The 144,179-nt window shown below is 44.7% G+C and overlaps 1 protein-coding gene and 1 pseudogene across 10 annotated transcripts; one reads left to right on the top strand and one right to left on the bottom strand.

Annotated features, from left to right (window-relative positions):
* Positions 1-20,603: 20,603 nt before the first annotated feature.
* LOC116753953 lies at positions 20,604-27,473 on the top strand (annotated as a pseudogene).
* Positions 27,474-62,120: 34,647 nt separating this feature from the next.
* PDGFRA (platelet derived growth factor receptor alpha) lies at positions 62,121-109,718 on the bottom strand. Of its 10 annotated transcripts, none has more exons than XM_032632081.1 (23): positions 108,227-108,442; positions 98,660-98,720; positions 96,880-97,197; positions 92,885-93,145; positions 91,530-91,660; positions 89,419-89,590; positions 89,136-89,325; positions 85,876-85,991; positions 84,816-84,942; positions 83,561-83,754; positions 82,682-82,776; positions 82,330-82,462; positions 80,533-80,637; positions 80,037-80,147; positions 79,633-79,786; positions 78,605-78,771; positions 76,273-76,388; positions 75,789-75,911; positions 74,735-74,846; positions 73,545-73,644; positions 73,326-73,431; positions 71,845-72,086; positions 62,121-65,515 (listed from the first exon to the last, which is right to left on the bottom strand). In XM_032632081.1, the coding sequence occupies exons 2-23, from the start codon at positions 98,706-98,708 to the stop codon at positions 65,368-65,370; spliced, it is 3,270 nt and encodes a 1,089-aa protein (XP_032487972.1). In that variant the 5' UTR covers positions 98,709-98,720; positions 108,227-108,442; the 3' UTR covers positions 62,121-65,367. The 10 variants fall into 10 exon arrangements, with proteins under 10 accessions (XP_032487972.1, XP_032487973.1, XP_032487974.1 ...); XM_032632082.1 differs by lacking the exon at positions 108,227-108,442 and adding an exon at positions 107,047-107,631; XM_032632083.1 differs by lacking the exon at positions 108,227-108,442 and adding an exon at positions 104,539-104,767.
* Positions 109,719-144,179: the final 34,461 nt, after the last annotated feature.

Here is a 144,179-nt window from a genome sequence, read left to right as displayed (position 1 = left end):
GTGAAAATAAGTCAGATCATGCCACCTCACCGCCAAAAACACTTACCCTCTATATACTCCATTTTGCTCAGAAAAGTCCAAGTCTTCCCAGCAGCCTGCAGATCCTTACTGCCCCTGATACATCTCTGACCTAATCTCCTCTTCTCTGCCCATCTCTTACTCTACTCCAGCCACCCGGGCCTCTCTGTTTGTCCTTGAGTCCTCCGGGTATATTCTTGTCTCCAGGCCTCTGCTCATCTCCGCTCTGCCTAGAACACTTTTCCCCACTTCTCTAACTGCCTGTCTCCTTCATCACTCTCAAGTCTTTGCCCAAATGTCATATTCTCATTGAGGCCAACATTGACTCACCCTCTTTGAAATTGCAATCACAGTCCCCTGCCCTGGCACTCCTTATGTCCCTTCCCTGTTTTATTTTTATCCATTGCATGATTACAGTCAAATTTACTGTGTACTTATTTATGTGATTCATTGTCTGTCTGTCCCCTCTATTAGAACATAAGCTCTATGAGAACAAGGATTTTTGTTAGTTTTGTTCCCAATCTAGAACAGTGCCTGGAATGCAGAGAGCCTTCCACAAATATTTGTTGAACAAGTGAATGAAGGAAAGAAAAAAAAGAGAGAAAAAGAAAGAAAGGAAGAAGGAAGGAACGAAAGAAGGAAGGAAAAAGGGAGAATACCTGTTCACTTAAGATAAATTAGAATATATAAATAGGCAAAAAGAAGAAGATTAAAATTGTTATCCTATCATCCTGAATTAACTACCATGAACGTTGTGTTATGTATCCTTTCACATATCCCTCTATCTCTTTGAGCACATGTATATTTTAGCACATGTGATTATATTTTTTTAAATTTTTTTTTACATCTTTATTGGAGTATAATCGCTTTACAATGGTGTGTTCGTTTCTGCTTCATAACAAAGTGAATCAGTTATACATATACATATGTTCCCATATCTCTTCCCTCTTGCGTCTCCCTCCCTCCCACCCTCCCCATCCCACCCCTCCAGGAGGTCACAAAGCACACAGCTGATCTCCCTGTGCTATGCGGCTGCTTCCCACTAGCTATCTACCTTACGTTTGGTAGTGTATATATGTCCATGCCTCTCTCTCGCTTTGTGACAGCTTACCCTTTCCGCTCCCCATATCCTTAAGTCCATTCTCTAGTAGGTCTGTGTCTTTATTCCTGTCTTTCCCCTGGTTATTCATGACATTTTTTTTTCTTAAATTCCATATATATGTGTTAGCATACGGTATTTGTCTTTCTCTTTCTGACTTACTTCACTCTGTATGACAGACTCTAGGTCTATCCACCTCATTACAAATAGCTCAATTTCATTTCTTTTTATGGCTGAGTAATATTCCATTGTATATATGTGCCACATCTTCTTTATCCATTCATCCAATGATGGACACTTATGTTGTTTCCATCTCCTGGCTATTGTAAATAGAGCTGCAATGAACATTTTGGTACATGACTTCTTTGTATTATGGTTTTCTCAGGGTATATGCCCAGTAGTGGGATTGCTGGGTCATATGGTAGTTCTATTTGTAGTTTTTTAAGGAACCTCCATACTGTTCTCCATAGTGGCTATACCAATTCACATTCCCACCAGCAGTGCAAGAGTGTTCCCTTTTCTCCACACCCTCTCCAGCATTTATTGTTTCTAGATATTTTGATGACGGCCATTCTGACTGGTGTGAGATGATATCTCATTGTAGTTTTGATTTGCATTTCTCTAATGATTAATGATGTTGAGCATTCTTTCATGTGTTTGTTGGCAGTCTGTATATCTTCTTTGGAGAAATGTCTATTTAGGTCTTCTGCCCATTTTTGGATTGGGTTCTTTGCTTTTTTGTTATTGAGCTGCATGAGCTGCTTAGAAATTTTGGAGATTAATCCTTTGTCAGTGGCTTCATTTGCAAATATTTTCTCCCATTCTGAGGGTTGTCTTTTGGTCTTATTTATGGTTTCCTTTGCTGTGCAAAAGCTTTGAAGTTTCACTAGGTCCCATTTGTTTATTTTTGCTTTTATTTCCATTTCTCTAGGAAGTGGGTCAAAAAAGGATCTTGCTGTGATTTATGTCATAGAGTGTTCTGCCTATGTTTTCCTCTAAGAGTTTGATAGTTTCTGGCCTTACATTTAGGTCTTTAATCCATTTTGAGCTTATTTTTGTGTATGGTGTTAGGGAGTGTTCTAATCTCATACTTTTACACGTAGCTGTCCAGTTTTCCCAGCACCACTTATTGAAGAGGCTGTCCTTTCTCCACTGTACATTCCTGCCTCCTTTATCAAAGATAAGGTGACCATATGTGCATCGGTTTATCTCTGGGCTTTCTACCCTGTTCCATTGATCTATCTTTCTGTTTTTGTGCCAGTAACATACTGTCTTGATTACTGTAGCTTTGTAGTATATAGTCTGAAGTCAGGGAGCCTGATTCCTCCAGCTCCGTTTTTCGTTCTCCAGATTGCTTTGGCTATTCGGGGTCTTTTGTGTTTCCATACAAATTGTGACATTTTTTGTTCTAGTTCTGTGAAAAATGCCAGTGGTAGTTTGATAGGGGTTGCATTGAATCTGTAGCTTGCTTTGGGTAGTAGAGTCATTTTCACAATGTTGATTCTTCCAATCTAAGAACATGGGATATCTCTCCATCTATTTGTATCATCTTTAATTTCTTTCATCAGTGTCTTATAATTTTCTGTATACAGGTCTTTTGTCTCCTTAGGTAGGTTTATTCCTAGATATTTTATTCTTTTTGTTGCAATGGTAAATGGGAGTGTTTTCTTGATTTCACTTTCAGATTTTTCATCATTAGTGTATAGGAATGCCAGAGATTTCCGTGTATTAATTTTGTATCCTGCTACTTTACCAAATTCATTGATTAGCTCTAGTAGTTTTCTGGTAGCATCTTCAGGATTCTCTATGCATAGTATCGTGTCATCTGCAAACAGTGACAGCTTTACTTCTTCTTTTCCGATTTGGATTCCTTTTATTTCCTTTTCTTCTCTGATTGCTGTGGCTAAAACTTCCAAAACTATGTTGAATAAGAGTGGTCAGAGTCGGTAACCTTGTCTTGTTCCTGATCTTAGTGGAAATGCTTTCAGTTTTTCACCATTGAGGATGATGTTGGCTGTGGGTTTGTCATATATGGCCTTCATTATGTTGAAGAAAGTTCTGTCTATGCCTACATTCTGCAGGGTTTTTATCATAAATGGGTGTTGCATTTTGTCAAAAGCTTTCTGTTCATTTATTGAGATGATCATATGTTTTTCTCCTTCAATTTGTTGATATGGTGTATCACGTTGATTGATTTGCGTATATTGAAGAATCCTTGCATTCCTGGAATAAACCCCACTTGATCATGGTGTATGATCCTTTTAATGTGCTGTTGGATTCTGCTTGCTAGTATCTTGTTGAGGATTTTTGCATCTATGCTCATCAGTGATATTGGCCTGTAGTTTTCTTTCTTTGTTGCATCCTTGTCTGGTTTTGGTATCAAGGTGATGGTGGCCTCGTAGAATGAGTTTGGGAGTGGTCCTCCCTCTGCTATATTTTGGAAGAGTTTGAGAAGGATGGGTGTTAGCCCTTCTCTAAATGTTTGATAGAATTCGCCTGTGAAGCCATCTGGTCCTGGGCTTTTGTTTGTTGGAAGATTTTTAATCACAGTTTCAATTTCAGTGCTTGTGATTGGTCTGTTCATATTTTCTATTTCTTCCTAATTCAGTCTTGGAAGGTTGTGCATTTCTAAGAATTTGTCCATTTCTTCCAGGTTGTCCATTTTATTGGCATAGAGTTGCTTGTAGTAATCTCTCATGATCTTTTGTATTTCTGCAGTGTCAGTTGTTACTTCTCCTTTTTCATTTCTAATTCTACTGATTTGAGTCTTCTCCCTTTTTTTCTTGATGAGTCTGGCTTATCAATTTTGTTTATCTTCTCAAAGAACCAGCTTTTAGTTTTATTGATCTTTGCTATCATTTCCTTCATTTCATTTTCATTTATTTCTGATCTGATTTTTATGATTTCTTTCCTTCTGCTAACTTTGGAGTTTTTTTGTTCTTCTTTCTCTAATTGCTTTAGGTGCAAGGTTAGGTTGTTTATTCGAGATGTTTCCTGTTTCTTAAGGTAGGATTGTATTGCTATAAACTTCCCTCTTAGAACTGCTTTTGCTGCATCCCATAGGTTTTGGGTCGTCGTGTCTCCACTGTCATTTGTTTCTAGGTATTTTTTGATTTCCCCTTTGATTTCTTCAGCGATCACTTCGTTATTAAGTAGTGTATTGTTTAGCCTCTGTGTGTCTGTATTTTTTACAGATCTTTTCCTGTAATTGATATCTAGTCTCATAGCGTTGTGGTTGGAAAAGATACTTGATACAATTTCAATTTTCTTAAATTTACCAAAGCTTGATTTGTGACCCAAGATATGATCTATCCTGGAGAATGTTCCATGAGCACTTGAGAAAAATGTGTATTCTGTTGTTTTTGGATGGAATGTCCTATAAATATCAATTAAGTCCATCTTGTTTAATGTATCATTTAAAGCTTGTGTTTCCTTACTTATTTTCATTTTGGATGATCTGTCCATTGGTGACAGTGGGGTGTTAAAGTCCCCTACTATGAATGTGTTACTGTCGATTTCCCCTTTTATGGCTGTTAGCATTTGCCTTATGTATTGAGGTGCTCCTATGTTGGGTGCATAAATATTTACAATTGTTATATCTTCTTCTTGGATCGATCCCTTGATCTTTATGTAGTGTCCTTCTTTGTCTCTTGTAATAGTCTTTATTTTAAAGTCTATTTTGTCTGATATGAGAATTGCTACTCCAGCTTTCTTTTGGTTTCCATTTGCATGGAATATCTTTTGCCATCCCCTTACTTTCAGTCTGTATGTGTCTCTAGGTCTGAAGTGGGTCTCTTGTAGACAGCATATATATGGGTCTTGTTTTTGTATCCATTCAGCCAATCTGTGTCTTTTGGTGGGAGCATTTAGTCCATTTACATTTAAGATAATTATTGATATGTATGTTCCTATTCCCATTTTCTTAATTGTTTTGGGTTCGTTATTGTAGGTTTTTTCCTTCTCTTGTGTTTGTTGCCTAGAGAAGTTCCTTTAGCAGCTGTTTTAAAGCTGGTTTGGTGATGCTGAACTCTCTCAGCTTTTGCTTATCTGTAAAGGTTTTAATTTCTCCATCAAATCTGAATGAGATCCTTGCTGGGTAGAGTAATCTTGGTTGCAGGTTTTTCTCCTTCATCACTTTAAATATGCCCTGCCAGTCCTTTCTGGCTTGCAGAGTTTCTGCTGAAAGATCAGCTGTTAACCTTATGGGGATTCCCTGTGTGTTATTTGTTGTTTTTTCCCTTGCTGCTTTTTTTTTTTTTTTCCCCTGCGGTACACGGGCCTCTCACTGTTGTGGCCTCTCCCGTTGTGGAGCACAGGCTCCAGACGCACAGGCTCAGCGGTCATGGCTCATGGGCCCAGCCGCTCTGCCGCATGTGGTATCTTCCCAGACCAGGGCACGAACCCACGTCCCCTGCATTGGCAGGAGGACTCTCAACCACTGTGCCACCAGGGAAGCCCTCCCTTGCTGCTTTTAATACGTTTTCTTTGTATTTAATTTTTGACAGTTTGATTAATATGTGTCTTGGTGTATTTCTCCTTGGATTTATCCTGTATGGGACTCTCTGTGCTTCCTGGACTTGATTAACTATTTCCTTTCCCATATTAGGGAAGTTTTCAACCATAATCTCTTCAAATATTTTCTCAGCCCCTTTCTTTTTCTCTTCTTCTTCTGGAACCCCTATAATTCGAATGTTGGTGTGTTTAATGTTGTCCCAGAGGTCTCTGAGACTGTCCTCAGTTCTTTTCATTCTTTTTTCTTTATTCTGCTCTGCAGTAGTTATTTCCACTATTTTATCTTCCAGGTCACTTATCTGTTCTTCTGCCTCAGTTATTCTGCTATTGATCCCATCTACAGTATTTTTAATTTCATTTATTGTGTTGTTCATCATTGCTTGTTTCATCTTTAGTTCTTCTATATCCTTGTTAAATGTTGCTTGCATTTTGTCTATTCTATTTCCAAGATTTTGGGTCCTCTTTACTATCATTATTCTGAATTCTTTTCAGGTAGACTGCCTATTTCCTCTTCATTTGTTATGTCTGATGGGTTTTTATCTTGCTCCTTTATCTGCTGTGTGTTTTTCTGCCTTCTCATTTTGCTTATCTTACTGTGTTTGGGGTCTCCTTTTAGCAGGCTTCAGGTTTGCAGTTCCCATTGTTTTTGGTGTCTGTCCCCAGTGGCTAAGGTTGGTTCAGTGGGTTGTGTAGGCTTCCTGGTGGAGGGGACTAGTGCCTGTGTTCTGGTGGATAAGGCTGGATCTTGTCTTTCTCGTGGGCGAGTCCACATCTGTTGGTGTGTTTTGGGGTGTCTGTGGACTTACTATGATTTTAGGCAGTCTCTCTGCTAATAGGTGGGGTTGTGTTCCTGTCTTGCTAGTTGTTTGGCATAGGGTGTCCAGCACTGTAGCTTGCTCGTCGTTGAGTGAAGCTGGCTGCTCGTGTTGAGACGGAGATCTCTGGGAGATTTTTGCCGTTTGATATTATGTGGAGCTGGGAGGTCTCCTGTGGACCAGTGTCCTGAAGTTGGCTCTCCCACCTCAGAGGCACAGCACTGACTCCTGGCTGCAGCACCAAGAGCCTTTCATGCACATGGATCAGAATAAAAGGGAGATAAAGTAGAAAGAAAGAATTAGTAGAAGTAGAAAGAAAGAAAGGAAGGAGGGAGGGAGGGAGGAAGGAAGGAAGGAGGCAAGGAAGGAAAAAAAGAAAGAAAGAAGTAAAGTAAAATAAAATAAAGTTATTAAAATAAAAAATAATTATTAAGAAAAATATTTTTTTAAAAAAACGGATGGATAGAACCCTAGAACAAATGGAGGAAGCAAAGCTACACAGACAAAATCTCACACAGAAGCATACACATACACACTCACAGAAAGAGGAAAAGGGGAAAAAAATCATAAATATTGCTCTCAAAGTCCACCTCCTTAATTTGGGATGATTCGTTGTCTATTCATGTATTCCACAGATGCAGGGTACATCAAGTTGATTGCGGGGCTTTAATCCGCTGCTTCTGAGGCTGCTGGGAGAGATTTCCCTTTCTCTTCTTTGTTCTCACAGCTCCCGGGGCTCAGCTTTGGATTTGGCCCCGCCTCTGCGTGCAGGTCGCCGGAGGGCGTCTGTTCTCCGCTCAGACAGGACGGGGTTAAAGGAGCCGCTGATTCGGAGGTTCCGGCTCACTCAGGCCGGGGGGGGGGGGGGGGGGAGGGAGGGGCACGGAGTGCGGGGCGGGCCTGCGGCGGCAGAGGCCGGCATGACGTTGCACCAGCCTGAGGCACGCCGTGCGTTCTCCCAGGGAACTTGTCCCTGGATCCCGGGACCCTGGCAGTGGTGGGCTGCACAGGCTCCCCAGAAGGGAGGTGTGGATAGTGCCTTGTGCTCGCACACAGGCCTCCTGGTGGCGGCAGCAGCAGCCTTAGCGTCTCATGCCCGTCTCTGGGGTCCGCGCTTTTAGCCCGCGGGCTCGGGCCCGTCTCTGGAGCTCCTTTAAGCGGCGCTCTTAATCCCCTCTCCTCGCGCACCAGGAAACAAAGAGGCAAGAAAAAGTCTCTTGCCTCTTCGGCAGGTCCAGACCTTTTCCCGGACTCCCTCCCGGCTAGCCGTGGCGCACTAGCCCCCTTCAGGCTGTGTTCACGCCGCCAACCCCAGTCCTCTCCCGGCGCTCCGACCGAAGCCCCAGCTCCCAGCCCCGCCCGCCCCGGCGGGTGAGCAGACAGGCCTCTCGGGCTGGTGAGTGCCGGTCGGCCCTGATCCTCTGTGCGGGAGTCTCTCCGCTTTGCCCTCCGCACCCCTGTGGCTGCGCTCTCCTCCGCGGCACCGAAGCTCCCCCCGGCTCCGCCACCCGCAGTCTCCGCCCGCGAAGGGGTTTCCTAGTGTGTGGGGACCTTTCCTCCTTCACGGCTCCCTCCCACTGGTGCAGGTACCATCCCTATCCTTTTGTCTCTGTTTATTCTTTTTACTTTTGCCTTACCCAGGTACGCGGGGAGTTTCTTGCCTTTTGGGAGGTCTGAGGTCTTCTGCCAGCGTTCAGTAGGTGTTTTGTAGGAGTTGTTCCACATGTAGATGCATTTCTGGTGTATCTGTGGGGAGGAAGGTAATCTCCGCGTCTTACTCTTCCGCCATCTTCCCGGAAGCCGAGTCACGTGATTATAGACTACGGTAATCAGAGCTTGAATCTCAGCTTTGCATGTGACCTTGAGCAAGCATTTTAGTCCATTCAGGTTGCTATAACAGAATACCAGAGATCGGGTGGCTTGGACAACAGAACTTTCTTATACTTCTGGAGGCTGGGAAGTCCAAGATCAAGGCTCTGGTAGATTCAGTGTCTGGTGAGACACCTCCCTTCCTGATTCATAGACCTCTTTTTGTTTTGTCCTCACATGGTGAAAGGGACAGGGAACTCTCTAGGGTTCTGTAAGGGCAACTACTCTCTTTCATAAGGGCTCTGCCCTCGTGATCTAATTACTTCCCAGAAGCCCCACCTCTAAATACCATCACATTAGGGATTAGGTTTCAACATATGAATTTTGGAAGACACAAACATTCAGTCTATAACGGCAAGTAATTTAATTTCCTCAAGCCTCATTTTTCTCATCTTAGAAATAATAAATACACCTCCTACCTCCTTGGAGTATGGTTCGGATTATCTGGGATAATGCAGGAAAAGTACCTAACACAATGCTTGACCCACAGTAAAAACTCAATAAGTGGTGACTTTTATTGTTATCATACTGCACATGCAGTTTTGCATCTTGATTTTTTTCTCACTTAGTACTTCTGAACATATTTGTATGTCAGGCTTATTAGGGTCTCCGCCATCCAACTCCACCCCGCCATACTCCTAGAGCTCCAGTGCCCAAAAGCAGTCCCAGCCTCTGGTTATCTGGCTGTTGGAGTCAAATATCCCCCCACCTCAACCATCTTCCCCATAGTCGGAGCGTCAGAGAAACGAATGGGGCCGAGGAAGGGGATCCCCTTTGATATTGCTCCTTCCTGGATCCCTGGGAGCAAGTGTGAGGCCGGGATGCCCTAGGAATAGACATACAGCGCTGGGGGGCCCACTCTGCCCTTCACCTGCTGTTGGTGGCACAGACATACTTAAGAGACTCTAAAAGTTGTGCCTGCTGCCAGCACGGCTCTTTAGCTGTCCTCGTTAATAATGTAAAATGGAACATTTACATTTCCTTAATATCTATCTCAACCATTTGCACTCCCCTTAAGACGATTACATTTCTGAGTTCCTTCAAAATGAAAACAAAAGTCACAGTGCGCATTTGGGGAACCATTGGGAAATGAGGGAGATCCCTGTAAATGTTGCCACCCTCAGGCAAGTTGTAAGAAGCACCCAATGATAAATTTAAAATGCTTAATAAATCGCCCAACTGTTGGATTTTAAGATAACTGGGAAGAAAAGGAGATTCTCTCTAAGCTTCTGAGGAGTTACTGGTATCTTCCTTAGAGATATTCCCTGGGCAAGTTAACACTTAAACTGAGTGAGCTGAGGTACCTACACAGTAGGTACTCAATCAAGTTTAACTATAAATAATAGGAATAGATTAACCTGCCCATCATTGCAAGTTTTAATGCACAATCGATGGAGTCTGCATTGATGGCCCTCCCCTCAGACGCAGGCAGCCCCAGGCGTAATATGGTTTGAGGTCTCTGGCTTGCATTCTCCTCTTCATTTTCTCTCCGGGAGTGAGAAATGGGAAAAAGGCAAGAAACTGAACCCCTCCTTGTTCCTGGCCTTCCAGAGGACAGTGGGTGTGGCACTCCTGCCCGCAGCGATGGGAGAATGTTTCTCAGGATGTGCTCCCGGGAGGAGCCGACCTGTGTGAAGTTGCCCAGGACTCCACTCAGAGGCCAGCTCTGAACCTTCTTTCAGGGAAGTCATATGGGCCTCTCTAGATGTTGGTGCAACTGATCCCATAGGGCTCACTTCCTTTCTCTCAATTCCCACTTTGCAGTGTGCGTTTCTGTCCACTTGTCTTTCCCTTGTTCACAACATTATTTGTCAATGCTTGAAATGCATATTTAATAGTGTTCTCTTTCCCTCTCGACTAGGTATTGTGAGGAATCAGGTTCCTGCTACTATTATTATTCCACAGTAATAACTAATAATAGCAATACTAATAATAATACTGATAATAACAATAGCTAACATTTTTGAGCTCTCACTAGGTGCCAAGTCTACTTTAAAGATTCATTTAATCCTCACACCAACCCTATGAAATTGGACCTACTTGGTGGGCTTTGAAAAGGCCCAGTAATTAATATCCCTCTTTCCCACTGAAGTTGAGAACTAATTGATAGGTCGACATAGGTATCCATGGAAAATGGAGATCGAGTGTTCTCTATTATAATATAGCTGTTAAGGGAGAACACAGCTTAGAGCTTAGACTTCCCCAGAATTAAATGCACCGCCCAGTGCCAAGCAGCACCGGATCATCACAGAATCTCCTCCAGAGGCCTGGCCCCATGAAACTCAGAGCAGAGCTGAACAGATCCTTCATGTGAACAGCCAGGTATGGAGCGCGCCGGGGAAAGAGGCCAGGGTTACCTGCTTCATGGAAACTCGAAGCCAGAGCAAAAACAGATCTCAACATTATTATCATCCCCAGAGTCATGTAGCTGATGCACTAAGTATCGATACAATGCATACCCCATCCTTCCTGACTCGTGAGGGGAATCCACACCCTGAGCTGAGTGGAGGAGGAATTAGGGTCGCTGAACCCTCACTCTCACCCATCTGGCTGTCAGAAGCCCTGTATGTGTCTCCTGTCTGTACAATCCCACAAACACTACATGCCTACTGTGCGTCTGGAACTGCGTTGCTAGATATTTCAACGATGTTCGAGCAAAGTTATGAATGAATGAACAGATGAATGAATCTCACGGAACTCATCCTTCCTGGCCCTTCCGGTTTTTCTCATTTATTTCAGCACACTCTGTGCCAAATCTTGTTATAATCCAGACAGTCTTGGTCACAGAGGACACTGGGAATTACAGGACCTGCTCCAGATGGAAACAAGAGCAAAGCCTCTGAAATAGTAGAGGGCAAAGTTTTCCAGAGAAGGTCCAGCAGCCCGGCCCCAAGGCCAAGCGGGGGGATGAACTCAAGTCCAGTGTCATGCTGGGACTCAAAGCATCTGAGCCAAGCGTGTGGGGCACGGAGTGGGCCTCTTGGTAAAAAATGTGAGTGCATCCTATCTGGCATAGGTCAAAGGAGGATCAGGGAGCTGGGTCCAGCTCTAGGGAAAAGGGGCTGGAAGAGATGGAAAGGTCAAGGTCCCAGCTGATTGGGGAGCTGGGGCAGCCTCTAGTCCCAGAGGAATTTGGACTGGAACCTGGGAAGTGAGGATGCACTGAAAGCTAGACAAGTGGAGGGCAGTGCGGGCAGGGAGGGCAGGGAGGGCAGGGAGGAAGGCTGCAGCTTGTTGAGTGGGATGAGGGCCCCTCCCGGCCCTCTGTGTGTCCAGCTGTCCTGTGCCAAGAGGCAAGAGAGGAGCTCCCAGCATACCGTAGTCCCGGTCCTTCCCCGATCAAGACGGAGGTGGACACAGAAAACTCGGCTGTTTATGATGGCTGTGGGGTGGACGCAGTCACAGCCATTTTCTAGGGGTAGTGCGATCAATTAATTCATTGTCCAAAACAGGACCCTTTTTAAGGCGGGAGTATCCACAGTAATTAAAACTAATGACTAGGGCTTCCCTGGTGGCGCAGTGGTTGAGTCCGCCTGCCGATGCAGGGGACACGGGTTCGTGCCCCGGTCCGGGAAGATCCCACATGCCGCGGAGCGGCTGGGCCCGTGAGCCATGGCCGCTGAGCCTGCACGTCCGGAGCCTGTGCCCCGCAACGGGAGAGGCCACAACAGTGAGAGGCCCGCGTACCGCAAAAAAAAAAAACAAAAAAAAAAGCTAATGACTAAAAGTCCCGACTCTCTTTGTAATCTTCCAAAAATATTCGACGAGCCTGCCTCAAAGAAGCCGACTGACCCCCAGGAGCAGGTATTTTTAAATGGGAAACAAAGATTTCATGCTGTCTTTCTCTCCTAGTCCAGGAGGCCAGGTGTAGTGGACCCACAGCTGGCCCACCCTCGCCACATCCTAGCTTCAGCTTGCTGTCCACCTCCACCTCTTTGTGGCTCCACCCAAGTGAGGGCTTTCTACACCACGGAGCTTGCTCTGATGCCAGGAACAACTGGACTTCTATTTGTTCTGGACCCTGGGGATAAAAAGGTAAATAAACCAAAGTCTCTGCTCTTGAGAGCAAAAGGAAACAACCAGTAAACATACATACCAAGTCAAAGTGCTAAGTCTCCCGGATGGTATATATATATGAGTGTGTATGTATATGTGTATGTGTGTGTGTGTATGAAATATGGGGAGAGGCAGAGAGAGAATGATTTATCATGAGGAACTGGCTTTCATAATTATGGAGGCTGAGAAGTCCTGCAATCTGCCATCTGCAAGCTGGAGACCCAGGAAAGCTGGTGGTATAATTCAGTCTGAGTCAGAGGCCTGAGAACCAGGGAAACTGATGGCGTAAGTCCCAGTCCAAGGGCAGAAGACCAATCTGGCTTCTGAATGAATTTGCCCCGTGGGAGACAGGAGAGACTAGAGGACAGGACGAGGGAGAAGCTGGGGTACCTATTTACCTCTTCCCCTTGCCTTCCCACCATCTGGCAGCTGCTGTGTTCTCTCTAACTAAAGCCACAGCTCTGGCTAGACAACCCGTTTTCCACGTCAGCTTCCACCTGACATGGCACCACCACTGGCTCCCCTTGCCCCTTTAAGTCTGGGGTGATAATGGCATTATGCTGTCGCCAGTCCCTGGGTGCTCCTAACCTGTCCACGTCGCTCTTCAGTTAGACCCTCGAAGACTGCCTCTGGCTCCTGTGGTACCCTGCCCGACACAGGAGGCAATGGTTTTATCCAAACAAGGCCGATGAGGACTGACACAAAGCAAAGGCCACAGAAGTATGGAAGAACACAGAAATTCAAGAACTCTGACAGGAAGAGTCAGTAGAACTCAGTGCCCAATTAGATATCATGAAGTGGATTACTTATCAACGTCTGTGTAACAAATTATCACCAATGTAGTGGCTTGAAAACAACACACACTTATTATCTTGCATTTTCTATCAGTCAGGAATCCAGGTGTGGCCTAGTTGGGGCCTCTGCTTCAAGGCATCTCATTAGGCTGCAGTCAGCTTGTCGGTCAGGGCTGGGATCTCACCTAAAGGCTCGACTGAAGAAGGATCCACTTCCAAGCTCGTGTGGTTAGCGACAGAATTCAGTTGGGTTGAGGGCCTCAGTTCCTTGCTGGCTATTGGTTAGAGGCTGCCCTCGGCTCCTTGCCATGTGGGCCTCCCCAACGTAACAGCTGGCTTTATTAAAGTCAGTGAGAGAAAGACTTCTAGCAGGACAGAAGCCACAGCCTTATGTACACTAATCACAGCAGGGACACCCCATCACCTTTGCCACATTCTGTCTGTTAGGAGCAAATCACAGCTCCTGCCCACACTCAGAGAGGGGATTACACCAGAGTGGGAACAGCAGGAGGTGGGATCACTGGGGGCCATTATACAATCTGCCTGCCATAGGAGGAAGGGGAGGTGTCTCCTGGGATTTTTACTTATAAATGATGCCATTCGTCAAGAGAGGGACTTGAAGAACAAGAGGATCAGGTCTGAGGTGCAAATTGGGTAGTGAATCTTAGGGTCAATGGGAATCAGAAATGGAGGTCATCTCCAGAGGATAGAATTTAGTTCAGCCCAACTGTGCAAAGAGAAGAAGGTTTGGGTTTGGGAGACAAAGGACAAGGTCAGGCCTTGAGGACTCTGAAGGAAGTTTTTCTTGTCCTGTTCATTTTTCAGAAAAATCAGCGATAAAATAGAACTGTGGCCAAATTCTTTGTAGCAAGGATGTTGGGGAAGAAAGCCCACTTGTATTTTCAAGAGCAGGAATTGCATTTTCTAAAGGATGCGTTTCCACATTTACTGAAAGGGATCAAGAACCAGACCAATTGTCTCAAGTTCTGAATTTATTTCTTGAATAAAAGACTGAGGCTTCTTCTGAGAGAAAAATGATACTTAGATGGCCCTATGAAGTGCCTGTAAGTGAGTGCTTCGGATCCAGAGAGAAGGGAGCTAAAGGGCTGATCTGGGTGTGGGGCAATGCAAGAAACATGGGGGTCAGAAACCTGGAAACCACTGTCCCAGCACTGCTTCTTAGCTCTGGGACACTCGGCCTGTCCCTCAGCCACCCCGAGCCTCAGTCTCGGGGCCTTTTCTACGGGGACATCATCTGTCCTGCTTACCCTCCTGAGCTGTCCTGGGAACCAATGAGAGCACTCCTCCCATGGAAATTCAGAAGGTACCTACTATGTGCAAGGCCCTGCAGTGGCCACAGAGGGAAATAACACTCAGGCCCAATCCTTGGTGAGTTTACAGGCCTGCTGATGTGTGTGAAACGGCTTTATCAACTAGAGAGTGGCCAAGAAATGTGACAAGTTAGACACAGAGCACTTGTCTGTAGTGCTGGTACCATTCCCTAGTACAAATCAGGAGGAAGTGGAACATTCACTGAAGTGCCCACGAGAGTTCTCTTCACTATTATGACAGAGTCCAAAGTTTTCTGACATGACCATACTTATTATCCGTATTTACCCATTCTTTCAACAGACATGTCCTGATTTAATTTTTTAAATCAATCTTACTTAGCCTCATGGGTCTTTACCACCTACCATCTAGGTGTCCTTGAATAATACCCATAATCTCTTTGCATTTCAGTTGCTTCATCTGACAACTGGAAAGAATAGAAATAACAACATAATAATCCACCCCAAATGAGAGGACCAGAAGAGTGAATTGATGTAAAATGCCTCTTTCAACTCCATAATAATAATACAAACGTGAGCTAATTTTCCTATCTGCTCTGTCTACTTCAGCTCAGTCTGTGATCCTGGAGGTAAATCTGTCACAATGCAGCTGCAGTTGACATTGGCGGAGAACTTAACAACCGTTAAGAGTGATCCTCTCCCCCAAATTCTGTGGCCTTCTGCTTCTTCTGGCCCTTGTTAATGGAAATGGAGACTGAAGCATGGATGCTGGAGGAAAAGTGAAGTGACAAGTGACAAGCCCTGGTATCTTAGTCGAGATGCTGTGCCTGTGACCACAGGTACCATCCAAGGAGCCCATGGGCCACACCAGCTTTCTGTTTCTGCACTGACCCTAAAGATCATCAAGGGTCACAAAAGCCTCATGACTTGAGGTAAAACCTTGGTTCTGAGTTTCAAAAAACTTCCAATGGGTTCTAAAGCAACCCGCTGGACTGATCAGAATGGTATGAAACCCTTACAAACACAGTATGGGCATGCAATCGTTTACCTTCAGTTTTGTTGGACGACATTTTTTTAAATGGGAGGGGGGAAATGCATACCCACTATTTACCTAAAACCCACCTCTGTCAGCAGTTGCCTTTTTCCAGTGGTCATGGTCTTGCCCCAACCTAGCCAGCCACATTCTTGCCTGGTTCCCTTCAGACCAGGAGTGTTGAGACTGCTGTTCCCCAAATCCACTCTCCTCTTCTTCCTTTTGATAATAGATCCCCAGTTATCAAGTTTTAGCAGAGCCCACGGCCATGGAGGTAGAAGTAACAGTTCCCAAGCACCCTTGCAGCCAAGCGTGGCCATGTGACCACATTTCCAAAGGAACTGGAGTGCAATTTCCCTAAAAGAAATGAACTCACTGTGGACTTCCTCTCCCGCCTCCTTCTCTCTGACCAGGATGCGGATAGAGTGGTGTTGCTCTAGCTTTGATCGTGTGGACAAAAACACCACGCTAGGGACTTGCAGAGCAACAAGAGAGAAGGAACCTAGGTCTCTGGATGCCCTCCTAGCCCAGAGCCTCTGACCTAGACCTACCACTTGTTTCTAGATTATTATGTAATATAGACACAAGCTCCTATCCTATTGAAGCTACAGCATTTGCAGGTATTTTTGTTGTAGCAGCTGAGCCAATACCCTGACTAACTTACCTATGCATGTGTGAAAAGACTGACCAAGATGTAGTGTGATTCCATCAGCAACAACAACAACAAAATGTTAACTGATCAGCTCTTACAGATGTTAGACCTGTGACCAGGATGTGGAACATCCAGTGGCATAATAAATGATGAACTCAGAGATCATGTGCTGCATTTTCAAGTCCTCACAGCTTGCAGGCAATATTGGACCACTAAGTACATGGAAAGGATCTTTCATGGTGGGGGATGTGGAGGAGGGCTGAGGAAGGAGGAGAGGGCTGAACATTAAATAAGCACGTACTACGTACCAAAGACCGTACTCCATCTGCTAACGGAGGGAGGTAGACGTTACCCCTCATTCCTACGCACCTCCCAGCCCACTGTTGATGAGGAAACAGGCCCAGAAAGGCTTGATTTTCCCAATGCCAGAGCCAGAACTTGAACCCCAGTCTACTAGCAACAAAGCTGCTTCTCAAGAACAAAGAATCAGTAAGAACAAAAGTAGATTGTCACGTCATGACAACCGTGACCCTTAAAATTATGAGCACTTCACACTCCTCTTAAAGCTCTGCTAAGATCAAGGGAAATGCAATTCTGAGCAAGTAAAAGGACCCTGTGTTTTCTTCCTGTAAAATGTTGGAGGACGCTCTCTCCTCATTTCTGTGTGTTTCTGCTCCAGGATAGGGAACGGAGTTAGGGCATGGTGCTCCTGGGATGCCCTAATACCATTCTAGCTGATGGTACGTCTCCTCCTAATTCCTAGGACTCCCCATTCCAGCCTGGGCAGAGCCTGGTTCTCCAGTGGGACAGGGATGACTGGGAGGGACCAAAATCAGGAACCAGACTCACTCACTGAGGCAAGGACCAGGAAGCCAAACCCCCCACAGGTTTGGGGGTTCTAGATAAAGTCCTAACTGCACCCACGCTGGTATTCAAGCAGAGAGAGACAGACAACAAACACCTCCATATGTGTATTGAAAACATTCAGGCAAGTAAGGGGATTGGGGGGACAGGAGGTGTTGCCTTACATCAGGAGGTCAGGGAAGGCCTCTCGGAGGTGCAGGGCATTTGAGACTCATCTGAGTGAAATAGGAATTGATTCACGCAAGGTGGGGAAGGAGTGACCGAGGATGAGGGATCCAAGTCCAAGGGTACCCGAGGTAAAGGTGTGCCATTTGAGAATTATGAGGAAGCCCAGCGTAGCACAGGGGTTGCAAGATGAGTCTCTGCATTCCTTGCTCCTGTCTGTCCTCACGGTGCCCATAGTCCCTGTGGGGACTGAACTGGCTGCACTTCCAGTGCAAACTGGAATTCGGGCTCCATTCCCCAACCTGGGAGAGACCAGGTCCCTGGACTGGCCATCAGGACTGGGTATGAGGCCGTGAAACCAAAACCAGATCTGAGTGCAGGACAGGGACTGGGTCTCAGGAACCAGGCAGCAGCAAGTTGGCAGAACTGGGACATGAGATGGACAAACAGGCAGTGTCTGGATGTCAAATCTCAAGGAAGGGAGAGGAAGACCTCCCGTCCACACCTCCCTCAGCCCCACACAGACTGCCACTTACTCCTTTGTCTTCAGCTCTTCCCTCCCTCTTGTTTACTCCATTCTAGGCACACCTGCCACCTTGCCCGGCATACTCCTGCCTCCAATTCTTTGACCTTGCTATTCCATCCTTCTGGAATCCCTCCTCCAATACCCTCGGGACTCATTCCCTCATTGACTTCAAGCCTTGAATAAATGTCACTTTCTCAGTGAGGCCCACCCTGACCACCGTCTTGCAAATTGCAAACCCAAGGTCTGGGGAGAAGCCCCTCGGCCAAGGAAGAGGAAATGCCAGCCAAGGCACTTCCGGGCCAGCCAAGGACAGAAACCAAACGTCACAGCACTTCAGGTACGAGTCATGCTGCTGTGGGTTCCAGATGTCACTCCATCCTGGCACCTAAGATTCCATTCTCGGTGCCTCAAAAGATTCAGGGGACCAAAATTAAAACTCTGGCACTCATAGATACACCACTAATACTTGGGTCTGGATGCATGAATTTTTGAAAGAAAAAGAGTGTTTTGTAGGGGAATATAGGCAATACGTTTACAAGGTTCAAAATTCAAAATATATAACATGGTATCCAGTGAAAATCTCTCCTGCCATTCAACTACCTGCTCCCTCCACTGAAAGCCACAGATGTGATCAGTGTCTGGTGTATCTTTCCAGAGATATTTTATAGATATCCTACCAAGTATGTTTATATTCCCCATCTTTTACCTAAATGGTAGCCCACTGTACATATGCTCTATGATATTTTTCACTTAAATGTCTTAAAGATATTCTCATTTTAGCTTCCTCACTTCTATTTACGGCTGCTTAGTAATCTCTTTGGGTGTACTCTCATGTTTTATTTAAGCAGTCCCCTTTTGATGAACGTGGGACTATTCCTAATACTTTCTTGTTGAAAACAGTACAGCAGAGAATACCCTTGTGCACAGGTCACTTCACCACAGGTAAATTCCAGCAGGCGGGATTGCAGTACTAAAGGTATGCACATTCTCAGGTCCCGCCTAGAGGAGACCCTCTGTTGGTGCATGTGTGTGGTTTCATCTTAGCCCTCCCAGGCAGAGAAGCTAAGACTGCTAACGTATGACTGCTTCGGCACAAAATCCACCACTGCAGTGCTCAGGGCCTGGCACGTAGTTGGAGCTCAGAAAATGTTTGTTAGGTGAGTGTATGGGAAGATTGAGTGGATGAGTAGATGGGAGGATGGAGACATGGATATACAGACAAACCAATGATGAATTCCAGACAGATCTAGTACAGCCCCCTTCCAGAAGTTCTCTCTCAAAACTCCAGTCTACACTTACTCCTCTCCCTTTTGCTGCCAGGGCCACAGAGTTTAAGATTTAGTTGTTCCCTGCTTCATATATGTTCCTTTTGTGTCCTCAAATGAAGGGTAAGTTCCTAACGGGCTGAGAACACAGAGGATGGCAGTAAAGAGCTTGGTGGGGGGAATCCCAGCTCCACATTTGCCAGCCTAGAACTCTGGGCAAGTTACTAAATTGACCTGATACTAGTTGCCTTGTATGTCAAACGGAGAGATGATCACACTTGTACTTTACCAACCTACCCCGTAGATGGTGTTGACAGAATTGAATATGCTAATGCTAGTAATGAACTTAGAACACGCCTGGCCAATAGCAAGCCTTTAGTAATGAACTCAGAGCATGCCTGGCCAATCACAATCTTCCTTGTGTTGTGCTTCTACCGTATCTCCTCTGTTGCCTAGAATAATGGTGGGCGCACGAGAGGCATTCCACTAATATTTTACCACTGATTCCATACACTTTAATTAACAATCAGTTTTAGTTAGAAGTTACCATTCTTCTGGCACGCATATTGCTTTGATTCCTGCTGAGCATGCCAGACCTTATCTGCCTAGCTCAGGTCGAGGTAAGCTTTGAGCAAGTATACATTAACTCATTCCATGAGTATTTAATTTTACATGCTACAAGCCCGGATTACAGCAATGAACAGGACAGCAAAATCTTTGCCCTCATAAAGGCTTCGTTCTAGCCTACGGGGTAAGTAAAATAGGCAGCCTAACATGACTCTGTTCTGGAAGATGCAGAGGCAAAGTTATGTAAATTGTCTGTCAACGCCTCCCAAACTTACCCGGCTATTTGTTCATCTATTTTAGCCATGAAGCTTTACCTAAATGCTCTGAATTTCCTCTTCCTTGAATATCTCTTTAATGAGATCCCCTCTCCTGCTCACCTCCTTGATCCTGCTTCTCAAATAGAGTTGCTAATGACGTGTGCATGTACCAGACTTGCACAAACGTTGAGCAGCAAAACTGCTCTGTGTCTGTTAATTTCATCCTCTGCTCGGGCCGGGATCCTTGAGTTAGAGCAGATGCTGCTTGCCAGGGGCTTTCGCGCCCATCGATCAGCGTTGTTGATGAAGGAGGAAAGGAAAGTTTCCTCCATGACTGCCGTTTGAATATAATTTATTGTACACTCTGAAAGAAAAGTGGAAAGAAGAAAAGGTACTGATAGGCATTAGCACAAATCAACGGTGATGGATGGCACTCAGATTTCGGTTTCAGAGGAACATGCTTGAAAGTCAAAAAATCGTTGCAGGGGGGCTTCCCTGGTGGCGCAGTGGTTGAGAGTCCGCCTGCCGATGCAGGGGACGCGGGTTCGTGCCCCGGTCCGGGAAGATCCCACATGCCGTGGAGCGGCTGGGCCCATGAGCCATGGCCGCTGGGCCTGCGCATCCGGAGCCTGTGCTCCGCAACGGGAGAGGCCACAAAAAAAAAAAAAAATAACGGAAAAGAATATGAAAGATTATGTATATGTATAACTGAATCACTTTGCTATCCAGCATAAATTAACACAACATTGTAAATCAACTATACTTGAATAAAACAAATTTTTTAAATAATTTAAAAAATAATTGTGGAATGCCTCCCCTGCCATGACCAACACGGAGGCTTTGTACCGAGTCCTCTTCTTAGTGTTCGAATAACCCAGTCCGAGGCTGATGAAGCCACCCTGGGTGCACGTTGCCATTGACCATGATGGTGTGTGCTCTGGTGGTGGTGTCTTACTTCCTCAACGCTGGAGGAACAATTTATGACGTTACCGTCGAACCTCAAGTGTTGGCTCTGTGACTGATGAGCACGGGCAGCAGAGGCCCACAGCTTTCTTGGCCTAGGGAGTAAATGGACGATATAGTATGAAGGACTCACATCCAGCTTTCTGTCTACAGTGGGAGGTTTGGGTTTCATAATCCTCGACTGATCCAAGGCACCAAACACTCCAAAACTAAATAGACTTCTTTTTTTAATACTTTTTTTAAAATATAAATTTATTTACTTATTTATGATTTTTGGCTGCGTTGAGTCTTCGTTGCTGCACGTGGGCTGTCTCTAATTGCGGTGAGCGGGGGCTACTCGTCTTTGCGGTGCATGGGCTTCACATTGCCGTGGCTCCTCTCGTTGCGGAGCACGGGGTCTAGGCGCAGGGGTCAGTAGTTGTGGCTCACGGGCTCTAGAGCACAGGCTCAGTAGTTGTGGCGCACTGGCTCAGTTGCTCTGCAGCATGTGGGATCTTCCCGGCCCAGGGCTCGAACCCGTGTCCCCTGCATTGGCAGGTGGGTTCTTAACCACTGCACCACCAGGGAAGCCCCAGACTCCTTCTTGTATTCACTGGATTCATCTGTGTTCTGTTGAGTTTTCTCATGGCTAGAGTATTCATGAGAATGAAACTGCCGGGCAATCTGATGGGTGAGAGTGCCTTTTGAGAATAAATCAATGGAGACTGGATTTGCTCCTGTTAATGAAGTTTTAAAGGCTATACCAATGCTCTGATTTGAAATATGGAAAAGGATGAATGAAAAGCAACAGAAAAGAAGCATCTAGTGAAAACACAGTAAGCATATTAAAAGCTTGGACTAGAATGTCTTCTTGGTATCAAGGAGACAGGCTTACAACAGAATCTTTTCTGCTGGTCTATATTGATGTGCCGGTGATGTTACCTGGCATTTTCTTCTTCGTTTTTCGTTTCTTAAAGAAAATGTACTCTGTTGGGAGCCAAGAAGTTTTCGCCATTAGAAGATGGCCGACATCCTGCTTCTCTTCCTGCTTAATGAGATAAAAGCCCGCGCCTAAAAACAAAAGCCCGCGCCTAAAACGAAAGCCCGCGCACGCAGCACCAATGATAATTTGCCAAATACTTCCCTTATTCTGGATCCCGCCCCCCTTTCTCTGTACTGTATAAATACAGCTACTGCAGCAATAAAAGTTTGAGGCTTGATCAGGATTTTGTCTTGCCTCCATTCTTTCGCGTCTCCTGCCCCTTCTTCTCTTTTCAACCCCTACAGGTTCCTCCTCGGACTCACAAGGATTTGTCCTGCTGGTCGGGACTCCCGGGGACGCCCGGGGCCGAGCACAATTGGCGCCCAACGTGGGGCCCGAGGAACGGATCCTAACGGAGGTAGCACGCTTACGAACGCCTGGCCAGGCACCCACTGAGCCGCCGCGAGAGTGAACTCGAAAGTGCGGCTCGATTAGGTCCCCGGAGGACTAGCCGCCCTTCGGCAGTTGTGACCGGTAGAGAGTAAGGTAAGTGGAGCTTAAAAATGGGACAGGAATTGAGTTCCCACGAACTCTTTCTTCAGGGGATCGAGGATTCCCTCAAGATGCGAAAGATTAAGGCTAGAAAAAAAGATTTGCGTGATTTTTTTTTATATTTTTGTCTGATGTTTGCCCATGGTTCCCACAAGAAGGGACGATAGATAAAAAATGTTGGAATCGTGTAGGAGATTGTTTAAATGATTATTATAAGACTTTTGGGCCTTCTAAAGTACCTGTGACTGCATTTTCATATTGGAATTTAATTAGAGAGATTCTTATGGGTCATTTTTTTGACCCCGATATCCAAAAGGTTGTTGAGACCGGAGAAACAATTCTTAAAGCAGCCCCTATGATTCCAGTGAGGCTCAGGCTGCTTTTCCCCCTGGTCTGTTGGCTCAAATACAAAATGCTGGCCTTAAGGCCTGGCGCCGCCTTCCGCCTAAGGGTTCGGCCACAACTTCCTTGGCGAAAATTCGCCAGGGACCAGAAGAGCCTTATTGTGAGTTTATTAGCCGCCTCACGGACGCCACCGAACGTCTGGTGGGCGACAGTGAAACTGATAACGCCTTTGTTAAACATTTAGCTTATGAAAATGCTAATCCGGCCTGCCAGGCTGCCCTTCGGGCTCATCGTGGTGGTAGCCTTGCTGATTATATTAAATTGTGTTCCGGAATTGGTCCCTCCCATTTTGTTGGTCTTGCAATAGGAGCCGCCCTAAAAGATTTTATTGAAGACACATCCGCCCTAGACAAACAACAAAAAACTTGCTATAATTGCAAACAACCTGGACACTTTGCCCGGGATTGTCCACTATATAGACAAGGACAGTCATCAAAGGCTAACCCACAACAACCCCAACATCAATCCCGAGCTCCTCCCACCACCGTTTGTCCTCGCTGTAAAAGAGGCAAACATTGGTCTTCGGAATGTTATTCAAAAACGGACATAAATGGCCAACTACTCCCCAAAAAACAGGGAAACTTTTCACGGGGCCAGCCCCTGGCCCCTTCCTTGGAACCGAACCAAGGGGCGATTCGGTTTGTTCCTCAAAAATCTGGACAAGTTCCCCTCACCCAGACGTTGGCTGCCCGAGCGTCTTATTAAAGCTATAAATTCTATGAAATAATGAAAATTATCCAGGGCCCTTTTCCCTGAGATTGTATTTCTTTTCCTTTTCAGAAAAAGATGGAGATCCTCTTGGCATTGAAAAGACGACAAAGACAACAAGGACTATCCGTTGTGACCCTGATCCTGTCATCTTTGCTGATTGTCAGCCAGGCTGAACCCCCTCCACACTTGCCTCAGAATTTAACCTGAAGCAGAACCAAAAGATGATTCTGGCTGCCCCTCCACTGGAGCGGCATGAGACAGAGACATGCCTACCCCCCTCTTTGATGGGAGGGTATGGGTACCGAGTTGAGTGTGACAGCAAAGCATGCACAAGGGAAAACCTTTATACATAAGGTAATCTCTGTTATTCCCTGTGAGTATACCTGAATTATGAAAGAGGTTGGTATCTAAACATTGTTTTTGGCTTCAGTATCTAAGATTATTCTTGGCTCTGCCTCTCCTCCCCAAAAGATACCAAGAGCCAGCAATGGTGGACACACATACATTGTCCACGGGAGGATTCAGGTCACTACTCCCTCACTCGGTTAATGCCCACCTCCTTAAAAGAAATAAAAAGGGAGGAGATGTTGGGAGCCAAGAAGTTTTCGCCATTAGAAGATGGCCGACATCCTGCTTCTCTTCCTGCTTAATGAGATAAAAGCCCGCGCCTAAAAACAAAAGCCCGCGCCTAAAACGAAAGCCCGCGCACGCAGCACCAATGATAATTTGCCAAATACTTCCCTTATTCTGGATCCCGCCCCCCTTTCTCTGTACTGTATAAATACAGCTACTGCAGCAATAAAAGTTTGAGGCTTGATCAGGATTTTGTCTTGCCTCCATTCTTTCGCGTCTCCTGCCCCTTCTTCTCTTTTCAACCCCTACAGGTTCCTCCTCGGACTCACAAGGATTTGTCCTGCTGGTCGGGACTCCCGGGGACGCCCGGGGCCGAGCACAGTACTCCATTTCTACAGCTATCATATTGAATAAAGTAATTATTTTTTACAAACCCCTTAACATTTTTTGGGAGATGACATTTCTGACTTTCAGAAATTAATGTAAAATCAGGAAAGAAGATCCCATCAGGTGAGAGCCCTGGACAGCTGATAGCTTTACCTGTGGTGCTTTGCCTTTAAACAAAGTGTGCAATGGTACATTATTCCAGATACGTATGTAAGACTGTTTCCTGTACAATAAGATGTGTGAAACGAGCAGAAATATTTTTTCTAATTAAAAATAAAAATGATAGTAATCGTATGTGCCGTTTTTACCGTGGAACGTGTACAATGAATGTTTAAAAGATGGAGGAAGACAGATTTAGTTCTTTCTCCCTCTTCCTCAAATAGATTAAATCGACCCCCTTATCAGAGCATATTAATAAGAAATCAGGAACTCAATGCCATACAGAGGACAAGACTGGCTGTTTGCTGAGGGGTTACTGCTGTCTGGGAACTCACTTGACCTGTGAGATACCTGAGCCCATCAGTGACGTAACTCCATAGAAGGAGTCTGTCACACGCACACTGTACTGGGAAATACTGCATCTGAATGAAGGTACATCTATACCCTAAATCATTTAAAATTAGAATGAAAATAAATAACAACAGCAGCCGCAGCACCTCCCCTACAAAAGGATGAATTGCTTAAATTTCAGGTGGTTGAGTTAGTTGTGAATTGGGCACTTCTATTCTCAGGGTCCTTGCCTGATTCTGAGGTTAATTAGATGGTACCTGTAGTTACAGAGACCATTTCTCCTTTAACAATACCACTCCAACTTTCATTTATCTTTTTCAGTTTCCTGCTCACTTGAAAATCTGTTGAGAAGAGATTATAGGCTTGATGGATTCATTAAAAAAGGGAAAAAATAACAGGAGTCCTCCTTCACATTCAGCCCATTGAAGAAAGAAGCATGAAAGCCCTAAGGTAGATTGTCTGAGCTCAAGCATTCAATGGGGATTCAAAGTACTTCTCAGTCAATCTATAGTCTCTACCAATCCTTGGCCTTTCGTGGAAGATGGGTAATGGCAATGGAAGCCAAGCATGTGTCCTCTCTATAGCCTCCCACTCCAATATTAACTTACTGTGACAACAGAAACTCGAGGGGAAACATTATCCAATAGAATTTGCCAAGTGTCAAAATGTGATAGAACTTTGTATCACTTATGTATTACCAAACTAAGTCTGTACAATAAATCACCCTACAACTTAGTGGCTTAAAAGAGCAACCATGTATGAGTTCTCAGCTGAGCAGATCTGCTCACCTGGGCCTGCTCAGCTCATCTTGACCAGGCTCACCCATGCATCTGTGGTCAGCTGGTGGTTGGCTGGGGGCTGAGCCTCTGCTGGGCTGACTTGGCCCTAATCCACATGGTCTCTCATCCTCCGGCAGGCTGGTGCAGGCTATTGTGGATGTGCACACAATCTCTGAGGACAAGCTCTGAGCCCTAAGCTCGGAATTGACACACCATTACTTCTGCTGCATCCCGCTGGCCAAAGTATAACAGGAGCACAGCCCAGATTCCAGGGATGGTGAACAGATTGTATTTCTTAACGGGAGTAGTTGCAAAGTCACATTGCAAAGGGTGAGGATACAAGGAGGGGTAAAACGTTGGGGTCACATTTGCAATCAACCTACCACAAACTGGAAACATGGTGGTGTGTGAAATAAGCGACAGCAATTGCGAAAAACGTTATGTTGTTGAAATGGTTTTGAGACAGCGTAAATCATAGGATTTTCATCAAAATAGGAGCTAAAAATGCTCAAAATTTTAATCAAGGATCATCTGAGAAGACCTCTACCACAACCACATCAGATCTCGCTCCTGACCCCCCATCCAGAGGGTTTTCCTCCCCACAAGGTCTCCTGATCTCAGTATTTTTCTAACACAATCAAGTTTTGACATAACTTGGGCAATTATTCTGTACCTGAGAAACACTCTTTTAGATACAACTCCACAAATTCATATTCAAAATTGTATACATACAATTTACCTTGCAATTTATATTGCAACCATGGATGGCTGTATATGTGAAAGAACAAAGATGGACCGAGAATACGAAATGGTTACATTCAGATGATGAGATGGTTGTGTTTTTCTCATTTTTCAAAATGGTCTTTAAAGCTGGGGTTACACTAACAATAGAAAAGGAGGAGACGTAAATAAGTTGAAAGCAAAGATTAACGAGCGTTTATCTTTAATAGTCTACACATTGTACAACAGCAAAAACTCTGTATTGTCTTTTCATCTTATAATCCTTGAGGCTGACAATGAAATATTCAAATGCCAGGAGACACAAAAGCAGTTCAGAATTATACTTGAGGAAGAGTTATGTGACTCCACTATCATTACTTAATTCATGCAAAGTGCCTTAAATAAGTCGTTTTATCTTCATCTTGTAATTTTTTTATTTAGTAGAGCTCTATGAAGGTATCTAATGATGACAAACCAGCAGGACCCATGTGCTGAAGCATATCTAACAATGCAATTACAGTAATTTGAAAAGAAATAACAAAAGAATAATCATGGTTATATATTCTCTGGGTGGTTTTGAATACAAATGCAAAAATGTGGGTAAATGTCACAATTAATGTATCTGAAGCCAAAAAAAGAAAAACGTGTCTCAGTAGGAAACAGTTTAGCTTAGAGCGTCAAATAATCAAGTTAACCTAATGTAACAGCAAAGGAAACGTGTTTCATATTTTGTTTTCCAGAGTTTAGCATAAAGCTTTTAATCAGAAGCTTAACAAAAGAATGCAGCACTGTCTGAATCAGAAAAGTAGTTTTTGCTCTTAAAACTATTTTGTAGCTTGTGAGAGGTGAATTGATGATTCCGTCCTATTCTTAGATCCCGCCCCTGCCTCATACTTCCCTATCAAGACCAGAAATAACCACAGCAAGAACATTTTATATCCATGCCTTGCTGATGCTTTTTCAAAGTATTTTTGCTTACATTTTCTCATTTAATACTCTTCCAACCCAGTGGATTAAATAGCACAGACATCAACATCCCCCATTTTACTAATGAAGAACCCAAGACACAAGTAACTCCTTCAAGGACATGTAATGGGTAAATGGCAGGACTGGTTAGGATCACCTTTATGAGCAGCAGGAAAGGAGGGCACTGGGAGATGACACCTACTACTAAGAAAAGATATATAATATTACACACTTGTTAGAAATCAAAACTACAAAAGCAAAAAGAAGATCATTTAAAATGCCCGTAATTCCCACTTAATGGAGAGAAACATGTGTAGCACCTTGGAGTAACTCCTTCGGGATACAGCAACGTTTGCTTCCTATTTCACCAAGCAAGTTGAAGCAATAAGAAGAGAACCTCTTCATTCTCCCCCGCCATCTCCCAGCCCCACACGTGTGCCCACATGCTTTGCCTTCCCTGGTACAGAGGATGAACTGTCTGGTCCTAACGCCACTGTCTCCATTCTACACTCTATCCAACTTCCTTTCACCAGCTCAAAGGTTCACTCTGAAATTCACTTCTTATCAATTGTTCCCCCCATGCCATCAGTAAGCAAACATACTGTAATCTCTCCCATCTGAAACAAAGAAACAAATAATGAACAAACCTGTGTCGCCCCAACATCCCTCTTTCACTTCGGCTCCATTTCTCTGCTCCCCTTTAGAGCACGCCGTCTTTAAAGAGTTATTTAACACTTGCGATTGCTCTATCTAGATGGAATTTGAATTTTTTGAGGTGTTATTAATTTATGATCATGGACACAAATAAAGTATAGTTATTGGGCTTCCCTGGTGGCGCAGTGGTTGAGAGTCCACCTGCTGATGCAGGGGACTCGGGTTCGTGCCCTGGTCCGGGAAGATCCCACATGCCGCGGAGCGGCTGGGCCCGTGAGCCATGGCCGCTGAGCCTGCGCGTCCGGAGCCTGTGCTCTGCGGCGGGAGAGGCCACAACGGTGAGAGGCCCGCGTACCGGAAAAAAAAATAAAATAAAATAAAGTATAGTTATTGTTTTAGGTGAAATTAGAGTGAAAAGTAGCATAGATAATATTCTCAGGTCATATGTTGAATTATCAGGATCCACATTTATTAATGACTTTGACTTAAATGTAATTGTCCAATTAACTCTGTTGGCGAGAATTGATGTTTGTATATTATTCAGTTTACTTCATCTAAAATAGACAAAGTGTCTTTCTGGCAAAAAATTAAGTGTTATTTAGACTCTAGCTCCCGCTATCTCTTGAACACATTTTATATAAATTCTCTTCTATAACATTATTTTTAATGAATACCTAAGATTCCATTGTATAGATGGATGATTGTTTATGCAGCATTGTCAAATATTTAGATGGCTTCCATTTTTTTTTTCAGCCTTATAACTACTAGGTTAGGTTTATTTAATGGTCTGAATCTGATTTCCAGTATGTAGCCACCAACCACATGTAGCTACTGGGCACTTAAAATGTGGTTAGTCAGAACTGAGATATATTGTAAGTATAAGATACCAGATTTCTGAGGCTTGGTATGTAAAATATCTTATTAACAATTTAGTATATGTTGAAGTGATAATATTTTAGATATATTAGGTTAAATAACATTGTCAAAATTAATTTCACCTGGTTCTTTTTACTTTTTCGACGTGGCTACTAGCAAATTTAAAATTACATATGTGGCTCACATTTGCATCTCTCATTATATTCCTACTGGACAGTGCTAGCCTAGACTCTTGAGCGTGGACACTGAAATTTCATTAATTATTCATTCCTTTGTGCTAACCAGCCATTCTTTCAGAAATCAATACAATCCAAGGCCCCTAGCCTTTCATCTTACAGTCTTTTTTTTTTTAATTGGAGTATAATTGCTTTACAATGTTGTGTTAGTCTCTGCTGTACAACGAAGCGAATCAGCTATATGTATACATATATCCCCTCCCTCTCGGACCTCCCTCCACCCCCCATCCCACCCATCTAGGTCATCACAGAGCACCAAGCTGAGCTCCCTGTGCTATACAGCAGCTTCCCACTAGCTAAAATAGCTAGCTGTTTTACCCATGGTAGTGTATATATGTCAGTCCTAATCTCCCAATTCATCCCACTCTCATCTTACAGTCTTAATTTGTTTGATGTGATGCTTCTTCCAACTGACTTAGGGAAATAAGAATTTTTATGTTGTTACATACAAAAAGTAGCTTTTGCGTTTTACACGCCTATTCTAATACTGTTTGTGTCCTGTTGGCGTCTCCAGTCTACGGTCTTGTGGTCCTTTCTCCAAGAGGTAGATCCTGCTGTAAAATCATGCAAGAAGAGGTAGGTGCTGTATTGATCATCCCACTTGGAATGTGGGCCCTAGGCAGGCAGATGGGGAGACTTATATTTCTCATTCATGAAAATGCTCTCCTATCAGAGGTTTAAACATGCCCCCTGGCCATGACCAAGGTTAAAGAAACAGGCATCTCTTTATTTTTTTATTTTTATTTTAATTTATTTTTGGCTGCGTTGGGTCTTCGTTGCTGCGAACGGGCTTTCTCTAGTTGCGGTGAGCGGGGGCTACTCTTCGTTGCGGTGCGCGGGCTTCTCATTGCGGTGGCTTCTCTTGTTGCGGAGCACGGGCTCTAAGGCACGCGGGCTTCAGTAGCTGTGGCTCGTGGACTCTAGAGCGCAGGCTCAGTAGTTGTGGAGCATGGGTTTAGTTGCTCTGCTGCATGTGAGATCTTCCCGGACCAGGGCTCGAACCCGCGTCCCCTTCATTGGCAGGCAGATTCTTAACCACTGCACCACCAGGGAAGCCCCAAGTGTCTCTTTAAAGGAGTCAGAGCTGAATACGAATAAGCTGAGATTTACAGGCTGACCTATGTCGTTCATATTATGTATTTACCCACTTTCAGCTTCCATTTCCTTTTCTCCTTATTCGTACTAAAACAAAGTCATAAAAATAAAATTAAATGATGGATATAGATATATTGATACATATTTGATATATATTGATATATATTCAGATACATATATGAAATAAATATATATAGCTATATGGCTGACATACATGAAATGGTTTATATTTACCTATAAATATGTACATATCAATAGATAGAGATATATAAATTGATATCTATCTATTAGGTACAGAGATCAATAAGCAGACATCAGTTTATATATCTCATAGGTACAGTTCTCAGCCCACAGCAGATTCTCCACAAATGCTAGCCCATCACACGCACACATGCACGCACTCCTAATCACTGGCCTTTTTTTCACACTTAAGAAAGTAAGAACCAGCTGATTTAAATTATAATCCTCCGCCAGTGCTCACGCCTGAAGAACCGGTACTTGCAGACCCTGGGAAGCCTTCTCGGCCGGCTGGGAGACAGAAACAGTAGTGTGAGGCTTTCCCAGGCACTTGGCTTGCATCAGGCAGATGCCCACAAACCTTTCATTCATAGAGTGCCCAAGGTCAGGCTGCGGCAGCAGAGCAAACTGGAGATAACTGGGTCTTTCATGTACTTAGACACTGAATAGAATTTCTGGATTTTTTTTCCCCCTCTCTGGGAAGGCTGCTCTTTGCGGCAATAAATAAAATTTTAAATGTGGACATGAATTTAGAAAATATGTGGATAGTACCCAGGTTTCATCAATGGAAACCAACATTGGCCTCACTGACTCTATGGTTTAGAAATGATGCTACTCATAAGTAGTGGCTACCAGAGTACCCTCTGTTGGGGCACGGGGTGGAGAGCCAACTGGGTAAAGGGAATCACTATATGGTGACGGATGGAAACTAAATTTTCGGTGGTGAGCGTGCTGTAGGGCATACAGAAGTAGAAATATAATGCTGTACACGTGAAACTCATATAATGTTATAAGCCAATGTCACCTCAATAAAAAATAAATCTAAACACACACACACACACACACACACACACACAAATACTCGGTCCTGTCAGACCCCCTACTTCAAATATTCTGTGAGGCTGTGTGTCAATCAGGCTGTGTCCTGGTTTGGGTCTTTGAAAATACGGTCACCAGTTAGAGACAGAGGAGAAAGTAGGACATCCTTTTCTTCACAGACTTAAAAGAAAATTATTTATTACAAAAACAACATCCTAGCAAGCAACGTGACCAGAAATTTTACTGAAAGAAAAATTCACCCCTGAACCAAACATACCAAGAAATCAAAATATTTTCTTTTTTGGATGTGCCCTTCGTCATCCCTAATTTGTGAAATATTTGTGATCCAGCTTTAAACAAACAAAACACAACAAAAAACCAGGCAACGCCAAGGCTATGTGAGTTCCCAGACCTGCACTCTCCCACCCTCTTGGCTGGCTCTTCTACCAGATATATAGATGCAAACCATGGGATGCTGTCTCTTCCTCCCCAGCCCACCTGCAGATGGTCCAAATGAACCCCCCCAACTCTCCATCAATCAATGTTTCAAAACATCACCTACTGCGTGTTCAGCGCTCTTCTAGACACAAAGGCGGGTGTAGGAAAGAAATAGAGAGCCTGGTCCTAACTCTCCAGGGGCATTGCCATGGCAACAGGAAGGGGGTGGTAGAGCGGTGGAAAAGGGCACAGTTTCAGTGAGAGGCCAGGGCCCAACTGGGGTGCTTGCCCCATTTCGTGTGTACAGGATGCAGCTGCCTTCTTTGTTCTTTGTGAATGAAGCCACCGATTGTAGTTTCTGGGGCAGTTTCCCAAAAGTGTGTCATGAGAAAGAGGCAAGATGTTAATGTACTGAGCAGAAAAAAACAATTCCACGGCCAGATGAGTTGGGACACGAGAGTTAAAGAAAAACAAACAGGTCTCTTTCTGCGGAAGATCTCAGGGCATTTTCTCTCCTGAGGGGCAGCGTGAATCTCAACGAGGGCACTGAAGCTCGCCGCGTTTCCCAAGCTTGCGTGGACACAGAGGAGAACATCTTCAGGAAGCAGCATCTAAGGAATTCATTTTGGGAACTGCAGCTGTAGAACATTCACTCTCATGCCTGCCGAAGACCGTATACCAGATTCTCCCAGGTATTTCTAGGTCAGAGGAAGCCATTCTCTTGCCTTCCTTCCCATGCCTGCAAAATGGTGGAATTGAAGGGAAATAAGATGTTAGGCCAGAGAACACCCGTGCAGAGAGGCCCAGAAAGGACTGAGAAGGAAAAGGATGCAATAAGAGATGCCACTTATGGAGCACTTTCTCTGTGTCCTGCACTGTCGTCGCAAAGGAGTTACGGGGTCACAGCTACTGTTATAACCAAGACTGACGGTAGCCCCCAAACAGAAGGTTCCATGGCCACCTTCCTGAGGTGCCATAGAAATCCCAGCCTTTCCCCCTTGCCTTCTCTTTCCGAATACCCTGTTCACAATGTCGATGGGGGCCTGGGGAATGAGGTCACAGAAGGCTCTGCGGTTCACCCTTCTAGGATGACTTAGGCTGTTCTCTTCCCTCCAAGCTTCCTCCTGTATCTCCTGAGGTCACTTCGTTCTTCTTCCCTCTAGTCCAATGGTTCCCAACCTTGTTTGCACATTGGAATCAGCTGAAGTTGTTTTAAAAAAGTTCCAGTGGCCAAGCCTCAACCCAGACAAATGAAGTCAGAATCTCTGGGCCGGGGTGGGGGTGGGGGTGGGGGGGACAAGGCGGGGCTGGAGAGACTCAGGCATCAGTAATTTTCACTTTTTTTTTTTTTTTTTGCGGTACGCAGGCCTCTCACTGTTGTGGCCTCTCCCGCTGCGGAGCACAGGCTCCGGACGCTCAGAGGCCACGGCTCACGGGCCCAGCCGCTCCGCGGCACGTGGGATCCTCCCGAACCGGGGCACGAACCCGTGTCCCCTGCATCGGCAGGCGGGCTCCCAACCACTGCTCCACCAGGGAAGCCCAGGCATCAGTAATTTTAACAGCTCCTCGGGTGATTCCAATTTGCAACCAATGTAAAGAACCACTGACGTAGTCCAAGGACAGAATTCTATCTTTTAGCAATCCTGTCTCTCAGGAAGTAGATTCCTTTTCATCTGGAACCCAGCAAATCCTTTATTTGGAGCCCCAAGTGTTCTCTCCAGGGTACCCAAATCCTAGTTTCCTGGTGTCTCTCAATTATGACCAAAGAATTTTCTGGAATTATCATGTTCTCTGCTCTGGGGTTCCAGCTTCACTTTAGTTCCTCTGACATCTCTACAGTTCAATCACTACATTAGCGGGCATAGTTAGGCAGGCAGAGCGCCGTGCCTGCTTCTAAGAGCTTTGCCGCGCAATGATTCTTGCCAATTCCCAAGTTCTATTACTAACCCCAATTTCACCATCTTGGTGCCATCAACCCACATTCCTGCTAGGAGTGACACCCCCAGACACTCATCTCCACCATTTCTCTTCTCAGAGAAGCCTAAGTGCAGAACATTAGCTCCTCTGTAAGAATTTAGTCTGTGATTAGAAGGCTGCAGTAGGCTGCCCCCTGGAATTTTGGGAAATGAATAGAAAATGTCACCTCACCTAAAATGGAAAGTAATGGAATCAATATAAAACAGATAAAGCAGCCTTTCTGATCTCATCTAAATAACCTACTTTAAAAGATAGATTTGTAAGGTCAGTACAAATGAAAGTCAACCCAAGTAAAAAACCAGATGATTAAAGTGTAACTTTAAGTCTGGGATGGATTTAACACAAAAACAAAAAATTCTAAAACAGTATTCTTTAAGTGGAGAAGACAAGACAATTTGGGGTATAGGAAAAAAAATTACTATTTCAATTTAGATTCAATTTAATTTAGAGAAATAAATAAATCTCCATTTTAATATACAAATTGGTAGTAGTACATGTATATACTTTATAAATAAATAAACATATATAGAGTTTGCACTCAAAAAGTTTTAATCATAGGGGTGCACAATAAAAAACGTTTGGATATTACTGTTTTAAATAATTACATTATAAAATCTCAATATACATAGAAAGCTAGTGTTCAGCTTGGAATGAGAAGAAGATGGTGAAAACAACAAAAGTTGGTCAGTATTTATCCAGCACCGCTGAGAAACCATGCCCTGCCCGGAAGAATGCCTATCAGACACTTATCAAAGTTGTCCAGCTATTATGGCTTACATGTCAATTCCTTAGAGCCAGTCCCCTGTACCTGCAGCGGTACTCACAAGGCAACCTTCTGGTAGTAATCTGACTTCTCATGTAGCCTTTCCTACAGGGAGATCATGTATAAACCAGCCAACTCCTGATTCCAGGTCTGTCTGGAGGCATTGTAAATTTATAAAATAACTCCTGACTTATCAGGTGGTTTGCTGGTTTGGGCTAGTAAGTTGGGTAGTTGTAAGTCAAGTCTCCTGAGGCTGATCACCTCTGAGGGAACATGAGACCCTGGACATCTCTGAAGTTCTTTCCTGCGCACCATCTTGATGCACCACTTGACACGTATGGAACTTGATTTGTCTGAATCCCAGACACATCAGGTTTTCCTAGTCCACTTACGTTTTTAGGAAAGGAAAATAGGTCTCATTGTTAGGAGCCTAGTAGTAGAACCACAGACACTGAAGGACACACAAAATGAAGTATAGGTGGAAACAATCCAAATGTCCATCATCTGAAAAATGGATAAATAAGATATGGCATATCAATGCATGGGATTATGCACCACTATATATAAAATAAACAAGAAGGATTTACTGTATAGCATAGGGAATGGTATTCAACATCTTGTAATAAGCTATAATGGAAAAGAATCGGGAAAAAAAATGTATAACTGAATCACTTTGCTGTACACCTGCAACTAACACAGTATTGTAAATCAACTATACTTCAATTAAAAAATACAATGCATTATTTTGTCATCTAAAGGAATAAAGTTCTGACATATGTTACAACACGGATGAACCTTGAAGACGTCATAAGTGAAAGAAGCTAGTCACAAAAGACCACATATTATATGATTTCTTAAGTATGAAATGTCCAGAACGGAAATCTATAGAGGCAGAGAACGGATCAGTGGTTGCCACGGCTGAGAGAAGAAGACTCTGGTGAGGAAGGGGGATGAGAGCTAAGGAATATGGGGCTTCGTGCTGGGGTGATGAAAATGTTCTAAAATTAACTGTGGTGATGTCTGCACGTATCTGTAAACATACTAACAACCATCGAGTTGTACACTTTTTTTTTTAACATCTTTATTGGCGTATAATTGCTTTCACTTTGTTATAAAGCAGAAACTAACACACCATTGAGTTGTACACTTTAAATGGATGAATGTGTATGATATATAAACTGTATCTCAGCTCTTTAAAAAAAAAAAAATGAAGCATAAGATGAAGAGGTGATCAACAGTTCCTATGGGTCTCCTCACTGGGAATTTTTATTTCCCACTGGTCACTGTTTTGCTTCCTGGAATTACTCTCTAAGTACAAAGAAGAAAATCTGAAGGCTCATGAGACTGAGTCCCCATAAAGGTCCGTGGGGCTGACAACCCACACCTCAGTTCATGATAGAAAAGGGAGCTGGGAGCAGAGGAATTGTGATCCCTACCTCATACCTCTCTGTAATCCCCATAACCCCAATATGACAGATATTTCACAATCAGAAGAAACTCAGAAAATTCCAGCAAAGCTGATAATCTGGATTTTTGAAATACCCACCCAATCTGCATAAGAAGATTTAGAATCATAGAATTTCAGACCTGGAAGAGCTCACAGAATTCAAAGATTTAATTTAACCCTTTTATTGTATAGGCAATTTGACAAGCTCCCCTCCCCACAGGATATGGGGTAAAACTTCCTCTGTCTTCTCACCCCCAAACCTGCCCACAGAGAGTCCATCACCCACTTTCCCAGGGTCCTTTGCTTTGTCTTACTCTCTTCTCTCCTCTCCCCGCAAACACTTCCCAGTTCAGAAAGTCTGAAATTGCCTTGCTATGTGGCAGGAAATTGAATTGGTCATAGCCTACATTCTCCTAGCTCTGTAGTTATAGGGGAAAAAAAAAAAATATATATATATATATATATATATATATATATGCTCAGTCCTCCAAGCCCCAGTACTGAATACTTAAAGACTTTTGGAATTCGGGAAAATATGTTATTTTTTCTCTCAAGGGCCTGGCTCTTGCAATTCAATGTGTGACTTTCCCAAATCAGGCATTAAGAGTCTATTTTGGCCACCAGATCCTCAACTTTGGGGGCTTCCCTGGTGGCCAGTGGTTAAGACTCCATGCTCCCAATCAGGGGACCAGGTTTGATCCCTGGTCAGGGAACTAGATCCTGCTTGCTGTAACTAAGAGCCCACATGCCTCAACTAAAGATCCCACGTGCCGCTACTAAGACCCAGCACAGCCAAATAAATATTTTTAAAAAATCCTTAACTTTAACTCCTTATTTCTCTGTGCTTTCCAAATTAAAAATCCTGACCCTCTCTGAGGGAATGTGCCTCTGGTTGAATATCTGGAAATATACCAAATGTACCCAAAAAATGTATCCCCAAAAAAGCATAGTTTCATTTATACAGCTATAAACAGCCCACAGAATGTATATATATGTATAACTGAATCACTTTGCTGTACAGCAGAAATTAACACAACATTGTAAATCAACTCTACTTGAATAAAATAAACTTAGAAAACAAACAAACAAAATAACCCATAGCTAAAGTTTTGGCTTTTAACGTTTGAGTCTATGACTTTCACCAGCCCTTGGTCTTCAGTGCTCCTTCGACGGCAATGGACCAACTTCACCACCACCAATTCTTCAGTCTTCCCATAAACTCCTAGGTGGTACCTCCTCCTCCTTTCTCCCTCCCCTTTCCTTTTCTCCATACGGATGGGCAACGGTCTTCCAAAACCATCTTCCAGTGGGTTGCCAATAGTAGAATAGAATAGTCACATGGCCCCCAGAGTCCGGAGTCACAGCCTAAAATGAGTCTATAAATGCTTTGAAATTGCTTGTTTTTGTCTTCAAGATTCATACATATGCTCCACGCTCCTCCAAAACTTACCGCTATTTCTTTTAGATATTAAAAATACGTTTTAAATGACATATTGAAAACACTTAGCTTATTCTCTTAATCTCCAAATAAAACTGACCCTCCATTATAAAGCACTACTTTGATCCTGTCACTTCTAATAGACCCTGGCACATTGCTGAGTGCCCCCAGTGATGGACATAAATTTTTGAAAATGGGTAGATGATTCGCCAATACTAAATCTGTGTTGCCACCGGGTATTTCAAGCCACGATAGCACTGAGCATATCAGGGAGTTGAGAAAACATTTGTGAAATAAATTAACGTGGAAGAGAAAATAAAGAACCAGCCACTTTGAGCAGGGCTGAAGACCTCTTCGGAAAATGGTAAAGGGTAAAAATTGGTTTGCTCGTTGTTCAGAATCAACACCAGCCTTTCACCATTTACTGCAGGCACATATAATGTTTGCATCTTTGTAGCATATAATGGAACAATACTTGGGGGATGGTAAGCCACCATATTAACCTTTGGGTGTCTCCAGTTCCAAATCATTCTAGAACATTCAGAGCAGGAATCACTTCACGTCTAGAGTTTCGGATCATAGATTTTCTCAGAACAGTAGAGAAGATAGCCCTTCTCACGTGGCAGTAAGGCCACAGACCTGGCTGTTCTAAGGCAGGAAAAGCCTGCCCCTGCCAATTGGAAGAACTGTAGGGAAGAAAAGGGAGGAAAGGGTTGAGGAGGAAGGAAGATAAAAGGATGCTTGCCCTCTCCATCTTCGAACCCTTTCCCTAAGTAGCGGCATTGTATTTGTTTTCTATGCTGGGTAACAAATTACCACAAACTTAGTGGCTTAAAACAATATAAATTTATTATCTTAGTTTCCATGGGTCAGGAGCCCAGCATGTTTTAGCCAGTCCTCAGCTCAGGGTCTCACGGGGCAGAAGTCAAGGTGTCAGCTGGCTGTATTTCTACCTGGAGGATCAACTAGGGAAAAATCTGCTTCCAAGCTCATTCCAGTCGTTAGTAGAATTCCTTTCCTCGCATCTGTAGGACTGGGGTCCCGTTGTCTTGCTAGCTGTCACCCAGGCATGACTCTCAGCAACTAAAGGCTGCCCTTGGCTCCTTGCCATGTGTCTCATGCTTCCAATCTCTCTGACTCCTCTGTCTCCGACCTCCAGATCTGGTTAAAGGGCTCATGTGAGTAGCTCTGGCTCACCTGGGTAGTCTCCCTCTCTTAAGGTCAATAAATCTGCAAAATCTCCTCCGCAGCAGCACCTAGGTTAGTGCTTTATTGAATACTAGGAGGGTGAGTACACCAAAGGCTGGGAATCCTGGGGTCATCTTAGAGTCCTTCCCACCCCGGGACAGAACCCCAAATATGAATGAGGAAGACTGAAAACATCTGGGCTAGCGCACACTTCCCCTGGCACCCCGTGGGAGGAGTTTCAAGCTTCTGGGAAAAGTCCACACCTGATGCTGTCACTTCTAATATGACAAGGGCAGTGATGGGCCTTACGGAAGAGGGGATAATCGAGTGAGCCTGAGGCCGCACTTCTGGCTCCCCAAGTCCTCCCCATGGTAAGCAGGTGACCAGAAGTGCCCAGGCCTATGGTGAAGGGGAGACAAAGAACACGTTCCAGGAGTCAGGCCCTTTTGCACACCAGGCTGCAGGCAGGCATGGCCTGAGCTCCTGGACCAAGTCTCCGGGGCTGGAAGGCTGTGAAGCTGCCTGTCCCAATGCCTCTGGTGGCCTCTGCTCTGTGAGTATCACGCCCATCTGCTGGGCCCAGCACCCAGGAAGCAGGGCCACCACCCCCCGACACACACAAAACAGATGAGCTGCCGTGAAGTTTGGGGTGGACTGCAGGGCAGCACTGAAAGGCTTTGGGCAGGGTCTCAGCTCCGGGGCCAGGGTAGGGGCGTTAATCAACAGACATTTACTTCTCACGGCTCTGGAGGCTGGGAGTCCACGATCAAGGTCCTGGCCCATTTGGTTCCTATCTGCAGGAGCATCGAGGGCTGGGGACCTGGCCTGAGGACAAAGCTTCAGGAGTGGAGTAGATGGAGACTTGGGGATCAAAGGCCCCAAATGAGAGCTGTAGCGGGAACCCAAACAGTCTCTGAAGCTGTCCAGTCCCGTGACCCTCAAAACAGGATCCAGAGAATTCCACAGGGATCCAAAGGCCCGGGCTCCTCTTCACTGCTCTGAATCAGGTGAACCGTCTTCCCCATTCCAGCAGTGTCTTCCTGGAGAAGAGAGGGGATTGGAAGCCTGAGCAAGTGTCCCAAAGACACTGGGTCCTCATTATCCTGGGACAGAGGGGGATTCCCAGGCACGGGACTTTGAGTTTTAAAACTGGGAAAATCCTGGTGAGCCAGGACAGCTGGCACCCTAGTCTGAAGAGATGGTCTAAATGATTAAATCGAGCTAAGATTTCGATTCAGTTGCACCAAATGGAGTCACACGCACTGACGCGCACACACACACACACACACACACACACACACACACGCACTGCCCACCTCAGAAAAATCACATCAGTATAGAGATCTAACCAGCTGCATTTTCTTTACTCACCTAAAGTGTAGCGCTAGTAGATTTCCAACCCTGCTTTACCATTTTTCTAAGTGCTGGCGCCCAGGCTCTCCTGCTTCATCCTCACATCAGCCCTGCAATACAGACAGAAAGAGCCTCTGGAGACCATATGAAAGGTGAGGTTAAGAGACGTGACTGGAAGCACACAACCAGTGAGTGCGCGGCCGGGTCAGCCCTGGAACCAGATCCTCTGACTCCCAGTTTTCAGCACAGGATGACTCTTCGGAATCTACAAATTTGCCACTTATCTTTTTCAGGGATTTGCTTAAATTTCATTAATAAATTAAACCCTGCATATTCATGAATGTAAATTACTATTCACTGAGTGTCCATTCACTGTATGGCCGGGATAAGACCACAGGAAGGCATGGTCACGGCTGAACAGCAGCCTCCTGCAGTGCGGCTCACCTGCCCTCCTTTTGTGGATGACAATAGGAAAGGCAGAACAAAGAACAGGTCCAACCAGAGCGCTATCTCTGTGTGATGCTTCCCCCTTGTGGCCAACTTGCTGCTTGGATAGGAAGTCAAGCATTCTCCAAAGGTCTTGGGGATTCCTTACCCACTCAGGTGAGGAGCATGGGTCTGGGTCTGGGTCTGGGTGGGCTCCCCCAGACCCCTGCCCAAAGATTTCACATGAAATTTGTACCCTGTGCATAAGGGAGGTGGAGCTTTGCCCACGAGAAATCTGGGTGTCCAAAGATTAAAACGCACAAAATGAAGTCTCTGACCTCTAAATTCCAGCCAGGAGCTTTATCGTTGCTTGTGCGCTGACTTTCTAAGACACAGCAGTGCTTGGCTGCCAACAAAGGCTCATCGCATCTCAAGGATGTCAGTAGGTTGTAAGCAACAGCTGATGTCAAAGGATGGCTGGTGTGGAGAATTCGTTGGCGGTTAACCACCCTATAACCTTCATCAGACCTGCCATCAAACCCTCCTTGATGTTCTTATTCTTTCATGATGTATATATTTCTTCAATTTTATATAAACTTGAATAAAAGCATTTTTACAAACTGCTGTTTTTACTTAGAGAGAGAGAGGGCTTTAAGTCCAGTCCCCTAGGACCCCCTGCCATCTCTAAGCCCCTCTTGTTCATTATCCTGGGGCCATCACAGACTACAAACTCATAAGAGCCGCCACAATCTCACTTACCCAAGGTGACCCAATTCAGGAACCTAGGGCATGATGAATAGGGGGGCATGTTTAGCTTGGTATAATGGAGCCTTGTTCTACACAGGTTCCAATAAAAGCAGAACCAGCCTAAGATGGAAGAGAGTGTCTGATGGTAGAAAAATGGGCAGGAAAATGGTGGAGGGAGAGGCAGAGGAATTAGCGGAAAATTCCTGGATTATTTTTCTGAAATCAGAAGCTTTGAGAAGATAGAGTATGGAAACTGATGGGTTAAAAAAGGTTTCAGCTGAACTTGTCTCGCACTGGGTTTATATTTGTTGGTCCAGTGTAAGGCTAGGGATGGGGATGCAGAGAGGGGTTGAAGTTGACATGGCAAAAACATTCCCATTGGGCTTCCCTGGTGGCGCAGTGGCTGAGAGTCCACCTGCCGATGCAGGGGACGCGGGTTCGTGCCCTGGTCCGCGAAGATCCCACATGCCGCGGAGTGGCTGGGCCCGTGAGCCATGGCCGCTGAGCCTGCGCGTCCGGAGCCTGTGCTCCACAACGGGAGAGGCCACAACAGTGAGAGGCCCGCGTACCGCAAAAAAAAAAAAAAAAAAAATTCCCATTTATGTCCTTGATAGAAAACTCACTTTTCCTTGTCCCTCCAAGACAAGGTTGGAGCCCCCTTTTACATATATTCATAATGCCCTATCTTTCTACTTGCAGCTCTGATCAGAAGTCTTATGAAGTAACTATTTGGGTACTTATTATTTTGCTAAGTCTTTCCCCACCACTGAACTGTAAATGAGGACAGGAAGATCGACAAATACTTCTGAGTTAATGAGTAAATGAATGAAGGATTGTGTCATCGAATGAATATGTGCTAAGTGCTGCACCAGGCACAGGAGAACAGGAAGGAAAAAGACAGAGGGGGCCTACCTTCAAGGAACTTACAATTGAGCAGGTAATTAGAAAGTGGATGAAGGCTTCAAAGGACACATACAGTGAGCATCTGGCATGGTTTTGGAGTGCGTGGGTCTGAGACCTCAAATAATTCATGGCGATTCACTAAATGAAGAGGTAGAGGTCCAAGGAGAGAGCATTCCAGGCAGTGAGAACCGCCCGTGCCGATGTCTGAAATGGGAAAGAGCTTAGTTCATCAGCAAGACAAATGAGGCTGGGCCGGAACAAAGGGGAGAGTGATGCAAAGTGATGTGGGCAGAGGCCAGATCACTCAGGGCCTTTTAGTCCTTGTTATTGACTCCTCCCTAAGGGCAACAAGAAGCCATCGATTGGCAGGAAGGTATGGAGTGACATAATTGGGCTGGTGGGGTTTTTTAATAATAACTTATCTGGCTCTTGTTTGTAGCATGTATTGGAGAGAGGGAAGAATGGACAAGGCTAGACCAGTCAAGAGGCTGTGGCCGCTGTCCAGGTGAGAGGTGATGCGGGATGACCTTATAGATGGTCGCGGAGATGGAGTGGAGGGAGGATTCAGGAGTGACTTGCGAAGCAGAACATGGAGAGTGTAGGGAGCCAGGAGAAGGAGTCCAGGTGACATGCAGGTCTGGGGCTTGAGCATCTGGTACATGGACACTGGAGGAGGAGCAGATGTCCAGGCTCATTTGGGGACCTCTTGAATTTGAGGGTCCTGTGTGTCTTCCAGGAGGAGCTATCAAATTGGTAATTGTCTATGTGAATCTGGAGCCCAGGAGAGAGGACAGCACTGGAAATAGAGAATATACTGATGGTAAGTGAAGCTAGGTGGGTTCAAGATAAGACAGGAGGAGGGATTGACTCCACCCAGCAGCCACTGAATAGATAGGCATTCGGTGACTGTATGAAGACAATGCAGCAACTCTCCGTGTGTAACTCCTCTTGCATTTTGTTTTCTAATCTCAGTATTGTCCTGGGCAACAGATTGAATTCTCATATGTGGTAGAGGCTGCTAGTTGCCTACCCCATATCCATTCTCCCTATATAACAAACTCCTATATTGTCAAGAGTCTCAGTGTGCCCAGCTAGAAAACATTTCCCAGCTTCCTTTGCAGATAGGAATGGCTAATGGGATACAAATGGAAGTTGTGGAATAAGACTCCTAAGGGGGTTGACTCAGCAAGGAGGCAAGTACCTTTTGCTCTTTCACCTTCCTTTATTTTCTCCCTGGAACTCGGGCCTGATGGCTGGGGCTCCGGTGGCCATCTTAGACCATGAGGTAATTATAAAGATGAAAGCCACACATAAAGGGTGGAGGAATGGACAGGAAGATAGTTTCTGGGTCTCTGATGCCTGTGGAGCTACTATACTAGCCTAGGTGACTTCCAGGCTGCTTTGATGTGAAATTAGAAATGAACCTAAGCTACTGATATTTCGATTTTGTGATGCATGCAGTCAAATGTAATCTAACTGATAGACGGTTCTTGTGATAATCAGACAAGACAGTGAATTCAAGAAGGAGACTGTAAGAATGCACAGGAAAGAATAAATCAGGCTAGGCTGGTGCATGAAAATGCTCTTTCATATAACATCAGGGAAAATTTCCATGTTTCCTACAACGTGTTGAACTGACAGTGCAACAACCAAAGCAGATCATCCGAAACACCTCCCCTTGGGACTCAGTAACTGAGCATCTTTGAGTCACAAGGGAATGTTAATTCCACATACAGAAAAGAAATACAGAAATAGTGCTCATTGTGATTAAGACCTATTTCAGACATTTCAGACAACTAGGAAAGTCCAGGTGTCTCCAGGCATGGGATGCACACTCCTTCTGTACAAAGTTCCCTCGCAAAATTTCCAGAAAATAATTTTTAAAAATATGTATATAGGGGACTGCCTTGGCTGTCCAGTGGTTAAGACTCCGTGCTTCCACTGCAGGGGGTGTGGGTTCAATCCCTGGCCAGGGACCTAAGATCCCACATGCCATGTGGTGCAGCCAAAAAAAAAAAATGTACCTAAACCTCATGTTATTCTCGGTTCCCTTTGGTCTGCTAATTCTTCTGGAATTCTGTCTCCAGGTTGCCTGGCCAAAGGGGTGAGGGTTGAAATCCAGCCAAAACTTAGCTCCCAAAGTCTACCATGGGGTCAGGTCGGGTCACCCTGGAAGCAGCGGCACTTTTCATAATTTGTTCATTCAGAAGAGGCAACTTTTAGCAATTGATACAAAGATGCTTGCTCTGCTAGCTGGTTCCGTGGTAGATACATGAGCCAACATTATTCCTTTCCTCTGAAAACCAGATTGATTTAGATTGCATTCAAGAAGTTGAGGTCAGGGACTTCCCTGGTGGTCCAGTGGTTAAGAATCCACCTTGCAATTCAGGGGACGCAGGTTCAATCCCTGGTCGGGGAACTAAGATTCCCACATGTCGCGGGGCAACTAAGCCTGCATGCCGCAACTACTGAGCACGCAGACCACAACTAGAGAGAAGCCCACACCGCACAACGAGGAGCCCGCTCACTGCAGCGAAGATCCCACTAACCACAACTAAGACCCAATGTAGCCAAAAATTAAATAAATATTAAAAAAAAAAAAAGAAGTTGAGGACTAGGAAAGCATATTAGGAGTCGCTCCGCACAGCAGGGAAGACGGATAAAGCTCTTTGAGGGATTGGTATAAAGGAAATTATTACAAGCAGACAGATATGGGTAATCCACAGCAGAGCCATATCCACTAAGTAAATGTAACCCCAAATGGAAGAAAACATCTTACTTCCTACCAAGACCAAGGAAATGAGGATGTGGCCAAAAGGGGACATTTTAAAGAAGTTTCTTTCGAGTTTCTGTTGCTCTCTAGCATCCCCTTGTGGTACTTAAAACAATCTGCGGGACAGTGCCTCTATTCCAGGCCTGGTTCTTAACTGCAAGAGATTTGAACTGTAAGACTCTGATACCCTGGATGCATTATACTCCCTACCCTAGGCACAAGAACCTTACAGATCTTTTAAGAAAAAGTTAACAGTAACCAAAATAAAACTAGCAATGAGTCCATTCCTGCATACCAATAAAACTCAATTCTTTAAGAGAACCAATTTGGTTAAGAATTTCAATCGTTCTCTCTCTGTCTCTGTCTTTGTCTCTCTCTCTCCATCTATCATCTATCTATCTATCTATCTATATCTTCATTCTCCAAACATTTAATAAGATCCTATTATGCACCAGCCCTAGGATTGTGGCTCAGGTCAGTAGATGGACACAATATCATAGTTTTGTAGGATAGACAGCTAGGAGAAGAGCAAAGGTCAAATCATGAAAGATCCTTTGTATTCTACTGAGAAATATGAAGGAGATAGGGAGGCATGTAGGATGTAAGCAAGGAAGTAATGTAATCAAATCTGTCATTTACGAGTGATCATTCTGGAAACAGGATGAAGCTAGTTGGGTGTGGGTATAGGATTATGAGACTGAGAAGTCGAGACAGCCTGACCCAAGGCAAGGGCAGTAGGCAGTGAGAAAGAAAAGGACCAATTGAAGAGATATTCAAGAGTAGAATTGAAGGATGTAGCAGATGGGTCAGGTTTCCAACTAAAGCAACTGAGTGGTTGATGAACTAATGTTGCAAACTAGGAGGTTTGGAGTGGGGTAAGGGATGTAGAGGCCGGAAGAGGGAGAATTTGATGAGTTTGGATGGTTTCATGGAAAGAGCTTTATATCTGGAGTCAAGTTTCTGCTCTGATACCGTTTTGTTCTAACTGTATTTTCTTGGACTGTATTTGTCTATTTGGCATTCATTAATCACAGGGCCAAACTAATGACCAAATTTGTTTACATCTCCCCTGCTATCCAGCTTTCTCAGGTGCACAGAAGTCATATTACAAACTCTCCAACCAATCTCAAACCCATACCTCCAACCACCTCCTTTATCTCACTAACACCAAGTCAGTATTTCCCCTGTCATATATCAACCCAGGGCCAGACATCTCGGGACAACCCCTAAGCCCCAAAACTTGCTGGAATTATTCAAACTAGCCAATCCCAAAGTGTCTAATCTGCCTTGCCTTTCTGGCAGAAAATCTAATAAGGTTGTACCTATACTTTTCCCTTTTCCTTCTGCCTCCTGACCGACTCTGGTACTTCCCCATATGCCCCTTCATGGCACGGCGTGTGCTCTCTCCTCTCAGGAAATGTAAGTAATAAAAATCTTCTTTCAATGGCATTAACCTCTCTGTCCCCTTTATAAAATAGACCTGGTCACAAATCACACCTCTTCCTTTGTAATTCTAGACATTACTACATTCTTTGAATATTCCTTTGCTCATCTAAAATAAATAATGTTGAACCTGGAATAACATGGGTTTGAAGTTCAGGGGTCCACTTATATGCAGATTTTTTCCAGTAGTAAATATTACAGCCCTACATGATCCAAGGTTGGTTGAATCTGTGGATGTGGAACTGTGGATATAGAGGAACCTCGGATATAGAGGATCAGTTATAAGTTACATGCAGATTTTCAGCTGGGCTGAGGGTCTGTGCCCCTAACCCTTGCAATGTTCAAGGATCAACCTAGTTTATAAAAACTTTCCACCAGATTCTTAATTATTGTTATCAAAAACACAATGATTTAGCAACAGAAATGGAATAAATGATGTTTGTGGGAAAAGGAAAGACAATCTTTTGGGAGGAAAGAGGGAAATAGGAGGAAAATACTCTTTTCCAGCAGCAAATGGTATTATTTATTCCAAAAAATAACAGTTTCCACAGAGAGCTCTCCATAATTTCAAGACGCTAACAAGGAAAGGTTTGTCCAAGGCCAGAGACCATCAGAATCAAAACGGTGACACTATTTAAGGGAAGTCAGCATGAAGAAATTCTAGATTTCCTGGAGCATCTAATGCCAACTCCAATTGGTTCAGAATGGGAACAGATTACAGCAGGACCACGACGACAAGGGTAAGGCAAGTGAGATGCCTAGGGTGCAAAATTTAAGGAGGCAGTCGAATTCCGGGCTCTGTGAGAGCCCCCTGGTCCCTACCCTTCAGTACAACCACAAGAATAAATAATCTCTATTGTAGTGTCATTAACATAGAGGAGCTCTATCAAGTGGCTAGCCCTCAGCTGTAGCATAATCATAATGCAGACTATTGTGTGCTGTACTCCATGCTGAAGCACGCCTCTATGGATGGACTGGGTTCTTTGCCAAGTAGCCCCCATCGAAACCTAACCAGAGTCCTGAATTTGAAGAGGAATTGAGACTAAACAATGTTTGCTTATTCATTCCAGAAGTGGAACAAATTCTCAGTCTTGGTGAGGTAAAAGTCAGTGTTTCTGAGAAATTCACCTCGAGGTCTACAAATACATAAGTGTATTTCTTATGAAAATAGCCACCACCCAAGACCACCCACGTACTTAATTCCAATAGTGTTCAGGATGAGAAATTCCTCCGCCTCTGGTTCTTGCTTTTGCTTCACTCCAGGCTTGGACAGGTTGCCAGCAAAACTCTGGGTTTTATTTAAAATAAGAATGTAGGACTTCCCTGGTGGCACAGTGGTTAAGAATTCACCTGCCAATGCAGGGGACATGGGTTCAAGCCCTGGTGCAGGAAGATCCCACATGCCGCAGAGCAACTAAGCCTGTGCGCCACAACTACTGAGCCTGAGCTCTAGAGCCCGTGCTCCGCAACAAGAGAAGCCACTGCAGTGAGAAGCCCGCGCACCCCAACGAAGAGTAGCCCCCGCTCGCCGCAACTGGAGAAAGCCGGCGCGCAGCAACAATGACCCAACGCAGCCAAAAAAATTAAAAAATAAAAATAAGAATGTAATTCTTCCCATAAGTCTAAAAAGGATGTTATGGTGGCAAATAGTTTCAATGGAGGGTTTGAGTTTTCTGGATTCAAGAGAAACTCTATTTAAACACTTTTTCAGCACTTTTCAGATGTGTCCCTGCTAAAAAACTTCCCACACATTCACTATCATGTTTGTTGTCCCTTTTTTCATTAGAGAAGAGCACAGCCATTATGTCATAGGCGTTTTCGATCGACATACATAGGTAGGAGCTTTAGGTCAATGTTGAATTTGACCTCCAACTTAAGTGTTGCTTTCTCCATTTGTCTGCTGCCCTAAAGCCTCGTGCAACTCCTCCCTCTGTGGATGGGGATTCATTCAATCCTGCACCAAATACTTACTAAACACTTACTCTGGACCAGGCACTATTCTAGGCACCAGGGATACATCGTGAAAAAAACAGATACAAATCCTGCCATCGTGTAGCTTAGTTTCTAGCATCGGAGATAGAAAATAACCATGAGCTCGTGGATAAACTATACAGTGCGTTAGAAGGTTACAAGTTGGGGGATGGGGGGAGTATAGCAGGGTAAGTGCTGGGAGCAGAGGCAGCATGGGTGGGGTGGTGGATGGAGCTGAGGTCAATATTAAATAGGGCAGTCAGGGTCAGCCCCATGGAAAAGGTGAAGTTGAGCAGACACGTGACGTGAGACAATTATCCAAACATAGCAAGAGGAGGAGCATTCCAGGCAAAGGGAACAACCAGCCCAAAGGTCATAACATGGGTGTATCCTTCCTGTGTTCTAGAAACAGCAATGAAGCCAGTGAGGTTGGAAGGGAGTAAGCAAAGGAGAGAATGGGAGATGCCAGAGGCTGGATCTTGAAGGGCTTTGACAGCTATTTGAAACACTTTATGTTTTACTTTGAGTAAAATAGGGAGTCACTGCAGGATTTTGAGCAAAGGGGTGACCATGATCCGACTTCATTTTAAAAGGATCACTCTGGCTGCTGCTTTGAAAAGTCTGTTGTAGAAGGGGAAAGAGCAAAGTAAGGTAGACGTTTCAGAATGCTACTGCAGTAGTCCAGGCAAAGGGTGACGGTGGCTTGGCCCAGGGTGGTAGCAATAGAGGTAGTGAGAAGTGGTCAGATTCTAAACACATCTTGGAGATGCTTAAGGTAGAACCAAAGTCTTAACAGATTAGATGCAGAGTGTGAGAAAAAGAATTGTCAAGGATGACTCCGAGATTTGGGGTATGAGCAACTGGAAGATTATAGAGTTGCCATTAACAGAGATGAGGGAGCTTGAGGCTAGATCAGATTGAGGGAAGAAGTAGGAGTCAAGCTTTGAAGTTAAGAGGTCAACTCTGATGTCCAAAGGAAGATGTTGAGCAGGTAATTGGACACATGAATCTGTAGTTCAGAAGAGAGGACTCGGCTAGAAACATACAATTAGGAGCTTCCAGCGTATAGATGCTATTTGAAGCCATGAGGACAGATGAGATCAAAAAAATGAAATTCAAAGACTTAGCCTTAGGGCACTCCAACACAAATAGAGGCCAGGAGAAGAGAAGAAACTGATAATAAAAAAAAAAAAAAAAGCCACCAGTAACGCAGGAGGAAAACCAAGAGAGGTTAATGTCTTGGAAACCCAGTGAAGAAAGTATATTAAAGATGGGAATTACAAGCATTCCCATAGAAATTTTTCATTTGTTCCAAAAGGGTTGCATCACTTTAGAATGCATTTGTTGGGCTTCCCTGGTGGTGCAGTGGTCGAGAGTCCGCCTGCGGACGCAGGGGACGCGGGTTCGTTCCCCGGTCTGGGAAGATCCCACATGCCGCGGAGCGGCTGGGCCCGTGAGCCATGGCCGCTGAGCCTGCGCGTCTGGAGCCTGTTCTCTGCAACGGGAGGGGCCACAACAGTGAGAGGCCCGCGTAACGAAAAAAAAAAAAAGAGAAGACCTAAGTAAATGAAGAGATATAGCATGTTTACAGATTGGAAGACTCAATATTGTCAAGAGCATATGTCCTTCAACAAAGGCAACCTTCAAGTATCTACTGTATCATGTCTGATAACATCCTGTTAGTCAAAGACAGTCACACAGTCAAGTCCAACATCAATGAAGGGAGAATATCTGCTCCTATGAGGCTGAGGGGGAGGAATAGAGTTCCAAAGTATAATTCGATTAACCACAATGTTCACTGAATGTTAGTGCTATTAGTATCCTTAGGACTTAACATACACGGAAAATGGTTGTTGAACAATGACTAAATAAGTGTCTTTTTAGAAAAGTATGCCAAAATATCACTTTATATTTCAGTTTGGAAGGATCCTTGTTTCCAAAATCATAACTAGAAAGTCATGACCTTACCATATGGTCATGATATCACCTCACCATCCACATTTTTTAGACTCTACCATCACTATAGTCTCACTCTGGTTGCAAAAGGAGTTATGATAGCAGCTGAATGGCAGCACCAAAATACAATCATTCTCTTTTTTTTTTTGCCACCTTGAACCCCTACGTTGTGTTTTGTTTTGGTTTAATTTTTATTGGCGTGCAATTGATTTACAATGTTGGGTTAGTTAAAATACAATCATTCTTGAAAGTTTGGGAGGATGGGTGTGAAGGGGGCCATGGTGTCTGGAATCCAGCAAGGGGATTGCAGGAAGTGAGGCCACCAGGTCTGGCTACCCTAGCTAGCCCCAGCTCCCATTCTCGAACTTTCCAACAACACGTGTCCTCTGGTTGCAGAAAAGCTTTCTTTTTATCAGGAGGTTCCATCTACACCCTACTCCTCTGGCTCTTTGTTACCCCCAAGTAGGGACTGTGGCCTCCACCTACTGCAGTTCTCGGCTCTGTGCTGCTCTACTGTCCCATACCATTCCCCTCAGGTAATTAGCTCGTTGGAATCAGGTCTGCCAGCTGCCTCATTTAGGCGTAAGCATCCCAGAGATCAAGGAAACAAAGAAAAGGCTGTTCTCTAATATGTATTTGTTGAAGGAATTAAGTAAAAAATGACTTTCTGGATCCGGATTATTCCATCATGTTCTCACACATTTTCTCCATTTAGGAAGGAAACCCCAACCTTTCTACAAAGAAAGGATGTCTAATTATCTCAGGCTAATGAAAGACGCATCCATTCTGGAATTGTCTTCATATATACCAGATATCACACGCTATCCTGTAGGAGTTCAACAAAATAAGAAATGCAACGGGCTTCCCTGGTGGCGCAGTGGTTGAGAGTCCGCCTGCCGATGCCCCGGTCCGGGAAGATCCCACATGCCGCGGAGCAGCTGGGTCCGTGAGCCATGGCCGCTGAGCCTGTGCCTCCGGAGCCTGTGCTCTGCAATGGGAGAAGCCACAGCAGTGAGAGGCCCGCGTACCGCAAAAAAAAAAAAAAAAAAAAAAAAAATAAATAAAAAGAAATGCAACGTAATCCTCAGAACAGAGAAGAAAAAGGTTTTCTTCATTTCAAAGAGTTACTTAATTCCTAATCAAGCCTAAAATTTTAACCAACCAAACAATCGGCAGCTTATGCGCCACACCGAAAATACTGGATCTGATTCTGTTTGGAGCAGTCAGCATGAAATGTAATGAAATTCAAAATCGACAGGATACACATGCTCCAGAGGGAAGTCATTAATACCCATGAATAATGATAAAGCAAAATACCATCTGCCAGGATAATGTGGCAAATCTCTTTAAAATTCCAATTAGCTTATAAACCAGAAACAGTGAGCAAATATGCTTCCCTGGCCACGTGAGACCATGTGTCCTTGACGTCTCCATCGCTTTAAATGTAGACAAGAATGTGGGTGATGGAAACATTACCCATGTATGAATACATTTGGGAGGATACAGCCATTATTCTTTAGAACACGGGTGCTATTTATGTAACTGGGTGGAACAGAATGTTGGAATCTGCTAATTAATGCCACATTTATATTTTCACATATATTTTAATGATGAGGGTGAAAAAATTGTGTCTGTTATAAACACAGTATATTAATTTTGCTGTAACAATGTGTGGTTGGACTTAATCCTTATATGTATTTAGAGTCAGAGATAATAAAGCATTTCTATCGCCCTGTTATCCCAGGGAAAATTGCCTAGTTTATGATGGTTTCAGATAGTCTAAGCTATTTCCCTTAGCTGCATTTTATGAAGCACATAGCTATTAAAATCATAATGTCCATTATTAGAACTGTAGTACAGCCTGAAAAGAGGTTGTTCTTATACAAATGCATAAAACAGTTCTATAGGCTGGCTAGTCCATCACTCGTCTTTTGAAATATTTCAAGAAGCAAAGCAACCTATTTCTGAATACTGACATTTCCCAGTAACTCTTGCTTTTCCATGGTGTGTTGTAGTGCAAACAACACCGGAATTAGTATATTTGGAATTTCTAATCCCAGTGCTCTCATTACTGTTGTATGATTTTTAGAAATCATGTGGTTTCCTCAGCTATAAAAAGTCTTCCCTGCCTCAGTGTTACTGTAAGATTCAAAATAAGTAAACATGAAAAGGATCTTTGAAAAAGTTTTAAAACCTTCCAACAGTAAAAAATCATTTTTATTATCATGACTGCATAAAGTAGGAGAATTGCCTGCATTAAATTAAGAGGTAGAATTATACATTAAAAAAGGAGAACAAAAAGATCTCTCGGCAGGGCTTGGAGCACTGATTTGATGCTAGATTAGGCAGCTATTGTTTAATCAGTAGGATTATTGTTTCTGATGATCTAACTTCTTCCTGGGGCTGGAACAGAGGCTGAGCCAATATCCAACCTGCAGCCAAACTTCATTCAGCTTCAACTCCAAGGAGGCGTGCTTTAATCTGCAACCTACCTGAACACGGGCAATAAGGAGTTACTTTGGAATAGGAGGCTATATTCCAATGAACAACATAATCAACCTGCATTATCCATGAATTGAAAATAAGACGAATTGTATCTTTTTATTACTTCCTAAAGTCTTTTGATTTGGCATGCTTCAGAGCCCAAAGCCCCACATCCTCCCACACGTCACATCAGCGAACACTGTGAGGCAGAGGAAACCCTGTAAAACTGCAAGTAATTAGCAAAGCAGACGATTCACATGCAGACGTTCAAGAATTTACTGTGACAATTATATCTGAAGACATGGGCTCAATATCAGTTTACTTCTGCACACCTTTTGGCCTAGCAATTTATTTCTACGAATTTGTCCTAACAAAACACTTCTGTATGTGCACAAGGATGTATGTGCAAGGACGTTCAGGAAGTCATTTTGCATGTTTTAAAATTTATTTTATTTATTTTTAACATTTTTTAAACATCTTTATTGGACTATAATTGCTCTACAATGGTGTGTTAGTTTCTGCTTTATAACAAAGTGAATCAGTTATACATATACATATATTCCCATATCTCTTCCCTCTTGCATCTCCCTCCCTCCCACCCTCCCTATCCCACCCCTCCAGGCAGTCACAAAGCACCGAGCTGATCTCCCTGTGCCATGCGGCTGCTTCCCACTAGCTATCTATTTTATGTTTGGTAGTTTATATATGTCCACGCCACTCTCTCACTTTGTCACAGCTTACCTTTCCCCATCCCCATATCCTCAAGTCCATTCTCTAGTAGGTCTGTGTCTTTATTCCTGTCTTACTCCTAGGTTCTTCATGACATTTTGTTTTCTCTTAAATTCCATATATATGTGTTAGCATACGGTATTTGTCTTTCTCTTTCTGACTTACTTCACTCTGTATGACAGACTCTAGGTCCATCCACCTCATTACAAATAGCTCAATTTCGTTTCTTTTTATGGCTGAGTAATATTCCATTGTGTATATGTGCCATATCTTCTTTATCCATTCATCCGATGATGGACACTTAGGTTGTTTCCATCTCTGGGCTATTGTAAATAGAGCTGCAATGAACATTTTGGTACATGACTCTTTTTTTTTTTTAACATCTTTATTGGGGTATAATTGCTTTACAATGGTGTGTTAGTTTCTACTTTGTAACAAAGTGAATCAGTTATACATATACACATGTTCCCATATCTCTTCCCTCTTGCGTCTCCCTCCCTCCCACCCTCCCTATCCCACCCCTCCAGGCGGTCACAAAGCACACAGCTGATCTCCCTGTGCTATGCGGCTGCTTCCCACTAGCTATCTACCTTACGTTTGTTAGTGTGTATATGTCCATGACTCTCTCTCGCACTGTCACAGCTCACCCTTCCCCCTCCCCATATCCTCAAGTCCGTTCTCCAGTAGGTCTGTGTCTTTATTCCTGTCTTACCCCTAGGTTCTTCATGACATTTTTTTTCTTCAATTCCATATATACGTGTTAGCATACAGTATTTGTCTTTCTCTTTCTGACTTACTTCACTCTGTATGACAGACTCTAGGTCTATCCACCTCATTACAAATAGCTCAATTTCGTTTCTTTTTATGGCTGAGTAATATTCCATTGTATATATGTGCCACATCTTCTTTATCCATTCATCCGATGATGGGCACTTAGGTTGTTTCCATCTCCGGGCTATTGTAAATAGAGCTGCAATGAACATTTTGGTACATGACTCTTTTTGAATTATGGTTTTCTCAGGGTATATGCCCAGTAGTGGGATTGCTGGGTCATATGGTAGTTCTATGTGTAGTTTTTAAAGGAACCTCCATACTGTTCTCCATAGTGGCTGAACCAATTCACATTCCCAGCAGCAATGCAAGAGTGTTCCCTTTTCGGGGCTTCCCCGGTGGCGCAGTGGTTGACAGTCCGCCTGCTGATGCAGGGGACGCGGGTTCGTGCCCCGTTCCGGGAGGGTCCCACGTGACGCAGAGCGGCTGGGCCCGTGAGCCATGGCCGCTGAGCCTGCGCGTCCAGAGCCTGTGCTCCACAATGGGAGAGGCCACAGCAGTGAGAGGCCTGCATACCGCGAAAAAAAAAAAAAAAGTGTTCCCTTTTCTCCACACCCTCTCCAGCATTTATTGTTTCTAGATTTTTTGATGATGACCATTCTGACTGGTGTGAGATGATATCTCATTGTAGTTTTGATTTGCATTTCTCTAATGATTAATGATGTTAAGCATTCTTTCATGTGTTTGTTGGCAGTCTGCATATCTTCTTTGGAGAAATGTCTATTTAGGTCTTCTGCCCATTTTTGGATTGGGTTGTTTGTTTTTTTGTTATTGAGCTGCATGAGCTGCTTATAAATTTTGGAGATTAATCCTTTGTCAGTGGCTTCATTTGCAAATATTTTCTCCCATTCTGAGGGTTGTCTTTTGGTCTTGATTATGGTTTCCTTTGCTGTGCAAAAGCTTTGAAGTTTCATTAGGTCCCATTTGTTTATTTTTGGTTTTATTTCCATTTCTCTAGGAGGTGGGTCAAAAAAGATCTTGCTGTGATTTATGTCATAGAGTGTTCTGCCTATGTTTTCCTCTAAGAGTTTGATAGTGTCTGGCCTTACATTTAGGTCTTTAATCCATTTTGAGCTTATTTTTGTGTATGGTGTTAGGGAGTGTTCTAACCTCATACTTTTACATGTAGATGTCCAGTTTTCCCAGCACCACTTATTGAAGAGGCTGTCCTTTCTCCACTGTACATTCCTGCCTCCTTTATCAAAGATAAGGTGACCATATGTGCGTGGGTTTATCTCTGGGCTTTCTATCCTGTTCGATTGATCTATCTTTCTGTTTTTGTGCAAGTACCATAGTGTCTTGATTACTGTAGCTTTGTAGTATAGTCTGAAGTCAGGGAGCCTGATTCCTCCAGCTCCGTTTTTCGTTCTCAAGATTGCTTTGGCTATTCGGGGTCTTTTGTGTTTCCATACAAATTGTGACATTTTTTGTTCTAGTTCTGTGAAAAATGCCAGTGGTAGTTTGATAGGGGGTGCATTGAATCTGTAGATTGCTTTGGGTAGTAGAGTCATTTTCACAATGTTGATTCTTCCAATCCAAGAACATGGGATATCTCTCTATCTATTTGTATCATCTTTAATTTCTTTCATCAGTGTCTTATAATTTTCTGCATACAGGTCTTTTGTCTCCTTAGGTAGGTTTATTCCTAGATATTTTATTCTTTTTGTTGCAATGGTAAATGGGAGTGTTTTCTTGATTTCACTTGCAGATTTTTCATCATTAGTGTATAGGAATGCCAGAGATTTCTGTGCATTAAATTTGTATCCTGCTACTTTACCAAATCCATTGATTAGCTCTAGTAGTTTTCTGGTAGCATCTTTAGGATTCTCTATGTACAGGATCATTTCATCTGCAAACAGTGACAGCTTTACTTCTTCTTTTCCGTTTTGGATTCCTTTTATTTCCTTTTCTTCTCTGATTGCTGTGGCTAAAACTTCCAAAACTATGTTGAATAAAAGTGGTGATTGGGCATCCTTGTCTTGTTCCTGATCTTAGTGGAAATGCTTTCAGTTTTTCACCATTGAGGACAATGTTGGTTGTGGGTTTGTCATATATGGTCTTATGTTGAGGAAACTTCCATCTATGCCTACTTTCTGCAGGGTTTTTTTATCATAAATGGGTGTTGAATTTTGTGAAAAGCTTTCTCTGCATCTATTGAGATGATCATGTGGTTTTTCTCCTTCAATTTTTTAATATGGTGTATCACATTGATTGATTTGCATATATTGAAAATCCTTGCATTCCTGGAATAAACCCCACTTGATCATGGTGTATGATCCTTTTAATGTGCTGTTGGATTCTGTTTGCTAGTATCTTGTTGAGGATTTTTGCATCTATGCTCATCAGTGATATTGCCCTGTAGTTTTCTTTCTTTGTGACAAACTTGTCTGGTTTTGGTATCAGGGTGATGGTGGCCTCGTAGAATGAGTTTGGGAGTGGTCCTCCCTCTGCTATATTTTTGAAGAGTTTGAGAAGGATAGGTGTTAGCCAGTCTCTAAATGTTTGATAGAATTCGCCTGTGAAGCCATCTGGTCCTGGGCTTTTGTTTGTTGGAAGATTTTTAATCACAGTTTCAATTTCAGTGCTTGTGATTGGTCTGTTCATATTTTCTATTTCTTCCTGATTCCGTCTTGGAAGGTGGTGCATTTCTAAGAATTTGTCCATTTCTTCCAGGTTGTCCATTTTATTGGCATAGAGTTGCTTGTAGTAATCTCTCAGGATCTTTTGTATTTCTGCAGTGTCAGTTGTTACTTCTTTTTCATTTCTAATTCTATTGATTTGAGTCTTCTCCCTTTTTCTCTTGATGGGTCTGGCTAATGGTTTATAAATTTTGTTTATCTTCTCAAAGAACCAGCTTTTAGTTTTATTGATCTTTGCTATCATTTCCTTTATTTCTTTTTCATTTATTTCTCATCTGATCTTTATGATTTCCTTCCTTCTGCTAACTTTGGGGGTTTTTTGTTCTTCTTTCTCTAATTGCTTTAGGTGCAAGGTTAGGTTGTTTATTCGAGATGTTTCCTGTTTCTTAAGGTAGGACTGTATTGCTATAAACGTCCTTCTTAGAACTGCTTTTGCTGCATCCCATAGGTTTTGGGTCGTCGTGTCTCCACTGTCATTTGTTTCTAGGTATTTTTTGATTTCCTCTTTGATTTCTTCAGTGATCACTTCGTTATTAAATAGTGTATTGTTTAGTCTCCATGTATTTGTATTTTTTACAGATCTTTTCCTGTAATTGATATCTAGTCTCATAGCATTGTGGTTGGAAAAGATACTTGATACAATTTCAATTTTCTTAAATTTACCAAGGCTTGATTTGTGACCCAAGATATGATCTATCCCGGAGAATGTTCCATGAGCACTTGAGAAAAGTGTGTATTCTGTTGTTTTTGGATGGAATGTCCTATAAATATCAATTAAGTCCATCTTGTTTAATGTATCATTTAAAGCTTGTGTATCCTTATTTTCATTTTGGATGATCTGTCCATTGGTGAAAGTGGGGTGTTAAAGTCCCCTACTATGAATGTGTTACTGTCAATTTCCCCTTTTATGGCTGTTAGTATTTGCCTTATGTATTGAGGTGCTCCTATGTTGGGTGCATAAATATTTACAATTGTTATGTCTTCTTCTTGGATCGATCCCTTGATCATCATGTAGTGTTCTTCTTTGTCTCTTGTAATAGTCTTTATTTTAAAGTCTATTTTGTCTGATATGAGAATTGCTACTCCAGCTTTCTTTTGGTTTCCATTTGCATGGAATATCTTTTGCCATCCCCTTACTTTCAGTCTGTATGTGTCTCTAGGTCTGCAGTGGGTCTCTTGTAGACAGCATATATATGGGTCTTGTTTTTGTATCCAATCAGCCAATCTGTGTCTTTTGGTGGGAGCATTTAGTCTATTTACATTTAAGGTAATTATGGATATGTATGTGCCTATTCCCATTTTCTTAATTGTTTTGGGTTCGTTATTGTAGGTCTTTTCCTTCTCTTGTGTTTCTTGCCTAGAGAAGTTCCTTTAGCAGTCGTTGTAAAGCTGGTTTGGTGGTGCTGAACTCTCTCAGCTTTTGCTTGTCTGTAAAGGTTTTAATTTCTCCATCAAATCTGAATGAGATCCTTGCTGGGTAGAGTAATCTTGGTTGCAGGTTTTTCTCCTTCATCACTTTAAATATGTCCTGCCAGTCCCTTCTGGCTTGCAGAGTTTCTGCTGAAAGATCAGCTGTTAACCTTATGGGGATTCCCTGTGTGTTATTTGTTGTTTTTCCCTTGCTGCTTTTAATATGTTTTCTTTGTATTTAGTTTTTGACAGTTTGATTAATATGTGTCTTGGCGTATTTCTCCTTGGATTTATCCTGTATGGGACTCTCTGTGCTTCCTGGACTTGAGTGACTATTTCCTTTCCCATATTAGGGAAGTTTTCAACCATAATCTCTTCAAATATTTTCTCAGTCCCTTTCTTTTTCTCTTCTTCTTCTGGAACCCCTATAAATCGAATGTTGGTGCGTTTAATATTGTCCCAGAGGTCTCTGAGACTGTCCTCAATTCTTTTCATTCTTTTTTCTTTATTCTGTTCTGAAGTAGTTATTTCCACTATTTTATCTTCCAGGTCACTTATCCGTTCTTCCGCCTCAGTTATTCTGCTATTGATCCCATGTAGAGTATTTTTAATTTCATTTATTGTGTTGTTCATCATTGCTTTTTTCATTTTTAGTTCTTCTAGGTCCTTGTTAAATGTTTCTTGCATTTTGTCTATTCTATTTCCAAGATTTTGGATCATCTTTACTATCGTTATTCTGAATTCTTTTTCAAGTAGACTGCCTATTTCCTCTTCATTTGTTAGGTGTGGTGGGTTTTTATCTTGCTCCTTCACCTGCTGTGTGTTTTTCTGTCTTCCCATTTGGCTTATCTTACTGTGTTTGGGGTCTCCTTTTTGCAGGCTGCAGGTTCGTAGTTCCCGTTGTTTTTGGTGTCTGTCCCCAGTGGCTAAAGTTGGTTCAGTGGGTTGTGTAGGCTTCCTGGTGGAGGGGACTAGTGCCTGTGCTCTGGTGGATGAGGCTGGATCTTGTCTCTCTGGTGGGCAGGTCCAGGTCTGGTGGTGTGTTTGGGGGTGTCCGTGGACTTATTATGATTTTAGTCAGCCTCTCTGCTAATGGGTTGGGTTGTGTTCCTGTCTTGCTAGTTGTTTGGCATAGGGTGTCCAGCACTGTAGCGTGTTGGTCGTTGAGTGAAGCTTGCTGCTGGTGTTGAGATGGAGATCTCTGGGAGATTTTCGCCATTTGATATTATGTGGAGTTGGGAGGTCTCTTGTGGACCAGTGTCCTGAAGTTCGCTTTTGCACCTCAGAGGCACAGCACTGACTCCTGGCTGCAGCACCAAGAGCCTTTCATGCACACGGCTCAGAATAAAAGGGAGAAAAATTAGAAAGAAAGAAGAAAGAAAGGAGGGAGGGAGAGAGGGAGGGAGGAAGGAAGGACGGAAGGAAGGAAAGAAATAAATAAAGTAAGGTAAAATAAAATAAAGTTATTAAAATAAAAAAATAATTATTAAGAAAAAAATATTTTAAAAAAACAAAAAAACAAAAAACGGACGGATAGAACCCTGGGACAAATGGTGGAAGCAAAGCTATACAGACAAAATCTCACACAGAAGCATACACATACACACTCACAAAAAGAGAAAAAGGGAAAAATATATATATATTGTTGCTCCCAAAGTCCACCTCCTCAATTTGGGATGATTCGTTGTCTGTTTCATGTATTCCACAGATGCAGGGTACATCAAGTTGATTGTGGAGCTTTAATCCGCTGCTCCTGAGGCTGCTGGGAGAGATTTCCCTTTCTCTTCTTTGTTTGCACAGCTCCAGGGGTTCAGCTTTGGATTTGGCCCTGCCTCTGGGTATAGGTCGCCTGAGGGCGTCTGTTCTTCGCTCAGACACGACAGGGTTAAAGGAACAGCTGCTTCGCGGGCTCTGGCTCACTCAGGCCGGGGGGAGGGAGGGGCACGGAGTGCGGGGCAGGCCTGCGGCAACAGAGGCCGGCGTGACGTTGCACCAGCCTGAGGTGCGCTGTGCGTTCTCCCGGGGAAGTTGTCCCTGGATCCCGGGACCCTGGCAGTGGCGGGCTGCACAGGCTCCCCGTAAGGGGGGTGTGGATGGTAACCTGTGCTCGCACACAGGCCTCCTGGTGGCGGCAGCAGCAGCCTTAGCGTCTCATGCCCGTCTCTGGGGTCCGCGCTTTTAGCCGCGACTCGCGCCTGTCTCTGGAGCTCCTTTAAGCGGCGCTCTTAATCCCCTCTCCTCGCGCACCAGGAAACAAAGAGGGAAGAAACAGTTTCTTGCCTCTTCGGCAGCTCGAGACTTTTTCCCGGACTCCCTCCCGGCTAGCCGTGGCGCACTAACCCCTTCAGGCTGTGTTCATGCCGCCAACCCCTCCCAGCGCTCTGACCGAAGCCGAGCCTCAGCTCCCAGCCCCGCCCGCCGCGGCGGGTGAGCAGACAAGCCTCTCGGGCTGGTGAGTGCCGGTCAGCACCGATCCTCTGTGCGGGAATCTCTCCGCTTTGCCCCCCGCACCCCTGTGGCTGCGCTCTCCTCTGCGGCCCCGAAGCTTCCCACCTCCACCACCCGCCGTCTCCACCCGCGAAGGGGCTTCCTAGTGTGTGGAAACCTTTCTTCCTTCACAGCTTCCTCCCACTGGTGTGGGTCCCATCCCTATTCTTTTGTCTCTGTTTTTTCTTTTGCCCTACCCAGGTACGTGGGGAGTTTCTTGCCTTTTGGGAGGTCTGAGGTCTTCCGCCAGCATTCAGTAGGTGTTCTGTAGGAGTTGTTCCACATGCAGATGTATTTCTGATGTATTTGTGGAGAGGAAGGTGATCTCCATATCTTACTCTTCCGCCATCTTGAAGCTCCTCCCTCTATTTTTTTTTTTTTTTTTTTTGCGGTATGCGGGCCTCTCACTGTTGTGGCCTCTCCCGTTGCGGAGCACAGGCTCCGGACGCGCAGGCTCAGCAGCCACGGCTCACGGGCCCAGCCGCTCTGCGGCATGTGGGATCTTCCCAGACCAGGGCACAAACCCGTGCCCCCTGCGTCGGCAGGCGGACTCTCAACCACTGCGCCACCAGGGAAGCCCCTCCCTCTATTTTATTTATTTTATTTTATTTATTTTTGGCTGCGTTGGGCCTTTGTTGCTGTGCGCGGGCTTTCTCCAGTTGCAGTGAGCAGGGGCTACTCTTCGTTGCGGTGCACGGGCCTCTCATTGCGGCGGCTTCTCTTGTTGCAGAGCACGGGCTCTAGGCACGCAGGCTTCAGGAGTTGTGGCATACAGGCCCAGTAGTTGTGCTCACGGGCTCTAGAGCGCAGGCTCAGTAGTTGTGGTGCACGGGCTTAGTTGCTCTGCGGCATGTGGGATCTTCCCAGACCGGGGCTCAAACCCGTGTCCCCTGCATTGGCAGGAGGATTCTTAAACACTGCGCCACCAGGGAAGTCCGTGAAGTCATTTTAATAGCAAAGGATTGGAAACCATAAATCTACAGGAACGAGATTGCATAAATTATGGTATATTTACACAATAGGATACTATGCAGCTGATAAAAAATTAGGAAGGTTTACCTATGTATGCTTGTGACAGAGATCTCTAAAAGATAGCACTTAAAGAGAAAAAACACTGTGGACTCTGGTGATAATGATGTGTCAATGTAGGTTCCTCAGTCTTAACAAAGGTACCACTCTGTGGGGGATGGTGATAATGGGAGAGGCGGTGCATGTACGGGGGCGTATGAGGGAAATCTCTGTACCTTTGCTCGATTTTGCTATGAACTTAAAACTGCTCTAAAAAAAATTAAGTCTATTAAAAAGAAAGAACAAAGCACATTATAAAGCATTACATAAAGTACAATCCCATTTAGGTAAAATATAAAGCAAAGTAGAGATGTGTATATATGTATATAAGCAGATGAACAAAAAGGGGGCTGAAAGGATAAAAGAACACACAAAAAAGATGCAGTTCTTCCTCTGGGAAATGGGACAGGGACAGGGAAGAAGATACGGTGAAAAAAGACTTTAACCTTTTATTTTACGTACTTGAACAATGTTTGAACCGGGTCCAGAGTAAATGCAGTCTTGTATTCCTTGTGCAGGGGAAAATGCACAAAATGCTACTATAACAAACAATAGACAGGATCAAAGATGAGCTAGGTGCCAGTCATCTTTAAGCCAAATGCTGGTTCTGAGAACAAACGACCTCAAATTATGTTTGAAACTAGAATTTTCTATTGGTTTCATTAAACCCATAATACAGAGTCCTACTAGAATGTCACTAAAGTAAATTAAACAGGGTTGGTTTAGTTTGTGGTTAAACTAAAGACAAAAATGCTAAAACCTTAGCATAATTTAAAATTATATATATATCTCATTTATTGAAATATAAAGATCTTCATTTACACGTTTTAAAACAAAAACATGAACGGGGCAATTTGTAATACAATTGTACCGGTAGACTCTTCCTATCGAGTTAGTTCTCCAACATTCACCACACCACCGTTTTGGGAACATTTACGTATTTTTCTCTTTATTATTTCTAAAATATAAATTTTGGACATTCAAAAGTGCAACAGTTAATGTGCCTGTGGGGAATATCACAGTTAAAAAAATATAAACAAAGGCAGTGATACAGCTTGTCATAAATGTTTTGGCAGTATTCTCCAAGTCTATATAGAAATACATATATACATATTGATGTATAACATCATTTTATCTCACGTCCCTCTTCACAAAAATAGGACCATTTTGTACAGATTGGCAGACCACATTTTAAGGACATCATCAATCGTTTAAAAAGTCACAAATTGTGTTTCTCAGGCCAACTTTGATTGTCTTCATAAAAATAGAAAGCAGGAAGGATTGACAAATTTTCATCTGGGGTCTTTGCAGGAGGCCAGAAAGGAAACAAATCTGTCACACACTGAAAACACTATTTAAGAGAGAGAGGGAAAAAAATGCAGCCACATACAAACTCAGGTGACAGCATTCGTCAGGACTAGATCCTGCTGGTCTGAGAATTCTCATCCAGCCTCATGATGTCATGCAGGACTCAAAGGACATCAAAATGCAAAGCACCAACAGAAGGAGGCTGTACGATAAACAGGGAGCGATAAACAGAGTGCTTGAGCTGTGATCCTAGAAACACAAACGTATTTCAAGTCTAATTGGCTCTACAGAACCTAGTCAGGTTTTCTTTTTAAATTGGCCAATCTGGCTCAGTCTTCACACTTACCATGAAAAAGGTGGGGCTTGCATTGAGATTACACCAGTAGGTAGTCAAGTACCTTGTTATTGCTTCTACATCTTCCAAAGCATCACCTGCCACGAGTACGCACAGTGATTGCAGTAATCACAGCCCATGTTTCATTCATATGGTGTTAGCAATTAAGTGGTATCGCACAGAATGCCAATGAACCCACAACAACCGGTTTGACAATCTGGATGGATGTGACAATCTGTCCTCCCCTCTAACCCCAAAATATCAGTAAAACTTAACAATTTTTTCACCAAAATAGTGACCTGGTCATACAGAGACTTGGTACACTGACTTGCATCATTTTTGTACATGCCTTTTGGCGGGAAACTGGTGGGGAGGGGGTTCAGTTCCCCATGCAGTGAGATCTACTAAACCAAGACTTGGCTTACTCAGTCTCAGCTAAGACTGTGATATTAAATTAATTAATTAATTACCAGATATATGGCGTTAAATGTCACTGACCCAGAGCCAAAGATTCAGATGGAGGCTTCCTACATGGTTGATTTCTATTTCAAATTATTTTTTTTCCCATGGCAACTTCCTGTCATCTGCGCCGGTGTTCCCCAAATCCGGCTGATCAGAACAGCCAGAATGTTTATAAAAATACAGGTCTCTGCTCCCCCAGACCTAATTAATTCAGAATCTCTCGGATGGGGACATAGAATCTCATGATTCTGGTTGCCAGTTACATATGGGGACCGAGGATCCAGGCTATGGCACACACAGCCTTCACTGAACAATGCCTTTATTGTCTCAGAGTTCCAAACTATTTCTCCTGGGGGTAAGGAAGGGGGCTCCTGTTCAGGGCATCCTTCTGACTTTTTCAGGGTTCGCAGAATTAAAAATATCTATGTGTTGAGATCCACCAGAATTATCACCAGGCATGAAAAAAAAATCTCTGCAAATCCAGTCTTTTTGCTGATGACTACTTCTTCCGCTGGGTAATAATATGAGAAGTCACATTAGGCAGAGACTCATGCCTTAATATTGAGAACATTTAGGATTTAGGGGTTTTGTTTATTTATTCCAAATCGCATTACTTCAAAGGGCAGTTAATTGCTTTTAGTACAATGGATTAGGAAACTATTCAGTACATAGTTAAAAACTCTGACTTGCTGGAAGACACTACTCTTACTTTGTTCTCTATGTTCAACTAAATTTAATCCACTAAAGCTATAACCATATTTTATAGAGAAACATGTTATTTAATATAAATGTCAAAAACTGTCAAACTTGTCACCTACTTAGTAAGGATTTTTTTTAAATTGTGCTTTTTCTGTAGGGAAAACGTGTTACATATTACACATTTAGTGTTACTTATAACAGTAGCATGATTATAAACGTAGATTACAATATGAAAATGAGTTGTCGGGCTTATAAATGACCCAAATCTAATAAACAAAGTTGGTTAATTATTATCTTTTATCTCCTCAACACTAAAAAAAAAAAAAATGTAAAATGCTATAGTACCAGTACCTTTTAAGGTTCAAAAGTGGTTTTGCATGTACTTCATAAGAAAGTCCAACAGCAGCTGATACCAGGTTTCAAGCGTGAAGTACATGGGTGGACTGAGTGGTCTCTCCAGAAGTCCAGAGAAGATAGTTAACACAAATCAAATCCTTGGTTAGAGTTATTTACATAATTACAATGCTGGAGTTTTGCTGCAGTAAAAGTTGTGTACGTTGGAATCTCACCAATGCCCCTGAATCGCAAAGTTTGTCTCCTGTGGCCCGTTATTTCCTTGTCCAGCTACCTCCATACTTCACATGCCAATGAGATGCTACTGAAGCATTGCCAGAGGCCACAACAAAAAAGTTCATTTCAGAATATCCCATTCATTCGTATTTAGAAGGCTCCCTGAGGCCCTTGGCTGGGAACTTCTCTTTACACATCATCCAAGTCCTCCCCTCAAACTTTGCATTGCAGTAAAGTGGTTTTCTTAAAAGGATCCAAGTTGGTTCCAGGAGTGGAAGGTCCCCTCCGAATCTGCCAGTTACAGGAAGCTGTCTTCCACCAGGTCCGAGGAGTCTATGCCAATGTCGTCCATCATGTCGATGTCCTCGATGGTCTCATCCTCTCTCTTGATGAAGGTAGAACTGCTGGAACCTGTCTCAATGGCACTCTCTTCAGAGGTCTGCGAGCTGGAGAGGGGAAAGAATAGAAAAGATCACAGTCAGACCAACTAGACCATGGGGGCATTTCCAAGGTGGCCCCCCAAAGGCAAAGGAGCTCTTTCTGCAACATCCTTTGGCATTCAAACCCAGGCTACCCAGCTGGGCAAGATTTTGCCACCAAGCCAGACGCAGCCCCCATCACACTGCAGTGGGCCTTATGGAAAACCCAGATCCACAGGTCATCTCCACACTTCAGCTTCCCTTCTCTTCTGCCAGATCTTCCATCAAAGTTGCTAACAAGCTATGACAATTTCTGTTTTCCCTACTCAACCCCAGTGGAAGAGAAAAGAAGCAATGCCCGATCAAAAGGCCTGGGGAAGAAAAAGCAGAGGGATGAAATTGGGGCAAAGTGCAGCCGGGTCAGTCACTTGCTAGCCCTGAAAGCTCCTGAACGTCCAAACTGTGATCTCAGGATTTCACCCCACGCCCCAGGAATGCCCTCCTTCCCCTCCTCTTACATCCAATCCCCCCTTGAGTCCTAAAGGCCCAGGTGAAGGCTCTTTACTTACTAGAGTAGCGTCTGAGAAGGGAGTTCTAGAGTCAGACAGCCTTAGATCTGGAATGGTCCACCACTTACCAGCTGTGGGACTTCACACAAGTCCCTTAACCTCCTGAACTTGTTCCCTTGCCTATAAAATAAGGTGACAACAGTGCCTGACAATATTCCAGTTTGTTAGGGAGATTAAATACAGCAGTAAGGCAATAACCATACAGCACTGGGCAGAGTACCTAGCACATAATAAGTGCTCGATAAATGTTAGTTATGATTATTGTTGCTGTTATCCCAACTCTGAATTTGAATAGGGCCCGGATAGTAGATGATATCAAGGAATAGTTGTCAATTTTCTCATGTGTGGTCATGCTATTATGGTTATGTAGGAGGGTCTCCTTATTCTTAGGAGATGTGTGCTGGAATTTCAAACGATTTTGTTTCAGGTGACTTAGCGAGAAAAAAAAGTATGAGTGTGTGTTTGTGATACACACAACACCTACCATATGTATGTATATTATATATATAATATATAGGTAAAGCAAATGTGATACAGTGTTAACAACAGCTAAATCTAAGTGGTAGATATATTCTTACAATTTTTCTGGACACTTAAAATTTTTCACAAAAATTTTTAGAAAATATTCTCTAGCGTCTCCAGACTGTCACTATTGCCTGTCTTCCCTTCTCTGAACTCTTACTCTCTTACTGTTATCCTGCCCGGTGTTGCTAAATTTTCATGTATCTCTTTTAGCTCCAAGCAGATTATCACCTGCTGATAGGCAGGACCACAGCTTCACCTCCTCATGGCGAGGCTGTAGCACCATGCTACACACACGGCATAGAAACCATACCATCAGCTGGGTGGCCACGTGACAGAGTCTCACACATGCATACCAAAAAAGAGGCTCTCTCCCCTCCTTTCCATATCAGTTTCCAAGCAGAGAACCAAGCCTGGCCAATAGAAGCCCATGGGAAACAGTCTGCTACCCTCCACCGTGGGGCCCCTGTGGCCCAGAGAGCTCTTAGAACCTATGGGGCTACTGGACTGAGTTCCCCTTCATAACCCTCCAGATTGGGCCCTTCCTTAAGACTGAGCTTTTGCTCAGTTCCTAGTCTGTACTCCACCTTCCCTCCCCACTTATACCCTGGTCCTAAAGCCTCACTGTGAATCCTAGTCCACTTGGCTGGTCTTAATAACCATCTAGTCCTGGCAGCCTCTCTCCCCAAGAGGCCAAACCCAGTTCCTGGGACCTTGGCCAATGGCTGGACTGTGGGCACAGAAGAAGCTAGCTTCCACCAAGACTCAGCACCACATCATCCTTGCTGCTCATCAGGCTTCACGGACGGGGGTTCCTAATGCTGATGACTGGGCTTATTTCTGGTTCCCAAGCCACAGTGCTCATCTTGTAGCCCAGGACCTGACTCCTGATAGGCTCTGACCTAGCATCCCCAAGTCCTCTACAGCAAGGCCCTTTCTTTCTCAGGCCCACTCGCCTCCCAAGGCCAAGCATCCTGAGCCTGAGGAGGGTGTTCCACAAGACCACCATGCTCACTCCTGCCTGCCTAGACCCAGAGCATCCCAGATCTGGAATCCCCCATCTTTTATGGGCTGAATTGTATCCCACCAAATTCATATGTTGAAGCCCCAACCCCCAATGTGAAAAATGTGGAGACAGGGCCTTTAAGGAGGTAGTTAAGGTTAAATGAAGTCATAAGGATGGGGCCCTAGCCCAGTAGGATTGGTGTCCTTATATCCTTATAAGAAGAGACACCAGAGATGCACACACAGAAAAAGCCCATGTGAGGACACAGCAAGAAGGTGGCCATGTGCAAGCCAAGGAGAGAGGCCTTGGGAGAAACCAAACCTGCCAACACCTTGATCTTGAATTTCCAGCTTCCAGAACTGTGAGAAATTCCTATTGTTTAAGCCCCTTAGTCTGTGGTACTGTGTTAAGGCAGCACAAGCTAAGACACTCACCATCTCAGCCCACCTGTCAGGGCCACAGTCTCGCTGACCTAGTGTAATCATTTGGGACATATTTTGTGTGATTCAGAGAAAGCCAAATGTATCACCCTTACAGAAGTCCCAGTTTTCTAATACAACAACTACCTACCAACTAGAATTGCTCTCTCTGTGGAATACATGTCAAATTCTGAAGTCCAGGCTTCTGTACCCCTAGAACAGTTCTTGGCACCTTTCTTATGTTATTTATCCCAAAGTGATTTTCTAACTTTATTTAGAAGCAGAACCCTTTTTTACAGTTGAAATATTCAGGGCCCTCAAACACAAAGTAACCAAATGGATGACAAATCTGGGGTATAGTGAGCGCTCCAAGACCCACTGTTCAACCTTCTTCCCACCCCCAAGAAGTTCTACAAAAACTACCCAAAACTTGGAGAAACACTGTTTACTAAAGGAACATAAACACATTTAAAAATTGTTCTGAGCAGAGGATAAATAGAAAGGTAAGTCAGACAGCCCACTTTTCCCCATCTCTAAATCTCATCACAAAAACAAACAAACAAAACCTATATTTTTAAAATTACCTGGTGCATACACATAAACAAGGGCTGTCTATATCTTATACCTAAATTGGTTGAGAGAGGTCACAGTTATAAGCCTCCAAAATAATAATGTCATGTACTTCTGCCTAAATATTCATATGTATTCAACTGAATGAGAAAGAGACAGCAATATCCTGAATGAAGAGAGAAAGAGAGAAACTCATAAGCAACTTGGACCTTGAACCTGGGGCCACTATCACCACCTACCTTCTCCTGCCTCTGTCCAAGGGTTATGCAAAGAGAGCAAGGAAGTGGGGCATGGCCCCTCCCCCTGGACCATACAAACCAATGGTCCTAGTGCTGGCTGTGCATTAGCATCACATTGGTAGTAAATTAACGGGTCTAGGTATGATCACCAGTGGCTGCTCTTGTCACAGAAAGAGACAACGGTACAGCATGTACCTCCTGTACACAGCATCATCTTTGAAGCACACTTACCAAAAACCTACTGAGTCAGATCAAGCCTCTAGACTAACTACCAATTTCCAACAAATATAGGAGACAGAAGCATATGATAAAACTCACAACAGTAATGCAAGCAGCAAAATTCTGAATGTGGGAACTCTACAGGCAAATGCTCTGATATTTACACAAACAATATGCAAGGGGGCTAAAAGAGGCAGAATGAACTTGTAGAGCTCTATCAACCAAAGTCAATGTGTGACCCTTATTTGGGTCTTGAACAGAACAAACTAAATGTAAAATAATATTTATGAGAGAATCAAGGAAATTTGAACACTGACTGGAAATCTGATGCTTTTAACTATTTATTGTCCATTTGGGGGGTGAAATAATGGTACTGCAGTTATTTTTAATAACTATAGTTATTTTTTAAAATAGAGCCCTTATCCTTTTGAGATGTATGCTGAAATATTATGGATGAAATGATATGATGTCTAGGATCTGCTTCAAAATAATCCAGAGGGAAGTGGTAGAGGAGGAGTAGATATGGCTATGCAAGCAGACAGGTCATGGGTTCATCAACACTGAAGTTGAGTGGTGGGTACCTGACAGTTCACTACACTGTTTGAATTATGCACGTTAGAAATCTTCCATAATACAAAGTTAGAAAGAAAGAAAGAACAAATCAGCCAGAGACTGCTTGTGCCTCACTCCCAGAGATTATCATTTGGTGGCCTGGGTGAGGCTTGTATAGCAGTAGTTATCAAATCTCCCCAGGTGGTTCCAACTTGCAGCCAGGGTTTAAAACCGCTGATGGGGACTTCCCTGGTGGCGCAGTGGTTAAGAATCCGCCTGCCAATGCTGGGAACGTGGGTTTGAGCCCTGGGTGGGGAAGATCCCACGTGCCGCAGAGCAGCTAAGCCCGTGTGCCACAACTGCTGAAACCCGCACGCCTAGAACCCGTGCTCTGCAACAAGAGAAGCCACCGCAATGAGAAGCCCACGCACCACAATGAAGAGTAGCCCCTGCTCTCCACAATTAGAGAAATCCCAGGCGCACCAACAAAGACCCAACGTAGCATGAATGAATGAATGAATAAATGAAACCACCGATGTAGCGTCAAATAGCCCAGTACAGCCCGCCTCTCAACTTTCTCCTCGGTCTGAATTAAGAAACTAAATAAGAACACAGCAAGAAGGATTTCTCTGGTGGTCCAGTGGTTAAGACTCCAAGCTTCCACTGCAGGGGATGTGGGTTAGATCCCTGGTCGGGGAACTAAGATCCCACAAGATCCCACCCACACGCTGTGGGGCCAAAAAAGAAAAGAAAAAATCAGCAAGAGAGGCTTATATTATTTCAGTAATCATAGTTGCTGTGTCAGTTTGATCAAATTACTTGAGGACTTAGGTCAAAGGTTCTCCATCAGGGAAACATGTCCCTTCCTGCCCCAGACCTCCACCAGCTCCAGGGAGCAAATATAGGCAGTACACTCTTTGACATTGGTCTAAGCAATATTTTTGGACCTGTCTCCTCAGCCAAGAGCAACAACAACAAAAATAAACAAATGGGACCTGATCAAACCTTTTGCACAGTAAAGGAAACCAATAACAAAATGAAAAGGGAACCTACTGAATGAGAGAAGCTATTTGCAAACAATACGTCTGATAAGGGATTAATAACCAAAATACATAAAGAACTCATACAACTCAAAATCAAAAAACCCCAAACAATCCAATTAAAAATTGGGCAGAGGACCTGAATAGGCATTTTTCCAAAGGAGGCATACAGATGGTCAACAGGCACATGAAAAGATGCTCAACATCACTAATCATCAGGGAAATGAAAATCAAAACCACAATGAGGTATCATCTCATGCCTGTCAGAATGGCCATCATCAAAAAGACAAGAAATAACAAGTGGTGGTGAGGATGTGGAAAAAAGAAAACCCTAGTACATTGTTAGTGGGAATGTAAATTGGTGCAACCACTATGGAAAACAACATGGAGGTTCCTCAAAAAATTAAAAATAGAATTACCATACGACGCGGCAGTTCCACTTCTCGGTATTTATCCAAAGAAGATGAAAACGCTAATTCAGAAAGATACGTGCACCCCAGTGTTCTTAGCAGCATTATTTACAATAGCCATGATATGGAAGCAACCTAAGTGCCCATCAACCGACGAATGGATAAGGAAGATACGGTATATATACACAACGAAATACTCAGCCATAAAAAAGAATGAAATCTTGCCATTTGTGACAACGTGAATGGACCTGGAGGGTGTTATACTTAGTGAAATGAGTCAGAGACAGATACTGTATGTTTTCATGTATATGTGGAAACTAAAAAAACAAAACAAATTAACAAACAAAACAAAAACAGACTCACAGAGAACAAACTAGTGGTTACCAGAGGGGAGAGGGGCAAAGTAGGTGAATGGGATTAAAAGGTACAAACTACCAGTTATAAAATAAATAAATCACAGGGATGTAATATACAGCACATATAGGGAAATAATCTATAATTTATAATAACTTTATATGGTGTATAATCTATAAAAATATCAAACTACTATGTTGTACACTTGACACTAACATAATATTGTAAGCCAACTATATCTGAGCAAACTAAAAAAAAAAAAAAAAAAAAATTTAAAGAATCATCTGGGAAGCATTTTCAAAACTAAACAGACCCCTGGGGGTTCTGCCACTGGCTCCCCCAGGACAGATTCAGCACCAGGAGGGCCTCACAATGGGGCAATGGCTCCTCGCCTTCAGGTGCACTGGGGGAGGGGAGGGGAGAGAGCTCGGCGGGAAGCTGAGGTCTCGTGTCTACCTGTGTCTGTTCCTTTTGCCCAAGTCTTCCTCTTCAGGAACAGGGTCAATGTCAGGCAGAGGGATGATGTAGCCACTGTCTGCGCTCAGCCTCTGCTCGTCAAGGCCACCCTCCCAGTCCTTCAGCTTGTCCTCCTCGTTTTTGTAGGTGACGCCAATGTACGCATTGTCGGAGTCCACGCGCATACGTGCCACGGCGGGATGGTCACTCTTCAGGAAGTCCAGGTGGATCTTTTCATAACTCTGCAAATGTTCATTTCACATAGTTACTCAAGGGTTACCGATAGAACTGCAAAAAAGGACACAGATGCTCAGAGCTTACTATTTTTTAACTGTTGACAACTGAAGGAGAGTCAGGTGTAAACTGTTCCCCAGAGATGTGTAACACGAAGAAAGGGCCACCCGTGGCAGAGATCTCCTGCTGGTAGGTCTTGAGATACCAAGAACCCCTTCTCAGTCAGTAGCTACAACTGTGTCCCCAAACGCACACACTCCCTTCTCTGGGACTAGCATGGACCCTTCTGGTCCGCATCACACAGCCTCTCCAGGGCTTGGATGGGTCCCAATAAGAGGTGAACAGGGCTTCCACTGGGAGCACCACACCAGAAGTCTTCCTAATCCCCAAACACTGGAGAAATGTAATTCAAAACTTAGGGACCATTGATCTAAAAAAGACCCCATTTTCAACAATAGTTCCAGTCTGTTCCCATCAACACAATTTCACCAACCAGAGTGTCTCTGACTCTCCTATCGTTAATTTCCTTCCTTCCTTCTGCCTCACTTATGGCAGTTGTAAAGGGCAGTGAGATAATCGAGAAACAAAAGTATTTAACTTCCAGTTCAGCTAACACTGCTCTTCCTCGAGAAGAAGGAAGAGAAGCAATAAGTATGGAAAACCTACATGGTGACTGAATCTGAGAAACTGAGTTTGTTACACAAGTGTGTCTGGGTTTCCTTCTCAGCATCTCAGCAAAAATTTGTTGCGTCACTGTATCCTGCTTGGTTCCATGAAATTACATTTGCTCCTTTGAACAATGCTTCCTATTCCACAAAAAAACCAGCTGGAGCCACAGATAACAGCTGAGGTTGTTCCTTCCAGTCGGCTGGTAAAAGCCAATTTCGCATGGATTTAAGTGCATTCAAATTAGCGATTTAATGGCTGTGGATGCTCTGAGACTTCTAACTGCACAGAGGCTTCAGATACTCAAACATATGGAGAATGAAGTGCTTACAGGTGTTGCACACTCAGGATGAAAGGGAGCCGTGCAGGAAGAGGAGGGTTTCTACTCATCATTGCTACCAAGGGCCCAGGGAGCGCTCCCTGAAGCCCCGGCCACTGGATCACACAATCTTTTTCCTCCTTTGAAAATGCTCCTTTAACGTGGTGTTGAACAGTACTGCTTTCCTGTGCAATGACCAGCTGCTGTCTCCTCCCTTTGCCCATTCCTTTCCACTCACCCATCTCAAGAGGCTCAGACAAACCTTTTTATATTGTCCGGGCAGCAGATTCTCCACAATCTCACTCAGGTGGTAAAAGGAGGGTCTCTTCTCTGGCTCACTGTTCCAGCACTTCACCATGATCTCATAGCTGGAGAAGCACAGGACTCACAGTGGGCACAGGGAGGAACGTCAGGGCACCCCCTACCCCCATAGACCCACCAGGCACGAACACAGGCCCACGGGATAGCAAGGGGGGCTCACACTTCACTGGTGGCGTGGTCAGGCTTGGCCATCCGGTACCCACTCTTGATCTTATTGTAGAAAGTAGAATCCACCATCATGCCAGGGTAGGGTGTACCACCTGAGGACCCAAGAAGAAAATGACCAGGACTGACGAGTGTGTGGTACACTGTTGGAACACTTGGCACCTTTAGAAAATGTTTGGGGATCCCCGCCTTGAAGTAGCGGTTCTTCCAAAGAAATTAAGTGTTACCATCTGCTTGATTTCACAGCCTTGCCCAGTGGAAAGTCATTTCCATCAGAAATGTTCACATAATTAAGGCAGCAGTCTTGAAATGTCTAGATAATTCTCTGTTTGTCACAGAATACGAGACTCAGTTAAGCCACACACTTGGGTGACCCACAGTGACATCTATGGAGGGATGAACTAGGGTCGAAAAAGGAGAACAGGCAGGGAAAGCCCTTTACTGTCACATCAGGACAATAGTGGATTCATGAAACATTTCCCATTTTTGTGGCCAAGGCCAGGTCAAGTTTAGTTTCCTTCCAAAACTACTCCAGGACTCCTCTGTTCTCCGAGCTTCCATTACAATTTTAAATCAGGACCACACAGCTTATCATTAAATGTGTAAGTTTCATCTCCCCAGGAGAACTATCTGGAAGTCAGGGGCGTGAATCACCCCGTCGCAGGGCCCTCACCTGGTAGCTCGGGGCACCTGTGTTCTTCAGTAACCGGTACCTGACTTACTGAATGACTAGAAGGTTTCTCTCCTCCAGAATGATGACCAGGAAGGGAGTCACCATTCCCCTTCCCTCACTGCACTGCTTTCACTGAGTGTCCATCGCCATGAGGTGAGGGAGGGCGAATCCCCACCGGTGAACCCACTTAACCCAAAGTCCAAGGTAAAGAAGCAGCGGGTGAGTGAATGTCATCAGGAGGATTTCCAGTAGGAGACAGTCCCTCTGATGTAGCTCAGAGGAGAAGGGGGGCAAAGGCCAGGGGTGAGGGCACAGTTCCCCAAGACCCCTTCTCGGTCTGCTCGGAAACACACTAGCCGTCGTAAGTGCACAACATGTGAATCGGCTGCAGTGCACCTGACCCACACTAGGTATCTTAACATTGTTTACATCCTGGAGCTTGGAAAACACAGCATCTCCCTTCCAGTGTTGTTCCAGAACAACCCAAACAAGCAGAGATGTCAGGCCCATACCGAGGGAAAAGATCTCCCAGAGCAGAATGCCGTAAGACCAGACGTCACTCAGTGTGGTGTAGAGGTTGTCGAAGATGCTCTCAGGAGCCATCCACTTCACCGGGAGAAAGGTCTGCAGGGAAGCGGGGAGGACGTTAAACCCAGCATATGCAGCTGTGATCTACAGCAGCAGGAATAGAAAGGGGCCCTCTCTGGGCTAATAGCTTGCACTGGCAACCTTGCCCCACAGGAGTATCTCTTTAGTTCACTTCTGTACTCTCGGCACTCAGAAGAGTGCCTGCCACCTAGTGGGTGCTCAATACGTATCTAATGAATGATGGATGGTCACTGCTGCCTCTTACACCCTTCCAAGGAATAACATGCCAAGATATTTAATCCTGAATTTCTACCCCAAAAGCGTGAGCCCTGAATGGACCTGTCCCCTATTTTCAGGTCTTCCTAGGAACAAAATTAAGACCAGACCTAGTGACCCGAGAGCCAATTACATCTTTGAACTATAAGAAATAGTGGGGAGAAGGTTCAAGTGTAGGACAGAACGACTGTCTTTAAGGAAACTGTGCCTCTAAGATGTATTAACTCAAATGGTTTTAACATTTTAGGGGTCGTAGACACCATTTGAAAATTTGATAAAAGAGGTGCTCTCCTTGGAAATAAATGCACAACTTATGTATTAATGACTAACACTTACGGGCTGCTTTGTACGTGCCAGGCACTGTCCCAATAATTTCACATGAATCCAGTGATCTAATACTCCGCAGCGACTCAGGAGACAGGTACTAATGTCACTTCCCTGATACAGACGGGGAAACCGAGGTACAGAATGGCCAAGTAACTTGCCCCAAGTTCCCACACTAGTAGGTGCTGGAGATGGTGCTCACACCCAGGGAGTCTGTCTGTAGAGCCTGTGCTTTTCATACTGACCCCTGGAGCCCGTTCATGAATGTCATGGACTCCGTGTTAAAAATCTGGGGCACTGAATGGCTGGAAGCAACACCTGCTTTCAGAGATGCAAGTGAGGGAGGGCGAGCACGCCAAACAAGGTGAGAGCACGTACGCTGCCTTTTGACACGTAGTTCGAATCATGCATGATGTCTCTGGCCAGGCCAAAGTCACAGATCTTCACGATTTTCCCTTGCGCCAGGAGGACATTGCGAGCGGCCAGGTCCCGGTGGACACACTGCGCAGAAAGGGAAGAAATGACGGGGAGTGTCAGTCCACCTGCGCTAGACAGCATCACCCCTGCAAGACTGGCCACTTCACGGGGGCGCTTGGAGCTGCCTGGCACACAGCCTCAGGGAGGCTGTCCTGGCATAAAGAGCTCCCCTCTCTCAGGCTCTCATCCCAGTCCCTCCCGAGAGGGACAACGCTCTGGAGAAAAGTAGACACCTGATCCTGTTGGATGCCCCGCTCTGCTTTGGGGATGAGGAAGAGAGAAGCAGCCATCGCTACAGGCTTCTCCACGATCTCCCTTCCACGCTCACCTTGCTCAGATCTGTGGCCTGGGTCTAAAGAAGTCTCTGTCCCCCGAATACACTTACATTTTTTGAAGCCAAAAACTCCATTCCTCGGGCAACTTGATAGGTAAAGCTCAACAAATCCAACAAAGTAAGGCCTTCTGAGTTATCATCCGAAAGGAGGTTTTTGACTTCTGAGTCTGCAGGAAAGGAATTAAGTGTGTTGGTGCTGGCGGACAGCATGAAACATCACGCACCTTGATACTCCCGAAGGGCTGGGCCACTCGGCAGACTGCGGAGGCTTGTCCAAAGAACACACTTAAGATCATTTTGTTATAGTTTCTAAACCTCACAGGGGGGTGTGTAAAATATGCAAAAGTGCTCTCTTTAAAAAGAAGTACATCTGTAGAAACATATACCTGGTTTAAGTATATATATATAAGTATATATGATTCCATAAGGACCAGTATCGTGGGTTCTCACACATACTTTGTTGTTTGCCTCCCAAATTTCTTTTTTCAATCTTAGTTAGCAAATCACCTCAGCCACTTTAAACACACACACACACACACACACACACACACGCAAATCTTCCGTGAGGAATGTACACGAGGGCTCTTTGAAAAAGCAGCTTCTAGGAATTCTTTTTTTTTCTTTCTAAAGCCACCTTCATAGTACTTGGCTTACTTTGTGAATAAAATTAGCCACCAGTCCAACTAGAGGTAGCGATCTTAAAGGTCAGTGCCAAAGACTTTGCGCGTAGTTCCCTTTCTTTGTAACTTGTCCACTTTCCCCAGTTGGTCCCCTCTGGAAGGGTCCCAGGGTTTTCGAGGAAGGAGGCAATCTAGGCCAGCAGTTCTCAGCACTTTTTGAAAAGGTTCAGGCATGTGAAGAGTAGCTGCAGCCCTTCACGTTTTTCCAGCCAGAAAGCAATGGTCTGCCTGCCAACTGGGCCTGGGTTGAGCATGAATCAGGTTCCCCTGACATCTAGAGCCACGTCCAGCCTGGGAAGCAACGTAAACTATTTTTAACAATCCAGGAGGGGAGAGGAAGGACTGGTTCCGACAAGTCTCACTGGCTAATCTTTTAAAAGGGCTTGGAAGTTTACCCAGTTGGCAATGAGATGTGAATGGACCTTGGAGCTGCAGGAGTGGAAAATATTATTCTGTACTGCGCTTTGCAGAACAAGCACATTCTTTTTTTAATGACTGTACCTTTCACTTAAGAACCCTGAAAGCATCCAGAGTACATTAATGATTTTCAAGACAATTTCCATGACAGCTCAACACCTTTTTGCAGGGACCAACGGGAGGTCTCAGTAATACAAGATTATGGAACAAGGCATCATCAGATCTATCTAGCAGCCTCCTCCCCACGCCAAGCCTGTGATGAGAGTAGAAGCCTGGAAGGACCACCCCCCAGCAGATGTGGGGTGGTCCATCTGCTATGGGCATCAGCTAGGCTCCCTGGAGTTTACAGATCAGTTCAACCCTGCCACATGTTCATCTGCTTTGAAAACAAACGGATCTTCCTTCAAACGACATTCAGTAGAAAAACCCAACACCCTTGTCAGAAAATATAACCTCAAATTGTCCACTTTCCAGTTTCTAACACAAACTGGATATTAGCAAAGCTAAAAACAAGGGCTATTGGACTCACAGATATTAGAGATTTATATAATTAAATTTAAAAAATATATTAGGAACCAATATAAGATTGCCAGCTTTTAATTGGTCCAAGTAAGGGTACTGAGAGAAAACATCAACTACCACCATACTTTCATTTGAAGAAGAAAAAAAAAACAGTCATGCTAACACCAAAAAAATGCATATCACTATGTCAGAATAAACAATTCTTTAAAATGACTACATTTTATAATGTACATTACAGGGATATAATGTACAACATGATCGATATAATTAACACTGCTGGATATTATATATGAAAGTTAAGAGAGTAAATACTAAGAATTCTCATCACAAGGAAAACTTTTTCTTTTATTTTGCATCTGTGTGAGGTGATGGATGTTCACTACACTCACTGTGGTGATCATTTCACGACGTTTGTAAGTCAAATCATTATGCTGTACACCTTAAACTTACCACAGTCCTGTATCTCAATTATATCTCAATAAAACTGGACAGAAAGATAAAATTAATAAAATAAAATAATTACATTTAAAGTCTGAAAAATTTATTACATTAGGTCTATCTTTATTCTTTTTCTTTTTTCAATTCACAGGCCACAGACCTTCAAAAACATGTCATAGACTCAGGTGTGCAGATCTGCAGTTAGGAAGCATGGGGCCTGGCAGTCCTACTTACCAGGCCTGCTCAGCATCTTCTGAGTATTTTAGGTATCATATTAAACCACTGGAAGATCACAACACCCAAAGCATAAGCAAAGACACCTTTACCTAACATGGATTTCTTCTTATATGAGGCTGGGCGATCATACAGCGCTCTCTGGATGTCTGAGTACTTAGAAACCTCTTTCCTTTCCAGCATGGGGACATACTGTGTCGTGTCAGCTTGCTTCATGTCCATGTAGTCACCGTTGTTTTCAAAAGATAAAATAACGTAACTGTAAAAACAGAAAAAGAAACCTTAACTGGGCTGTCCTCTGCAGTGATCGCCCGACATTCAGTAGATGACAACTAGGTACCCACCACGTGCGAGGCAGCGGTGGCCGTGGGGGCGGCACAGGGAACAAAAGCACAACCACCCATGCCCTTCACGAGGGTGGTCTAGTCGGGGGGATGAGCATCAATCAATGATCACACAAACACATGGACCATCTCAACTCAGCTGTGTCTGTCTTTATTCTGTTTTTCAGTTCACGGGCCACAGACCGGCACCACATGACCAAGTGGCTTGGGCAGACAAATCCTGCTACTCAATAATTTTAGCACCAATTTGGTGTCCATTGCGTAAATTAATATGAAGTGAACTCACGTCCTTTCTGATCTTACAGAACTTTGTATCTACAGAGATCTTTTTAGCCACTTTAGACTTCTGCAGTGGGGATCGTCACTTCATTGGCTTGACTGAGAGGCACAGGGTTCAGCAAGGACCAGTATCTCAAACTTAGAAGTTTCTCACAAGGTATGAGTACTGGGGCATCCCTGGCCAGAGATGCATTTAGAGGTCTTAAGTAGAACACACATAAACAGCAAACTGGTTCCCAGAACTATTCCAACCCTCACTCTCATTCAAACCTATCAGCAAACCTATCCCCAACATGACATCCTGGTTCAAAACATCTGCAGACATCAGGTATCTCTCAGCACCATGTTACAGGATGATGGAGCCTGGTAGTTGACTCTAAGTCTTGCTACCTCCTGGCACTGAATCTGCAGACACGGTCTCTATCAGGACATGGGTTCTCTCCACTGGTGAAGCTCATAAGACGACGATTCACAACAGCGTCTCTCTTCGCACCTACCTTCGTGTGCTTTCGTCAGCAGGGTTCAATCCAAAAATGTCCAGCTCTTTCTTTGGCTTCTCTGGGTGGCGGCTCAAGAAGCTGTCTCTATTCTTATGCAAATAGTTGACCAAATCCCCATAGAAGCAGTACTCAGTGATGATGTAAATGGGGCCTGTGGGGTCCAAAACCAGTCGGAGGTGAGCATGAAAGTGAGGAACAGAAGAGCCATGAATTACACTGTGTCTACACTGGTAAGAGACGCTGCTCAAGAACAGTGAGCTTCCCTCAATAGAATCTAGTCAACAACTCCATTCAAGGAAGGGACTTATATTTGCTGGCATGTTTGGGAATTTAACAGCCTAGACAGTCTTCACAACCGTAGTGTTCTAGGAAAATCCTCACTCTCAGGTGAGCAAGCCTACCTGACTTGGTGCAGGCTCCCAGCAAGTTCACAATGTTTAAGTGCGGCCCCAGGTGGGTCATTATCTTCAGTTCGGACATGAGGGCTTGTTTTTCACTGGATCTGGCTGTGGCTATTGAAGAAATAGATCACGTATCGGTTCAACTAAACTATTTACTTCCCAGAAAAAGCCCCAAACATGGCTAATCCTACGACTGGACATCATTTTATTTAACAACAGTCTAAAAGAGAAACAGTGACTCGGTCTAGATGCTAATAACTAATCCCTAGTCTTCAGGGTAAAAAGAAGCCACTAAAAATAACTCTTGGTTTTCCAACATATAGGCAACAAGAACAATCTAAATAAAACTAACTGACAAAAGAGTCTAAATATGCACAAATCCTAGAATCAAAAGAACCAAGATCTAGTCCTAAACTTGGCATTTACTGGCTGTGTGATTTTGAGCAATTTACTTAATATCTCCATGTTCAAAAAATCCTCAGAAAGGGGCACTTACGTTTTAGCATCTTCACTGCTACTTTCATGACAGGTTGGGACCGACTTAATCCATAGGCAGTTCCTTCAACCACTTTCCCAAATGCACCAGAGCCCAGGATACGACCTGTGGGCAACCAGCACCATCAACACATGCAGAATCAGGCATCTCATCAGCTTCATTTACCGCGGCCAGCGCTCATGGGTACACAGCTGGGTGGTGTTTCTCCCATATGGAGGAAGCATAATGATTCCTCCAAGTCATCATGTCAGAACCAGAACTGAGCCCACAGGGAAGGAAATTAGTATAACTGCTTTTGTCAAATAACATTTGCAAAGGAAAGGAAAACACAGGCGGGAAGAAGGAGGGTGTAGCCCTCGCTGGTGTGAGCACTCTGTCTACCAGCTGGAGAACCGGGCCAAATCGTGGGCTCTGTGGCACTTGCTTTCTGTGGCTCTGGCCCAAACCTCCTGGTTCTCTACCCTTCTGTTTTCCGCACACAAACAGGGCCATCTTTTGCATCAATAAGCCTTTATCCACTGGCAATACTTCAGTATTCAAGACATCACGGATTCTAAGCGGTGATGAAGACAACTTCGGGCTGGCTCCCTTGCTGCCTGTTTCTTAGAAAGACTAGGAAGGGCAAAGGCTAAACATGCCCTAGGAGCACAACACTTTGCCGCACGCTGGGAGATACAAAATGAAATGGAAGCTCTGGTCCCCACTCTTAAAAGAGCTCACAGTCTAAAACAGATGTTTCTGCCAAGCCAGGGAAAGACTCGGCTCATAAAAGGGCACTAACAGCCAACACTGCCTGTGACGGCATGTCTGCACGGCTGGAAACTGTTCCTGGAAAGGTACTGCTTCCCTAGCAACTTGACAATACACAGAAGCAGAGAGACACAGGACTGCCTCTTGGTACGTTAGGGATGTTGCCCTTTTTCTCCATATTTTATTACTTTTGAACTTCCCTGAGCTCCTCATCCCTTTCTGTAAAACAGGGGAGAAAATATAATAAAGAAAGCTTCGTTCCCAGGTATAGGTATGTGAATAGGGTGTCTTGTTTGATTTCAGTTTAAGTAACTCTGTAAGAAGACCTAACTTGGCTGTATTTTGGAATGAGACAAGTGGATAATGTTGCCTCTGGCATCTCTGAAGTACATACTGTTAGAATAGTCATGATGACACAACCTCTAGCTCTAACTTTCATTTGTCTTTGTCCTGTTTTCATTCATTCAGAATGTGATTTTAAAAAAACCAAAAAAAATTCCCTTGGACTAAAGCTTCATGTTCTTGGTCTCAGCCCAAGATTGAAATATTTGAAAAGTCTATGATAAGCTGGCTTGACGATTTTTACATATTTGTTTTAAAAGGAACCTATATTTTTATATTCTGTATTTTAAAGAAGTATCTAATAATCCTCAGAATGTACTGAGTCAAAATATATTTTCCGATTGTCCTCATTCATTTCTCATCTGTTCCTTTTTAGTTGTAGAACTTCATCTCGTTTTCCATTGGTGTCATTTCCAAAGCAAAGCCACTTTGATGGGTATCTTTGGCAGGCCGCCTCATATTCTCTTCTCCCTTTGTAAAATGTTCTTTAACCGTAACTTGCTAGGGAAGGAGGTAAAAACAAATCATTGCTGTGATTCAATTAACTCATTTTCAAGAGAGAAAACTATTTCTGAAAGCCAATTTCTAATGCTTAGCTTTTACTAAGCACAAGCGCAGATCCTTTATTCCTCCACAGGCCTGTAAAGAGTAAAGTTGCGTACAAATCAAAGGGAGTCTTGGGAGATCACCCCAGTAGGAGCTTACCAAGCACTAGTCCATCTCTTGGAAACTCCCATCTCGAGTCATAAGGCAGTTGCATCGGGTCCACATAAATATATTCATGTCCATCGGGGCTGATTGATTCAATGACCCTCCAACGAATTTCATACCTTGGTTTCTATAAATGACCAGGACAGGTAACCGGTGAATTACCAACGTCCGAATGTACCAAAGCTTAACCGCAGCAGCAGAATGACTGGACACAGTAGGATTCAATAACGTTCACTCATCATGTTGTTACTGAGCTCCTTCTCTGTGCCAAGCCCTGAACTAGGTTGCTCTTCTTCTTGTTCTTATTGGTTTCAAATAGTTGTAGTTCTTTAAAAAAAATATCTACCTGTTTCCAAATGACAACCAGGACAATGAGTGAGATGATTACAATCACCAACAACACCAGGACTGCGGCCGCCACCGTGAGTTCAGAACGCAGAGCTAGAGGACGAGAGACAGAGAGAGAGAGAGAGAGGCACGGTGGAGAACTTGCACAAACACGCGGGAGGGCAGGAAGGCAGGGTGGCTGTTTCTGGGCCAGAAGTCTTTCACTACTGGTGGAGAAGCATAAGAGCTGCCAGGCTTATTTGGGGGATGGGCAAGACCATCTCTCAGTTATCTACACGCATGAAACTACTCCAGCTCTTCCCTTAGAAGGGAAAGGGACAAAATTCAGTTGGGAACAAAATACTTTCCCCAAAGGTCCTCCAACATTAACCTTCTGGACAAAATATGAATTGGAATATAAATATTAATAAGTGAGATTGAGAGCTACCATTAGTAGCATAAGTTTAGAACGTAAGTTCAGAAAATCAAGTTCAGTTATTTTGAAAGGTTGCAGTTTACTTATATTGCTTTTGGCTTCATTGATTTTTTTTTTTTTTTTTTTAAGAATTCAACCTGTCCCAACTGTTATGAAGAGCAACAAGGAGGAAGACCCTTCTTCCCCATCCTCCATCCCCATACGCTCAAAGAGACTGGGTAGCTATACGGTTAGACAAGCAAAATGCCGAGGGGCCTCTGCACAATGCGGTTTGGGATTTGAATCTGAAAGAAAGGGCTCCCACAGAGATGCCCAGAGAAGGCCCGTTAAGAGCATCCGGAGCTGCATTTCCACCGAGGGACCTTCATTCCTACGGGACCCCATCTGGGATTCAAAGTTCCGCTTGAGAGAGGAGGGGCTCGGCTGCTGACTTAGCGTTGTCCTGACCCACGAGCTACTCACTGGGAGCCACCAACTTCAGCTCTCGGCTCTCCACCCCGAGGAGATTCTTAGCCAGGCATCGTACTGCAATGGTCTCCTCCACTTTGGCGAATGTCACTTGGCCCTCCACCATGCTCCTGTCTCGGGGGTGGACCTCCGTGATGATGTTTGAGACATTGTTGGCCAAAATCGTCCATGAAGTTTCGTTATTACATCTGGAGATGGAGAAAAAGGGTATAGGTATAGAGCCAATTACGGGGAGTCATGGGGGTGGGTGGAGCAGTGAGAATCATCTAAGACGGCAAGCAGCCCTGACTTTGTCTGCATTTGGGGGGCTACAGGTCGATTTTCTTATTTTATGTGCAGATTAACATTCAACACCTTGTTCTCCAAGAGAGAATAAGCTACATGTGGGTATTTAAAAGTTAACTGGTTATGAGGACAAGGCAGAGATAAACAAGTTCAATCCAATAGAACTACCCATCCCAAGCCTTGAACCCATGAGCAACCTGGACTTCAAGAATGTTTAACTATCCCAACGTCCCACCCCTCCGAAAAGGCCTGCTGTCCTCCCTTCTCTCCACCCACACTGTGAGGACGCCCTCAGGTGTCACTAGGGTTAGACCTCGAGACCAGCTCCAGTCTGGATCCAAGTCTGCTGCCTTGTGGCCTGCGGGGGGCGTAGGTCTAGGAGTCTCCGTCTCCAGGAGAAGCAGTGAGGCTTCTGAGCACAGCAGTCACTACAGGTGGGAGTGCAAACGTGCTGCTCACGTGCCCGTCGGAGAGGGGTGAGGGATGGGGGCTGAAGGAGGGACGGGTACCTTAACTCCCGCCACAGAGCAGGTAGTGAGAAGTCACCTGGGCAGTACCTTCATTTATTTTCACGTGCCAGTCTAACCACCAAATAACATTCCCCACAGATGAAATGTGAGATGAAACTGTGGGCCAGGGTAGTAAAAATCCTCTTACAGCAGTCCTTTAGATTCATGCTCTTTTCAGATTAGAGACCCTTTGAGGATCTGCTGAAAGCTGTCGACCTTCTTACAGCTACTCAAGAACACAGAAGTGCACCTGCGTGCATGCACGCCTGCACGCACACACACGCGTGTGTTCCGTGTTCGGAACCCTATCTTGTAGTTTATGAGACTTAGGCCAACTAAGAATCACAAACACAAAAAAAAGGGCCAGCAAAAGAAGTAAAATGCACTTGAGGTCCTTTGTCCCAAGGAAGAAACATTCTGACCACAAATGGAAAGGGAATGTGTGATTTCCATACTTCTTAATATCCTTGCAAATCATCCACTCAATATCAGGAAGAGGGGTTCCTTCAGCTGTGCATCTCACTGTCTGGCCCCCATTAGAGCCATGGTGGTCGTCGACCAAGTCCAGAATGGATGACGGAACTGCAAGAGGTGAAAAGAAATCAGAATTGAATGGTTCGTGTCCCAGAACTTCTGGGAATTACGAAGTGGAATTCCAAGAGTTCAGAACTTGTCCGCGTGACATTCAAACCCACAAATCAAGCAGCCACTGAGTCATGAGCACAGTAACACTCCAGTTTAGACAGACCCACTTGGGTGAGAGCATGGTCACATTTTCAGTGATTTGGCATTTATGCCCCGTGGTGTTTTAAATCCTCAGTGAAGAAAGCAAAAAGTCCCTGTGGTTATTTGGCTTGAAAGGCAAGAAGGCTCTTAAAATTATATTATAGCTTGGGAATCATCTAATGGATTCATCTAAATGGTAAAATCTAAAGCAGCATTTACCAAAGTGCGTCTATGGGGTATTATTAGGTTTTGAAGATGTTTTTTCAACCTGGGATCAAATAATTTAGAAATATGCCGATACTTGTATCATAGATTGACTGTGAGGGTCAAATGAGCCCACCCAAGATAGTATGTGGCCCAAGGTAGGTGAGTAGGTTCTGAACCAGGATGTAAAGACTTGGGCACTCCTTTCTGGGAAGGGCCACTGTACGAGGTCTACAAGGAAAGCAAAGCAAAAAGGCCAAACACTCTGGAACAATCTAAGGTCATCCAGACCAAAAAACATCATGTCACTCTTCCCAGACCACATTGAGAAGCAGATGGTAAGGAAGCTAGTGGAGCCTAGGAATTCCCAAATTATTCCAGACTAGCCTGGAACCTCCCAGAATTATGTGGATTTGTAAGTCCAACAAAGCTATCCCTGACATGTGACATCTACAGTCCCTGCTTCTCCCCTAAAAGGGCTGCTTTTCCCTCCACGACCTGGGGGAAAAGTGCCAGGCTCTCCTCGGGAGACTCTCAGTCACGCATCCACTGAGCTGGCGTTATCTTTATACGGCCCTTACATACCTTGAGTTAAGAGTTCAAAAGTATAGCTCTTCACATCGTCTTCATTTTGAACTACAATAGTATAATGGCCGCTGTCTTCTTCCTTAGCTCGGATCAGCTTTAATTTGCTTCGATACCTTAAAAGTAAAGGACTTTGTTTCAGCAAGTTGTAGCCAAATAAATTCTAATCATTAAGTAATAACCATATTCAATTCGAATTTTGTTTTTTGTAAAAAAGTAAAAACATCTTTTTCTCTTGTCCGTATCATCGCTTTTCTGGGATTTTTGATACACTTTCTACGCACTGAAGGTCTGAGTCATAGACACTTAATTCTTAAACATAAGACGGGACAACCTGAGATGAGCAATGGCTTATGTGGCTACAAGAGCAGTCAGCTCTGCTAAGGCCAGACTTCTAAATGGGAATAAACCCACCAACTTTCCTTTTTTTTTTTTAAACCCTTGATTTTTACCTTCTAAAGAAATACTTGCTTCCCCTAAATATTCATCATTTGAGTGATTAGCCAAACAATGGAACATCCTTGGAAGAAAGAATGAGGACACTGTCTCTGTATCAATACGAAGAGGTCACTAGGGTATAAAATTCCTGCTTGCTTGTATTTGCTTTAAGAAACTCTGGAAGGTTTCATAAGAACCTAACAAAACTAACAAAAGTATTCCCCTGTGGGTGGAGAGGAGGGGGTACGGAGGAACACGAGGACAGGAGTGGAATAAGCTTTCTTACAATGCACTGTCTTTAGGCTTGAATGATTTTAAAGCACAGGATTCATCTTAAAAAATAAATAAATTAGAGAAACATAGTCCTTCATACTTCACTAATGGGAAGTTTCTCCAAAAGGTTTCTTACACGTACAATAAATGACATTTGGCCACGAGTGTGTGTGTGCGTGCACGTGTGTGTGCGTGCATCTATAAAGGAATGGCCCATTTGACTGTCATTAACAAAACAGCACAGCGTGATAGGCTTCCCTGGTGGCGCAATGGTTAAGAACCTGCCTGCCAAGGCAGGGGACATGGGTTCGAGCCCTGGTCTGGGAAGATCCCACATGCCACAGAGCAACTAAGCCTGTGCGCCGCAACTACTGAGCCTGCGCTCTAGAGCCCACGAGCCACAACTGCTGAGCCCTCGCGCCTAGAGCCCGTGCTCTACAACGAAGGGCAGTCCCCGCTCGCCACAACTAGAGAAAGCCCGTGCACAGCAACAAAGACCCAACACAGCCAAAAATAAAAATAAACAAATTTATAATTAAAAAAAAAAAACAGTACAGTGTGGAACTGTGAGTGAAAGGAAGGTGGAGTGAGAGGAAGAGCACTGGTCATGAAGGGAGGAGATCTGGGGCATGACTGAACCTCTCCATGCCTCAGGTTCCTTATGTGTAGCATTGGAAAGCTGTATGCAAGTGTCATTTTGAGAATTAATTACATGAAATAATCTATAGGAAAGCATTTCAGAGGCTCCAAAATACCCTGCTAATGTAGAGTCTTCTAGCCCAAGACGCCAGGTGCTGGGACCTGTGACGGGAGCATGCTGGGCTGGCTTTCCCTCTGCCACACCACACTGGACACACTCTGGAATGGACTTCCTTAGAGTCCCCTTAGCAACCCTGGCTGCCAATGACCAGACAGTCTTTTGTCGTTCATTTTCTGCACTTGTTCAGCCAAGGAAGCTGGTGGATCCACTAGTTTGTTTGTTTTTTTGGTTTTATTTATTTATTTATTTTTGGCTCTGTTGGGTCTCCATTGCTATGCGTGGGCTTTCTCTAGTTGCGGCGGGCAGGGGCTACTCTTCATTGCGGTGCGCAGGCTTCTCATTGCGGTGGCTTCTCTTGTTGCAGAGCACGGGCTCTAGGCACACGGGTTCAGTAGTTGTGGCTTGCAGGTTCTAGAGCGCAGGCTCAGTAGTTGTGGCTCACGGGCTTAGCTGCTCCGCAGCATGTGGGATCTTCCCAGACCAGGGCTTGAACCCGTATCCCTGCATTGGCAGGCGGATTCTTAACCACTGTGCCACCAGGGAAGCCGGATCCACTAGTTTTAAGTAAGCCAGACACCCCTCCATCATATGCATCCTATGTTCCCTTGCCCTTCATGGGGATCAGATGTGCTGGAGGAACTCTCGAAGCACCTGAACAGGCCGCTCTCCTGGACCACTCAGCTGACGACCGCTACCTGGCCGTCGCTATTGACTATAGCTCGCAGACAGCGCTCAGACGGGTGCCTCAAGTGTTGGCTGTGCCAGGATCACCCTATTCCTCTCTGGCCTCACAGCCTAGTGGGAAGTTGGGCACTGCCCACCTCTTTGTGCACCTCCATTTCGTGTCATCAGAAAGCCTTCCAGATTCAGTATCCCACTTCTTTTTCCATCACTGTTCCACAGAGGTTTCCACGTCCATTTTCCCAGATGTTGCTTCTCAATTACACATGGAATTTAGTTCAGAAAGAAGAAAGCAAATCCTGAGGTTAAGCGAACTGATGAGAGAGGGGTTCTGTCTTCTCTTCTTCCCTGAAGCCTTGAAATAGAGGACTGTGTCTCCCTGGGATGGTTTCTGACAAAGGTGCAGGACTGGATTAGCTGAGCTCTTCAAGAGGTACCTTCTACTCCTAAATTCTAATCAGAGCTTAAAACAGCAAGAGACCTCAAAATATCATCTGGTCCAGTTCCTTGCCTTGAAGGACACGAGGTATTATTAACCCTACATTATAGATGGGAAAACTGAGGCTGAAGGGTGACTTACCCAAAACTCCACCACTGGTTAAGAGATGACAGCAGTCTCCCGACTCCTGAGAGGGCAGGGATTTAAACTATTCACTGTATATCTTCTCCTAACCACATTTAACCAGACACTACTCTTATTTCCCCTGGAGGCCTCACTGGGGCAAATGCGTTTCAAATTAAGCCAGCAACGTTTTGTTTCATGTAGGTTTATGTGCTAATTGCCCTGGAACTGTAATCACCATACAAGTGGGTCCAATTTTACTTTCTTTCCTCCATCCCTTGCTGAATCCAGGAACGTATCTTTCATTGGGAGCAGAGATTTTCAGTTCTTCTTTCTCTCGTTTGATCATAAACTTACCAACATACTATCATCGCATTGCAATGTTATCGGAAGAGGTACTTGATTTCCACTATCTCCTATTTCTGACCGCTAAATTTTCTATATGGACCCTTGGTTTGGGTTGTAAGACACGCACAATCCTCAGTCTATCTAGGAATACACACACAATAAAAAGAAAAGGCATACTCAGGAAGGGTGTTTCTTTACCTTATTTCCTGAATCTTTTCTATGTCAGTGGTGATCTCCGTGAGATTCTCAATCAGAGTCAGGTTGTCCTTGAGCCAGGCTATCCTGGGAGGGGGGTAGGCCTGCACGTCCACCACAAAATGTTTGACTTCATGCAGGTTGACGGCTTCCAACGGGCTGAAGTTGGGTTTGATTTCAATAAACCCTTTCTCTGTACAGGGAAAAGTTTCCGTTAAACAACGATTACTGCATAGTGGATCCCCGAGCAGCACAGCCGGTGGACATTTTGGATAGCAGAATGTACCATGCACAGAGATGGTGACTTTCTTCATTTCTTTGACCTCCTTGGTGGCCTGGCGGGCAGCACATTCGTAATCTCCACTATCTTTCACCGTGGCCTCAGGGACCATCAGAGTGTACACCAACTTGATGGACGGGACCTTGGTCTCCTCCAGCATTGTGATGCCTTTGCCTTTCTACAGAAAAAGGGGAGGAAAACCGACTTTAACAAGCTAGCTCCTAAGAGTGAAGCCTCACGTAGGCTACGGACTCTGGGAGATAACGACGCACCGGTATGGGTTGGCAGACTGTAACAAGTGTACCACCCTTGTGGGGATGTTATGGGGGAGGCTGCTCTCGTGTGAGCCCAGGAGCTATGTGAGAAATCTCGGTACTTTCCCCTCAATTTTGCTGTGAACTTAAAACTGCCCTAAAAAATAAAGTCTAATTGAAAAAAAGGGTTTTTTCAAGCTCACTCCTTTGAAAATCCTGTTTTAAAAAGATATTTAATGACATAGGAAGGTGTCTGTGCTCTACTGCCGCAGGAAAAATACATAACAAGGTACTATTTAAAGTAGAGTAGCTATTAATTATTACATTTATAAAGTATTTAAAGGATTTATCTCCCTCAAATTATAATGGGGGTGTTCTGGGAAGTGACTTTTCCTCTGTTTCTCTAAATTTTATGAAGTTACAACAATAAGCCTACGTTATTTTTGATATCAAACAAAAATATGATTCATAAACCAATACTTCGATTATATATTTGGGGCCAAACAGCACATAGTTTGGTTTCGAGGGGAAAAAAAATTTATCTCCAATAAATGAAATGTTTCTGTTTTAAGGATTAAAGGCAATCAGGTATGAACAGAAAAGTCAGATAGCTTTACATTTCAGTGAAGATATATATATATAGGTCTATGAATGTCTCTTCAATACATGAGGTTTATAAGGCAATATGTGAAAATGCCCAACTTCCAATCAGATGCCCTGGAGAGAAAGGAAAGGGGCAGCAAAAGCATGGGGGAGAGAAATGGATAAAAGAAGAGACACTATAAAATGCCAAAAAAAGAGCAAGGAGCCGAAATTTCCAAACTAGGAGTGAAGGGGACAAAAAAGCATATATATACATATATGTTTTTTGTTCTCCATGAGGCCCCTACATTCAATACTTGTTAATTGTTTCTGCGTGGGACCATCATAGCCTTTCACAATGGTTCATATACACTTACCACAATGCATTAGAATGAATGAGACCCGGGATTAACATATACGCACCGCTATATATAAAACAGGAAAACAACAAGGACCTACTGTATAGCACAGGGAACTATACTCAATATCTTTTAATAACCTATAATGGAAAAGAATCTGAAAAAGAATATATGTATGTATAACTGAATCCGTTTAATGTACACGAAACTAACACCACATTGTAAATTAACTATACTTCAATTAAAAAAAAAAAAAAACAGAATGAATGAGACCCTATGTGTAAATCCCCAGGGATCAGAGATGGCACGGTGGCTCCCCTTCCCCGCTTCCATCTCCATTCCTCCCTCCTTCTCCCTCTTTCTGTACATGGGCCAGCTTTTAACAGAGTGCTTGGGATTTGGCAAACATCATTAAATCTTTGTTGAATGACTCGAGTTATGCCTGTTCACTGAAGAAAACCATGCAAAGAAAGCCTAAGCATGCAGGAGGCAGAAGTGTCATGGGTGTCCACAAAGCAGAAATAGAAGGGGGCAGGCAACCAACATTATCAAATGCCTCAAAACCCAAAGGCATGAGAGCCAAGAAAAGGAGAATTCATGACTCTCTCAGCAATCAGCAAATTTTAAAATCCATTCTCTTTTTAATTTTTTTGGTTGTTATCTTGTAGCCTTAGAACCTTCCGGTTTCTTTCATACTTATGAGAAAAAGGGCTCAGTGTGAAATATCTATGCATTCTGTCCAGCTGTCATCATCTCAGACTCTCCCATTGCTCCAAGAGCCATGAAGCCATCTGGTCAGTGAGCAGCTTAGAGATGGGAAGCTGGGGTCTAGAGGAGGTCAATGTCGTGCCCCATCAGCGACGGGTCTTTGGACCCCTCCTGTACTCCATTCCATGCCACCAGGGGCCGTGAGGGTACCTACCACTTGTCCAGGGTAAGTCCACTGAAGGTCCACAACCTCATTGTTAAAGACAGCGCAGGTGACCACAATCGATTCCCCTGCCTTATAGACAGTTTTAAGAGCTTCCATTTCCAGATCAAGTTCTGATGTTGCTATTTAAAAAAAGAACAAACACAAGGACCTAAATATCCACAGTATAGTGAGGATCTTATAAGGTTTGGGCTTTTTTAAGATGACCCTGAACAATAATTTGCAAACCACCTTGATCAAGACAAAATATTGAAAATCTCAGAAACCTTGATTTGCGTTGACATACCTAATTTGGCACAAAATAAGACACGCACGCGCACACACACACACACACACACACACACACACGCAGAACAATAACAATAGTAAAAATAAACTCCGATTAAACAGAAGACCACATTTGAATCCACAAGCATTTGGGTTAATTTGGGTTAATTACGACTGCAGCCGCCTTTACTGACCTGCACTCCCCTATAGGCACTAGTTCTCACCCCATCACTCATTCTCCTCTCCCACTCCGCTCCCCAGGTATTCTCAGCACTTCGAGAACCTAGCACAGAGCTGGGCATAAAATGAGCCCTTCACAGAAGTTAAATAGCACACTCTTGCTAACACCACACCTACACGTAAGTGTTCGATAAATCTGTTGCCCCAAGCGTGGTTTATACTTTCCCATTTGCATTAACCACTCGCATCAAAGGGATGAAGTCGACAACCGCCAGCTTTTCTCAAAATCAAAATCACTTTTCTTAAGTTACTAAAATTAACCTAGGGGTCCAACCCTCACAGGTGTGTGTTTGTTGTTAGGGCCTTTGTAGTCAGGAATGTGACCAAACGGTAAGAGGCTTATGCAAGAAAAGCATTCCTTAGAGTATTTTGAAGTCAACTGATGAAACACAAAATCTTCCAGGGGTAGGAAAGCTTTTGCCTTTGGTATTGCTAAGCTTCGTACTGTTACAGCCACAGAAGTCAGCTTAACATTGTACGGTAAAGGTGGGATCCTAAGTTCCCGTATCAGAATTTGGGGTCTCCCATCACCAGGGACTAAGATCAAGGAAAAAAAAAAGCTACATGCATCTGACTGTTTTGCCTGTAACTCTTATTTTAAGAAGGAGGGGGCTTCCCTGGTGGTGCAGTGGTTGAGAGTCCGCCTGCCGACGCAGGGGACACGGGTTCGTGCCCCGGTCCAGGAAGATCCCACATGCCGCGGAGCGGCTGGGCCCATGAGCCATGGCCGCTGAGCCTGCGCGTCCGGAGCCTGTGCTCCGCAACGGGAGAGGCCGCAGCAGTGAGAGGCCCGCGTACCGCAAAAAAAAAAAGAAGGAGGAGGGAGAGGGCACAAGTACCTTTTAAAGCATAAACATTGAATGGGATGGTCTGGAACTTCTTCCCCCTGACGGTGGCCTCGCAGATATAGGGTCCGACAGTGAAGGTTCCATTAAAGCCTTGTCTGCTGTCATAGGAGGCGTGCACCACCCCGTCACTGCTGAGTAAAATCACTGGTGTCTCAGGATCAGTCGTTCGACAAGGGATGATGGCAGAATCATCGTCCTCCACGATGACCAAGTAATCTGTCATTCCTAGAGGTACGAAGGCTACATCTGGGTCTGAGGTTTGAAAAAGAAAGAAAAACATGTTAGGGATTAATTTCATCTTTACACATATATGCAGAAAAATTATTCCTTTGCCATTAATCAAATTCAAAGGTATCAATTTTACCTTCACACATATATATAAAAGTCACCCCACTGACATTAATCATCATAAAAGCTAGAAGGTTCATACTTCTTAAAGTATGAACAATACCAAATTGCCTATACCCTCATAAAAAATACTGATGCTAGGGCTTCCCTGGTGGCGCAGTGGTTGCGAGTCCACCTGCCGATGCAGAGGACACAGGTTCGTGCCCCGGTCCGGGAAGATCCCACATGCCGCGGAGCGGCTGGGCCCGTGAGCCATGGCCGCTGAGCCTGCGCATCCGGAGCCTGTGCTTCCGCAACGGGAGAGACCACAGCAGTGAGAAGCGTGCATACCGCAAAAAAAAAAAAAATACTGATGATAAATATAAATGTTAGTCAGGAATTGAGGTAAAAATTTAAACAACTACTAAAAACAACAAAAAATGGACAACAAAATAATCAGGTCTGTTCAAAACATGAGAAAATACTTATAATTTTTAAATTATGCAATGCTTTTGACAATGCTTATGGCCTATAGTCAGTATTATTGAAAAGTAGTACAGAAACCTACCTATCAAAAAAATGACTCTCAAATAATAAATAAAATGTATAATCCCATAGCTTGAGAATTTCCTTTTCAAAAGAAAACCAGCTACTTAAGCTACTATAGTAAGAAGGACTGAGAGTCTCAAGCATCAGTTTCGCAAAGGATGTGCAACTCTTCATAATAGCAAACAAGATCTCTGACAATGCAGGGCCTACCCAGATGATGTTTGTGCTAGGGCAAGGGAGGAACAAGAAGAACCTTTGGACTGGGAGTTCCCTGGTGGTCCAGTGGTTAGAACTCCGCACTCTCACTGCCAAGGGCCCAGGGTTCAATCCCTGGTCAGGGAACTAAAATTCCAGAAGCTGCACAGCGCAGACAAAAAAAAAAAAAAAAAGAAGAAGCTTTGGGCGATCTTAGGCAGATCAAAACTCTAAGACCCAGGGACCTTTAACAAACCTACCTTCCTACCATTGCCTTCACAACAGGAGCGGGGGGGGGGGGTTGGTATTTATGGTGGGAATGACAGGTGACATTCTAAATACCTACTCTTTTTGAAACAATTTTTTTTGATTGGTAGGAAGGGAGGCTGATACAGATAAGAGAGAGCGTCAGAACAGAAGTGAAGAGGGTCTAGATCCATGGAGCACCCACAGTTAACAGAAGGCAGGAAAAGGAGCCAATTTTAAAAACTTGAAAAGACAGAAAGGTATGAAGGTACACTTCTGAAACCCCCTTACTCTACCTCTGCTAAAATGACACGGCTGGCAAGAGCTGTAAGTGGTTTATATGTTTATTTGAAACTAACTACTCTGGCTGTATTCCTCTTTAATTCACCCATCTATATATTACAATTGCCATGACTTGAATTTGTGTTTAGAGTTCCAAATTCTTGAACTCTGTTAGCAAAGATTCCAGCAAACAAAGCTGCAAGTTAATTTCAGGTTAAAATATACAGTTTGATATCCATTACACATCAGCCAGAGCTTCCTTTAAAATGCAAGTCTCCCCTACCATCATGTGTTACCTATGCAATGTTTAAATAACATGGTGGTCCTTCTTTTAACAACTGTCCTTGGAAGAAGCCAATATATACAGATACAGATATAGATACAGGTACAGATATAGATATAGGTACAGATATGGACATAGATCATTACAAAGGAGTACCCAGGCAATGCTAGGAGGGTGGCAGACCAAATGCATCTCAAGCTCACGGCTAAGGCTAGTTAATTAGGGTGGCTGCTGTGGGAAAGCACCACACCTTCCTCCAGCAACGGGGCCTGGCTCTGAAATCCATCACAACCCTAGGCCATGCCCTCCAGAGATGCTTCCAGACAATGACTGTGTGGAACAGGGGTTCCTTAGGCTGGAGGACTCCCCAACTTTCTTTGCCCAGAGGTCTAGGACTCATCTACCTCACCTTCCTTCCCACTCTCCTTCATTCAGGGTCACACTTACAATGCAGGCAGACAGGTCTCCCAGCCTCTGCTGGATTCCTCCCCATTTTCTCTCATAAGCCTCTCTCCTAGTAAAACCCTTACATACTTAATCCCACCTTACTCCTATCCTGGCATGTGTTTCTTGGAGGATAAGAGACAACATCAACCTGAATTTTTATTAAAAAGAAAAAAATCTATTCTAACTCATCAAGAGTAAATAGAGGCACACCTCGGTGTATTGCACTTTGCTTTATTGTGCTTCGCAGATACTGAAGTTTTTACAAATCGAAGGTTTGTGGCAACGCAACGTTGCATCAAGAAAATCTATCAGGACATATACACACTAACAAACGTAGTAAGGTAGATAGCTAGGGGGAAGCAGCCGCAGGGCACAGGGATATTAGCTCGGGGCTTTGGGACAGCCTGGTGGGGTGGGATGGGGAGAGTGGGAGGGAGGGAGACGCAAGAGGGAAGACACATGGGAGCATATGTATATGTATAGCTGATTCACTTTGTTATAAAGCAGAAACTAACACACCATTGTAAAGCAATTATACCCCAATAAAGATGTTAAAAAAAAAAAAAAGAAAGAAAATCTATCAGGGGCTTCCCTGGTGGCGCAGTGGTTGAGAGTCCGCCTGCCGATGCAGGGAACGCGGGTTCGTGCCGCGGTCCGGGAAGATACCACGTGCCGCGGAGCGGCTGGGCCCGTGAGCCATGGCCGCTGAGCCTGTGCGTCCGGAGCCTGTGCTCCGCAACGGGAGAGGCCACAACAGTGAGAGGCCCGCGTACCGCAAAAAAAAAAAGAAAAAAGAAAAAGAAAATCTATCAGTGTCATTTTTTCCAACAGCATTCCCTCAGTCCGTGTCTCTGTCTCACATATTAGTAATTCTTGTTAATATTTCAAACGTTTTCATTGTTATTATCTTTGTTACAGTGATCTGTGATCAGTGATATTTGACGTAACTATTGCAAAAAGATTACAACTCACTGAAGGCTCAGATGATGGTGTTTCCAGTGATAAAATATTTTAAACCTACAGTACGTACGTTGTTTTCTTAAGACATAAGGCTATTGCACACCTAATAGGCTGCCGTATAATTCAAACATAACTTTTATATCCACTGGAAAATCAAAAAAAAAAAATGTGTGTGACTTGCTTTACTGTGATATTGGCTTTAATTGAGGGGGTCAGGAGCTAAACCTGTAACATCTCCGAGGTACACCTGTATATGTTTTATTGAATTTAAGAAATAGCATGGTTATTTGGAAACTATTCTAATGACTATGGGCAAGTCCACGATAAGGCCTACCTAATTACTCTGTGGCCCCAGCACTTAGCAGTGCCTGTCACACAAAGCATACACGGTGAATATTGGTTGACCTCGATCAAACTGAAGAGAAATGAGTACATTTCATTCTGCACAATGCCAATAAAAAAACGCCACAATGACAACGATTCTCAAGACTTAATCCAGTTCCAAAATATTAACAGTGAATATTTCTAGATGCTGGCATGACCCATGATCTTGATTTAAGTTGGTGTGTTCGCCTATAGTTTTCAAATTTTCTCCGAAGAAAATTTATAATTTTTATACTTATAAAAAAACTCTCATGCAATCAACAGGAGAGACGGGACGACGATAAGCTTGGTCCAGGGGACCCAGGCAACTCACCTGGCACATAGATGTAAATGCGTCTGCCCTCGATCTCGCTTTCTTCCAACTGCGTGTGGTTGTAGTAGCAAGTGTACAGCCCTGTGTGGGCCGCCGAGGCACTGACCACTTCCAGCACCGTCACAAAAAGGCCACTGTTGTTCTCCTCGTCTCTGATTTCCACATTGGGGTTCTCTTCTTCAGACATGGGGTACTGCCAGCTCACTTCACTCTCCCCGAAGCATCTCAGAGAAAAGGATGAGTTCAGCTGCACAATCCTCTCGTTTTCACTGGGCAGGATGGAGGGTAATGAAAGCTGGCAGAGGATGAGGCTTGGCCCTGTAAAAGGAAACATGCTCTGAACAGGATGCAGGCCAAAAGGACGGTCTCACCCAGAGCAGCTTCTATGAACAATGACCATTTCTACGCAAAAATCCGCTAGCCTGGGTGCCCGTGAAAGGCCCCCCGTTATAACAGCACCGCATCTGCTGAGAGCAGCAAATGCTCCTAAGGCCTCAATAGTCCCGCTAAGCGCCCCTGGATTCACCCCTCCAAACACTCCAATGGATAGAGGACGTCTGACTCCGGCTCCATATTTTAGACTCTTATGTGTGACCATGAAATATCCCAAGATAGCATAAGCTCAAGCACACATGCGTTCTTTACTGTGGACAGGGAACGCAGACAGTAAAGACACAAGGCAGATTCGTGCTCAAGACGTACGCGTCTTCCGTTCCTCTCTACCCTCTGGCGTGCCTCCTCGCTAATGACTTCCAGAAACCAAAGCAGGAGGATGTGGATTTCAATTCAAAAAGAATAGTCAAGCCCAAGAGCAAAAACGCTTAAGTTCATCTTAGAACCTAAAATGTCAGTCTAGCTGCTTCCTCTGTCTATAAAACTGGTAGAAGAGATATTATGACTTAATTAATTATTCATTAATGTTCTCTAACTTCCCTCTGAGCCTGGTGTGGGAATCCCACCCGACTTCAGTATCTGTCCACTGTGATGGATCAGCTTTGTTAACAGGGAAGTGGTAAGTACACCTGGGTCACTATCCTGCAGGTGGGGAATACTGAGTGGACTTCAGAACTCTTAAATCACTGACAGTGCTTAGTTCTACCATATCCATCTAGATACGACCTAAAGAGACTAATAGACTTAAGTTAACTCCTCAGATTAGAAAAACACTGGTGTCATGGTGAACACCTGCAATTTATAAATATCTGGATGAAAACTAAGAAAGTCCAATAAATATTTCAACAAATGGCCCCAGTGGCATCCCTCCTGTTGGAAAAGAGTTACTAAGCTTCCCCAAAAGTCAGTCTATTAATTCAATTTCAAGGCCAAAGGTGATTCTAAGATTTTGTAGCAATTAAAGCATCTTCCACCTAAGACAGGTATAACTTTAGACAGGTATGATTTTCTAGATGAGATTTTTCCATTATGTTTTCCCTTTGAGCATTCTTGAATTCCCCTAATCCACTCCTACTGGAAACCCATGTCCCAGGAGATGGAGGAGGGCGGTGGGCAAATTTAGACTATTATTCCTAACAATATTTCAACGCCATGATTACACACATAAAGAACATTCTTTTTTGAACTGGAATTAGTGCAATACAGCAGAGAGAACTGAAGGTTTGTGGTCATTCTAGATAATGTCCCATAGGTTTCTACTTCTCTTTACTCTTTTGGACTGTTTGCAGTATGCACAGTATAGGTCATATACCTGCAGAGCACAGAACTTAGGGGAAAAAAAGATTTCCCCTAGGACAATGAACTCAGATAGGCCTGTGATCCATACCTGTGACGAGACAGCCTAAGACCAGGAGTGCCCAATGGGAAGTCCCCATAGTTCTGGAAAACTGAAAAAGTCAAAAGTCAAACAGAAACAATGTTAGTCAATGAAACATCCCATGAGCCTAGTTCTCTTTGCGCTTTGCACTATGGAAAATGTTTTTTTTTTTCGTTTTTTAGTTACTAAATTGTCTTTTTATTTATTTTTAAATTTAATTTTATTATTTTTTTTATACAGCAGGTTCTTATTAGTCATCAATTTTATGTTAACAGCATCATTTTAGTCAACAACATCCTGGGTTTTAAGATTCACAGTTAAAACGGTAAGATGCCTAAGAAGCAAAAATCAGATGGCCTTGTGCGGCCCCGAGATCATGACAGGAGCCATCTGAAGCCCAAACCCTTTCTGATTGTCTGCAGCTTTCAAATTCCAAAAAGTCTGACTTTATTGTCTTGGAATATGTCCAAAAGCACAGAAGAACGGTTCCTCTTAAACCATTTAAATTAAGATTGTGAAAAACAAATAAACATGTATTTACTCAACTGCTAAACTTGAGCTGTTTTCACTCAAAATGCGTTGTCATTGGCTTCGTGTTTCGCTAACAGAAAATACTTGGTCACATCCTCGGCAACTTTTGGGAAAAGATGCTTAAGCTGCCAACGAATATCTTAATACTTAAGAGCCATTCTGGTATAGACGTTTTTACAAGTTGCACTAACCCAGTGTCACTTAGAGGATGTCATAGGCAGGCCTGTACCAGGCTCAGGCCTGGGCCCCCAGCCCAAGTTCTCCCAGGACCTGCTACATTCACAGTCAAGCTAAACAAGGCACAGAAAAGCCGAGGGCACAGGCATGGAAAGAGGATCCGTAAAGGAAGTGAAAAAGGGAGAGGAAGTGCGAGAGAAAAGTGTGGCTAAATTCTTGTGTTTCAGGGATGCAGTAAACCACGGGATAAAATTTAATGGATGATTCGTTCTCACACAGGTACCTGTACCTGCAAAAGCCAAGTTCTCCACCCTGATTTCCTGCAACAAATTCTAGGGAATGGAAGAGAAGTAGAGACAGAGAGAGACTGAAACTGAACGTCCCTAAGAGAAAACAGGGAAAAGCAGTGGGCAAGAAAGGGGGGGATAAGGAAAATTAACGGAGGGAAAAATGAAAAGCAGGACCCATATTGCCCTGCAGTAAAACCACTGAAAAATCCATTCTGGTCCACCCTCTGAAAAGGCCCCCCTCCTTTATCCTTTTCTTTCCATGCACACCTCACAAATTTTATTATCTCCCGCTTCACTTCCCACATGAAGTCACTGAGAAAGTGATCTTCCTGAAGTCGACCACGATGAGCTTCCAGGTATTGGGGCTGCTAAGCACCCAAGTTTCAATTAAAGAGGCTCCGCTGAGGGGCCTGGGCAGGGGCGCAAGCTTTAAGATGACCCATAAAAATCACCTAAGCCTTGGCCTGGGAGGTACTGGGTCTCTGGGTTGCTCAAAACCCCAACTCATGCAATGGAAATGAGTTCATGGGACTTGATTTGTTCCATCACTGACTTTGATGTGTGTACATGATTCCTGAGTAAGCTGTCTAAAAAACAAAACAAAAGAAGAAATTCATGTATGCCTGTGTTTAGCCCTTGTTTTCTTTTTTTTTTGGTTGCAGAGGATCCAGTTGATAATAGCCTAGTAATTTTTGGTGGAGCATGAGAGCTTCATCATGTATTCTTGCTTGGAAGTGGCAACTGGTCTACCTGCAGACATCAGATTTCTGCTCTATTAAATTCTACCAGTTAAATGGAGGAGGAAGAAAGACAGAGTGAACCATGGAATGCTGGTAGCAGTGAGTGGGCTGGACAGGAAAAAAAATGATAATTCTGTTTTCTCCAAAGCAGGAACGAGAAACCAATATTTATGAAGCCAAAGTTGTCATGTGTATGCCATGTTTGTTAATAATAACCCTGTGAAATATCTGATTTTAAAAAGTGCCGCTTGAGGCTCAGAGAGGTTTAGCAAATGACCCAAAATCACACTGTCGGTGGTAAAGCCAGGATTGTAACACCGCGTCTGTGTAATGCAAAAACCACGCTCTCTGCAATCCACCATATGTTCTCTCTCAAGGGAAGGTCAGTGTTTCAACCTTCTGTGCTCCCTCCACCCCCAGCTATTTCCTAATGCAAACCGGGGCCCTGCTTTCCTCCTCTGCTCTCTGCCACAGTGAGAGCAGTACAATGTGCTGTGAACCCAAATGCAATTTGCACAATGCTAGCTGGCTGATGCCTTCCAAGGATCCTGGCGTGTGCCCAGGGATGCAGGGTCTCCTCGCTGCTGCGGTGACGGGCACAGCGGGCCCCAGAGCCGGGCTGCAAAGACGGACTTACCACAATTAGCAGTAACGGGCCTGTGTGTTTGTACATATAAATATCAACCTCCCACTGATAATCCACTTAGCAAACTTCAAAGGAGCCCTCCAGAGCCAGCCTGATGTCTTGGGTTTTATCACATTTATATCCTGCATTCCTTCAGCTGGGCTTGCCAATGATGCATCTTTAAAGCATTCCCAAGCTTAAGAGAGGGGCTCACTGCTTTTACAGCGCAGGCTCTGACGAGCGTTTTGCCCCGGCCAGGCCCCACCATGTTTCCTTCTGTGCATCCAGATATGGGGGACCCGATGCCAGGGAGGATTACTTACATTGCCCATACAAAGTGGGCAATGAAAACAGGGCCTCGGAGCAAGCGATAATGATACAAATACTGAAAATCAACATGTGTTTACTTATGATTTCAACCTCCCTTCTCTGATAAGAGTGGTTCCCTGGCTAGAAATCGAGGCATATTTGTGAAGTTTCGTGTCATTACTCGTCTGTAACTCAGACAATTTACTCGTGAATAATTGCAGACTGTTAGCCCTACAGGGAGGTAATAGAAAACAACTGGAAAGAACGGAGGCTTCCCTTCCTATTGGCCCTGGAGTGAGAATCTCTAGGAATCATGTTGCTATTTCCAGTGCTTTTCTACTCTGGGAGTAAATGATCATCCTTAATCGGTAATCCCTATCCTAGAGCTCCTCCAAAAGTCGGACATGCAAATATAAGTAACTGAGGTTACAGATTCAGGGAAACACAGCATGTTATGAGTCAGCAAGAATAAACCACTTTGCAAGGACGAACGATGGAGTTCATCCAAAAAACATTTTTTTAAATCATAATCATTTCTCTCACGCCAGCTGTGTGCTGGACTTCAGTCTCAATCCTCTATACTCACAACTCGTTGCCACAGGTTAGAGAAACGACTGGAGAAAAGAGATCTCTTCCGTGTTCACTCTCAGACAAATGAGTGTGGTCTCTCCTCCCACCCCCCATTCTCTGGTCCTTCATTCCTTCTCTCAGAAGATATGATAGAAATGGCATTAGAGCAGGCTTTGATCCCACATCTGACACCTAGGCCACCTCTCTGAACCTCAGTCTCTTCTGTAAACCAAGACTAACACCTGACTCGCTGGCTTGCCTTACTGCATTATTATAAAGACTAAATTCTATAGTGTAATTGAAAGGGCTTCAGAAACTGCAGCTGTTAGTTTTCATACTGCCTCTTTTTCTGCAGGCTCCAAAAATGTTTTAGATGAAAGGGACATCAGAGGGGCTACTGCAGCTTCTACTTACTGAGACCAGAGGCCCCAGAGGCCACTTGACTGGCCCTGTACCACCTGCATAGTGGAGAACTGAATCTGAACTCGCATGTGGTGAAGCCTGGTGTAGTTATCAAGACTGTTTCAAGTTGAACCAATATATACAGTCATGTAAACAGAGAAACAAATCTGTTTGCAGCCACTATTCTTTCTCTTTAACAGGTTGCCATCTCTGTCCCTGCAAACAGAAGCAAAGAGCCATTAACTATGACTCTACAGTCAAAAACAACATGCTAAGCTAGAGAGTAAACACAGGGCAAGCAATGCAAGGGCACTATTTCCAGAAGAGAGAGCATGGCATTCGTCTCACAAAGCCAGAGAGCTGGCTTCCGGATCACCAGCTGCACAATGCATCCCGCTGCAGAGCCACTGAATACTGAATTTCACCCCACCCTGGCATGATTAGAAGCCACAGAAGACTCTCTCACAGTCCCAAAAGTCACTGACGACCTCAAGATTCAGATTTCCGAGGTTCAGTTAATTTCAGCTCTCTTCAGTTAATTCTAACTGTGAAAATTACACGGGCTGCTTTTTCCCGGCGACAAATGTTCTTGTAACTTCAGCCCAGGCAATCCAAATGCTGGTCTACCCTGGTGGCAACTTCAGCGAGGGTGTGTTTACTGGGATCTGCACCTCACCAGAGCCTGTTTTACTGTTTTTATCTCCTTGAGTTCCATTAGACATTCCAGTGATGGGCGGGGGCTGGAACATTTTTACATGGGAACATTTTATGGGACCGTCTGAGCTCATAAACCTTTCTGCTCTCCTGCACCAGATATTTAACCACAGAAGACTACAATGTCAACTTCCTTTTGATTGTCACCAAACTGGTGTGACACCTAATGGGACAACCTTAGGTGTAGCAGCTTGTAGTATACTTGATCTCACCAAGTCCCCAACACTAGGGCTTCACTGTAAAAGGAAATGAAAATAACCCACCTATCTTCTTCACAGGTCTGTTCTGATAATCAGATGTGGTAGGTCAGCACTTTGCTCATTCGGTAAATACAAAGGATTAACAACTAAGGCGAAAGACTACCCAGAAGTCAATAAAATAAATGTTGTCAGCCCAATGATTCTTGCAACTTCACAGAATAAGAAAACTTGGTCCTACCGGGTGGAAAATGCATCTTCCTGGTGCCACGACTCGCTTAGAATATCCGCGAAGCCCAGTCGTTGCAGTTCTCAAGTAAAACCAGCAGGTGGCAGTATTGGTCCAAGGGACAGGCAGTCCGGCTTAGATGCTGCTACAAGTTCTGTGCCAAAATGTCCCAAATCTTAACTTCCAATCTCTTATTTTATTGGGTTGTACATTTAGGTTTCGTGGTGACCTCAGCTCAAAGCCCGCAGAATAGAAACAGGAATAGGGTAACTGCCTGCGAAATGGCTTAAAGTTCCGCGGGGCCCCAAGAGAATTCGCTGAAGGCCAGACATCACCACCATCACCATCACCATCACCATCACCCCTGCCAGAGGGTCGGCCGGGGAGACTGAGCTTCGGGAGCTAGGAAAATGGCGCTGCCATCCCAGGTCGCAAAGGTTTAGAAAGTTCAGCAGGAAAAGCCACTCGGGAGGAGGTCGGGCGGTTCTGGGTTTTGTTTCGCCAACGCTCTCCCCACCTTGCAGTTTCCGCCCGCTCAGGGGAGGGAGACCACCTGGGCAGCGCTAGGTGGGGGTCCCGACGCCGTGGCCGGGCCCGCGCTGCCCAATCTGTTCGCATGCCATTGTCACCCCTCGTAAAGCCCCCGGCGGGGGCCGCGACGGCCGCGCAGCCCGGGAACTACGGGCTGATTGGAAACGACTGCTCCCATTGCACAATAACGCAGGGTCGTAAAACAAACAGCAAGAGGCCGCCTGCGCGGCAGGAGAACTTTCGAGGGGCTTGACACCGACCCCCACCCAAGAGCGCCCAGGATTTTACATCCTCCGCTTCTCCCACATGCAATTACTATGACGCTCCTACCCTTATCCCCAAACCCGGAGACCTCCGCCCCTCTCGCCCACCCAGCGCCATCCGGCACACAAACTGCCTGCGAGGCGTCAATCTGAGGCCTCCAGAAGGGGGTAAGGTGACCGAGGTTAGTCTTCCCCTGGGTCTCAGCGCTGCGCTCCGACCCGGCGGCTGCGGGGACCGCCGGAGGCTGGCGGAGAGCCGGATTGCGAGCCGGACGCCCGCTAGAGGGCGCGGTAGCCCCGAGAATCTTACCCGGCTAGCTCCTCGCTCCGGCCGGCCGCTCTGGCTCCGGGTCCCCGACAGCGCAGCGGGGACCGCTGCTCGCCCACCTTCGCCGGGGTGGTTCCGCGCTGGCACAGTCCGGCCTCCGGCCCCGCCACGCCCACACGAACACCCAGCGGGCCGCTCCCCCTCCCGCTGGTCCACGTCCTCGTCAGCTCAGCCACCCCGGCGCTTGGGGCAACGACCGCTCGCTCCCAGGTCTAGCGCCCGCGTCCGCCGCTGCGCCCCAGGCACGACGCTAGACGTTTGCATTGTTTTCGGCTGAGACCTGAGAGGGGGCCGGACGGGGTGGAGGGAGAAGGACCGGGTGGGTTTAGGGTTACAGTCGCACGCTAGCGCCTCCTATGGGCCGGAAAGCGCCACGGCCGCGGACAGCTGCTCGCAGAGAAGGCCGCCGTGGCTGCGCAGGAGCGCCTCCTGCGCTTTTAAGAACCCAGCCTTTCCCCAGTGTCCCCCCTTGCCCGACGCTCGCTCAGCCGCGGCTGCCCTGAGCACACAAGCGCCGCCTGCGCCTCTCGCTCCCCTTTCGCGGGGAAGGGGAAGACTGCTATAGGCGGGGAAGGAAGCACCCTGATTCCGAGGTCGTCCATCCCCTACAATCTACTTTTCCAACGGATCCCTGGCTCACTGTTCAGTTTAAAACAAAAGGAAATGCCACCAAGCCACTACAGCAAAAGACAAACACCGGCAGAGCCCGGACTAGAGTGTTGTGGGGAAAAGCAATTTGCCTCGACTCTGCCTCCCGCGCTCGAGGCAAGACCACAAACCTTACCCCCCGCCTCGCGTACCCCGCTGGCTGATGCTGCGCGCGGACCCCGTAAGACCAGACGCAAGGGAGGCTGAGAGCCGTGCCTTTCGGCGACCGAGCAAGCTTTTAGCTTTCCCCCATGAATTGCCACTTTTCCATCAACAACATGTAACCCTATCGTAGCTCCCCGGAGGCCAGAGGGAGTCCCACCCACCGGGGTCTGCAGGAAGGCGCCGGTCACCACGTCCCCAGGATGCGTTCCGGCACTGCGCGCCGCCCACGGCCGGTCCCCAGGAGGCACAAAACGGGCCCGCCTCGGCGCCAGACGCGTTTGCAGCTGGGAAGCCCGGCCCGATGCCCCTCCCCCTACACCCCTCCCCAGTCCGTGCCCCCGGAGGAAAGCGGCCCTGGGGCCGGGAGCCAAGGCTCCGTTTCGAGTCCCTCTCGGTCTAAAGGCTGGTGCAAGGGCCGAGGGGCAGCTGAGGGCTCCTTCCTGGTGCCTTCTCCCACCTCGTCTATCTCCCACTCGCCACCACCCCTCGCTCTTGGGACTCCAATCCTGGAGTCCAGCTACACTTGGGTCAAACCAAAAGCAAGACTGTCCAAGAGCCCGAAGCAGGGACTCACTAGGGTGTCAGTGAGGCTGGTCGGGCCCTCGCCTGTCGGAGAGTGGAGGAAGGGCCCCCTTTACCGTAAGGACTGTGAAGAGGAGAAAGGCAAGAGAGAAAGAAAAGACGAAAGGGGAGCAAAGCAGCAGTACCAGAGCCTGGGTCGGTCAGATGGAGGTGGAGATTGGGGATGGGAGGGAATGTTAAAACCAGAGCCAGAGCGGAAACAAATGAGGTGCTCACGTCCCGGGGGCCCCTTCCTCCCCTCCAGCGGCCCCGGGGCTCGCCGGTCTCTGGGGTGTTAGTCCCGTGAGCTGTGCGGCTGGTTGTCGTGCCCCGTTTGCCCCAGATGTCTCTCCCTGCTCTAAAAACCTGCCTAGTTCTGTTCGAAGGCGACCGCGGCGAGGCGAGGCGGTCCAAAACGTTGAGCAATTCGGTTGCGGAGCCAAAAAGCCATTTCCCACACAGCGAAGCCAGGGGCTTTTCCAGGCGGCCGGGCCGGGCGCGGGGCAGTCCGGACCTGATAAGCGTCATTCACGCTCCCTCTCCAGCCCCAATCTGCCTCTCACCCTTGGAGGTGGGCTGGGGGAGCAAAGGGCGGGGGTGGGGGGCCGCTCTGGCGGCGGGAGAGACAGCGAACCGACAGCCCCTCGCTTCCTCCACGGCTGAGACGCTTGGCCAGGCTACTGGCAGCTCCTTCACACCTGGCCAGGCGGCCGGGGTTCCTGGCCCCCTCAGACAGCGGTGCTCGGGTCAAGCCACACTCCCTCTCACTCTCAGCTGGCCGAGACCCTTTCCGACCTGAACCGCTGATCCCAGTTGTTTCCGAGCCAAGTGGACGCCGCCCGCTCCCCTGGCGCTGCCTGGAGAAGTTAATCTCACGTATAAAAGCCGATTTCCATGGGGATAGACGGTGGAAGAAGGAGGGGCGCGAGGAGAGAACTCCGAGGCAGGCAGAGACTCTGGCCGGCGCAGGGAGTGGAATAGAAACAGGGACACTGGAGAGGGGTGAAGCACGGGCGGCGAGTGCCACGCATCCCCGCGCGGAAAGGGGCATGCGAGGGGGGTGCAGGGCCCGGGTGCCCCGAGGGAGGTATTTCGCCTCCCATCTTCCTGTCTTACCTGGGAACCAAGTTTCTCCGTTACGAGTTGTCCCTAACTTCCCCCACAAGAAGTTCTCCACTTTTTTGGCGACCTTCCTTCTTTCCTTCCTGCGGTCGGGACTGGGCAGGAGCAGAGCCCCGGGCTTTGCATAAACGGTTCGACCGAGGAAGGGGGCGCGCAGAGATTGGTGGGGGTGGGGACCACCGCGCACAATGAGGGCCCCTTGGAGCGCAGTTCGAAATTCCTCAAATCCCAGTTGCTGGAATGCGAGGCGACGATGACTTCTTCACTCGGGGCCAAATGTGTTTGTCATTACTCCAGACCGCCTGCCTGCCTGCCCTGGCCGCCGTCGCCCCCGCGCTAGAGCGCGCAACCAGAGCGCACTGCGGGACTCGCGCCCGCTCTCCCTTGCACTTCACTGATCCCACAAACCTCCGAGGAGCTCCCCAAACCTCGCTCAAATCCGCGCCCCCTCTGCTTGTCTCGAAGCCGCCAAGGTTGTGGTGAGTCTGGCCCCGGCTCGCACCGGGCGCAGCGTCGTCCAGTAATTACGCGCCCTGGGTCGGCGCCATGTGCACCCAGCGGGCACCCAAGGTCCGGCCCTCTCCAGCCGAGCCTTTCACGCCTCCCCTCCCCTCAACCCCTTCCGCGCCCCGCTCCGCGCTCTTCTCTCCCCACCTCCCTCGGTCCACCGGCCGCGCTCCACACCACCCGCTACAGCGCTGTCGCGCCAAACTGCGGGCGAGGAATGAAAATACTCGTTAAAAACCTGTCGCCTTCCAGGACCCAATGCCAGGAAGAGGGCAAACACCTCTGCCCCAACTCCCAGCATTACTAGGTGCTAGTTCCAGTATACAGGAACACCACCCCCAATCCCAAAAGAAACCTCAAAAATGTAACCTTAAACAATTTCTTTGGGAGGCCATAGAGTTGTTAGAAAAACACTGCTTTTAAAAATAGGTCTGGAAAATGTGGTTTTTTTTAAATGCCTAGACTTTCGAACTCTATAGTTATCTTTCCTCCAAGTGAAGTTTATTCAAAATAAATTACTCTCTGGACACACAACTAGAATTCAACTCCAATTTTTTTCTTTTTTTCTGATCGCCCAAACTAAGTGAAGTTACTTCACTTCTTGTAGCCCAAAGGGCCTGATTAGGGACTTCTCTTAGAAACAAAAATCCTTTTTCTCCTCCCTTACCTTCTCCTCCTATGTCAATTCGCAATGAAAATCCTACATATGGAGCAAAAAATGTGTCCACGGCCTTCAGTCCTCTCCTGTAGTCCCCTCCTCTGTTTCTCTCACTCTAGCTCCAACCGTAATGGGCTCAAAAACCGCGTTTTGTAATTGATTCAATGTTATAGTCCATCCTTCTAAAACTAATCATTTGCTCTAAGTAAATAGCTGTCAGGAAATGAAGGCCCCCCCTCCCCTCGGCCTCTTCAAAATAAGAGTTTCCCTCGAACTCCGTGCGCCCTGAATCTTCCAGCCTCCAGATTGCGCCTTCACTTTTCGCTCTTACGCAATCAGGGGGTCCAGCCCCAACCTCCAGACTTCGACAACAACTGGGGGGCGGGGAGAAACAGACCAGATGGGGTGGGGGGGATGGAAGGGGGTGGTGTGGATGCTCTGCCGGGGAAGGGGTTCGCGAAGATACAAACAGCCCATCATTTCCAGAATGAGTTTGCCTCCTGATCTGGGGGACATTTTCCTACGCAGCTATGTTGCTTTGTATTTTCTTTGAAAGGAAGAAAAAGAACACGTTAAATTGTAGTTAATGCCCAGAGAGGATATAAATCTGGAATCGAGAAGTGGCCCTTCTGTAGGAATTCCTAGCCCGACTATAATTGGGGCCGTCAGGAGAGATCTCCGAGCGCTTGCGTCGTTTTGAACCTGGGGTCTTTTAGGGAAAGTGCCGTGCAGTTGCTAATCCTTTAATGGGATTAGGCAAACTGTTGAGTCTAATAAGAAGATGATGGGTGTTTTTTGGTTTGCTTTGGTTTTGTTTGGTTTTGTTTGAAAACGGGTTTGAAGGAGGGTACAAAGAGTCGAGGGTCTGCATAGGTTTGGAACGTTCTCCGACAGAACGACCTTTACTCCCTTGGAGCACTTATCTTGTCATGTCTTTGTTTTCGTGGTTATCTGGGCGAGGTTGTCCTGGCTTCTATCACGCACACAAAAAGGCTCAGGCTTGAGCGTCTGGGGAATCCTCTACAAACAGCCTGTCACCTCCGCGCTCGGGGGTGGGGGGGGGCGGGGTGTGTGTGGGGGGGTGGGTGTGCAATTTGACTCTCCCTGCGCTCCCTCCCGCCGCCTAGGTCGGACCTTACCTGTGCCCTGGGGTTTGAGAACGGAGCCCCAAACCCTTTGCCGGGGGCGCGAGGCAAGAGACAACGCCGGGAGAAAGCGATCCTGCTCGCGAAGGAAAGGGGGCGCTGACGCTCCAGGAACCAGACCTGGGCGGAGTGGGGCTGCCGAGCGAGGGCGGGGGAAGGGAGCGAGTTCACCTTACCCGCCTTCTCTAATTTTGAATTCTCTTGCTGGGTGGAGGGGCTCATCCCTCCCCCACCCTCACTCCCCACACACAACACACACACTCCTGAGAACGGCCAGCGCGGCCTGGTTTAGGCTGGAACGTGAGACAGCCATCACCTTTACCTCATCCAGAGGATGGACGCGGGACAGCCTGCAGGGGATGGTCCCAGAGAAGTACTCCAAGGGGTGCTGTATTGAACTGGGACCTGTTCCTGGGATGTCAGGCAGGGGAAGACGCCTGAGGCTGGGCTAGGGGCCCTATACCCCCAGCCCTTCTGCGCAACCGCCTCTCCTGCATCTTCGGTTCGGGTGACTGCCCTGCTCACTATTACTTCCACATGTTCCTTCAGGAAATCATTGAAGGCGAATATATGAACAGCCCCTTGTTCGGAATGCTAACAGGATACCGTAATGTTTGTAGATAACGAACGGGAACTAAAGACACCGCCCCCCAAAAAAAAAATTGGAGTGCGGAATAATAGGGGGAACGCGGGTGCTGGCTTTCATGCAATTAAAAAAGTCAAGCTGAGATCTAAGTTTTTATACCAAGTACCCAAGAGGGTAGGAAGCGAGGCAGGGAGCAGGGCCTACCCAGGAAGGCCTGCTTTGCTGCTAAGAGATTGCCAGACCGGTCACGCCGGGATCTCCCGAACGCAGGGCCCCAGCACTCCCCGCCCACAAATGGTAACTTCACAGTTCATTTCAGAGAAGCTTAAAGGGGCCCGAAAAACGGACTGGGCGGAGGGTGTCTTCGGACCATAACTCCTCGCGAGTTTAAAGCAGAGAGAATGGATGAGCCAGTAAGCACTCCGTTGTCCTTCTGGTAGTAATTACCTGCCTAATTTGAATGATGCCTTTGTTATGATCATTAACAAACATTTGCTAAAGGTTTCCATGTGTGACATTCCAGACGGTTTAAAGGCCTGCGGAGCAGACTCCCGGCATAGAGCACCGGTGGGGGGTGGCGCAGAGAAGCAAATGGTTGGGAGAAGTTTTCGCCGAGTCTGGGCCGAGCAAAGATGGAGAGAGGGTAACCATCTGCCTCTCCAGCAAAAGCAAAATAAACCCAGTGGTCAGGAGCGACCTCGGGGCTGGAGGTCCTCGGGAAGGGGCGGTTCGTTCCTTAAGACGAGTCCTGCCCAGCTGCCCCTCCCACTGCTCATAGGCGGGTTTGAATCTTGCTGTCCGCCCTCCGCCGCTGGCCAGAGGCTTGGAGAGGTCGGGGCTGCGCCCGTCAGTCAGCCCGGGCGTCGCTGGGAGGTGGGGCGAGCCGAGTTTCGCTCTCCCCGTGTTGTTCTAAGATCCTCCAGATTGCTCCCCCGATGCCCGGTGTCCTGGGTGGTCCTGGAGCCGCAGCGGGCAAGAAGCGCCTCCTGGCCGAGGCGGACGGAGGGGTCTCTAATCGTCGGCTTCTGCCTGGGGCATCGCGGGTGACGGGGCCACCCTGTGCGCCCCGAGGAGTGACCCTCGCCGGCTTGGGCAGCTGAGCGAAGGTCTCAGCCTGCACCCGGATTTTGATTTTCAACCTCTTGTGCTTTTCCCTTGAGGGATCATCATGGGGTTAAGAATGAGGGTTTTCTCCCCAAACCCGGAGTCTGGGCAGCTGCGACCCTCTGGGAAGGAGGCCCAACTCGGGAGTTGAGCCAAGTGGGAAGTTTGGGGAGTGCGGTGTTTCTGGCGTGACCTTGCGCATCTAGGCGCTCAAGCGACTGTGAAAGTGGAAGCAAAAGATGTAGCAGAGCCAGCCATCAAAAAGAGGACTCCACAAAGTTTTTACAACCAACTCGAAATGGTTCCTGAGAACAAAAACAAAATCTCCCCCTGCCCTGCTTCCCGGGCTCGCGCTTTCGGTCCCCACCCCACCCCACCCCTGGGAGACCGCTGCCGCAGCTCAGGGCGTCACACCTTCGGCTTTCGTGGGCGTTCCCCGCTGAGTTGGCTTTTTGTTTCTCCTTTACTCCTCCTCTCCTCTCCAGCTCCACCCCCCAATTCTACTTTCCGCGGAGAATTCAGAAGGTCCTTCGGCTTTAGGAGACCTTTGGTTGCAGCAGTTATCAAAGCCGTTAGTTAACGAAAACCACATTTACACCAACCTGCAACTGGTTTTTCAAATGAAATTGATGAGGGGGGCACATTTCTGGCTTTTTGAATCGAAAATGAAGGGCCGTTTGATGGTTGGGAGGGAAAAAAGGCTCTGTCTCTTTTCCCACCCCCTTCAATTCTTGATTGGGCCTGGAAGAGACGCCTCCGTGGGCCCACCGAAGGGACCTTCGTCGGGAAGGCTCGGAGGAGGCTTGTGGACGTGGTGCACAGATGTGTGGAGTCCCCGCAGAGCGCCGGGAACCCCGCCCTTGCCTCGGGTCTGCCCCGGCTGAGGCTTGGAAGCTTGCTGCGAGCCTCTCTCTGCACGCTCAGAACACAGAGAGGCCCAAGTCTTAGAAAGGGAGGAGAAAGAGGGTCCAGACTGGCCTGTGTAACTTGGGGTGACAGTTCTCTCTGGGGCCCCTAGCACACCTCCTCTTCTTCCCAGTGGCTGGCTAAGGGTGCAGCGTCTCTTCTGGGTTCCTTGCTCTCTCTGCAGAGATTTCTCTCCCGAGAGACGTAGAAAGCAGTTCCCCGTGGCTGGAGACCAGAGGCACCCTCTGCTAGGGTCCCTAACACTTCAGCCTGCTTACTGACCTGAGGACCAGACACTGTGGAGTTGGGAAAGATGTGGTAGGACTAGACTCCTGGATCTGGATTTATGGACACCCTTTTCCTAGGGAGAGAGCCCCACTTCCTCAATCTAGGGATGTTTCTGTACCTCCTACTCCCCTCTCCTCCTCTTAGGCCTTAGCTTTTAGTTACTTTTAATTTGAAGCCCGTGTGAGGGGAGAGGGACGGATAGAGGAGATTGGGAGGTCTGCTCTTTATTAGGGGCCTCAGCATCCAGCTTTCCAACACACAGCTGTGGCTTGGGAGGGGAAGGAGGGCTGGCTCTGTTTAGGTCAGCTTGACTGAAGAAAGGGCCTTGTCCTCTGGAAGTCCCAGGAGTACAGCAAGGCCCAGTGATGTTATTTAAAAAAAAAAAAAAAAGCAAAGCAAAGCAAAAAGCTTCCAGCTGAAACGTTGTTCAGGGGAAAGCCAGTGGAAACTGGGTTCCACAACTACATTAATTATAGTACCTAAGTTTGAATATGAGCCACATTATTTGATCAGGGTATTATTTAATCCCCGAGACAACCCCGTGTGTTGTGCATGATTACCCCCGTTTAACAGGAGCAAACGAAATCAGAGGGGTTAAGCAATTTGTACACAGCAGTGCCAGGATCTGCCTAACAGATAGCAGGTACAGTGTGATCTGGTGAAGATAGGTCATGTCTCTGAGCCTCAGTCTCATCTGTATGAATGGACATAATGTCTGCATTACACCCCCAGATTGTTGGGAAGGTTAAATGAAATGAAGTATAAGAGCCCAGGAAGGCACTAGATAAATTTTCTCTTTCTCATCTTTCTTCAGGCTTTTCCACAGGCACAGTCACTGTCACAGTCACCTCCAGTTCTCTGCTTCCCCTGGATTGGCCTCCAGAGCTGGGTGAAGGCCAGTCTAGTTTTCTAGTTCATATTCTCAATTAAGGGTGGGTCAGGGGCATCTTGGTTCCCAACTATTAACCCCCAATGTTTCAGGCCCTCTCAAAAAAGGGGGCCTAGGCAAGAACGCAAGGGGGGGAGCCAGGAAGGAGTAGAAAAACCAACTGAAATGAGAAGACAGGCCTGGCATCACCAACAAGAGGGTCTGTAAGAAAGTCAGGAAAAAGAGAAGTTGAGGCCTTAGCCTCGGGGTGAGGACCTGTGAGGGAGCCTCTGGGGTGTCTTGTGCACCAGATGCCCGGACTTTGAGAGGATGCACTTGGTAGGGCAAGGTGTCCCATGCATGCATCTCTCAGACAGCCACCCTCCCCCACCAGACTTCCCCCAACCTTGATTTTGGAAGCATTTCTTTTCCCATTTTTCAATTCATCAAAAACTTTAAGGCAGGGCTTCCCTGGTGGCGCAGTGGTTGAGAGTCCGTCTGCCGATGCAGGGGAGGTGGGTTCGTGCCCCGGTCCGGGAAGATCACACATGCCACAGAGCAGCTGGGCCCGTGAGCCGTGGCCGCTGAGCCTGTGCGTCTGGAGCCTGTGCTCTGCAACGGGAGAGGCCACAACAGTGAGAGGCCCACATACTGCAAAAAATAAATAAATAAAAAACTTAAGGCACACCTGAAACTAACACAACATTGTAAATAAACTATAATATAAAATAAAATTTTTAAATTTTAAAAAGGGAGTTTAAAAAAAAACTTATGGCATGTGCCAATCAGAGTTTCCTCTCAGCTAGAGAGAATTGGTTCACGGAATTCCTTGGTGGTCCAGTGGTTAGGACTCAGCACTTTCACTGCCGTGGGCCCAGGTTCAATCCCTGCTCGGGGAACTAAAATCCAAGCCGTGCAGCCAAAAGAAAAGAGAGAGAGAGTTGATTGAGTCAAGAAACATTTATTGAGCATATGCCTTGTGTCTGGCTCTATATTAGGCATTAGGGTTACAATAGTAAACAGAATGGATATGGTCCTTGCCTTGAGGGACTTGCTACAATTTTCTTGTCTAGCCACCAGTGCCCCCTCCCCATTGCAGACTCACTGCTGCAATGAGAGAGCCCCCATTAGAATAACACTCATTTTTTCATGAAACTGTAATGAAGAAGATGACTAGAGAAGGCAGACCTCTTGAATCGTGGGCCACAGAACGCACACACACCCCCCCCACCCCCGAACTCTCCAGAATGTGTACAACTGGGATCTCCAGCCTGGCTGGAGAGGAGCTTATCTTTATCCAATTCAATATAATAAATACTTACAGAGTCAGAAATGCCCAAGACTCCATGTCAAGGGTTGAGGAGACAGCCCTGCCTGCATAGAGTTAGTTGAGCAAATAATCAATAAAACATAAAGTTGGAATATAGTGCTGTAAGCGAATGTTGGGGTGCCCAGTGATGTCAGAGCACATAGGAGGAGCCTAACCCCAACTTGGAGGTTGGAGAAGACTTCTTAGAGGGAAGGGGCATCTTCTCTGTGAAGCTAAAAGGAATAAGAATCTAGTTCAGCAAGACTCTTGTGAGTCTCCAAGCATGGGCTTGGAGATGAGAGACAGCAGGAGGCCATCAGCAGTGAAAGAAGTTTGGAACTTGTAAAGGTCCACACGGGGAGGAGCTAGAAAGAAGTCAGATCCTGGAGGCCTTCCAGGCCATGTTAAGAATCTGGACTGAATTCTATGGAGATACTAGAATTGATTTAAGGAGGGGCAGGACGGGAGCAGAGTTGAATTTTAGGCAAGATTAGCCTGGAGGATGCCAAGAGGCAGGGAGGCTACCACTGTAATCTAGCGGGAGTGGGTGCTTCCCTGGCCTGGGGCTGAGGGCAGGGAATATGGAGAAAGTGAATCCGGAGAGAGGGAAGTTGAATGTGAGCTGTGAGAGAGAGTGGAGTCCTTACCTTAGGCCATAGCTGGTGCTGTTGACACAGCTGGGGGACAAAAGGAACACAAATTTGGGAAGGAAAATGGAGTCCACTCTTCAACCTGATACATTTGAAAAAAACTTAGGCAGGGAAGGATTAAAATGAGGAGAAAATCCAGAACAGAATCTTGAGTAACTCTAGCATTTTCCAGTGAGCAAAGAAGATGCTGAGAAACAGCTAGGAATCTTTATCTCCCGAATGTTCAGCTCTTGTCTCTGAATCCATATGACGGGCTTTGGTCGAATTTAAAGAGCTATCTATGCTTACCATCTAAGTTCAACATTATAAAATGTGGCCAGACATATCAGGTGATTTTATATTTATGAGTGATTATAAACATTCTATGAAAACATGAAAGCTTTAATTGTATATGAGTGGCAATACTAGATTATTTTTTCCCTCACTCATATTCTTCTTCTTTTTTTTTTTTTGCAGTACGCGGGCCTCTCACTGTTGTGGCCTCTCCCGTTGCGGAGCACAGGCTCTGGACGCACAGGCTCAGCGGCCATGGTTCACGGGCCCAGCCACTCCGCAGCACATGGGATCCTCCCGGACCGGGGCACGAACCCGTGTCCCCTGCATTGGCAGGCGGACTCTCAACCACTGCGCCACCAGGGAAGCCCACTCTTTTTTTTTAGACAAGTATGAGAATTTATTTGCAATTGAAATTTTTGGAATACAAATCAATAATAATCATTATTTTACAAGGTTTTCTAACATGAATAAATAGGCAGAACATTTTAATAGTAATAAACAGAATTATGTAAATTAACTGCAAAAACTACCCCCAAACTGAAGAGATACTTTTCCATTTAGACAATAACTAACCTTTGTTTTTTTCATACTCTTAAATATTTATATCCATATTTGTATCCACATTTGGATTTCAGATCACGGAGTGAGGTTGAAGCCAGATTCTTGTCCTAAGGATACTCAGTGCTAGCTCTGTACCCCCCACTTGCAGTCTTTGGCAGGCACTGGAGAACTTAAGGCAGGGCTCACTTTCAGAGACAAAAAAATATGTATGATTCCAGTGACCAAGATTGCGTATTGTCCTCCAGTAATCATTCTCCCCTCCTACTCAGTAATTGAGCCTCTGGGTCACTGTTGTTGTTATTTTGGTTTTTTTGTTTTGTTTTGCTTCTTGGGACAAAATCTTCCTTTCACAGTCTCTCTTGAAGCTAGATGTGGTCATGAAGAAAAGTTCTGGCCAATAGGATGTAAGCAGAAGTTGTGGGTGCAACTGTCAAGAAGTGTCCTTAATAATAAAGGGCATATCGTTTTCAATCTGATCTTTTTGCTGGATGGAAAACAGGTGATGACTGGAGCTTCAGCAGCAATTTTAGACTATGAGGCAACCTTGAAAATGGAAACTACACCCTGTAATGCAGTAAAATGGAAGGTCCCGGACCCAGGAAGCTCCAAACAACCCCTTATAAACTACCTATTGTCTTCTGGGAAATGTAGCAGAGATACAATTCTATCTTGTTAAGTCTCTTCTTTTGAATTTTTCTGTGACTTGCAGCCAAGCTTGATCCTAACTAACGAAGTCAGAAAGGGTTTGCTCGTTCTAACTACAAATACAACTACCCTCACTAAAAAATGAAAGCTGTCTGGGGAGAGGAGGGCTGAAAACACACACACAGCTGCATGACATCCCCATTAAGCCTACCAAGACTGGATGTCTCCCTGCGACGTGCTCTTTACGACGTTCCTGTGGAATTCTAAGTGTGTGTGTGTGTGTGTGTGTGCGCGCGCATGTGTTTTAAAACACTCATTCAGAAGCGCTGCTTGTTCAACTTAATTTGTCTTTGGATAGTTAGTGACACAAAAGGAAACAGGAAGAAGACAAAAGGAAGGACACGTTAGCTCTCTTTTCATCTTCTTTCTCCTGGTCTCGTGGTTTCAGTTTTCGTGATATCCTTGTTCTTACCCTGCATATATTCTTACAGTCTGTACATTTCTGGCCTCCTCTCTTTGCCACTTTCAGATCCTCAACATATTTACATCCTTGTTCGATTTTTCATGCTTTAAAAATATGCCTTCAGGGTAAACTTCATGCCCACATTTCGAGGTCATAAAACGATCCTGCAGGTAAACCATCCACGGAGTTTAGGCCAACTTCCACCAGGCTCTTGGCAGAGAAATGCAGCCCCACGAGGCAAGGAGATGACGATTCCTGACTGATTCAGGAACTGAATGAGAGAACTCTGAGTTTCTCCTCTCCCTGCCCTAACACAGCTACAAATGTACATCGACCTCTGGGTGCTAACTCAAGCCTCCAATCCAGCTATCACTGAGTCTTGAATCATATACTTTTTCTGCTCAAAATTTGAGGGAAGGGAGTCCTTCATAGCCTTAAATAAGAATCAAAATCAGTTTTCCTCTGTGGCCTGTCTCCTCAGCATTTACCCCACTGGATTGCATCAGTCAGCTGACAAACGTTCGTTCAGCCCCACCTGTGCCAGGCACTGTGCTAGACTCTGTGGAACCATGGTGGAGAAACAAACAAGATCTCTGCACTGCGGGGCTTAGCTTTTGTTGGGGGGAGACAGACCAAAAACAAACCAGGCCCTGATTAAAGTGCTCTGCCATCATCTGGGGCTGTGTGAGGCTATCCTAGGAAGCCTCAGCTGGTCCAGTGCCTCAAAGGATCTTCCCTGAGAAGGTGCTATTTAAAACTTCGTGCCATATGTGTGGAACCTAGAAAAATGGTACAGATGAACTGGTTTGCAGGGCAGAAATAGAGACACAGATGTAGAGAACAAACGTATGGACACCAAGGGGGAAAAGCGGGGGTGGGTGGTGGTGGCGGTGGGATGAATTGGGAGATTGGGATTGACACATATACACTAATATGTGTAAAATAGATAACTAATAAGAACCTGCTGTATAACTAAATAAATAAAATAAAATTCAAAACAAAAAACTTCATGCAAGGGCTTCCCTGGTGGCGCAGTGGTTAAGAATCCGCCTGCCAATGCAGGCGACACGGGTTCGAGCCCTGGTCCAGGAAGATTCCACATGCCTCAGAGCAACTAAGCCCGTGTACCACAACTACTGAGCCTGCATTCTAGAGCCCACGAGCCACAGCTACTGAATCCTGGGCGTCTAGAGCCCGTGCTCCGCAACAAGAGAAGCCATCGCAATGAGAAGCCCACGCACCGCGACGAAGAGCAGCCCCCACTCGCCACCACTAGAGAAAGCCCGCGCGCAGCAACGAAGACCCGATGCAGCCAAAAATAAATAAAATAAAATAAATAAATAAAACTGCGAGCAATTCTGAAGAAAGTAGCTATATTCTGCTATTATTTTTAAGTCATTCTGAAAGTTAGATCCCACAAGAAGTGTATGTTTGGGGCAGTTACGAAGATAGCAAATCACACTCTCCTGTTTCTAGAAATGAGTTTTGAGTGCCCCTAAAGGAACTGTAGTATTCTGAGATTGAATCACAAAATGATTGAACACACTCAACTGACGAACTGTCCTTGTTCAACAGAGACAATTTGGAGAATTCCCTGGCGGTACGGTGGTTAGGACTCTGTGCTTCCACTGCGGGGGGCATGGGTTCCATCCCTGGCCTGGGAACTAAGATCCCACAAGCCATACCGCGCAGCCAAAGAGAGAGAGAGAGAGAGAGAGAGAATTTGTTTCCCCTGGGATTGGTTATCGTGATATTTGAATGTAATCGAGACTCTCGTGACCTCATGACAGCCCCAAAGCTGGTGCTTCAGTCATCCTGGGGGTGGAGTTGTCTTGGGGAGATAAGACACATATAGTGTCATCCAGCCCCCTTAGCTAATGTTTCACAGGCTGACAATGACAGAGTGATTGCCTTTGATTAAGGCACATTTTCGATTATCCCCTGGGTGCGTACAGCCTGTTAGAGTTTGTGCTACAAAATAAAAAACCCAAGGCCCTTCAAGGATCCCACAAGAGGTTCCAAATTCCTGATCGTGTGTGCATTTGGTTAATTATTTTATTGCTCTCTAAGCGTATTTATGAAATGACTTCACTGCGTGGTAGATGTCTGAATAGTTAATGATGATTCCTGCTTGGAGAAAACCCAACCAGTTGGTTGAGTTCTAGCTCTGCTCAGCTGTGATTTGATACCACCAGAGGGCGCAAGAGGCCAGCTCAGAATCTCAGTCCACTCTGGGTGAGTTCATAATTAGTGCCTGAAACCAAGCCAAGTGTTCCCAAATGTTCTGGAGAGAAACCAGGTCAGGGCCTCTCCCTTCCCCCAAGACTCCCCAGTCACCCCTAGAAACCGCTTCAGTTCCAGTCCAGCCCTCAATAAACTAAGGTTCCACCAGAAGGACTGACCCTGTCTGGAGTCATCCCTAGAACACTAAGGTTTGTGTGTCAGTACAAGGGGGAGGGGAGGACGATGCAATTAAAACTACAGCCAGTTTCCATCCCCAACCAAGTGTCAGGCTCTGTGCTACGTAGACAGGTAATTTCTATAAAAAGGTCAGCGATAACATAGAGGTGCAAATATAAGGCCATGAAAGCACAGAATCGGGGCGCTTTACCAAACCAGAGGTTAGGGAAGACTTCCCCTGGCTGTGTCTGAGCTAAGTCTTTATTTATTTATTTTTTCTTCCTGAACTAAGTCTTGAAGAGTAAGTAGAAATAACCCGGGAAGAAAGGCGAGAGATGTGTTCTTTGCAGAGGGAATGGCTTAAGCACAGGCATAGAGGCTGGGGAGAGGGGAGGCCATGTACCCCATCAGAGGCAGGGACGGGCACCCCTTGCCTTTGTGAGCAACTCTAGCAGATTTGAAATCTGACAGCCCCTAGGGACTTCAAAGAGACAACTCAGGACCTGAACTTAAGTTCAACTCAAATTAAAATGTCCCAAATGGGCTCCTGTAACAAATATCACTGCCTCGTAATGTTGAGTCTGCATCGATTGCTAGCATTCTCAAACACTGAAACAAAAACCTTAGCTGCTGGCAAGGAATGTCATAGTAAGTTCTTCATTTAGCACCACAAAAACAGTACAGTATTTTGACAGACTGTCCTGCATCGTGGAGCTACAAGATTTAACTTTCTGAGGCTCTCCCATGGAGATAGTACTCTAAAATCAACAGGCAACATGGGAAATATTTCTTCTCAAATAATTTTCCATGGCAGCCCTGTGAAAAACCTGATATTATTACTGTAGTTTAGCCCCATTATGTAACTTGGGAGCATTAAGGTCAATTGAACCACAGTGATATATCCAGCTAAGAGACTCATGTTTTTATGTTGTCATGTTACCATAGACCCAAATAACACTTGACTGACACATGCACACATCTTTAAGAAGAATCTTAATAATTCAGACCCAATACCTATTTCCATTCTAGTCAAATTCAGGCATGGTTGTGATGACTTCCAATCTTTCTTTTATTTTGAATTTTATTTTGTTTTTTTATACAGCAGGTTCTTATTAGTTACCTATTTCATACATATTAGTGTATACATGTCAATCCTAATCTCCCAATTCATCCCACCCCACCACCACCACTCCCCGCACCCGACTTCCAATCTTTGAATTTAATTCTCTACCACTAACCCATCTTCTACTAAATAAGGGTGCAATGACATGATTTTATTTGTAAAAGCACATGGAAGTAAGTTTGTTTTAAGACGTATTTCAACACTCCTTGAGATAGAGACACACCAAACGATCACACACACACACACAAAAGGAATAGCTAATATAAATTTCATCGAAGTTTCCTGTGGGTCACCTAAATTTGCCAGTGACAGAATCTGTATTAGGTTGACAACTCTACCATTTGTAGCTGCTGTTTCTATAGGTCTAAAAATGGTTGGACATCAGCAATTAACATGGTTTAACCTAATACCTAGCCTACTAAACTAGTCTATTATTGCAGGTAGAAAGGTACATCAAACATTTCTTCTGCACACTTAATGAAGGAATTGTCTATAGCTAGATACTTGAATATTTAAGTTTCACCCTGGCCTTCAAATGAGATCGAATGTATTTCCAAATAGAAGACAATTTAAAACTGCAGGCTTACACTTCAAATAGTGGTTATCTTATCTGCATGAGTACTGGGTGCTTTCCCCTAAGCCACCAATAAAACTTGAGAAAGTAGAATTGGCCACTCAAGAATTCCCTGCCCCTACCATACCTGGAAGACAGAGAAAGAGCTTGTCTGATTAGGTGCTGCGTAATCCTTGGTCTTTGAGCACAGTGACCTGCCAAGATGACTGGTTAAAACGCACAGCCTTCTCCATGACCATACAAGTCTCATTCTAAAGCTCAAACTTATTACAACCACACATACCGTTCAGAGGATAAATGCCTCAAGTCTACATAATACCTGAAGGTTGGATGAAAAAGAAATATTTCAGTTATCCTAAACTTTCAAAATCCTGACAAACCACTGGAAATATAGGTCACTTTTCTTTCATTTCAGTTTTTCTGTTCCTTTTTTTTGTGTGCGTGGTACGCGGGTCTCTCACTGTTGTGGCCTCTCCCGTTGCGGAGCACAGGTTCCAGACGCGCAGGCTCAGCAGCCATGGCTCACGGGCCCAGCCGCTCCGTGGCATGTGAGATCTTCCCGGACCGGGGCACGAACCCGTGTCCCCTGCGTCGACAGGCGGACTCTCAACCACTGCGCCACCAGGGAAGCCTTGTTCCTTTTTTTTTTTTTTTTGATGTGGACCACTTTTTTTTTTTAATTAATTGATTTATTTTTATATTTATTTTTGACTGTGTTGGGTCTTCGTTTCTGTGCGAGGGCTTTCTCTAGTTGTGGCAAGCGGGTGCCACTCTTCATCGTGGTGCACGGGCCTCTCACTATCGTAGCCTCTCTTGTTGCAGAGCACAGGCTCCAGACGCGCAGGCTCGGTAGTTGTGGCTCACGGGGCCAGTTGCTCCGCGGCATGTGGGATCTTCCCAGACCAGGGCTCGAACCCGTGTCCCCTGCATTGGCAGGCAGATTCTCAACCACTTCGCTACCAGGGAAGCCCGATGTGGACCATTTTTAAAGTCTTTATTGAATTTGTTACAATATTGCTTCTGTTTTATGTTCTTTTGGCCGCGAGGCATGTGGGACCTTAGTTTCCTGACCAGGGATCGAACCCACACCCCCTGCATTGGAAGGCAAAGTCCCAACCACTGGACCGCCAGGGAACTCTCTCTATTCCATTTTAAATGCCATTTTACACCTTCCAAAAGTGTTTCTGAATATGCTAGCTTATTTGATGCCCTTCACAACCACTTACAGTGCAAATCTGGCTGTGACCCCCGCAAAGCTTTTCAGTAGTCCTCCAGTACTATAAGATCCAGTTCCAGAATCCTTGGCACTGCCTACGAAGCCCACCATAGAGCCCTTGATCACATTCCCAGCCCTGCCCTGGACACCCCTGCCTGCACCCAGCTGCTTTCAACATCCTGTTGTTTGGGTCAAACCTGGACAACTCAGAAAACACTCATTTACTTTTTCTTCCCTCTTGTGTTCTCTGGTTGGTATTTGGGCTCCTTTCCTTTTTTTCCAACTAAAAGATTTTTCTTTGATTTCAACTATCTATGACCTAAGGAGAAGAGCTGGAGATTTTCTACTTTCCGGCCAAGAGAGAATAATGTTAAAGATATCTTTGCGGCCTTCCTGGTGGCAAAAGCTTGCTTGTTGATCCAGAGCTACAGGGGTGGGAAGAAATTGGAGAGGCTATGGACTCCTAGGAAGAGAGTATCTCATTCCGAATGGAAATGTTCCTCCTTTTTCTTTCTTGAGAGTTCAGGGCTGGCAAGGGTGTAGATGTTCTGAGTCATTTTGACCTTCTCCATTTCCCTGGGGATCAGCCTTGCACCAACAGAGGTGGTGGGAAGTCCTGATTCACAAGCTATAGATTTTCACCCAAACTTGATTCTCCCCTAGTCTTTCCCATCTCAGGCAACGACACCACCAGCCATTCAGTTGCCCAGGTCCCAAATCTAGGAGTTTACTTTGTTCTTTCTTCTCCTTTATCCCCCATATTCAGGCCATTAGCAGGTTTTATTGATTTTTCCTTCCAAGAGTGTCTCAAACCTGTTCATTCCTCTCTATCTCCACCATATCCACCTATTCCCATGAGATTCCTCTCACCAGTCATCACCTTCCAATTGCTTCTCTACACCTACTCTTGCCTACTGTCAATTCATTCCCCAAATAGCAGTCAGGGTGCTCCTTTGGAAATGTAAATTCTTTTTTTGGGAAATGTAAATTCTTTTTTATGCAAATGAAAAATATATATACAAAAAGAACACAAACCATACTGTATAACTCAGCGATTCTACATAAAATGTGTGACAGTGATTTTACATAAAACAAACACATTTATGATCAGTATCTCAGAAATCCCTTCACACGCTTTCCATGCTACCCGCCTACCAAATGTACCCATGTCCTAACTGCCAACATCATAGATGGGTTTTGCCTGCTTTAAAACTTCATATAAATAGAATAATACAGTGTGTTCTCTTCCGTGTCTGGCTTCTTTCACTCAACATTTTGTTAATGAAATTCATCCATGTTGTTGCTTGCAGTCGTAGTTTGTTTATTCTCATTTCTGGGAAGTATTCCATTTTATGAACTCACCACGATTTATTTACCCGTTCTACTGTTGATGGATACTTGAGTAGTTTCCAGTTTTTAGCTATCAAGAATAAAACTGCTACGGACATTCTCATGCCTGATTCTTGGTGAGCCTATGTACGCATGTCTGTCAAGAATATACCTAGAAGTGGAATTCCTGGGTGGTGGGGTGCGAGCGCTTTAGTAGATGCTGCCGATTTTCCAAGTAGTTGTATCCGTTTATGCTCTCCCTAGCAAGATGTGAGCACTCCATTTGCCTTGTATCCTTGCCAACTCCTGATTTTACCTGTCTTTTTAATTTTAGCCATGGGCAGTGTGCCCTTTCATAAATCTGACCAGTGTCACTTCCTACTTAATGGCCTTCCATGGCTTCTCATTGAATTTTCTTTTTCTTTTTTTGGCTGTGCCACACGGCATGTGGGATCTTAGTTCCCCAACCAGGGATCGAACCTGTGCCCCCTGCAGTGGAAACGTGGAGTCCTAACCACTGGATCACCAGGGAAGTCCCTGGCTTCTCACTGGATTTAAAACAAAACCCAGACTCCTAAATATGGCCCTGTGTACCCCTCCAATGTCACTGCATGTCGCTCTCTTTCTCTCTTTTTACACTAGCCTTTTCCTTCTTAAAATCTATTAAGCTGCTTCCCACTCTGGACCTGCATACAGCTCCCTCAGCCTTCAGAATTTCACTGCATCCCGCCCTCGTCACAAGCCTTCCTTCCAACCCTTCATATCTCAGATTTAAAGTCTGTCCGTAAGAGGTCCCTGACCCCTCCCTCCTGTTTTTCCCTTCACAGAACTAATTGCATAGTGATTAAAGCAGTTTGTAGTTACATATTTCTCTCTCCCTCGCCCCCTTGTTTTGGTCTGATTGTAAAGTCCATGAAGACTGTGAGTCTGTCTGCTTCATAACCCACTCTATAGCCCCTATGCCTGGCAGACCGGGCACTCATCAAATGTTAACTGAAAAAAACGAGTGAATGACTCCAGTCTATTTTAGACTATAAGTAAAATAATGTTTAATATCGTCTTTGGGTGTGGAGTTTTGACATCCACTCAAGGAAGGAATATTTTCCTGGGTGTGTGGCAAAAACGTGGCCAGACGTGGACAGGGAGAGGGTTTGAGGGATGAACCAGCAACACTTAGACAAGCAGCCCAGAGCTTGTCCACGAGTGAGGAGTCTCCAGAAAAAGACAGTTTACCTATAAAGAAGGGTAAAAGACCTAGTCCTTGGGGGAAGGTGTGGGTATTCCAGTAAGCGAAATTTTTTAAAAATTTATTTATTTATGGCTGCGTTGGGTCTTCGTTGCTGTGTGCAGGCTTCCTCTAGTTGCGGTGAGCGGGGGCTACCCTTCGTTGAGGTGCATGGGCTTCTCATTGGGGTGGCTTCTCTTGTTGTGTACCACGGGCTCTAGGCGCGTGGCCTTCAGTAGTTGTGGCACACGGGCTCCAGAGGGCAGGCTCAGTAGTTGTGGCACTTGGGCTTAGTTGCTCCGTGGCATGTGGGATCTGCCCGGACCAGGGCTCGAACCCATGTCCCCTGCATTGGCAGGCGGATTCTTAACCACTGCGCCAGCAGGGAAGTCCCCCAGTAAGTGAAATTTTTAAAAGAATCAAATAGTCCTTCCTATCCCCAGGAAGCATCTTAATATCTTCCAAGAGGGAATGCCCTTTTCTTAAGGGCTTCAGTCATTCCTAGGGAGTGGTGCAAGCATTAGGGATCAGCTGGCTCAGATCCTAAAGCCAGTAACTTTAGTGTAAGAAAGAATATCCTTCAGATATTTCAATAACATTTCAATAACAATGGGGACAGAATTTGATACTGTGAAAAGTAGTATTCCTGGCAAGAATTTTGAAAATACATTAATTACTATAAGTTGGTAATTTTGTGCATTTCTTAAGTATGTTCGGTCTCTCTTGTGCTAACCTGATTTCCCTCTATTGTCTATTCCATCAAATAGCACCCATCTGACAACCACTACTATAGATTTCCTACTGGACGGGAGAGGCTGAGCACCCGCCAGATATGAGTAGAATAGAAAGTACAGAGTATTCAAATGAGAACAAGAGAAGGATTTATTGTCATTTTCATTTAAAATTAACTTGCCAGATAATTGGAAGGCATTTATCCTCCATGGCATGTACATTTAAAAGGTTTACTTTGGCTCCAGTAATCCTACTGATTTACCCACAAAAGTATGTTTCAAATAATGAACTGCTGTTCAACATATCTTAGCACTATGTAAACAGGCATTTCTGTAGGTCATATGGTATTTTAAATTAAATGTAGTCATTTTGTTGTGTAAAATATCTTATTTCAGGGGGAAAAAAAACTTGGTGGGAGATCATATCAGTAAAACCTGAGGGTCTCCAAGGTGCTCAGGATAAAAAGATGTCCAGACAGGTCTCTGTCCTCAAAGAGCTTATGTTTAACAAGGGAGGAGACAGCTAAACAGGCTATTGCAATAAAAGGTACTAAGGGTTACAAAAGTTTACCCCAGAATGGGGGTCGCTGTCGAAGTCTCTAGGAAGCTGTTCTCTCTTTTGACATTCCTTTCCCCCAGTCTTCCAAAATTCAGCTCAAATGCCAGTCCTTGGAGAAACATTCCCAATCTCTTGGCTGGAATTTTCCCACAGTGGGTTTTCTTACCCCTCCCTAAAGTTGATACTTGTATTACTGCTATTTGCATGCCCTTAGAGGGGGCAATTTAGTGTAGGGTCATGAGAGCAGATTCTGGGGTCAGACAGCTTAGAATGGAATCAGTTGCTGCTTGCTATCTGTGACACCTTACTTAATTTTCCTGTGCCTCAGTTTCCCCTTCTGTGTGAAGATTAAATGGAGTAGTATAAGCAGAGCACCTAGAACAGTGCCCGGCATGTAGTAAGGGCTCAGTAAGAGTTCTACTATTATTCCATGAGTGTCTTGTCTCTTCATTGTACGTTCCTCAGAAGCAAATACTCTGCTGTTCGTCTTTGTACCCTACCCATGGGTCCCAACCATTCTCCACCCCCTCCAGTGTCTAAGATGGTCCTGTGTGCATTTCAAGTGCAAAAAATAATGTTGCTGCAATTGATAAAGTTCTCCCAGGTGCCTTGTGGATAAAACCTGAGTTCTTTGTGTAGGTCATTTAAAAAATGCATACAGGACTTCCCTGGCGGTCCAGTGGTTAGGATTCCGTGCTTTGACTGCAGTGGGGGCATGGGTCTGACGCCTGGTCAGAGAACTAAGATCCTGCATGCTGTGTGGCATGGCCAAAAAAAAAAAAAAAAGCATACAGCTCATCATTTACATAGAATGCTTACTTAGGTGTATGCTTTTGCCAAGTGGACACCTAATACTGAGCACTTACCACATGCCAGGCACTTGGCTAAGCATTGTACACAGATTATGTTGCTTAAATCACACTTAAATCACAAGGCACTTTCCTACTCTTAAAGGGAGCCTGAAAAATCACCATTACTAATTTTTCCTGGCATCAAAAATAAAATATTGTCAATAACATTAAATTTTATATTACCTAAATACAACACAAATTATATACTATTTCAAAGCCATTTCTTTCTGCAAACTTGCTATAATTACAGTGGTATTGTACATCTCCATGTTATAATTCTAAAATTACCATGTGCATAGAGGGGAGATTCCTTTGTACTTTCATAATAGGAGATTTTTCCACCACTCTCAAGAGTGCACATACACAAATGCACAGTCAGCTATGTTGTTAGAATATATTGTACAGGTCAAACCATAATTAAAATAATTATTATTTACGTAGCACCATAAATATATCCACTACTTGAGTCATAATCACAGTAGTTAGAGACAGAAAATGGCAATTATATAATCCAGTCAGCCCCAGCAAATGTATGTCAGCCAGGATCCCAGCAGAGGAGAGCTGAGAATTAATTTCAAGCAAAAATAACAGACATACGGAATCACACCCCACTCTCAGATTTCCATTCTCTTCACTTTACTGTGGTTTTCACTCACTCATGCATTCATTCATTCACTCATTCACTCAAAAACATTGTTTCTACATTGTTTACCATGTGCCAGGCCCTTTGCTAAGGAACAGATATCTACAAGAATAAGAAAAGGTCCCTGCTTTCAAGGAGCTCTTAGTTCCTAAAAAAAGACAAAGATAAATAGACTCAGAGTCTGCCCCCAAGGGACTTATAATCTAACGGGAGTGACTTGCCGATATGCAAACTACTCTACTAGAAGTATCATGTGAAACAATAAAAACCTGGTAATTATGGAACTCTTACTACATGTTAGTCGCTATGCTAGATGTTTTACACATGTTATTTTATTTAAACCCCCACAACAGATATTTTTTAAATTTTATTTATTTATTTATTTTTGGCTGCATTGGGTCTTCATTGCTGCACGCGGGCTTTCTCTAGTTGCAGCGAGTGGGGGCTACTCTTCGTTGCGGTGCGCGGGCTTCTCATTGCAGTGGCTTCTCTTGTTGCCGAGCACGGGCTCTAGGCGCGTGGGCTTCAGTAGTTGTGGCCCACAGGCTCAGTAGTTGTGGCTCGTGGGCTCTAGAGCGCAGGCTCAGTAGTTGTGGTGCATGGGCTTAGTTGCTCCGCGGCATGTTGGATCTTCCCGGACCAGGGCTCGAACCCGTGTCCCCTGAATTTGCAGGCGGATTCTTAACCACTGCGCCACCAGGGAAACCCCCAACAGATTATTAAGTAGAATTTTTATTTTTCAAATAATGAAAATGAGGCCTGGAAAGATAAAGTAACCTAGTCCCCAACGGCCCCCCCTCCCCAACCCCTGCCCCTTAAATGTCTCCTGAGGCTGTAAATGTCCAGGGGGACATCTGGGCTGCCTTGAAGGAACTAACCAAAGGCTCAAAAATGGATGGTGGCCTGATCTGAAATGGCATCTTGCCTGGGTGAGGGGGCCTAGAACTTGGTCCCAGACGAGTCTGCTATTCCAGCTCCTGTCCTGGGTACTGTCCCCACCGAAGTTCCTTTCTCTCTATAGTCGCACCTGCAGAATGAGTCCAGAGCTTAGTGTCAGTGTGCTTCTGGCAGTTGCAAGCTCACAGAAACACATCCTTCCTCACACATATTTTCTTCTCCCCTCCTACTCCCCCTGCTCCCATAGCTTGCTTTGAATCCAAACCCTCAGACAATTAAATTGTCTGCCAAACTGTCTCCCAAGGGCCAAAGTGTCTCTCCCAAACTGCAAAGGGGTTTTCTGAAGCCTCTCTCCTTAGGCTGGGAGCACACACACACACACACACACACACACAGGCTCAATCTCCACCTGGGCTTTGCTCCAAAAGATTTCATGATAGTAAGCATATTTAAACATCAGAATGGCTCCTAAGTATGAGGCTTCCTTCTCCTTGCTGAGGAGACAGAGGGAAGGGACTGGCCAAGTGTCCCTCGAACCTGGCTATTCTCAACAATCTACATGCTGGTGGATCTTGCCTATGGCGCGTCTTCCAAGGCTGATCTGCTTCCTATTCCCTGGATGTGGACAGAAGAAATGGTGGTGGTTGGACAGTGGATGAGCCCTCTGCCCGGCTGCCTTCATACCTTCAGATAGGGTCCAGTAGCAGTATCCATGGGAGGTGATGGAGGAGGAGAACATAAGGTGGCAGGGCGCTCTATCCTTGATGCAACCATTCCGTACCTTCTAATTAATCCCGCATCTAGCTCTCAGAGCCTTTTGTTGTATGCTGATTTCTGGTTCCAAAGATGAGGGCAGTCAGGATGCCATCATAGTGTATCTTTTTTTTTTTTTTTGCTGTACGTGGGCCTCTCACTGTTGTGGCCTCTCCTGTTGCGGAGCACAGGCTCCGGACGCGCAGGCTCAGCGGCCATGGCTCATGGGCCCAGTCGCTCCGCAGCATGTGGGATCTTCCCGGACCGGGGCACGAACCCATGTCCCCTGCATCGGCAGGTGGACTCTCAACCACTGCGCCACCAGGGAAGCCCCATCATAGTGTATCTTTAAAGTTCTGTAAGAGATTCACTGAGGCTTCTTGGAAAAAACTTTCTGAGTAACCTGATAATTGTTCCTGTCACCTACCTATGACTATAAGGTGCTCTGATGGCTGTCAACAAACATGAGATAGAATGCGGATGAGTAATCAACACTAGCTTGCCGTTGGTCTTTACCTGGCCACTGACCAACTGGTAGGACATTTGGTAGGAATGATGGTTCAGTCCTTGTGTAAATGTTTTCCCCTAGTAGGAGACATCCTACTAAAATTACAGCCATTAGTGGCAAGCATACACTGAATTCTCACTACAATGGTATAATCCCACAACAGCAGAATGATGGTGAATACGTCAAACCCATTAGAGGGTAATTTATTAAGAAAGAAAAAAAGGGTATGTACTTGATGTCCTTCAGCTTGACTCAGATGATCAAAACCCTCTTCTAGAAGTTTTCATATATTCTAAAACAGCAAGCGGAAGTATTTTTATGCTGCCCTATTTCAAACAATAAGCCTCTGATGCAGACTATAATAAAATGAATCACAAAAATATTTCATCACTATTCTTTCCCACCACCTTCTCTCTTTCAAATTATGTAATACCCTGCTCTTTCATTTACCAAAGCCTCATTTGATAAAAAAAAAAACCATGAGAGGTAGGCAGCGTAAGTAGAGGTAGTTTCATGTAGTGGATGGAAAACTGAGGCTCAGAGATGTTCAGTGATCTGCCCCAGTCACACAGTCTGGGACAGTATCAGGCTAAAATGAAAAATCTCCAATTCCAGGGATCCAAGGTGAGTTCCTCTCTATCTGTATGCTGATGGTTTACTGAAGCACTTTGCCCTCTAATGGGCTATCAAAGATATGGCTAATATCAAACACTATGACCATCACAGTTATTCAAATGTAAATGAAGTAGAAATTTGCCACCAGAGGTCCTGGAAAACAAGCAAACACACGCACACAATAACTTTTTTAAAAAATAAATTTATTTATTTATTTTTGGCTGCATTGGTCTTCGTTGCTGCGTGCGGGGCTTTCTCTAGTTGTGGCCAGCAGAGGCTACTCTTCGTTGCGGTGCGCAGGCTTCCGATTGCGATGACTTCTCTTGCTGCGGAGCATGGGCTCTAGACACGCGGGCTTCAGTAGTTGTGGCACGTGGGCACAGTAGCTGTGGCTCGCGGGCTCTAGAGCACAGGCTCAGTAGTTGTGGCGCACGGCATACACACAATAACTTTTGAGCTCTATTTTTACTGAAACTTGGACTTAAAATTTCTTCCCTCACTCACTGAGCATTCTCCCAACAGTTAATCAATCTGAAAGTATTTATTAATCACCTACTGTGCAGGTAGAGAGCAAAGTATAAGAAGTTATTCCTGACCTCAAGGAGTTTGAGTCTAACTGGGGGGAGACAAACACAGAGGAAACAATTAGTAAGTAATGTCGATAGTTCTTCCATGTTGAATGTGATGAAGTGTAATAAGAAAACTGAGCCCAGGACATAGATCAAGAAACCATCAGCCTGATGTGCCAGTAGGACTTGGCCTGAGTGAGCATTGTGAAAGAAAGAGGTCAGCCCTCTGTTATTGTTTGTAGTCTTCATGCCTGGCTGTCCTAATGGATTGAAATCTCCTTAAGGGAGGAGATTATTTGCTGCTACATCTTATTCCCACAGCTCCTATTTTAGCAGAGTTGTCAAAAGAGTGTGGCCTCCAGAGCTACTTTCAGAGTTCAAATCCTGATTCTATCACTTACTGCTCCTATAACTTTGGACAAATTACTTAAACTCTCTGTGTTCCAGTTTCCTCACCTGTAAAAACAAGTACCTATTTCATGGGGTAGTTATTAGGAATAAATTAATTACTACATGTCAGGGGTCTAGAAAAATGTTAGCTCACATTGGATGTTCCATACACATTATTACAATGGTTTGCATTTGGTCAAGGTTTATCTGTTCAAACAGAGCATAAAGACATGAGAGTAGAGTTTTATTAGCTAAACTTCTGTAAGCATATTCATCCAACAGTCTTTACTGAGCACCTACTATGTGCCATGGGGGTTCAGTGGTAAACAAGATAGACAAGGGCCCTCCAGTAACCAGCACAGAAATAAGATATAGCAGAAGACAAAGTTTTCCTTTATGATGAAAACTGATCATTTCTAGTCATATTATTGCTGTTTTTGTTTTTAATTAACAGACTACTTTTTAGAACAGTTTTAGGTTTACAGAAAAATTGAGCAGATAATACAGAGTTCCCATACACCCCTCTCACACACACACAGTTTCTCCTATCGTTACCATCTTGCATTAGCATGATACATTTGTTATGGTTGATGAACCAATATTTATATATCATTATTAATAAGGGCCAAAGTTTATATTACTATTCACTCTTTGTGTTATACAATTCTATGGGTTTTGACAAATGCACAGTGCCATGTGTGCATTTAGTATCATTATAGTATCCATTACCGTATCATTCAGAATAGTTTCACCAGCCTAAAAATCCTCTTTTTTTGCCTCACCTATTCATTCCTCCCTACCCCTGTACCCCAACCCATGGCAACCATTGTTCTTTTTATTGTTTTGCCTCTTCCTGAATATCATATCGTTGAAATGACAGAGTAGCCTTTACAGACTGGCTACTTTCACTTAGAAATACACATTTGAGTTTCTTCCACGTCTTTTCATGAGTTGATAGCTCATTTTTATCACTGAAAAATATTCCATTGTGTGATATACCACAGTTTGTTTATTCATTTGCCTATCAAAAGATACCTTGGCTGTTTCCAAACAATTATGAATAAAGCTGCTATAAACATTTATGTTCAGGTTTTGTGTGGACATAAGTTTTCATTTGGATAAATACCTAGGAACATGATTGCTGGATCATATGCTAAGACTATGTTCAGCTTCGTAAGAGACTGCCAAGCCGTCTTCCAAAGCGGCTGTACCATTTTGCATTCCCACCAGCAATGAATGAGAGCTCCTGTTGTGCCACACCCTTGCTAGCATTTGGTGTTTTCAGTTTTTTGCATTTTCATCACTCTAAGAAGTATAGAGTGATATCTCATTATTGTTTCCATTTGTAATTCCCTAATGGCATAGATGTTAAGCACCTTTTCATATGTTTATTCCATCTGCTTATCTTCTTTGGTTGCTGCCCAGATCTTGCCAATTTTTTAATTGGATTGTTTGGTTTTTTTTTTATTGCTGAGTTTTAAATTTTCTCTGTATATTTTGGATACAAGTCCTTTACCAAATATGTGTTGTGCAAAGCATTTCTCCAAATCTGTGGCTTGTCTTTTTACTCTCTTAGGAGTCATATTATTTTGAATGCAAGTTAATACTCTCCTTGATCCCCAAGGGTTAGTATGTCATTGTGCCATTGTTTTAATACCAGTGCTAGATTTTTTCACAAAATAAATATAGAAGAGACAAAAACAGCTGAAAATATCTTAAGGAACATGGAACAGTTTCAAAGTCCTCAACTGGGGGTGTTCATAAGCAGTGTTGTCTATATGGAGAAGGATCTCACTAGATATTTTCTGTTGTAATTAGAAATTAAAATGAATAGGCTCAACCAGCATCAGAAAAATTACATTTGTATCGAGTTTTATTAGGTAAAATCCTGCCCTGGATAAATGTTTGGAAATAAAGACTAGTTTTTTTCCCCCAAAAAACCTCGTACGTTCGATGGGTACTTTTTCTTTTTTAATTTTATTTTTTTTCGGTGCGCGGGCCTTTCACTGTTGTGGCCTCTCCCGTTGCGGAGCACAGGCTCCGGATGCGCAGGCTCAGCGGCCATGGCTCACGGGCCCATCCTCTCGGCGGCATGTGGGATCTTCCCGGACCGGGGAACGAACCCGCGTCCCCTGCATCGGCAGGTGGACTCAACCACTGCGCCACCAGGGAAGCCCCCGATGGGTACTTTTATACCCATCGAGTTCTTTGCTTTAGAATAAGCCTCTATATTTAATAAACTCCATGGGGAACATGTCTGCAAAAGGGTATTAAGTCCTTGAGGGGTTGTTATAAATCTTATTTCTTGGCCACACTAACAGAAACCCAGCCCAGGAACCCCCCTCAACCCATTCCTGTAGAACTTTACAGAGTCAGCCAGTCATCTACATCAATGACTTCATCCATTACCTGGCTGAAACACTGCAATCATTCTACATCAGATATAACTCTGCTCCACATCTTGGGAGGGGAGGAATAGGGAAAATTGCAGGGAGGACCTAGGAATGGACATGAACCAGCTGAAAGTTTTCCAGGAACATTTGAAACATTATTTTTACACTTGTGACAAGTGACGTGGGTTTTCTTAATGAGCACAACGCAGCCAAAAATCCCAGTTCATACATTGGAAGGAAAACAGTCCCGTGTAACAAGCTGCACTGCACTGAGAAATGATTCCAGACCCGAATGCTGAGAGTTGGCTTCTGAACACCCTGTTCTCAGACCACCTGGCAGTGGTGTCCAGGCCTCACCCTGGCCTCTAGAAAATTCTCAAGGCCACCAATCAAGGTGGCTTTCCAGCCACCAACAGCAAGCAACACCATTAGCCTAAAGGAAAATGCAATCTGAAGTCTTCTAGCAGAGGAAATACAAAGAATAATATTTTCCACATGGCTGCACTAAAAAGTTCATTAAAACAAAACAAAACAAAAAAAACCACTTGCAACTATTATGGAAAATTCCAAGTTAAATGTACTTTAAAAAAAAACTGGTAAATATATTGCTGGGAAATTCACATTTTAAAGAAACGGTCTTTGAGGCTCCTGGGGAGAGGGCGTCAACCTGACACATTTTCAAATCAAAATGGCTGCTCTAAAAACATATACCTTCAAAGGAAACACGGAAGAGAGCCTGATCTTTTCTGTGCTGAGGACACTCACTGCGCACTCCGAGTGCTTGTGCCAGGAAGTCAGACTCCATATAGAAAGCTGGCTTGAGCCCTATTCGTATTGGCCAGTGGAGAAAACTGTTTGTTTTCCTTTGTTTTGTTTTTCAGATTGCGATGATCACATCTGTTCCTTATCTTTCCTCTTCCACCGTGATTTAGTTTACAAGGGTCCCAGGGACTGTCGAATCTCCACACAGATGACAGAAGACAGGACTCCCAGGGAGCTGGCGGGGTCTGCACCCTGAGGGGCCAAAGGCGGGGTTTTTGGAGCAGCCGCCAGTCCCCACCAGTGACTCAGGCTCAGGAACTGCGACCAGGACTGGAAAGGAGCCGGCCTGTTTTGGGGAAGCTCCAGAAACACACATGCAGTTTTTCTAATGGAATCCAAGCACTTGCACTCTTCCTCCCCACACAGAAGTTCTCCTGTTTTGTAGGAGGCTTTCTAGTAGCTCTGCCTGCCACCATTCTGCCATTTCATTCTGGTCTTCTCTCTGCATTCCTCTAGAGATTTCAGGACGTCAAGGTCAGAGCAGCGTACCAGTCCCCAGACACCATTTTTTTTCTTTTTTGCAGTACGCGGGCCTCTCACTGTTGTGGCCTCTCCCGTTGCGGAGCACAGGCTCCGGACGTGCAGGCTCAGCGGCCATGGCTCACGGGCCCAGCCGCTCCGTGGCATGTGGGTTCTTCCCGGACCAGGCCGCGAACCCGTGTCCCCTGCATCGGCAGGCGGACTCTCAACCACTGTGCCACCAGGAAAGCCCCCTTCCTTCTTTTTTTCTCCCACTTCCTTCCCCTTCCCATCCTTGCTACCCCCTCCCTCCCTTCTCCTCCCCTCCTCTCTCCTTTTAAGTTGACAGACCATGGCTGGGAGAGAGGGAGCCACAGTGATCCAACATGGAGAAGCAAAGCCTGTGAGCACAACAGATACACGCGATGCCACACGAAGCGACGGGTATGGAATGTCAGGGCCTAGGAGGGGTGAGGAGGGTATTCATGCAGAGGGTCAGCCTCTGGCATGGGAAGTCAGAGCCCAAACAGGAGAGGAAGGCTTCTGCACGGGGAGGGAGGGGGGGGGGGATGGGGTAGTGTAATGGAAGAGATGGGAGATGAGCTATATTCCAAGGAAATGATCAAAGGAACAAATATAATAAGCATGATAGGAGCCAGGTTTCTATGGAAAGGGAGAAAACTAGAATAAATTCTGTGGTGTTGGCCTGGAATTAGTTGTGTTGGTGAGAACATATGTTTTTCCATATGCATAGATCAACAACAAAAAATAAATACAGATATAAATATGTGTATATACATGTATATATGTATATTCCCTAGCTCTGTCTGCTGGGAGCCGTCACACTTCAATAACGATGAGCACATCTAGTGCTCAGATCTTGACTTCTAAATACTATTCTCCACTAAAAAGAATGGAGGCTCCTTGGAGAACTGGCTGATTCCAGAGCTAGGACTAAGAAAGATAGCACACGATGAGCCTGGGATATCTTGGGCCAGAAACTAAGAAAGTGCATAAACAGTGATGCGAACCTGTTAAAAGACCAGATGTGAGCTCGAATGGGCTCCCAATGGTCAGTGCGAGCACGATTTGGATATAAAATTAAATAATAATAGTAACAAATTATAATCTATTTACTGAAACAGGAATCACGAGCCCATATAGATATAAATAAATAAATGAATAACAAGAGTTTGAAGAGAAATGGTATATTTACACAGCTATTAATTATAAAGAAGAGAGTACCTTTACAGTGGAGAAGGCTGGCAGACACCCCTGTAATCATGTGATCAAAATGAACATCATTAGTAGTGGGACAAATTGAAATTGTCACCATCTGATATACAATGAGCAGAGCACAGCATCACTTTTGTGATATTCCTGCCAAAGATGTACAATCTAATCACAAGGAAATATCAGAAAATTTTAAATGAAAGGACATTTTACAATATAACTGACCTGAAATCTGCAAAAGCAAAAGGGTCATAAAAGTCAACAAAAGACTGAGGAAGTTGAGTAAAAAGACACAACAACTAAATGCAATGCTAGATTCTGAATCAAATCCTTTTGATATAAGTGGCCAAACCTGAATGGGGTCTGAAGATGAATGAGATAATAGCAATGTCGTATTGCGGTTATGTGGGGAAATGTTCTTGTTTATAGAAAGTACACTCGGAAGTATATGTGTCTGATGGGTTAGAAGTCATCAGCCACTTTTTTTTTTTTAAAAGAAACTTTCAGATGGATTTTTATTGGTTTCCCAAATCTCAAAGATTTTTAGTAAGTTTCAATAAAGGGTAAAATTGTTTTCATTAATATGGAGATTTTACTGGTTGAAAGGCTAATCATCTAATAGTCCTAGTTTCAATGAAGCTTAATCATCCCTCTTCTTAAGTTTTACACTAACTGTAATAAAAGTGTGATCTGAAACTCACTATCTCATAAATTCTCACTTTATGAAATCATTGCAAAACATCCATGGAAATCCAAACATGTTAGTTACTGTTAAATGCTAATATCATGCACATATACATATGATTGACTAGTGTAAGCTGAATTTCCAAAGGCGTTCTTGGGCATAAGCCTACATGAAACACAGAAAAACAAGCTATTGAAAGTCATTCCAACAAGAATCAGCCTTAGAACCACGCTGGAAAGAGTCCTTTCAGATATGTAGATTCTAACAGTTTTCTTGAGGTATATAATATGCATCCCACAAAAGTCGTCCATTGTAAGTGAACAGTCCGAAGATTTTTAGTAAAGTTATACGGTTATACCGCCACCGCAACTGAGCTGTGGAACTTTTACATCACCCTCAAATATTCCCCTGTGCCTGCTCCCTACTTGGGCTCATGGAAAGTGGATTCGAGATCAACCACTTATTCTTAAATGATTCACATTTTAAAATGTTTGTATTATGATTTTAGTATTTTTCCGTAACATTCTGATTGTTTTGAAACAGCTGTAATTAACTGCAGACCCCTCTTCTCTCCCATTTCCTTTGTCTCCCCTCCCCTACACTGAGATTTAATATTTTCATGGATGTGTATGTTTTCATCCTTTTCTAATCTGAATTTATATTCATAAACAAGATTTAGTACTGTTCTGCCAACTTTAGAACTTTATAACATAGTCTTATCTTAAATCACACTATCATGGTGTTTGGTTTCATTTTCAGTTTGGGTTTTCTTACTCAAAATGGTGTTTTTGAAATTTATCCATTTTGATGGCAGCCCAAGGTCATTCATTTTCACTGCTGAATGCTATTCCACAGAGTGAACATCTCACAGTGGATTTCTTTATTTAATTTCCTATTGGTGGATATTTCATCCGTCTTTGTTTCTTTGCAATCATAAACTGTACTGCAATAAACATTGCTTGTTCCCTTGAGCCCATGTGCAAAAATTCACTGGGGTATGTACCAAGAAGTAGAATTACTGGGTGGGAGGGTAGGAATATTTTTAGCCTTCATATAAATTGCCAAATTGCTCTCCAAAACAGTCATATTTATTTGCACTCTCTCCAGCCTCTCATAAGCAGTCCTACTGGTCCAAACCTGGCTAACACATATTGTTAGACGTGATTTTTGCTATCTTCTATACATTAAATGGTATCTTGTGATTGTGTAATTTGCATTTCTGTTGTTATAAATTATGCTGAAAATCTCTTCATGTTTATTGACTATTCAGCTTTCTTTTTCTATATCATTTGCTCATTCTTCCATTGGGTTGTCTGTCTTTTTCTTTTTGATTAGGAAGGGTTTCTATATATTCCAGATACTAATTCTTTTTGGTTATGTGCATTGCAAGTATCTTCTCCTAGCATTGTCATTTTGTTGGTGACATCTTTTGTCCTTTAGAAGCATTTCCATTTTCATGTGATTTAATGTATTATTCTCTGCCTCTATGGTCCCACTGGAATCTAAGTTCTCCGGGATGAAGAATTGTCTGTCTTATCCTCTTCTTGTTCTCAGTGCCTAGATCAGCGCCTGGCATCTAGTAGATTCTCAGTAAATATTTGTTAAATGAATGAATAAATTAATTAATGGATAAATGGTGTGTGCATTTTGTATCTTAATACATCCTTCCCAACCCTGGACTCATAAAGATTTTTAAAAATATTTTCTTGTAAAAGTTTTAGTGTTTTGCTTTGGTCTTTAATCTAGTCAGAACTGACATTTGAATATGGGGTGATATAGGAGTCTACTTCCCCTCCCCTACACATTTGAATAACCAATTATCCCAGCATTATTTATTGAAAAGTTCCTGACCCTAGTTTTCCAATGTGTGAGTTTCAGATATCAGGTGTGGGAAAGAGTTAAATTGCCTTCTGTTTTGGATTCCATTGCCATCTTACTGGCTCCCAGTACTGCAAATTTAAAGGAAATCTTTCCAGAAGGTTCCATCCTAGTGGAACATGATGAATACTCCGGCAATACGGCACAAACTTTCCACATTTCCTTCAAACTGATTATGAGTTGTTTAGTCAAATGACCTCCCGCTCCGCTTCCAAAGTCATAAATGCTGAAGCATCTGTGCCTGACATAGAGTTGTCACCTATTTCATGTTGATTATTTCTCAATTCTTCACACTTGGGGAAGTCTGCAGGTTGCCAGCTTGTGATAGACATTAGAGCTAATCACACAAGTTCCCAGTCTTTAAGCACAAGGTAAGATTTCACTTTCCTACCATCCTTGAAGTTAGAAGTGGCCATGTGACTTGCTTGGGTGAATGAAATGTGAACAAGAGTAATACGTTATACTTCCAAACATATATATTTAAAAGTCAAGCTCCTTTCCTGTCCTTGAGACCTTGAATCAAGTGTCAAGGTGGAGGCTCCCTGAAGCTGACTCATGGTATGACTGACCCACATTGGACATTTTGCTTAAATGCTTGGTTAAGTTGTGTTATAATCCACCTTGCTTGCTTATTTTAAGCCACTGGGACTGCTTGTTATCATAGCATGACATAGCCTATCTTAACTGATACTCCACTAAAGCCAACTCAACTTTGCTAAAAACAAATAATATCTCACTACCAAAAAAGAACAGGCTTTAGAGACTGAAAGCAAACTGTTCGATACCAATTTAGTAAAGTCTTGGGACTTTCCTGGCTGTCCAGTGGTTAAGCCTCAGAGCTCCCAATGCAGGGGGCATGAGTTTGGTCCCCCATCAGGGAACTAAGATCCTGCATGCCATCTCCCCAGTTCTCATTTAGTTTGAGATCTTAAGTAAGCTAGAAAAAATCCAGATCTGTGTTGTCCAGTACAGTAGCCACCAGCCACATGTAACAATTGAGCTCTTGAAACATGGCTTAGTGGAATTGAGATGTGCTACAAATACATGAGATTTAGAAGACTCAGTCTGAAAACAAGAATGTAAAATTACTCAAGACTTTTTAGTGTTCATTATGCAGATAATGATACTTCGGATATATTGTGTTAAATAAAATATATTATTAAAATTAACCTTGCATAATTCTTACATTTTTTTTTGACTTAACATAACTTCTTTTTTTTAATGCATTTATTTATTTTATTTCTTTTTGGCTGCACTGGGTCTTTGTTGCTGCGAGCGGGCTCTCTCTAGTTGCGGCGAGCGGGGGCTACTCTTTGTTGAGGTGCGCAGGCTTTTCATCGCGGCGGCTTGTCTTGTTGCAGAGCACGGGCTCCAGGCGTGCGGGCTTCAGTAGTTGTGGCTCGCGGGTTCAGTAGTTGTGGCTCGCAGGCTCTACAGTGCGGGCTCGGTAATTGTGGTGCACAGGCTTAGGTGCTCCACGGCATGTGGGATCTTCCAGGACCAGGGCTCGAACCCGTGTCCCCTGCATTGGCAGCCGGATTCTTAACCACTGCGCCACCAGGGAAGTCCCTCAGCCTGTTTTCATAAACAATGTTTTATTGGAACACAGCCGTGCTCATTCATATCTGTATTGTCTATGGCTGCAATGGCAGAGTTGAGCAGTCTCAACAGAGACTGTGTGAACCAAAAGGCTAAGGTATTTACTACCCAGTCCTTTACAGCAAAAATTTGCTGACCTCTGATCTAGACTATACAACATGGAAATATATTCTAAGAGCAATGCTCTAGTCTAAACATTCCTCTCAGGGTGTCTCTGCAAAGTGCTCCCTCCCCAATTTAATTGACTATACACACATTGAGGGTTTTATGTAGTACTTTCATAATACTGATACTTTCTGGTTTCAGTATCTACAATATTCCTGCCAATATCCTGCCCTCTCATTTTCTTAATCTCTTCATCCGTAATAATTTTGTCTCTCTCCTACTTCAGTCACACTCCCATGGCCACCTGTAGATTTTGGTCATTTCATACTCTTTTTCTTCTGCCAGTTTGGAAAGGCTTGAAACTTTAGTCTCGGGTTATACTTCCTTTGCGTCTGAAGGTCTTTTAGAGTTTTGCATTAGGAAAATCATTCAGGCAGAAACTGGCACAAAGTATCTTGGTAGGTTGAGGAGTCGGTTAAGAGGCTGTCGAAACAGTCCAGCTGAAAGCTAATGAGGTACTAAGATGGGAGGTAGGGGCCCAGTGATGACACTGGGAATCAAAAGGAGAAACACTTGTGAAATGTGTCTCAGATAGAATTAATCAGCTTTGGAACTGACAGATGTGGGTGAGGGGGGAGAAGGATGAGGCAAAAACAGCCAGGGGTGTTTGAACCTGGATCCCTGGGAATCCTGGAAGCGGGAAGAGACACTGTATCTCACAGTTGGTTTGAGGGGAAGATGTTGGCTTTGGTCTTAAATATTTTTTATTGATAGACCTGGAAGACAGCCTGGTAAAGGTGGCAACTGGAATATGGTCATAGAACTAGAAAGAGTAACTGAAGCAGCAGTTTAATGAGCTGCGTAGAAATGAAAGTCAAAGCTCCAAAAGACAATGAAGTAATAACGATACTTCCTTTTATTGAGAGCTTACTTTCTGCCAAGAACTTCCTTAAACGTTCTAAATATTCCTTTCCCAATCCTTCCCCTACACCGTAAGTAACTAGTAGGCAGGTCTGGTCTACGTTACAGAACAGAAAGCTGAGATTCAGGAGGATTAAGCAACTTGTGCTCATGGAGCTCACAGATAAAGACTAGAACTTGAACCCAGACCTGCATGAACTCACGTGGTCTGAGACCTGAATTTGATAGTAGAAGAAAGAGTCAATGAGAGAGATGGAGAGGAGCTATTAGGAGAAAGAAAATCATAAGTAGTGGGCTACTGAGATTAAAGAAAGAAAAAAGAAGGCATTTCAAGGAGAAATTCACCAGTCAAACGCTGCAGAACTAAAAAAAAAAAAAAAAAAAGACCACTGGGTTAGGCTGTTAGTGTCCATTTCAGTGGATGGAGAAGGAGAAAAGCAGATTCCCAAGGTTAAATGTGAACAAAGCCCAGAGTGAGGAATGAATGAGAGTGGTGCCAGCACAGGGTCACTAACTGTCCTGGTTGCCTAGGACTCTCCCAGTTTTAGCACTGAAAGTCCTATCTCCCAGGAAACCTCAGCTGTTCATCTTGGCAGTACCAGGTGGTGCAGACCACTTTTTCCTTTTTGTGGGAAAACACACATAACGTAAAATTTATCATCTTAACCATTGTAAAGTGCACAGTCCGGTGATATTAAATATATTCACACTGTCAGCCATCTCCACCACACATCTTCATAACTCTTTTCATCTTGTAAAACTGAAACTCTATACCCATTAAACAATAACTTCTTATTCCCCCTTCCCTGGTGTAGACCACTTTTAAGAGGTTGGGCAATAAAGAACAGAAAGATAAGGTGTATGCTTGAAAGAGGAGCAAGGTCAAGGAAAGATTTTTGATTTTTATTTCAAGATGAAGAAAACAAATCTGGGCTTCCCTTGTGGTGCAGTGGTTAAGAATCCGCCTGCCAATGCGGGGGACATGGGTTCAATCCCTGGTGCAGGAAGATCCCACATGCCGCGGAGCAACTAAGCCTGTGCGCCACAACTACTGAGCCTGAGCTCTAGAGCCCATGAGCCACAACTACTGAAGCCCACATGCCACAACTACTGAAGCCCACGTGCCTAGAGCCCATGCTCCACAACAAGAGAAGCTACCACAATGAGAAGCCCACGCACCGCAATGAAGAGTAGCCCCTGCTCGCTGCAACTAGAGAAAGCCTTCGTGCAGCAACAAAGACCCAACACAGCCAAAAATAAAATAAATGAAATAAATAAAATTTAAAAAAAGAAAACAAATCTGTAAATAAGTGGAAAGAAGAGACTTAGAAATGTAACCAAGAGCAGGAAAAATTGTTGGACTGAATCCCAGAGGAATTGAGACTATATTTTCCTGAAAGGCAGAGGGTCAAATGCCATGCTTGTCTCAGCACTCAGGGTTGGGCTTGTAGCTGCTTAATCCTGGGTCTCTAACAAGCAAGGAGTTCCTGGATGACAGCCTTCATGCACCTTCACAGATCTGCAGTTGAGTGTGGTGTCCAAGTGAGACACACTTTAGGTCTTAAATCCCAGTTCCGCAGTACTTGCAAGACCATGGATATGACAACCTGTCTGAGTCTCAGTTTCCTTCTCTGTTAAATGCAGTAATATTACCTTGCTTGGGCTGGTGGTTACAAATGTAGAGTATGGCAGGTCACAAATTTCCAAGCACTCACTACTTTTAGTATTTCTCCTAGCTGCTGCTTAGGAATTTTCTCTCTGGATCTCTGTAACCTGTGAATACCTCTTCCCTCGCTCACACCATCTACTTCTGTCCTGAGGTGTAATCCAGGGTGATCACAGGCCTGGGGCAAGGTGTGGGGGTGGAGTAGGGTAATGGAAACCCATTTAATGACCCTTCTACTGAGAGCTGGGCCTAGAAACTGGCCTGCCTGCCTCCATTTCTACTGCCAATAGGAGCCTAATTATGTGTCTTTGGGTATAGGTAGGGAAAAAGTGACATTCACATGTGTTTCAGCAGAACCCCAGACTCTAGCACAGGAGGCTAGGGGTTCAGGGAAAGGGCAGCGAGAAGATGGAAAACCAGATAAAAGTAGAGAGCACAGTGGCTGGCACATGATAGGTACTCAACAACTGTTGCAGTCAGTTGGACTCTTGGCTTCCCAATTCTATGCGTAAATTGTCTAGTTAATCTTCCCCAGGGCAGATCTCCACTGTGCTCTGTGGAGCTCTTCCCATCAGACTGACACCCTGACTTCCAGGATATCTGGACAGAATATCTGACAGGGAGATAACTGATAGGGAGATAGATGGGTAGGGCTTATCTACATAAATAGAATTCAAATTATTTTAGAAGTGTTTGGAAATCAAACTGATAGTCATCAATTATCCTGAGATAAGTCCTCTCCTTTCCTGGAAGAAAGAAATGTTGCTGTTGGTTTTTTTTGCGGTAGGCGGGCCTCTCACTGTTGTGGCCTCTCCCATTGCGGAGCACAGGCTCCGGAAGCGCAGGCTCAGCGGCCATGGCTCACGGGGCCAGCCGCTCTGCAGCATGTGGGATCCTCCCGGACCGGGGCACGAACCCGCGTCCCCTGCATCGGCAGGCGGGCTCTCAACCACTGCGCCACCAGGGAAGCCCAAGAAATGTTTTTTTTTTTTTGGTACGCCGGCCTCTCGCTGTTGT

Source organism: Phocoena sinus, chromosome 5, assembly GCF_008692025.1.
Source record: "Phocoena sinus isolate mPhoSin1 chromosome 5, mPhoSin1.pri, whole genome shotgun sequence".
In the NCBI taxonomy this organism is placed as follows: domain Eukaryota; kingdom Metazoa; phylum Chordata; class Mammalia; order Artiodactyla; family Phocoenidae; genus Phocoena; species Phocoena sinus.
The sequence above is the reverse complement of the archived record's forward strand: the minus strand, read 5'-3'. Positions and strand labels throughout refer to the sequence as shown.

What these genes read in the sequence shown, in the direction of transcription:
- PDGFRA (XM_032632077.1), bottom strand. Translation starts at nt 98,708, where the DNA reads ATGGGGACTTCCCATTGGGCACTCCTGGTCTTAGGCTGTCTCGTCACA. An exon ending in AGCAGTGAAGATGCTAAAAC is followed by an intron (nt 80,148 to 80,532) that starts GTAAGTGCCCCT and finishes TTTCTTCAATAG; the next exon opens with CCACAGCCAGATCCAGTGAA. An exon ending in TGCCCGGACAATATAAAAAG is followed by an intron (nt 72,087 to 73,325) that starts GTTTGTCTGAGC and finishes GAACATTTGCAG; the next exon opens with AGTTATGAAAAGATCCACCT.